The sequence below is a fragment of the Lolium rigidum genome, chromosome 6, assembly GCF_022539505.1.
Source record: "Lolium rigidum isolate FL_2022 chromosome 6, APGP_CSIRO_Lrig_0.1, whole genome shotgun sequence".
NCBI lineage: Eukaryota > Viridiplantae > Streptophyta > Magnoliopsida > Poales > Poaceae > Lolium > Lolium rigidum.
The window spans coordinates 203,589,328-203,733,506 of NC_061513.1; the positions used below are offsets into that span (position 1 = coordinate 203,589,328).

The following is a 144,179-nucleotide window of genomic DNA, read 5'->3' on the forward strand; positions in this document are numbered from 1 at the left end:
GGAAATTCCGGCATCCTATCGACTAATTCCAGCGGTGAGCACGACGCCGCCAGTTTCCACACATGTTTTGTAGAAATCCCTCAAACTTCATTTTCTCAAAAGACTAAGCTCTCCCACAAAGTGTGATGGATCTATTTGGTGGTAGGATGTGTGTGTATGGCTTTCACAGCATCCCCTTCGAGCTCATCGACATCACCCCTCTTAATAGTGTGGTGTTTCCTCTAGGCTCAAAGATTAACAACATAAAAATAAAGCGAAAACACCGAAACTTCTCTTGTAAAGAAAATGGGAGGTCGCTTACCACCTTCTAACAACGCTTGTGGACTAAACCCTGTGTAGACACTCATATGTAACATTAGTCCGCACTTTAACTCCGGTGTCATCATTAACCAAAATAAATGTTAATGATAAAACACCCTTACACCATCTTCACCGAAGCCCGGGACTACGCCACTTGGCTTTGAGTCGGCATTGAACGCCAAGGCGAGATCCACATAGGGCCTATTGAAAGAACAACGGGTAACATCTCTGGCAAGCGTAGCCACCAAGTGACCTTCTGAGTCGGCCGACGATATTGTACTCTAGATCAAGGTATCCCAATTCCAAGGAAGATTGACACGGGAGTCAAATTCGGCAGTCTACAACCTCCACCCAACGGCATCACTACGAGCAGATGAGATCAGCATAGCCGCATCCAGCACTGATGCTAAGCTACCGATGTAACCCGTATTGAAAAAGTCGCAACTAACCTTGCTCATCATCGCCTCCGGCTCCGACCATAGGAGCACCACCATGAGAGCAAGAAAGCGAGCCAGTACCAGATCCCACCTAAGGGGCCTAGCACCTTCCCCCCGACAAGAAGTTGATGATCGACATGATGCCAAGCAACCCTACAAGATCTACTTTTATTGAAGCTACTATTTATGGCACCTCTTCTCATAGTTATCAGAATCATCCTACTATCCGATTCTACAACTTTACGACCCAAATTGAGTGGAACGATTCAACAATTCTGGTAAGTAGAATCTAAGATTTTACGATTCTTAAAGTCAAGATCCTATGGTTTGCGATTCTACCATAGAAGTTCTAATCCGATTCAAAATCATGATTCTAACAACATTGCCTCTCCTTAGTCCTTTCTTGTCGGCATCCCCGCCGAGAAGAGCCCTCTCAAGAGAGTAGGTGGCGTAGGAGCTTTCGGGAGAGAAGAGAGTGAAAGAGAGGGGAAAGTGGTTCACATCTTACATTTTATCCTTCTTTACACTTCGACAATGAACTCAACAGATGAATACACTTAAGGTGTTGTTTGGTACTAAAGGTATGTTGGGATTATTGGGCATAATGTGCTATCATGTTTGGCGTCGACCTTCTCTAAATTCTAGTACTATATAGGTATTTAGCTTGGTAAACCGGCGCTATAGCGCGCTATTTTTTTTCATTTGTTCAAATCTCTACCTTCTCTCAATCCCATAAAAATCTCCATGCAACATCAATCCCATAAAATCTCTACTTTCACTTAATCCCATCTTTTTTTCATTTGTACGTTCACTCAATCCATAAAATCTCTACTTTCACTCCATCCCATTTTTTTTCTTCTTTTCATTTGTTCAAATCTGTACCTTCACCCACTCCCATAAAATCTCTACCTTCACTCAATCCCATAATCCTCAATTTAATAAGATGTAACATATTGAGTATTTAAGAAATTACTAGGATCTAGGATGTTGGCTTCACATAAGTTGGAGCGGCTGACAAAGAACTTGACATGGTGATGTTCGTACATGGAAAGGGTGTACAAATGAAAATATGGCTATATCTGTATTATATCTGCATTGTTTGTTGGTTTGGGTTGCTAACCAAACATTCCGCTCGATAACAACAGATTTTGTGGCGTATAACTATAGAACACAAGGCGATAGGGTAAAACCCATCCAGAACTATGTCTGTCGGCAGCGATGTTGGCGGTTTGTTCCGTCTATGGTGGCCTTAGAGCCTTGGAGGTGCTGCGGACTACAATCCCTCGCTGGCGAGAGGCTTCCATTCGTTGTTCAGGTTCTTTTTCAGTGTGATGGTGAGGTGACAGCTACATCCTAAAGCCAGAATAAGGTTCTCCCCCCTCTTCTTGCTTTGATGGTGTGTCTAGCCTGGTGGAGGGTGCGTGGAGTTGTGTGGCCGGCAGATCTCCCGAGATCCAGTTTGTTTTCGTGTTCATCGATATGGTTACAGGTTTAGCTCTTCCGATTTACGGTTTTCATCATAAACGATAGTTGTTGGTCTGTTTTTTGGCCCTTTGAAGTCTTAGCACGACGACTTACTATTTGTCTAATACAGTACACAAGTTTACAACAAACTCAAGCTTTATCCATCTCCGATGATAGAGGGGCGAGGGCGGCGACGCTCCTTCGGGTCGCTCCAGTACTCGAAGTTGTCTCTAGGTGTTCCAAATGCTTGTTTGTAATTTCTGTTAGACCGGCGGGTTTTAACTTTTTTAGAAAGCATTCCGTTCGATAAATCTGACTTCCCCACCCTTCCATTTTCTGTTTTCAGCTGAGGAGTCGATCGGAATTAGGAGGAAGCCGGGCCCACGTGCAGTACGCATGTCGCCCATCTTGAGTTCTCACGCCGAGGCCCAGCAGTTAATATCTTAATCAACCCCAACCAAGCAAAGAATAGGAGGCAGGCAGCGAAAGACAGAGAGAGAGATTCAGATCCATCCTCACCTCCCTCGGTCCTTCCTCGGTTTCTTCTCCCACCACCAGCCCCAGATCCACCCGTCCCTCCGCCGATCTCCGTCGCCAGGAGCGGCTCCTAGTGGTACAGCAGTAGTAGGAGTAGGAGGCGGCGGCGCCGAGCAGCGCGGAGAAGATGTTCCTGTGGGACTGGTTCTACGGGGTGCTGGCCTCGCTCGGCCTGTGGCAGAAGGAGGCTAAGATCCTCTTCCTCGGCCTGGACAACGCTGGCAAGACCACCCTTCTCCACATGCTCAAGGACGAGGTGCGTACCCCGGATCTCACCTTACTCCCCTGATCTGCCACCATCTGGTAGATCTAATTTCTTGCATGTGTGTTTCGATCGATGCAGCGGCTGGTGCAGCACCAACCAACGCAGCACCCCACGTCGGAGGAGCTCAGCATCGGCAAGATCAAGTTCAAAGCCTTCGACCTCGGAGGCCACCAGATCGCTCGCCGAGTCTGGAAAGACTACTACGCCAAGGTTATACAGTCTATTTCTCTTCTCTATCTGTTCTGTTCTGCGCTGCCTTTTTCAAGTCAGATCTGACTGAGGAATGATTGCTTTCATTCTGGTGCTAGTTACGCCAAATTTTTTTATATCTTCTGCGTTTAATTGGAAAGAGCATATGTTGGTACTTTTAAGATTGTCGTTCATAATACTCAAGGAACGTTGCAAATCACTGAATTGCCGACAAACAGCTGACAGTATTTTCTGTAGTCCTGCATGTATTAACTTTGAAATACCGAAATGATGTTTGATCGTTACCTGTGCTAGGAAAAACCCAATAAGTTTCATGTTTGTTAGAGCCGTTTCAGGACTTGGAATATTCTTGTATAGTTGACGTGTTTAACTTGTTAGACGAATCAACGGCACATACATCTGGGTATGAACGACTAAGCACTACATTCTTCTCTTTATAGGTTGTATTTGCATTCGCCTTATCATGCCACTTGCTACTTTGTTTTTTCCTAGTCTGATGATCTTGTCGAAATTACATGTTGTTTGTTCCTTTGTAACACAATGATCTTTGTTTTCCAGTCAATCATTATGCTTTATATGAAAACGAGAATTCTACAAAAAAAAATCATTCATGAGTTTTACTGTCTAAAATTTCTGCAAAGTTCCTTGCAACTACTGCATTCTGAGCAGGCCCTTGCTAGTGCATCAAAGGGTTTTACCCAGGCAGTATGAAGTCATCATAGGGTTTTAGCCAGGCAGTATTAAGTCATACTGCAACCCATAAGCCTTTGTTTGGCGCTGGGAGTTTTGTGTTCCTGTTTTGTGTTTTCTATGCTGCAACAACGGTAGCTGTTATAGTGTGTGTTGATAATTTGATTGTCACAATTCACTGTGAGGAGGCATCACAATTTTATCTGTGGTTTAAGATCTCAAGATTCTTACTTCAATATGAAATCAGCTGCCCTTATTTGAAGAGTGGACTTGTTATGTATTGGTCTATATCTTCCTTGGTAATTTTTGTGTTCTTTTGTTTTGCTTGCAAATTTAGAAAGACATGATTTGGCAAGCACATTTACGGTCTACTTGCAATTTTCATCTGCTGCTCTATGCTAATTTATTCCTACTCTTGCATAGTTGGATATACATTTTGTCTTTCACTTACTAAATAACTTCATTATTGCTCTTCTGCGGAGTTAATATTCTTGCTAACTTTTTTCTTGTTCCAACAGGTTGATGCTGTGGTATACTTGGTAGATGCGTATGACAAGGAGCGCTTTGCTGAATCAAAGAAGGAGCTTGATGCCCTCCTTTCTGATGATTCCTTGGCAAACGTCCCATTTCTCATTCTTGGCAATAAGATTGATATCCCATATGCTGCCTCAGAAGAAGAGCTGCGGTATCACTTAGGCCTTAGCAACTTCACAACTGGGAAGGGCAAGGTCAACCTTGTCGACTCCAATGTCCGGCCTCTTGAGGTATTCATGTGCAGTGTTGTCCGCAAGATGGGCTATGGCGATGGGTTCAAGTGGGTCTCTCAGTATATCAAGTAGGGCTCTTGTTGGTCACAGCGTGCATACTTTGCCCATCAAATTTTTTCCTGTCATTTGCTTCGGTTGGTTGTTTGTCACGACAGCAATGATATCATGACGGTATCTGAGGGTATGAAGAGAAAAACAATGCTTAACATTGGGTGCCATGCTGAATCTTCTTTAGCCTCGAACCATTTGATACTTTCGAGCTCCTAAAATTCTTTTGCTTTTCCATAGGAATTTACCAAAGACTTTATGGTGATGGATTATAAGATTATTTGTTAAATGATGTTCTGTTTATCGCTGATTAGGTATCATTTGTAAGGTTGTGTTACATGTTGATGTTTAAATCTTGATTCTCTAGCATGAAAGATTTGATGTTAGAATGTGAGCTGGTATGGCATACTTTATCGGAAATCAAACAGGTGAGTCGGTGTTGGAAAAGGCGTAATTAGGTGCATTCCTTGGTGCGCTGAAGCGCTCGGCGGTGGTCCACTGGTAGGACTGGTCAAAAGCGGCACTCTAGGTGGAGGAAGGTGTGTGCCTACGCGTGAGGAAGCAAAGGGATGTGGAGGACGCGGCACAAGGCGGAGCTCTGTGTGTGGAGGTGGAGCGACAGTAGTTTTTGTGAGATGTGGCTAGAGGATTTTGGGAATTCCTAGCAATATAGGAGAAAAGGAAATCATGCTAGGTTTTGGAGGGTGGCGGCTCGAGCTCTTTTGCCGTCTGGCTGATGGAAAGAAGATCTTTTCCTCTTCTTCCTGCCTCGTCGCCAGGATCTCTTCCTCCTCCCCATCCCCCTGAGCGACCACGAGCTGAGGTCCCATCACATCCCTTCACCTTCACCTTGTCGTCGCCGCTTGGAGCCACTACCTGTGATGTAATGTATAGAAAGTTTGACCTTAACGAGAGCGCTACCATGGCGACGCGGGTCGAGCAGGCGCGGCCGCCGGCCTGATCTCCCTCCCCCGGCGTCCATTCCGACACCCGCGACCAGATCCTGCACCTCCTCTGCGCCCTCTTTCCAACCCTCCGCGCAGCATGTAGGGGCCAAGTCCGCTGATGCCGCGGCCCTGCCGCAAAGCTTCTGCAATTTCTGCCCCAACTCTCCATGGCTGCGACGGAGGCCGCCCTGCCCTCGCCGCCATTCGCCCCTGCTCCTTCCGTCGTGCTCGCTGAGGCCGCCCTCGCCTCCCGCAGGTCCGCCCCTGCCATTGGTGGACGGTTGGTGGTGAGACGCTCGCTCCTCACGCAGGCCAAGACGGCGGCCTCTCCAGCTTCGCCGCTCGCTGGCGCCTCCTCTGGCTAGGTCCTGGAGCTGCCTCTTGCAAGCTTCATCTCTGCGCCCTGCCTCGTTGCGTCGGCGACAACCTTGACCCCGTCGGTAGAGGATGAAGATCCGTTGCCGCCGCTGTGCTCACCTGCTTCGACAAAGCATGCCGCCTCTGCCACACCACAGCCTGCTTCGTGGGTTTCCGTTGTTGATGATGACGAGGATACCGATGAGGAGCTGCCCCCCCCCCCCGGACGCCGCCGGTTGCTGCCAAGGACTGTACCACAACTGTTGTCGACCAAGGCAATGAGGTGGAGATGGCCTCGCGAATGCGCTTGGCTATCCCCTGGCCACGTCGCCGAGGAAGCCGAAGAGGAGCTAGCTAGGCGGGCTGCTGCTGTCGATGGTGACGCGGGTTTTGGGGTGCTGCCCCTCGCTGCCGCACTGTGGCCTCCATCTTGGGCATCTGCTGCGGACAACGACGATGAGAACGATGAAGATGAGCTGGTTCCCCAGACGCCGCCGACCGCCAAGTTCTTCAATGATGATGCTCCTGTTGTCAAGGTTGATGGCAAGGAGGTGGAGTGTGTGGCGGGCGCGAGTGATGGATGGCAGGAGGTGATGCCGCGACGCGGCCCGTGTCGCCCGGTTCTGCCATCCCCGCTAGTTGCTCGCCGTCCTATCCCTGCTTGGCTCAAGGGTAGATGTTGCAGGTGCCTTGCCCCTGGTCACCGCGCCGCGGTTTGCTGTGACCCCTTCAGATGCTCTCGATGCCTTGAGAACGGTCATCGGGCACGTGACTGCTGTAACGTTGGCGGCCTCTCAGCTTGTTGGCAGGCCTTATCGCGTCGTCGCCTCGCCAAGCGAAGGCTCCACGTCGGAAGGTTGAGGTCTTGCCCCCAGCCGATGCGCCTCATCATCGGTCATGTGCGTCAGTTGTTTCCGCTCCTATTGGCTCTTTGACCCCGGCAGATACGCAATCTGCTTTGGAGAAGCAAACTGAGTTCTTTGAGGAGGCCGTCCGTCCTCTTCACGAGGCTGTGGTTTCCTTGCACGGCTGGATGCTAGCGATTGGGGGCTTCTTAGAGCGAGCGGAAGTTGTGTTGGGTAGGATCTCCCGGACTCCTGTCGAGTCTTTGGTTCTGCCTGATGTTGGCAAAGTGGGTGCGAGTGGAGCGGCCCTTCATGGGTGTTTCTCTCCTCGTGCTAGGGTGTGCTCGGCGATCAAGGCTCGGTCATGCAGATCATGCCCGAGCTCCTGGAGTTGTGTGGTGGTGTGCTTACGCCTCCTCCTGTCAAGGAAGTGAGGACCGGCTCGCACGAGTTCTCGGATGTGCTTTCTCCACCGTGTCAGGCACTTGCCTTTGAGAAGTGTGGTGATGTTGACGCTGTGGTCTCTCCCTCGGCTGAGTCTGTGTTGTTGCCAACGGTGCCCGGAGCTATCGTCGCCAGAGAGGTTTGCGACTTTCTCGCCACCTTGGCCGTTGCCTTCCCTGGATCCGCAACTAGTTGACGGGTGTCTTCCAATGTCGTGGCCTGTCCTTTTTGGCGCGGCGTTGGAGTGTCGTGTTCAGTGTTTGTTGGTGTCACTATGTGGTCTATGTGGATGTGTTGTTTGTGTGGGCTTGGTCCGATTGTTGTAGGTTTTCGTCCAATTTTCTCCTAAAAACCGAACACCCTCTACTTCATTAATGGACGAGGCAAAGCTTTTGCCTCCGTTTCGAAAAAAACTACCTGTGATGTAAGATGTCCTCCGTCCCTCCTCTTTCTCATGTTGCTTCTTCTGCATATTCATTGAATATGATCCTTGTTTGCGTTCTCTGGCAACCATGACAACACCATATCGTATAGGCATTCCTAACTTTTGTTCCCCAGTTTTTCGGTAGAAAAGCGCAAAGACTAGTAAAGGCGTTAATGGACTGGGACTTCGTGAGCACAACTCTTTTGGTAATTCTAAAACAAGACAAATGCATAATTATTTATTTTACAGGACTGAAGACCTATCAATGTCAGGTTCATCCATCACAATTAGTGATCAAGGACATCAGTATTCAGTATTAGTGTTGGAGTGGACTGCTACTCTTTTGGATGCACCTGTGGCCTTAAACCAATGTTTCGCTAATTAATTAAGCTCTACTTCAGCTATCAAAAAAAAGTAATACTAAGTGTTTTCCAAAGTAGATAATTTCATGATATTTGTGAGCCGACATATATTTACTACTTAATTGTGCATATGCTTTTTTTTTCAGCATTTTCAGTACAGTGAAAATACCTGAATTTCTTGTGTGATGAAAATATACCTACTCTAAATTGAATTCAGCTGTCTTTCTTTCCAAATGCATTACCAGAATATGCATGCAGTACTTGATCATGAATTCATAATCATGCTTTTGGCTAGACATCATTGTTCTCTTCCACCTGTATCATAGAAAGGTAACATAATTTGAATATTAAAATACAGAAGCGTGATATATCTATGTTCTGTTCCACTTGTGCATTGCTGCTATTTTTTATGATATGGATTCATGGTTACTTGGCTACGTCGTGTCTTGTCTTCTTGTGTACATTATTGATATCCATTACTGAACTATTGCTTGTTATTTGTTTCATTGTTGTTAGGATGTCTGAGATGAATGCAGCCGCAACAACCTAAGAAGAGAATGCCCTTAAGAAGAGTCAGATGATGTAGAAGGGGAGATGAGAGTCTAGGTGGATATTATTTCATCATGTAGTTAAAAAATAATTTAAGTTTTCTTCGCATTGCTTTACGTTTCCTATTTTTTTAAAAATAATATCATAAACTTCCACTATTGAACACTAACACAACAAAACGCCTAGTGAAAGGACATTCTATGATCTCTAGGATTTTGTGTGTTTGACGACAACATCGGTGATCTTTTAACATTGTGCTAAGTGATGCAGAGAAACTAGTAAGTGATCGTCATCGAGATCGCCCAATAAAGTAACGAGAAGAAGCCCACATTTTTTCTGGCTGTGCCAAGATAGCCGCCGTTTGTGGGGGCACTGCTGCAACCCACGGCTGCATTGTCGTTGTTCAGGGCGGTGCTACCACCGGTCCTGGCGGCAGTGCCTCAGCTCATGGCGGCACTGCCACTATTGGTGGTGTGGCAACATTGCTGGGCGGCACTACCGCCCTTGTGGCCGGCACTGTCGTTGTGCGCGGCGGCACTGCCGCTTTCTCCTGGTGGCAGTTCCATCGGAGATCCTCTTCGATGGTAAATCTGGACATTGTTCCAAGAACGGTACTGCCGCCCATTTTCAGAGGTAATGCCGCTGAAGACGCTCCAACGGTCAGCAGTTGAGGGGTATAAATAGGAGCTTTCCCCTACCTTGGAAGGTTGCTCGTTTTTCTCAAGAACAGCACCTCAAGCTGAGCCACAAAAATCATCATCTCCTCCTCCAACCACCCAAAGCTCTTGATCTTTGAAGAATCGAAGAAGAAGATCCCGATCTACATCTCCAGCAAAGCGATTTGCATTTCCCCCTTATTTGCTTGAGGGCCCCTTTGCTAGTGTTTCTTTTGGAAACCCTAGTTGTTCCCCATTGTCTTAGCTTGCAAAAAGAATCTCAACAGAGGGCTTTAGAGTCTACTTCAACTTAGTGTTGGAGTTCTTAAGCATATGTTTTTCCATTATTAGTTATATCTATTTCTTGATTTGATCTTGTTGTGTTGTTACAACTATTGGGAGCTTGCAATTCAGTTGTGGATGTGTGCCCCAAGAACCTTGTAAAGGTCCAGTTTCCGCCTCGAGGAAATCCCTTAGTGGACAAGTGAGCTAGGCCTTTGTGGTGTTGCTCACCGGAGAATAGGGTGATGCCTTTTTGGCGTTGGTTAGGCCTTTGTGGCGACCACACTCCTCCGACGTAGACGTACTTCCCCTCAAAAGGAAGGAACTACGGGAATCATCCCTTGTGTCTCCGCGTGCTCCACTCTCGGTTACCTCAATATTTTATTGCATTACTATATCTTGCTTACTGATATCTTGCTTAGTTGTGTATCTCGTCATCTAGATAAATTCACATAGTTGCATATCTATAGAAATTTACCTTTGTGTCAAGCTTTAACTGAAAAAGAACTAAAAATTGGGTAGCACCTATTCACCCTGCCCCCTCTAGGTGCGGCATACGATCATTTCAATTGGTATCCGAGCCTCGACTCTTATTTCGGGTTTAACCGCCTAAGAGTATGCCAGACGATGAGATTATGGAAGGGGCCAGGAAGCCGGCTTCCATGGACGATCTCTAGTATTTGGAAACATCCTTGAGATCATCCTTGGAATCTAATATGCTAGATATGAAGAAATATCTTGTAGAGGCACTAAAGCCGCCGACCCCTCCCATTATTGCCATCACGGAGGACAAGGACTCTTTATTAGAGGGAGATGCTTCAGACTCACCCTCTAGTAAAAATTCATTGGAAGGTGACGACCTAGCCATAAAGTCTCTAGTGCTTCTCCCAAAAAGGGTTTAGGTGAGAAGGAGGGGTACAATGCCGTTGATTGGCTCTCTCCCTATCCTCTTGTCCCTCACCCTCATATAAAAAACAGATGATATCCACCTAAGCTTAATGTTGAGGATTTTAATAGGTTGACATTTAAGTTTCGCCCTCATGTGTGCAGTGCCTCCAATGAACTCTGGAGAATAATTCTTGAAGGGTACAAACCTTTCAACGCCGACAACTTGAATATAAGAGAGGTGGTTAATCACGAACTCAACTCTGTCGCCTTGAACATGATTCATCAAGCTGTGGGGACAAAGGACTTGGCTTATATTCGGGACGACATCACCGCAAAGGAAGCTTGGGATGGGTTGTCCAAAATCTTTGTGGGAAGTGAAAGCATGAAGAGAAACAAATATAGTGCTCTTCAGGACCAAGCCAAAGGGTTCATGAGGTTGCCAAATGAAGATCATCAAGAGATGTATAGAAGGCTCCTATCCATTGTTGATGCATTTCGTAATGTGGGTGCCAAACATATTATTGATGAATTTTGGGTCAAGGATAAGTATGTCAATGCCATGATGCCTTATGAACCCATTGATGCAAGAGTCCCCTAGGGAGGGAAAGCTATCCTAAGTTAACCTCCTATCAAGTGATGCACGAGATGCAAGCGCTCAAGGTGGCCGAACAAAATTCTCAAGATTCCCAGAACCATGCAATTGGGATGGTAAGAGGTGCAAATCTTCCTTTGAAAGTCAATGTGGTGGATGACAAAGTATCGACTTGTCAATGCCTACGGATTGTAGACTAGGGTTTAGTTGGAAGTAGAGGGCAAGTAGATCTCGAGGGTTCAGCCGAAAAAGTACTCGACTGCTAGAAAACTAGGGTTATGTTGACAATGAAATCGATCCCCTCTGCGTCCCTCGACTCCCCCTTATATAGGAGGCGGATCCGAGGGTTTCGTGATGTACAAGTTACAAATTCCGGGAGACTCTTTGAGTTCGTCCCGTAATAGTTTACAAGTCAATATTCCTAATACAACTCTATATTTCCAAACTATTTCATAACTGGGCTTCCGGGCTTCATAAACTTCGAGTCGTGGGCCTTCAGTAAACTCCGGGTACCATCTTCGGCAGGCCCATTGGGGATGCCTATGTCAGTAGCCCCCGAGATTTTGCTTGAACCGAAGATTCAGGGAAAATCTCCATCTTTACAATTATCATATGATTTCTTCGAGTCAACAAGTAATTTCCATAAAACAACCGTATATTGTACAAGGATAATGATAATTGGGGCTGGTTCATCTGATGGATCAGGTACCAGTTAACTGCTCTTGTGGCAATCCCGCAAAAACCTACTTCGAGATCACGTCCCTGGACATGATCTCGGGATACTGGCGTAATTCGATATGTGCCGCTTAAGGTCTTACCAGATGCCGAATTCCAGTTATGTTTTATCAAGTACCTAACGCGTCCGTCAGGATTTTTCTTCGTATCTGTTGATACGGAAAAAGTAGCGAAGCGCCGTCAGAGGCGGTGCCACGCTGCGCAGGACGGATCATGGGGACTTACCGTCGCAAAATATTGCGGCATTCAGAGATTAATTCGCGACTAAGGCGCTCTGAAAATATATTGTCGAGTGCCTTTTTTGGCTGCTGGAATAGCACATTTATTCGAGTCAACGGATGACTTATATATTTTTATCTTTTCCTCCCGATGGGAGTATATGAAGAGTTATTTTATAACTCAGAATATGCTCAATATGACTTCTTGAATTTCATCGGGCACGCGAACAGCGTTCCCGATGGGAGTAGCCCCCGAGGCTACAGCCAAGTGCTTGTACTCGGTTGTAGGCTCACCTTTTTAGCACCTTTGTCGCTATATTGTCATCTCTTCTAATTCTCCCATCTTTATCGGGTGCGCGACCAGCGCTCCCGATGGGAGTAGCCCCCGAGCATATGAACAAATGCGTGTATTTGATCATAGGCTCTCGCCTTTCTTTCTTGCAATACTCGAGATTTCCCTGTCGATATTTTTGATGAAACTTGTCGAAGTTCTCTTTCAACGATGTTGTTTTTGATGACTCCAATAGACTAAAGTTTTATCCCTCGGAAACAATTCCGTTACCAAACCTCTTTACAAAGTAGCCCCCGAGCATTTGAACAAAAACTTGTATTTGATCAAAGGCTCCCGAAGTTATCATTAATCCTGCCCTGTCGCCAATCCTCAGAACACCGCAGTCGAAGTTTTTATTTAGAATGACATTAGTGCTGACGATGGCCACGATCACTGTATCGGGAAAACGCGAGTCCTGACCTGTCACTGACCTGTGGGGCCGAAAGTCTGTGGTTTTTTGACATGTTACGCAAGTGGGGGACACACGTCCTCCGCTTTTTCTGGCAAGCGCGCTGTAGCGCCTGTCTAGTTCCCTCAAAGTAAAAATACGTTTTTACCCCTAGAACCACGTGTAGAGCATCAAATCCATTCTCGCACCATCCAACGGCGCGGCGTTTCTCTTGGCTTGCTATAAATAATCTTCTTCTTCCTCGTGCTATCCCCTTCGCTACGCCGCGCTCATATCCCCTCTGTCAAAAACCTCCACTGCAACCAAAAAGCTGATGCGCTCATCCACATCCTCAATCTCTCCAGCGCCATTGTTGATGCCACCGCGGGCGAGACTCACAAGGCACAGCACCCCCGAAGCAAGCATGGCGGCGCAAGATCTGGGGGTTTCCGAGTGGGAGAGATCTAAGATCTCAAATCAAGACGCGAACTTGATGAAAAAGCTTGGCCTGATGAAGAAGAAGGAGGCACTGATCTTCCCCAGCGAGGAGAGCTTTCCGACGCCCCCATCGAATATCGGGTTAGCTTCGTTGACCACCTCATCCGCGGTCTCTCCGCTCCTATCCATGAATTTCTTCGTGGATTACTCTTTGTGTATGGGTTGCAGCTACACCAGCTGACTCCCAATTCCATCCTCCATATTTCTATCTTTATCACCCTCTGCGAGTGCTTTCTCGGGACCCAACCAAGTTGGGCCCTGTGGAAACGCATTTTCTGCCTTCGCTGCAACGACTCCCACAACATTGCCTACAACATAGGTGGTGTTGTTATTTGTGTCCGCCCTAACGTCGAGTATTTCGACGTCAAATTCCCCGACTCCGTCCAAGGGTGGCGCAGAAGATGGCTATACGTCCGCGAGGAGTGCTCCGACTCGCTGGAATACAACATCGCCCCCTTTGACGGTAGCGCAAAAATCCTTCGTCGCCGATCCTGGGATGCAGAGGCCACCGAAGAAGAGAAAACAGCGACAGAAGCGCTGATGAAGCGTATTCATGAGCTGCAAAATACCCGAGGCAAAGAATTGTCGGGTATCCAAATCACCGCCTATTTCCTTAGGATTAGCGTGCAGCCTCTACAGGCTCGCAAAAACCCTATGTGGCTGTATGCTGGCGAGAAAGATGTCGACCGCCTGTCCAAAGATCTTTCTGTGAAGGATTTGGAGAAGCTTGTTCGGCGTGTTTCGTCGTTAAGCAAAAAGGATTCAGTGCCAACCTCCTGTCGCGTGGAACCATACAGTGGTACCCACGCTCTCCCAAAGTAAGTAACCGGCCTCTTGAGTTTTTTGATTCCTATATCGCTTTCCCTACTTTCTCGACTTTGACTCAAACTTTGACTGCTATGTTGTTATTTTGTTGTTGACTTCTGTCCTCAACTGTCACTTGTTATTGTTTTTCCTTTTGCAGAACCACCAAGTGACCTCTTCCTTGCCTCCCTTACCTGAAGGTGGGGAGGTCGATGATCGAGCCATCGTTGCCGACGATGCACAGGGTACTTCTCGCCCTGAGAGTGAAATCGCTGGATCTCACAAATCCGCGGGTTCCTCTGAAAGAGAGACTGAATCGGAGGCTTCCGAGTCAGCGCATTCTCTCCCTTCCGTTGTTTCCCCCCGGAGCAAGAGGAAGAGAGGTGATGTCGAAGACTCCGGCACCTCCAAAGCCGGCGGATCACCTGCCGATTAAACTGCTCCTGAGGAGGAGGAAGAAGCCTTCAATCCTTACGAGGAGGCCCTCGTTAGCTCGTAAACTACCCTGCCTTTTTTTTCCTTTTTTGCATACTACTTGTGCATTTTCTCATACTATCTTTTGTGGGTAGTGACGAAGAAGAAGAAGAACCTGTTGCCAATGTGACTGCTCCTACAAGCACGTCGCAAACTTTGGTTCTTTCGGAAACTCGCCGTGCAACGGAGGAAACCTCGCCTCCTCAGCAGTACCTAGAAAAGTCGACTCCTGTCGGCAGCCCCCGAGCCCCCTTGATACGTCTCCAACGTATCTATAATTTATGATGTTCCATGCTTATATTATATCAATTGCTACATGTTTTATATACACTTTATATCATTTTTATGCATTTTCCGAGACTAACCTATTAACAAGATGCCGAAGTGTCGGTTCCTGTTTTCTATTGTTTTTGGTTCCAGAAAATTACTTCTGCGAATATTCTCGGAATTGCGCGAAACAAAAGGCCACATCCCTATTTTTCCAGAAGCTTCACGGAGTCCGAAGGAGAGACGAAGGGGGGCCACGAGCTGACCACCTCATAGGGTGGCGCGGCCCCACCTTCTGTCGCGCCGCCAAGTGGGGTGGGCCCCTCGGCACTCCACCGACGCTGCCTCTTCGCATATATATTGCCCCAGATGCGAAAACCCTAAAGAATCTATTCATATTCCACGAAGGGTTCCGCAGCGCCGCCGCCATCGACGACAAGTTTCGGGGGACAGAATCTCTGTTCCGGCACGCCGCCGGGACGGGGAATTGCCCCCGGAGTCATCTCCATCGACACCACCGCCATCTTCATCGCCGCTGCTGACTCCCATGATGAGGAGGGAGTAGTTCTCCCCCGAGGCTGAGGGCTCTACCGGTAGCTATGTGGTTCATCTCTCTCTCCCATGATGTGATCTTTATGTGATCATGAGCTTTGTAATCTAGTTGAATATGTAGATGTTACTCTTGTCTATTATGCACTCTAGAGGTTACTTTAATATGAACTCCGGAGTCACTCTCCACGGTGTGATGGCGACAGTGTGCGCATCGTGTGTGATTCCTTTATGATGTTGTGGAGCTTGTTTACTCCGGCTTGAGGTGTGCTTTTGCAGCCCTACACAATGAATGGTGTTTGTTATCCAACAAGAGAGTGTTTGAGAGTACCATTTATTTATTCAATTATGTGATCATTGTTGAGAGTGTCCACTAGCGAAAGTATGATCCCTAGGCCTTGTTTCTAAGCATTGAAACACCGTTTCCAACAAGTTCTGCTACATGTTCGCTTGCTGCCATTTTTATTTCAGATTGCAATTACTACTTATAATCATCCATATTACTTGTATTTCACTATCTCTTCGCCGAACTAGTGCACCTATACATCCGACAAGTGTATTAGGTGTGTTGGGGACACAAGAGACTTCTTGTATCTTAATTGCGGGGTTGCTTGAGAGGGATATCTTTGACCTCTACCTCCCTGAGTTCGATAAACCTTGGGTGATTCACTTAAGGGAAACTTGCTGCTGTTCTACGAACCTCTGCTCTTGGAGGCCCAACACTGTCTACAGGAATAGAAGCGTGCGTAGACATCACCCCTCACCAAAGAGGGCGAGGGTTGAACTTGGCAAAGAAACGGGCCTCTTGTCCGGGAGTTCGACTCCTCCTCCTTTGGATGACGTAAGTATCTTTGCAACTATTTTTTCTTCTGTCGAGTTTTACTTCTTTTAACCTTTCTCGAAACTTTATTTCTTGATCATCCTCTTATGAATCAATTCATTTGCCTTGGTACTCAATTCATTGGGTACCGCGACACTGTCGATAATCTAAAAGGTACACCATTCTATTGTCTTTATTTTTCACGCAATGATCTATCTTGCTTTATATCTTACTGCAACCATGTTCCCTTCCTCCAGAGGTTCTTGCCAAAGCTAACAAACGAGCCGATGACCTCGCCAGCAAGCTTGAACAGAGTGAGAAAGCTCGCGAGAAGGCCGAACAGGACGCTGCCTCTGTTGGAGATCTTCGGAAGAGGCTCCATCAAGCAGAAACCGCCTTAAGCGAGAATATAGCTCAACAAACTGCTCGCGAAGAAGATGTCATTGCCCACCTGGGGTCGCAGAATCGGCGCTTTGTTAGTAAGTTAATTAATCCCTTTGCTCAAATTCCTTCCAAGATTAGCTCTCCCTGTATTTGTCGATAACCCAATATTCGTTTCAGCAGGAAAAATGGTTCAAGACTTTGAACTTGAAAGGCCTGAAGGGGACCGTCTTCTCGACACCCTTTCTCTCCTTGAGATTCATGGGGACCTGGCGCGCCGCGGTATTACTGATGCGAGAACTGCATTCACGCCCCTTTTTCCCTACTTATTCCCGAAGAAAAGTGCGTCGGAGCCCTTCTCTGAGCTTGCGAAGTGTTATATTCCTGAAGAAGATCTTGGGCCGGCTTTCCGGCAGGAAAACCTGAAGATTGGTGTCGAGGGCACCATAGCTTTGGTTGTCGAGAGCCAACAAAGCGTCGACTGGGCGAAGGATGGCGAGACGAAGAAGATCGGCAAGGAAAGGTGGCAGACTTTGATCAAGGCTGCCAAACCACATTCGAAGAAGATCCTCTCCTTCCTCAGATACAAGCCAGCTACTCCTTCCAGTTCTGCCAATCCGGAGGTCAAGTAGACCATCCTGTCTCTGTTTTTTTCCTTTTCTGCTTCTTTTGATGCTGCCGCCTTAGTGATGTCTTGCGGCAGCTTGCTGATACGTCTCCGACGTATCGATAATTTCTTATGTTCCATGCCACATTATTGATGATATCTACATGTTTTATACACATTATATGTCGTATTTATGCATTTTCCGGCACTAACCTATTAACGAGATGCCGAAGAGCCGATTCTGTGTTTCTAGCTGTTTTTGGTTTCAGAAATCCTACAAAGGAAATATTCTCGGAATTGGACGAAATCAACGCCCAGGGCCCTATTTTTGCACGAAGCTTCCAGAATACCGAGGGGGAAAGGAAGTGGGGCCACGAGGCGCCGCCACAACAGGGCGGCGCGGCCCAGCCCTTGGCCGCGCGGCCCTGGCGTGTGGGGCCCTCGTGTGGCCCCCGCGTTTCCCTTCCGCCTACTTAAAGCCTTCGTCGCGAAACCCCCGGTACCGAGAGCCACGATACGGAAAACCTTGCGAGACGCCGCCGCCGCCAATCCCATCTCGGGGGATTCGGAGATCGCCTCCGGCACCTGTCGGAGAGGGGAATCATCTCCCGGAGGACTCTTCACCGCCATGGTCGCCTCCGGAGTGATGAGTGAGTAGTTCACCCCTGGACTATGGGTCCATAGCGGTAGCTAGATGGTTGTCTTCTCCTCATGTGCTTCATTGTCGGATCTTGTGAGCTGCCTAACATGATCAAGATCATCTATCCGTAATTCTATATGTTGTGTTTGTCGGGATCCAATGGATAGAGAATACTATGTTATGTTGATTATCAATCTATTACCTATGTGTTGTTTATGATCTTGCATGCTCTCCGTTATTAGTAGAGGCTCGGCCAAGTTTTTGCTCTTAACTCCAAGAGGGAGTATTTATGCTCGATAGTGGGTTCATGCCTCCATTAAATGCAGGACGAGTGACAGAAAGTTCTAAGGTTGTGGATGTGCTGTTGCCACTAGGGATAAAACATTGATGCTATGTCCGAGGATGTAGTTATTGATTACATTACGCACCATACTTAATGCAATTGTCTGTTGTTTTGCAACTTAATACTTGAAGGGGTTCGGATGATAACCTCGAAGGTGGACTTTTTAGGCATAGATGCATGCTTGGATAGCGGTCTATGTACTTTGTCGTAATGCCCAATTAAATCTCACAATACTCATCATATCATGTATGTGCATGGTCATGCCCTCTCTATTTGTCAATTGCCCGACTGTAATTTGTTCACCCAACATGCTATTTATCTTATGGGAGAGACACCTCTAGTGAGCTCGTGGACCCCGGTCCATTCTTTACATGGAATACAATCTACTGCAATACTTGTTCTTTACTTGTTCTTTGCAAACAATCATCATCCACACTATACATCTAATCCTTTGTTACGGCAAGCCGGTGAGATTGACAACCTCACTTGTTTCGTTGGGGCAAAGTACTTTGGTTGTGTTGTGCGGGTTCCACGTTGGCGCCGGAATCCCTGGTGTTGCGCCGCACTACATCTCGCCGCCATCAACCTTCAACGTGCTTCTTGGCTCCTCCTGGTTCGATAAACCTTGGTTTCTTTCTGAGGGAAAACTTGCCGCTGTGCGCATCACACCTTCCTCTTGGGGTTCCCAACGGACGCATGTTGTACGCGTATCAAGCATATTTTCTGGCGCCGTTGCCGGGGAGATCAAGACACGCTGCAAGGGGAGTCTCCACAATCCAATCTCTTTACTTTGTTTTTGTCTTGCTTTATTTTATTTACTACTTTGTTTGCTGCATTTTATCAAAATACAAAAAAATTAGTTGTTAGTTTTACTTTATTTACTGTCTTGCATTCTATATCAAAAACACAAAAAAATTAGTTACTTGCATTTATTTTATCTAGTTTGCTTTATTTACTACTGCTAAAATGGCCACTCCTGAAAATACTAAGTTGTGTGACTTCACAACCACAAATAATAATGAATTCTTATGCACACCTATTGCTCCACCTGCTACTACAACATAATTCTTTGAAATTAAACCTGCTTTACTGAATCTTGTTATGCGAGAGCAATTTTCCAGTGTTAGTTACGATGATGCTGCTGCCCATCTCAATAATTTTGTTGAATTGTGTGAAATGCAAAAGTATAAAGATGTAGATGGTGACATTATAAAATTAAAATTGTTTCCTTTCTCATTAAGAGGAAGAGCTAAAGATTGGTTGCTATCTCTGCCTAAGAATAGTATTGATTCATGGACTAAATGCAAGGATGCTTTTATTGGTAGATATTATCCCCTGCTAAAATTATATCTTTGAGGAGTAGCATAATGAATTTTAAACAATTGGATAATGAGCATGTTGCACAAGCTTGGGAAAGAATGAAATCTTTGGTTAAAAATTGCCCAACCCATGGATCGACTACTTGGATGATCATCCAAACCTTTTATGCAGGACTGAACTTTTCTTCGCGGAACCTATTGGATTCAACTGCTGGAGGTACCTTTATGTCCATCACTCTTGGTGAAGCAACAAAGCTTCTTGATAATATGATGATCAATTACTCTGAATGGCACACGGAAAGAGCTCCACAAGGTAAGAAGGTAAATTCTGTCGAAGAATCCTCTTCCTTGAGTGATAAGATTGATGCTATTATGTCTATGCTTGTGAATGATAGGACTAATGTTGATCCTAATAATGTTCCATTAGCTTCATTGGTTGCCCAAGAAGAACATGTTGATATAAACTTCATTAAAAATAATAATTTCAACAACAATGCTTATCGGAACAATTCTAGTAATAACTATAGGCCATATCCTTATAATAATGGTAACGGTTATGGTAATTCTTATGGGAATTCTTACAACAATAATAGGAACACACCCCCTGGACTTGAAGCTATGCTTAAAGAATTTATTAGTACACAAACTGTTTTTAACAAATGCTGTTGAGGAAAAGCTCAATAAAATTGATATTCTCGCTTCTAAGGTTGATAGTCTTGCCTCTGATGTTGATCTTTTGAAATCGAAAGTTATGCCTAATAAGGATATTGAAAATAAAATTGTTACTACAGCAAATGCCATCCAAGTTAGAATTAATGAGAATATAAGATTGATGGCCGAATTGCATGCTAGGTGGGAAAGAGAAGAAAATGAAAAACTAGCTAAAGAAAACAATGTAGCTAAAGTTTGGACTATTACCACCACTAGCAATGTTAATGCTCCACATGTTGCTGCACCTCCTACTAATAATGGTAAAATAATTGGTGTTGGCAATGTTTCCACTTCTAGTGCAAAGCCTGCACAATTGCACTAAGCTGCTAAAGCTGCTTGAAGCTACTTTGTGATAAAGCTGCTGAAATTTTTTCCAACGTTGGGGATGATGATCCCATTGCTTTAGATTATAATGGTTTGGATTTTTATGATTGCCACATCTCTGAAGTTATAAAGTTCTTACAAAAACTTGCTAAGAGTCCTAATGCTAGTGCTATAAACTTGGCTTTCACAAAACATATTACAAATGCTCTCATAAAAGCTAGAGAAGAGAAACTAGAACGTGAAGCTTCTATTCCTAGGAAGCTAGAGGATGGTTGGGAGCCCATCATTAAGATGAAGGTCAATGACTTTGATTGTAATGCTTTATGTGATCTTGATGCAAGTATTTCCGTTATGCCTAAGAAAATTTATGATATGCTTGACTTGCCACCATTAAAAAATTGTTATTTGGATGTTAATCTCGTTGATAATGCTATAAAGAAACCTTTGGGGAGAGTTGATAATGTTCGCATTACCGCTAACAATAACCTTGTCCCCGTTGATTTTGTTGTCTTGGATATTGAATGCAATGCATCTTGCCCCATTATATTGGGAAGACCTTTTCTTCGAACTGTTGGAGCTATCATTGATATGAAGGAAGGTAATATTAAATATCAATTTCCTCTCAAGAAAGGTATGGAACACTTCCCTAGAAAGAGAATGAAGTTACCTTTTGATTCTATTATTAGAACAAGTTATGATGTTGATACTTCGTCTCTTGATAATACTTGATATACACTTTACGCGCCTAGGCTGAAAGGCGTTAAAGAAAAGCGCTTATGGGAGACAACCCATGTTTTTACTACAGCACTTTTATTTTATATTTGAGTCTTGGAAGTTGTTTAGTACTGTAGCAACCTCTCCTTATCTTAGTTTTGTGCATTGTTGTGCCAAGTAAAGTCTTTGATAGTAAGGTTCATACTAGATTTGGATTACTTGCAGCAGTAACCGATTTCTTTGCGATCACGAATTTCGACCTGCCTCTCTGTAGGTAGCTCAGAAAAATATGCCAATTTACATGCGTGATCCTCGGATATGTACGCAACTTTCATTCAATTTGGGCATTTTCATTTGAGCAAGTCTGGTGCCTCAATAAAATCCATCTTTACGGACTGATTCTGTTTGACAGATTCTGCCTTTTATTTCGCATTGCCTCTTTTGCTATGATGGATGAATTTCTTTGTTCCATTAATGTCCAGTAGCTTTATGCAATGTCCAGAAGTGTTAAGAATGATTATGTCACCTCTGAACATGTTAATTTTTATTGTGCACTAACCCTCTAATGAGTTGTTTCGAGTTTGGTGTGGAGGAAGTTTTCAAGGATCAAGAGAGGAGGATGATACAATATGATCAAGGAGAGTGAAAGCTCTAAGCTTGGGGATGCCCCGGTGGTTCACCCCTGCATATTCTAAGAAGACTCAAGCGTCTAAGCTTGGGGATGCCCAAGGCATCCCCTTCTTCATCGACAACATTATCGGGTTCCTCCCCGAAACTATATTTTTATTCCATCACATCTTATGTGCTTTGCTTGGAGCGTCGGTTTGTTTTTGTTTTTGTTTTGTTTGAATAAAATGGATCCTAGCATTCATTGTGTGGGAGAGAGACACGCTCCGTTGTTGCATATGGACAAATATGTCCTTAGGCTTTACTCATAGTATTCATGGCGAAGGTTGAATCTTCTTCGTTAAATTGTTATATGGTTGGAATCGGGAAATGCTACATGTAGTAATTCTAAAATGTCTTGAATAATTTGATACTTGGCAATTTTTGTGCTCATGTTTAATCTCTTGCATCATATACTTTGCACTTATTAATGAAGAAACACCTAGAGCTTGCTAAATTTGGTTTGCATATTTGGTCTCTCTGAAGTCTAGATAATTTCTAGTATTGAGTTTTGAACAACAAGGAAGACGGTGTAGAGTCTTATAATGTTTACAATATGTATCTTATGTGAGTTTTGCTGCACCGGTTCATCCTTGTGTTTGTTTCAAATAACCTTGCTAGCCTAAACCTTGTATCGAGAGGGAATACTTCTCATGCATCCAAAATCCTTGAGCCAACCACTATGCCATTTGTGTCCACCATACCTACCTACTACATGGTATTTCTCCGCCATTCCAAAGTAAATTGCTTGAGTGCTACCTTTAAAATTTCCATTCTTTACCTTTGCAATATATAGCTCATGGGACAAATAGCTTAAAAACTATTGTGGTATTGAATATGTACTTATGCACTTTATCTCTTATTAAGTTGCTTGTTGTGCGATAACCATGTTTTACGGGGACGCCATCAACTACTCTTTGTTGAATATCATGTGAGTTGCTATGCATGTCCGTCTTGTCTGAAGTAAGGGAGATTTACCACTTTATTGGTTAGAGCATGCATATTGTTAGAGAAGAACATTGGGCCGCTAACTAAAGCCATGAATCATGGTGAAAGTTTCAGTTTTGGACATATATCCTCAATCTCACATGAGAACATTAATTGTTGCTACATGCTTATGCATTAAAGAGGAGTCCATTATCTGTTGTCTATGTTGTCCCGGTATGGATGTCTAAGTTGAGAATAATCAAAAGCGAGAAATCCAAATGCGAGCTTTCTCCTTAGACCTGTGTACAGGCGGCATGGAGGTACCCCTTTGTGACACTTGGTTAAAACATGTGTATTGCGATGATCCCGGTAATCCAAGCTAATTAGGACAAGGTGCGGGCACTGTTAGTATACTATGCATGAGGCTTGCAACTTGTAAGATATAATTTACATGATACATATGCTTTATTACTACCGTTGACAAAATTGTTTCTTGTTTTCAAAACCAAAGCTCTAGCACAAATATAGCAATCAATGCTTCCCTCTGCGAAGGGCCTTTCTTTTACTTTTATGTTGAGTCTGTTCACCTATCTCTCTCTACCTCAAGAAGCAAACACTTGTGTGAACTGTGCATTGATTCCTACATACTTGCATATTGCACTTGTTATATTACTTTACATTGACAATATCCATGAGATATACATGTTAAAAGTTGAAAGCAACCGCTGAAACTTAATCTTCCTTTGTGTTGCTTCAATACCTTTACTTTGATTTATTGCTTTATGAGTTAACTCTTATGCAAGACTTATTGATGCTTGTCTTGAAGTACTATTCATGAAAAGTCTCTGCTTTATGATTCAGTTGTTTACTCATGTCATTACCATTGTAGTAACTCTAAAATGTCTTGGATAATTTGATACTTGGCAATTGTTGTGCTCATGTTTAAGCTCTTGCATCATATACTTTGCACCCATTAATGAAGAAACACTTAGAGCTTGCTAATTTGGTTTGCATATTTGGTTTCTCTAGAGTCTAGATAATATCTAGTATTGAGTTTTGAACAACAAGGAAGACGGTGTAGAGTCTTATAATGTTTACAATATGTCTTTTATGTGAGTTTTGCTTGTACCGTTCATCCTTGTGTTTGTTTCAAATAACCTTGCTAGCCTAAACCTTGTATCGAGAGGGAATACTTCTCATGCATCCAAAATCCTTGAGCCAACCACTATGCCATTTGTGTCCACCATACCTACCTACTACATGGTATTTATCCGCCATTCCAAAGTAAATTGCTTGAGTGCTACCTTTAAAATTCCATCATTCACCTTTGCAATATATAGCTCATGGGACAAATAGCTTAAAAACTATTGTGGTATTGAATATGTACTTATGCACTTTATTTCTTATTAAGTTGCTTGTTGTGCGATAACCATGCTTACGGGGACGCCATCAACTATTCTTTGTTGAATATCATGTGAGTTGCTATGCATGTCCGTCTTGTCCGAAGTAAGAGAGATCTACCACCTTAATGGTTGGAGCATACATATTGTTAGAGAAGAACATTGGGCCGCTAACTAAAGCCATGATTCATGGTGGAAGTTTCGAGTTTTGGACATGTATCCTCAATCTCATATGAGAATAATAATTGTTGCCACATGCTTATGCATTAAAGAGGAGTCCATTATCTGTTGTCCATGTTGTCCCGGTATGGATGTCTAAGTTGAGAATAATCAAAAGCGAGAAATCCAAAATGCGAGCTTTCTCCTTAGACCTTTGTACAGGCGGCATGGAGGTACCCCATTGTGACACTTGGTTAAAACGTGTGTATTGCAAAGATCTGGTAGTCCAAGCTAATTAGGACAAGGTGCGGGCACTATTAGTATACTATGCATGAGGCTTGCAACTTGTAAGATATAATTTACATAACTCATATGCTTTATTACTACCATTGACAAAATTGTTTCATGTTTTCAAAACAAAAGCTCTAGCACAAATATAGCAATCGATGCTTTCCTCTTTGAAGGACCATTCTTTTACTTTTATGTTGAGTCAGTTCACCTATCTCTCTCCACCTCAAGAAGCAAACACTTGTGTGAACTGTGCATTGATTCCTACATACTTGCATATTGCACTTGGTATATTACTCTATGTTGACAATTATCCATGAGATATACATGTTACGAGTTGAAAGCAACCGCTGAAACTTAATCTTCCTTTGTGTTGCTTCAATACCTTTACTTTGATTTATTGCTTTATGAGTTAACTCTTATGCAAGACTTATTGATGCTTGTCTTGAAGTACTATTCATGAAAAGTCTTTACTTTATGATTCACTTGTTTACTCATGTCATTACCATTGTTTTGATCGCTGCATTCATTACATATGTTTACAAATAGTATGATCAAGGTTATGATGGCATGTCACTTCAGAAATTATCTTTGTTATCGTTTACCCGCTCGGGACGAGCGAGAACTAAGCTTGGGGATGCTGATACGTCTCCGACGTATCGATAATTTCTTATGTTCCATGCCACATTATTGATGATATCTACATGTTTTATACACATTATATGTCGTATTTATGCATTTTCCGGCACTAACCTATTAACGAGATGCCGAAGAGCCGATTCTTTGTTTTACTGCTGTTTTTGGTTTCAGAAATCCTACAAAGGAAATATTCTTGGAATTGGACGAAATCAACGCCCAGGGCCCTATTTTTGCATGAAGCTTCCAGAAGACCGAGGGGGAAAGGAAGTGGGGCCACGAGGCGCCGCCACAACAGGGCGGCGCGGCCCAGCCCTTGGCCGCGCGGCCCTGGCGTGTGGGGCCCTCGTGTGGCCCCCGCGTTGCCCTTCCGCCTACTTAAAGCCTTCGTCGCGAAACCCCCGGTGCGAGAGCCACGATACGGAAACCTTGCGAGACGCCGCCGCCGCCAATCCCATCTCGGGGGATTCCGGAGATCGCCTCCGGCACCATGCCGGAGAGGGGAATCATCTCCCGGAGGACTCTTCACCGCCATGGTCGCCTCCGGAGTGATGAGTGAGTAGTTCACCCCTGGACTATGGGTCCATAGCAGTAGCTAGATGGTTGTCTTCTCCTCATGTGCTTCATTGTCGGATCTTGTGAGCTGCCTAACATGATGAAGATCATCTATCTGTAATTCTATATGTTGTGTTTGTCGGGATCCGATGGATAGAGAATACTATGTTATGTTGATTATCAATCTATTACCTATGTGTTGTTTATGATCTTGCATGCTCTCCGTTATTAGTCGAGGCTCTGGCCAAGTTTTTCTCTTAACTCCAAGAGGGAGTATTTATGCTCGATAGTGGGTTCATGCCTCCATTAAATGCGGGACGAGTGACGGAAAGTTCTAAGGTTGTGGATGTGCTGTTGCCACTAGGGATAAAACATTGATGCTATGTCCGAGGATGTAGTTATTGATTACATTACGCACCATACTTAATGCAATTGTCTGTTGTTTTGCAACTTAATGCTTTGGAAGGGGTTCGGATGATAACTCTGAAGGTGGACTTTTAGGCATAGATGCATGTCTGGATAGCGGTCTATGTACTTTGTCGTAATGCCCAATTAAATCTCACAATACTCATCATATCATGTATGTGCATGGTCATGCCCTCTCTATTTGTCAATTGCCCGACTGTAATTTGTTCACCCAACATGCTATTTATCTTATGGGAGAGACACCTCTAGTGAACTGTGGACCCCGGTCCATTCTTTACATCGAATACAATCTACTGCAATACTTGTTCTTTACTGTTCTTTGCAAACAATCATCATCCACACTATACATCTAATCCTTTGTTATAGCAAGCCGGTGAGATTGACAACCTCACTGTTTCGTTGGGGCAAAGTACTTTGGTTGTGTTGTGCAGGTTCCACGTTGGCGCCGGAATCCCTGGTGTTGCGCCGCACTACATCTCGCCGCCATCAACCTTCAACGTGCTTCTTGGCTCCTCCTGGTTCGATAAACCTTGGTTTCTTTCTGAGGGAAAACTTGCCGCTGTGCGCATCACACCTTCCTCTTGGGGTTCCCAACGGACGCGTGTTGTACGCGTATCACTTGCCATTGGTTCAATAGGAACCAATTCTTGTAATGAACGTGTAAATATGCAAATGATTAATGGAATGCTATTTTGCAAAGTAATTGATGTCGGAATTTTCTTTCCAGTTGGTTTTTGACAACTATACCGCGGTACCTCATTGCTCGGATGCTTTGCCCGCTTCCTCTTACTCGAGAAAAAACTTTCGCTGATGATTTTGTCGAAGATTCTTCAAATGCTGGTCCAGTACAAGATTTGAACGAACTTCGATAACAACTCCAGTCGATGAAGAAACAAGCACTTGTGATAATGGAACAATCTCGAAAATCGTCCAAGAGGGAGAAAATTGCTCTTCAACAGGCCGAGAAAGCCTTAGCTTTTAAAGAGGATGCGGTCGCTGAAGCTGCGCGGGCCACTTCCCGAGAAGATTATATGCTTGAGTTGATGACTGACGCTAGCCTGGATATGGCGGGTATGATTCATAAGTTCGAAATTCCTTTCTACTTTATTTACCTGTTTTTCATCTCTCATGATGATACTTTCGTCGAGTAGGTTATGTTTTGGACGCTGCTGCCGAAGACCAACGAGTTGACGCTAGATCAAATCTACTTGTCAAACTTGCTCTGGAGCATGGCTCTAGCTTCTGGGGTACGCCGGATCGTACCCGGCGAATCGTCAGATTTCAAGACCGCGCCGGTCAAGTCCGTGATCATCTTGATTTCTGCGCAAGGACGCTGGCCCTGGTTTACAACACCATGTTTCCTCGAAACTCCCAGCCGAAGACCCTTCCTGACTTGATGAATAAATTCAAGGATGCTCCTCGAATCCATGAATTTGTGAAGGCCCAATTAACTGCTGGAGCTAGGTTTGCTATGATCATGTTGCAGATCTGCTACCCGAAGTTAGATATGACCAAAATCGTTGAAATTTGCCATGCCAAACTGAAGAGGTGGAGGAGGAATATCGAAAAAATCAACGATATTGTAACCCCGTAGCCGAGGAAATGATGGATGATCTACTTCGGATGGATGCTGAATTCTTCGTGAAGGGTAATTATGCTGAGCACATGGGTGCCACTGCTGACGATGAAAGAGTAAACATAGACGACTTGATAGGACATGACTGAAAGTCTTCTTCTTCTGTCGAAATTTTTCTTGACAAAGGAAACCTGTATATTGTAAGCACTATGTATATTGTAAAACAACTTGTATGTTTTTTCTTTCCTCTAGCCCCCGAGCTTTTTTCGGTGGCCAGTGTTTTTATTTTTATTGGTTTGCGAGGTGTTTTGAACCAAAGCAACTATCTTGTAGATTGTATATTGCGAAGATTTGTGTGTGTATATATATATATACATACATATATATATATATATATATGTATATATATATATATATATATATATATAGATTTTCTACCTAGGATGGTAGCTACGCATAGGCTTAGGACCATCCGATTTAGTCTCGGGATTTGTGCTACCGTTACATCCCGTTAGTCATGTCCGTTTGGTGCCCGTGGAAAAAAAAGTGGCCCGCTCAGCAAAATTAAAAAATACTGTGAGTCCTTCACCGCTTAAAAACTAGAAAAGTTCAAGCCGTGCCTTGCTTGGTGGAGACCTCCGCAGTTATTTAGTTCCATGCAAGATTCACCGATCATTCAAGATTAAAACAGAAATTCAGGAGGTTCATGTATGCTTGTTCAGTTTCATCACGGAACAAAATGAACTATCATACAAAAAAATGGATGAAAAAAGCATAAAATGTGAAGGAAAAAAAAACTTGAACGGGAGGTCGGAGCAGAGCCTTCTCTGCTCAGACCCACGCCCATGGAGGCTGGACGGCGCCGTCGAGGCGGTGCAGTGGATGTTGGAGAGAGCGAGAAGCTTTATCGAAGTTCTTCATTGCCGTGTTCTGTAGTTGTCTACGACGGGCTCGAGGATGCCGACTTGGAGGTCGCAAGCAGCTCCTAGGCATGGAGAAAGAGTTGAAACTGTAAACATAAACAAAAAAATGCAAAGAAAATTGCATGGATGAACATGGGATCCAGGTCGAGAATTATTACGAGATAATCAACAGAGTTTTTCGTTCATATTTTTTACACTTTATTTGAATGAACATAGGATCTGAATCTTGTGCACACAATGTACAAAAAAAAAGTACACCGCGTGGTGAAAATCCTTACATATTTTACCGTTTATTGGATCATCAACACCTCGTGGTGAAGCAAACGGCAAGTCAAAAAATTGTCCTTCCTTTGAATGAACAAGGAATTGTGGATCGGCGACCATGTACAAAAAAACACATGGGAACTGCATCGAGAATACAACAGAATCCAGATCGCAAAATGAGTTAAAGAAAATTCAGACAACAGACTTACCAAAATCGTGAATAAAATCTTTGATTCTTAGAGATAGAAACAATGGAAGAGAAAAATAACAAATCGTTTGACCCTCTGAATCCAAGGAAGAAATCAAACTGTGTGTATCCACCAACAATCGATTTTACCAAGTTTCTAAATCTGCGTGTATCCACAAAAGATCCAACAAAAACCTGTAAAGTGAATGAAACCACATATCCCGTAGAATCTGTAGTCTATGAAGCAAAATGGACCGGACAAAAAGTACAGAACAACATTGAATAATCGAATCGGATTTTGGGCTGAAATCAGAAAGGATGGGGAGATTCCCACGCGCCACGGCTGGCATCGCGACGCGGGATTTGGGGCGTGCTAGCCTGCCTCCAGATCCGCAAGATGCAGGGGAGTGCGGGGAGCTCCAAGATCTTCTTCGACTCCGGCCAGCGGAGGGGAAGGCTAGCTGCGGTCGGACCCACGGGATCCGCCGGATCAACGCAGTGCAGGCGAAAATCGACGGGACAGGGGACAGGGAAGCCAGGCCAAATCGAGTTGAACAAAAATCAAATCAAAAGAAATCGACACGGCGGAGACAGAGGAGCCAGGGCGGATTAAAAAACGTATATGCATGATGGACTCGTAAAAAAAAATATCCTTGTGGCAAGGATCTAGAACGTGAAGAAAATCCAGATCGCAAAAAATGACGTGCAGAAAATACAGATCGCAAAAAAAGACCACGAGACAGGTATGAACTGCGCGCGGCCGGAGGTAGGGGAGACGGCGCGAGTCCGGCAGCGGGGGATGGCGTGCGTCCGGCGGCGTGGGGGGTGCAGTGGTAGGCCAGGCCAGCGGGGGATTTGAGCGAGCTCATGTGAGGAGGCTGGGAGTTGTTCCATCGCGAGGATGAGAAGGTTGAGAGGTGTTTGGTTCGGTCGTGAGGATGAATGATGCTTTGGGGAAAAAATCGAGAAAATAAAGAGGTTTGAGAGTGCCAGGTGCGAGGCGAGTTTGGTGAGAGAGAGGAAAAAAGAAGTGTAACGGCGTCAGTTTAGATGTAGGGTGGAGAATGTCCTATAAAACTATTCAATGGCTGGATGAGGGTGCATAGCTATGCCCCACGGTAGCCCACTATTTCCCATATATATATATATATATATATAGGTCTGCTATTCTCGAACCGGTTCGAGAATAGTGTTTCCTAGTGAACTTCTCGGCGGAATACCCGAATTGCATGTTCGTGCGGATAGTATTTTCATGATGATTTTTAAACCGTTTATCGGATTGATGCGTATAATATACCGTTGGATTCGCACGAAAATTTCGCATCTTTTTTGTGTTCATTGTTTTCCCAAATTCCATATTGATTAAAACTAATTTGAAATATACAAAACGACGTTTTCGCGGATTTCTCTATTTATGTACAGTTTTGGGGTTCCAGTTTTCAAACCGTTTATCGGAATGATGCGTATGATATGCCGTTGGAAAGGTGCTGACTAGGCGCACCTTTTTCATGAAGAACACTTTTCTATATTCTTTATAATTTAAGAGCAGATTTGAAAATACGTGATCACGTTTTTCGAACTTCTCGGATTTTCGAACTGTTTTTGGGGCTTATTTCCGAACTACTTATCGGAATGTTCCAAATGATATTGCGTTGAAAAGATATTGATTAGGCGAATCTTTCTCATGTTGAATGTTTCTCCAAATTCTAAATGGTTTTAGTTTAATTTCAGAAATACATAAAAGTGAATATAACGCCGACACAAGAACATTTCAAAATTGGCTCATCTAGATTGATTAGGTGTGGCATTGCGATATGTTGGAGTATTAGTAGAGTTATATTAGTGCTAATTGTACGTTGAGTTGGTCGATTTGCGCAATCGGTGGTTGTACGGACGATTTCTATGCGTATGATTTCCGTCCAGAAAAACAGAGTGCATGAGGTGCTCGAATATAGAAGTGAACTTCCTTATATCTGTTAGTGAACTTCCGATCGCGGTATAAAAGTTTCAGGCATGTAATAAAATTATAGCGAACTTCTGTGGATGTGAACTTCTTCTCCCCTGAATCTGAACTTCCCGACGGACTTCAATATTGTACAGGGCGAACTTCCGAAACTTTAGTCTAGTTTGAAGTGAACTTCAGAAAATATAGCGAACTTCCGTCGCATCTGCACTTTTCTGGATACAGATCTGAACTTCCCCTTATCTGCATCTGAACTTCCAGACGGACCACAACATTGTAAGGAGTGAACTTTCATTTCATATATGAACTTCTATACGGGGAGTGAAATTTCATACGGAGGCAAGTGAACTTCCTGATGGTGGCAAGTGAACTTCTGAAAATATTTTACGAACTTCCACATGTTCGAATTGAACTTCCGAGTTGTGTTTGTCTTTTGTTCAAAGTGAACTTCCAAAAATAATGTGAACTTCTATTTGCGTTTGAAGTGAACTTCCGTTTTTTCATGTTTAGTTATGCAGCAGCCTTCTGAACTTCTGAATTCGGCGAAAGTGAACTTCTGAATTTTGCGAGTGTGAACCAAGTCTTGCATATGTGAACTCTGGTGCCGGTCGACAGGGCAGTACGCGGCCAGCGGCGCGTCGGCCGGGAAGTCGGCGGTGGCAGCGCGTAGGACGGGTAACGGGCAGCGGCGAAGTGCAGGCCAGATCACGGGCGGCGCGTGGGGCGAGAGATGGGAGGCGCGCGGGGCGGGGCGGGAGGTGGGCGGCGCGGTGCGGGGCGGGAGGTCGCGGGTGGCGCGCGGGGCGGGAGGTGGGCGGCGCGGTGTGCGGGCGGGGCGGGAGGTGGGCGGCGCGGTGCGGGGCGGGAGGTCGCGGGTGGCGCGCGGGGCGGGAGGTGGGCGGCGCGGTGCGGGGCGGGAGGTCGCGGGTGGCACGCGGGGCGGGGAGGTGGGCGGCGCGGGGCGGGGCGGGGAGGTGGGGCGGCGCGGTGCGGGGCGGGAGGTCGCCGGTGGCGCGCGGAGGCGGGGAGGTGGGCGGCGCGGTGCGGGGCGGGAGGTGGGCGGCGCGGTGCGGGGCGGGAGGTCGCGGGTGGCACGCGCGGGGGCGGGAGGTGGGCGGCGCGGGGCGGGGGCGGGAGGTGGGCGGCGCGGTGCGGGGCGGGAGGGTGGGCGGCGCGGCTGGGCAGGAGGTCGCGGGCGGCGCGCGGGGCGGGAGGTGGGAGGCGCGCGTGGCGGGAGGTGGGAGGCACGCGGGGCGAGAAAGTTCGCTTCCTAGTTGGTTCGGTTGGTTCGGGGGTTCGAGAATAACTATTCTAGAACCTCTCTTAAGAGGGGTTCGAGAATAGTTGTGCATAATCAATATATATATATATATATATATATATATATATATATATATATATATATATATATATATATATTGATTTTGCGGGTTGCTAGCCTCCGAGCCTGTCGAAGAAAAAGATGTATATCACCAATATCTTTACTATATTGCAGCACCGCGAGCCCGCCTCATTAAAAACCTTCCAGCCCCACTCGGTGCCTTAAAAGGAAAAGAGTGCGTCTGAAAACTCGTGGGCATTTCAGTACATTGTATGTTTACACGTATGTGTCTATGTTGACTTCTACGCGTAGAAGCGCCGAAGCTGCGCCACGTTCCATGGATTCTTCTCTAGGACCCATGTCTTCTTGTCCTTTATCCTGTACGCTCCTCCCGCGATTACTTCTGTGACGATGTATGGTCCGACCCATGGTGATTCGAATTTTTCATGGCTATCTTGGGAGAGCCGAAGAACTAGATCTCCCACTTGAAAAGACCTTGGTCGCAGACGTCGACTGTGGTAGTTTTTCAGATCTTGCTGGTACTTAGTGACCCTTGACAACACCTCGTCTCTAGCTTCATCCAGTGCATCGACATCATCTTATAGCGCCTTTCTCGAGGTTTCTTTATCATATTCCGCCACTCTCGGTGAATTGTGTTCTATTTCTATCGGGAGCACTGCCTCGGCTCCATGGACCAGAAAAAACGGGGTTTCCTGTGTTGCTGTATTGGGTGTAGTTCGTATGCTCCATAAGACACTTGGCAACTCTTGTGGCTAGGTGTGTCGAGCTTTCTCCAGAGGTGTTATCAATCGTTTCTTGATACCATTGCAGATGATACCATTTGCTTTTTCGACTTGACCATTGGTTTGCGGATGCGCTACTGACGGAAAGTGTAGTTTGATGCCTACCTCTGCGCAGTATGCCTTGAACTCCTTGGAAGTGAAATTGCTGCCGTTGTCCGTGACAATACTATTGGGAACACCGAACCGAAAAACGATACCTTTAACGAAGCTGACCACCGATGCTGCGTCTGGCGAATTTATTGGTTTTACCTCAATCCACTTGTTGAACTTGTCGACAGCCACCAGCATATACTCGTAACCTCCTGGCCACGCTTTATGTAGTTTCCCCACCATATCAAGGCCCCATTGAGCGAAAGGCCATGAGAAGGGTATTGGCATCAGTTTTGCTGCCGGAGAATGAGGTTTTGCCGCAAATCGTTGACACAAGTCGCAAGTGCGTACTACGTCCTTTGCATCTTCTATAGCTGTCAACCAGTAAAATCCTGCTCTGAAGACCTTGGCTGCTATAGCTCGACTGCTTGCGTGATGTCCGCACACCCCCTCGTGTACATCCTTTAGAATAAGCCTTCCTTCTTCGGGTGTGACACATCTCTGTAGTACTCCCGAAATACTTCGCTTGTAGAGCTCTCCTTTGACCACAGTAATGGCTTTGGATCGTCTGATAACTCGCCTTGCTTCGACTGGGTCTTCTGTTAGTTCTTTTCTTAGGATATACGCTACGTAGGCATGCATCCAAGGAATTTGTACCATCATTATTACGCGCGGTTCCTCCTCATCTTCCGATGTGTTTGCCTCTGGTGCTGCTGGAGCCCTCGAGGTTTTTTCAGCCTTCTCCTTCTTCTTTTGCTGTTTCTTCGCCTTGGTTGATCTTTCAGTTATCTCTTCCCAGAATACACCGGGTGGTATTGCTAAACACTGCAACCCGATGTTTGCTAGAACATCGGCTTCATCATTGCTAAGTCTGCTGATATGATTTACTTCACACCCGTCGAAAAGTCTCTCAAGTTCATTGTATACTTCTTTGTATGCAATCATACTGTCATTAACTGCGTCACATTGATTCATCACCTATTGAGCCACCAGCTGTGAATCACCAAAGATTTTTTAATCGGGTTGCTCCGCAGGCTTTCGCCATCTTCATCCCATGTATGAGTGCTTCGTACTCCGCCTCATTATTAGATGCGTTTGGAAACGTCATCCATAGCACGCACTTCAGCTTGTCGCCTTGAGGTGACACTAGTATCACGCCTGCTCCAGCTCCTTCTAACCTCTTGGACCCGTCGAAGTTCATGGTCCAGGTTCTCGACAAATCTAGGGGTCCTGTATTTTGCAGCTCCATCCACTCTGCGACGAAGTCTGGTAAGATTTGTGACTTTATTGCTTTTCTTTTCTCATATATAATGTCCCGAGGGGAAAGCTCTATTCCCCAAAGGGAGACACGACCCGTAGCCTTTGGGTTGTTTAGTATATTGGATAAAGGCGCCTCATTGACCACTATTATCGGATGCGCCGAAAAATAGTGTCGCAGTTTTCTTGCGGTTGTGAACACTCCATATGCTAACTTCTGGTACTGCGGGTACCGCTGTTTTGAAGGCGATAAAACTTCACTGATGAAGTATACCGGCCGCTGGACTCCATGGAGTTTTCCTTCTTCTTCTCTTTCAACCACAAGTACTGTGCTAACCACTTGAGGCGTGGCTGCGATGTATAACAGGAGAGGTTCCTTTTCCTTAGGCGCCACCAAAATTGGTGGTGTCGAAATTGTGCGCTTGAGGTCCTCAAAAGCTTTGTCTGCTTCTTCATTCCACTCGAACTTTTCTCCTTGTTTGATTAAGGCGTAGAACGGTAACGCCTTTTCTCCCAGCCTGGCGACGAATCTGCTTAGAGTTGCGACTCGCCCAGTTAGCTGTTGTATTTCCTTTAACTTTTTTGGCTTCCGCATCGTCACGATAGCTTGAATTTTCTCCGGGTTAGCCTCGATTCCTCTTGCTGACACCAGAAAATCGAGAAGTTCTCCTGCGGAAACGCCAAAAGAGCACTTTGTCGGGTTCAGCTTGAGGCAGAACTTGTCGAGGTTGTCGAAAGTTTCCTTCAGATCCTCGATCAAGGTTGACCCCTTCTTTGTTGTTATAACGACATCATCGATATACACTTGGACATTTTTGCCAATCTGTGTGGCAAGACACTTCTGCATCATCCGCTGATATGTTGCTCCCGCGTTTTTTAAACCCGAAGGGCATTGTTCTATAGCAGAACACGCCATAGGGTGTTATAAAAGCTGTTTTGACCTCATCTTCCTCTTTTAATTGGATCTGGTTGTAACCAGAATATGCGTCCAGAAAGGAAAGACGTTCACAACCTGCCGGGGAGTCGATAGTTTGATCGATCCTTGGGAGGGAAAGTGATCCTTTGGACAATGTTTATTGAGACATGTGAAGTCGACGCACATGCGAAGGACCTCTGTGTTTTTCTTCGGGACCAGCACTGGGTTAGCTACCCACGTGGCCTCTGTATGTAACTCTTTGATAAAACCAGCCTCTCTGAGTTGATTGATTTCTGACAGCATGGCTTTGCTGTATGGTTCCGAAAAACGCCGCAAAGGTTGTTTAATTGGTCTCGCCATTGGATCCAAGTTAAGGGGGTGCTCGGCAAGTTCTGTCACACCCCAACTTTTGCAACCTGGTTTAGTTGTCCTTAGTGCAAAAATTAGGGGGAACAAAAAACTTTTTCTATAGACTAATTAGATGAATTGCCTTGATTTGTTTGTTGTAATGAATTGCTCTGATATGTTGGTAGATGAATTGTCTTGATCTGCTTGTTGAGTTTTGTCTTGAGCTACCCAAAAGGACAACACCTCTAGTGGTAAAACCAACAACTCACCTAATAAAACACATGTGAGGCTTAGGAATTTTTTTTTGTTTCTTACTACACCAAACCCCTCTACTTATGGCAACATGGGTGTGCCTTCTCAAAATTCCTCTTTGTGGTATAATCTAGCTCAAACCATCCTTGATTCAAAACTTGGGATCATCTACCCATTTCTACATCCTTCTCTTGTACCCTATCCAATGTTTAACCTCAGATCACCTCTACCTCTTTTACCTCTTGTATTTATTTTAATCCAAGTTTAACCTTCACAAAACCAAGAGTGGGAATGATGGGTACATTTTGTAGCCACCATCTACCCTTGAGAACACTCCTCCCTAAATTAGATTTTCTTTCTCAAAACCCCCATTTGTTTTTCCTTCTCTAGTTTTGATCACAAAAACTACTTCTAGTTTTATTAAATCTTTTCAAGATATTTTCTTCAAAGAAAACAAAGAACTGAAATGGGTTTTTGTTTTTCATCCCATTTCTACCAAGTATTGATTTCTAAAACATTATTTTCTATCTTGCTTTCTTTTTAACAAAAATCTTGTTTATGGTACCTATACCATTTCTTGTTTTCCTCTTGCTTATTTTACATTTGAGAAAAACTCTACTTTACTTGAGAAAGTAAGTAGAACATTTTGAACTCCTATGTTCCAACTAGTTTCTCTCAACATTTTCAAATTCCATTCCACTTGAGTTCATTCCTAATTGTCCCTAGACAATTGAGGTGTTTCAAATCCCTTTCAAATAAATTCTTTTTCAAATGACAATCCTTGCACATCTCATGCACATCACTGATCTACCACATTGTATCCCCTCACCCTCCAATTCTTGATCAAATGGATTATCATTTGATACTTTCAAGTGGACGCCCTTCAACAAAACCCTAGACTCAGGGAGTATTTCAAAACACTCCTAATTGACCTCTTATTTTAAGCGCAACTTATATTTCATCATACCCATCTCAATCCTTTATTATTTTCCATCATCACCTTGACATCATGAATTGATGATTTATGTCACCATATTCATCCTTGTGAGTATATGGTTACTTCACTCACCATCTCTCCTAGCCTTGCTCTACCATTGTCTAAATCACCATCACCACCATCATCTCTTGGACACATCTTTTATTAGATCAGAATACCACCACCATCTACTTTAGCACCCTTGTGCATTAGTATCACTTTGCCTAAAATTCTATATCTTTTTAGGCCACCATTTTAGTAATTTGTGAGGCACTCAACCTTGGGTGTCATGCATGTGTAGCAATGCTCTCTTGTTGATCACTTGTGCATGGCCAAAAATATGTGGCCAGCCATGCCATGGCACACATGCATCATGCCTCTCCTTTTCCCTCTCCCTCACATAATTATTCCACCTTGGGAAGCCTCTCACTTTTTGTCCTTTCCCCATGCCACTAATAATTTCAGCTTGGGTCAAATTCTTCCCCCACAAGCCAGCCTCCCAACTAACCCAATCAATGAAGAGGCTACCTCCCAACCAACCCAATCAATGAGGAGGCAGCCCACCCCATCTCCCTCTATATAAAGGGGCTTGGCAGCCCACCCCCTCCTCACTTGCTCTCACTTTTCCACTCTCCACTCCTTCCTCCACTCCCTCCCATCCCTCTCCTACCTCTCTCTCTCACGAAAATGCTGCTCCTTCTAGCTACCTTGGCCGGCCATGGCCATGAAAAGCTCTCCAAGATGAAGCTCTCCCTCCTCCCTCAAGCTCCCCCTCACCATGAGAGCATCCCTCTCACTCTCTTCTCCCCTAACCCTAGATGAATCCAGCTCTCTTTATCTTTTCCCCTCTCACAAGATTGAATCTTGATGCAGGTGCATGTTGTTCCAAGCATGGAGAAGCTTCACATATCCTCAGATCTGAAGTCCTTGACCAAAGTTCGTCCAAAACCTTGCAGTAATTTCTGCAATCTTGCTATTTCAGATTCTGCACGATTTTGTAAAATCCGCCAAAACTCGTGTACAGCTTCAAATCGAGTGATTCAAAGTTCCACGGTTAGCTAATGAAAAGATCTACAACTTGGCGTTGGTTTATCCTCAAAGTCGTAACATATTTTCCTTAGTAAATAAAGTTCTAAAAACATGCGGATTCACTGTTTGTTAGATTTTATTTGTTTTACAAAACGTTTTTGAGCAAACTCAACTGTGGGTGAAAGCCCTCTCCAGTAGCTTCATTTTGCCGTTGGTGTCACTTCAAGTGCCCTCCTCAAATTGAAATGGTGCACATATCAAGTTTTGGTCAGATCTGACTTTGTATGTTTACACCAGGAGCTTGGAGATAAATTTTCGAGTGAAACCAATTGCATTAACCATTTTGTCAATATCTTTCAGATGCAACTGACCTCATATTTTAAGGATTTTTCTACGATTTTTGGCTTACAGATCTTGTTTTCTGTACAGTCAGATTCAAGAAAATTCCTAAAATTGTAGGATTAACATTTTTGAGTGAATCCAATTGGGTTAGTCTTGTTTTAGTCCTGGCCATCTAGGAAAAATACTGTTAGTCTCTGTTCATACATATTGGTTACTGATAATAACATATGTGTGCTACATGGGTTGTTGGACCAAAACTTTTTGTTTATTTTAAAAGCCTTAAGAACCTCTTTTTTTTAGGGGTGGACATCATTTGCTTTATTCTTGCAAAACCAAGTCCTCTGCATCTTAAACCAAGTTCTATTGTTTTACTTGAGTTTTCAAAATAGTTTGTGATGCACTCATACCTCTACTAGGTAAATAAATGGGTTTTTTCTAAATTAAAACTCTTAAAGTTGTTTTGTGGTATCTATAAGTCCTTAGTATGTTATCCCTTGGATGCATGGATAGTTGTTGATTTTTGAATGTTGTCTTGTTGGTGCAATGTGATTGATTGTGTTCCTTTTATATTTTCCGGCGATAGATGCGAACAATTCCGGAGAAGAAGAAGTGGAATCAGATGAGAAGATTATTTATATTGTTGGAATTCTTATTGGATGGAGTTGAAGAAGTCTAGGGACAAACAAGCCAACCAAGGCAAGCCATCTATTGATCTCTGATTGTGATGTCTTCTTTTGATATCACCTTATTGCTATCCTTAGCATCTTGATTCTCTGTGTGTTGGTCTCCTTATTGTTGTGATGCATGCTTGGTCTCAAGCATGGTAATATTAGTGGTCATATCTTATGGTTGTCATAGTAAGTGTTGGGATGCATGATGATCATGGTCATGCTATCCTATTTTGTCGGCATATATGCTTTTCCTAAGCATGTTAACTCTCTTGACAACTCACGCTGTACCCATTGATATGCGAGAGGGAAAAGAACAACTGACTATTTTGTCCCACTCCAGATCTTATGGTAAACACGATGATTACGGCGCAAGAACCATTGAACGACATTTGTTGTTAATCCTATGTGATTATAAACCCTTTGCAATGGAACCTCCACCGGACTCATACCATGGTTCCATTGCCAACCACTTAGTCATATTCATAGTTATGAAACTAGTATTTTGTTTTTGATGCAAGAGTGATAAGTATAGTACTTTGCAAGTAATTTGATAAAAATACTCAAATGACATGAACAAGCGATGAACTTGCCTAAAGACTGCAAGGTATTGCATTTGGATGGAGTGGACTGACCCTTGTCCTCGGTTTCTGAAAGATAGCATCATTGTCCGATAAGGGCAATGGTTAAAGATTCAAATGATGCATGCTTTGGTGTATTTAAGTTGCCCCCCCAGCTGGTGTTTTAATTTAATTATCCGAATTTTTGAGATAAGAACAATTTAATTTTCCTCCTTAAGAGTAAAATATTGTCTTGAGGTTTTTCCAAGGCAAAATTGGTTCCAAATAATTTTATAGAATTATTTAATTATTAAAAACATGAGATCAATATTTAATTGTTTTATTAATGCATTTTTCTTTGGGTAATAATTATTAATTTTTATTTCATCCCAAAAATTCCAAGTGGTATTTTATTTTGACAGAGAATTAAATTCTAAGTGGTTTTCATATTTTATTCTAGTTTTTAGAGTTATTTATGATTTATTAATTTATGTCAAATTTTTGTTTTTAAAATAAATGTGAAAAGACCATATTGCCCCTGGGCCCACCTGTCGGTGAAACCCAGTGGGTTAGGTTGGACCGAACCACCTGGTCCGGCCCAACCGGCATCATTCCCCTCCTCCTCTCTTGCACGAATCGAAGCCCTAACCCTAACGCTCCTGCGATGCTCGCGTCGCCTTCGTCGTCGCCGGTCGATTCCGGGCAACTCCGGTCGCCTCCGCCGCCGCCATGGGATGCTTTCGACGCATCTCGTGACGGTGCATCAATCTATCCGCGTCGATTTGACGCTCGCGTCTTCGTTCGCTCGTCCTCGACCCTTGCTGCTTCTAGGGTTACGGCCTTCGCCGGCGATGCGCGTCGGCAGACGCTCCAGGCCTTCCTGGGGCTGCTCGGCGTGGCCTGGCCTGGCCGCGGCTTGGTGCTGCCGTGGCCTGGCCCATGCCGCCGTGGCCGCCATGGCTGCGTCTACACGCTCCTGCTCCCAGGTATGTGCTCCTCCTTCTCTCTCTCACCTATTCTTCCTCCTCTCCTTCCTCTGGATGCCTTGGCATCCATCTCCTTGGTGTGTTGGCCTTGCCAGTACGCCAACACTTGCTCCTCTGCTGCTGTGTTGTGTTCATGGCTAGCCCATGTTATTGCTATAGCTGCTGCTGCTGTGTGGTTAGCTCTGCCTTGCTACTGCTATGGTTGTGCTGGTGTTGCCATGCTCATACATGCTACGTTGTTCTAGCTGCTACTACTGTACCTATGCTCTTCTCTATGCCATGATGTTCTACTGCTGCTGCTATATCTATGCTCATATCTGTGTTGTTGTTGCTGTTGTGGTGCTCCTGGCAATGCCATGTTGCTCTAGTTGCTATCCTGCTACTATCCATTCATGTGTATGTCCATTTGATGATCCTGGCCAATTGCAGTGAGCAATTCTTGCTTGTGGAAGTGCCAGTGTGCTTTTTGATCACATGTTATGCCTTGCTGTGTCATTCTTGTGTTTCCTATTGTAGTGGTGCATCAATTCTTCTTTGATGTGCTTCTGGATACAATTATAAAAGGTGATATATATGTTATATTATCTTCTGCAGTTTCCTGCAGTTGCTACTACTTGTCTCTATGGCCTTGGATGATCCTGTGATCATCATGTGCTTCCTGTATGCTTATACACTTGTATGAATTATCTTATATACTGATGTTGCTTGTGAATCAAGCTTCTCACCAAGTACTGGTGGTTGCTGTTGCTTGTGAAGGCAATACTGTCGGTTGGTTGATCCATTTGATGCACATGGTTGCATCTGTGTGAGCTATTTCAATTACTTGTGCTTGTCAGTGAAGCTTTGCTTCCTATTTCTGACAAACAGGCATGAACTGCTTTATGCAGTGGTGATTCATGTGCATCTGCGCAATATCTGGATGGAAACCAACATGTGTTGGCACCTCCTATTGTGTTTGAACTCCGTGGACTGATGATATGCTTCTCTGGTTGGATTTTATGTATGGCTGGTAGCTGTTGTGACCCTAGCAGTGCTTTGCTTGCTAGATATGGTTGCTCCTACCTCTTCTGTATGCTTCTGTGCAATAATACTGGTAGTCATCCATGTGATTCCAGTATAATTGATGTTGAAATGAAAATAGACATATAAATGTCTATAGTCTGATGGTTTAGCTAGCTATAGGGTGCTAGGTGAGTTTGGGTTGGTTAGTTAGGGATCAAATCCTTGCCGGATTGCTTTGGTTAACTCAATGATGATTATATTAACTTAACCAGTGTTCCCTTGGTTGAATTTCTACTAGCCTCTCCCTTATTTTGCTTGCACCATATGGCTGGGTGCCAAATGATGATACAAACAGGGTAGCTTAACCCTATGGCTTGTGTGGATTATGCATATGCTTGATTATTATGAGCAAAAAAATGCTTGCTCATGATTCTTTGGTATACCTCACTCCGGCTCCTAGATTAGTTGTTGTTGTAGGGGTTTTCTTCTGGATATGTGAGATGGATGATGTGCTTGTCCTTCTCCTCCTTTGTTTGTGATCTATTGTGCATCTACTCCATTCTTGATCACAACAAATTGTTCTTGTTGAATAGCTGCTGGATCATTTTGGATATGGTGGTGTTCTTGCTTGATGTTCTTACCTCCTGTTGCTTGTGTCGATGAGCAGCTAGGGTTTGGTGCTGAAAAGGTTTTATACCTTCTCTGGCTCTATTCCTTGGTCGACTGCAAGGCTGTCTAATTTGGTGACTAGCCAGGGTTGATGTGTGTTGTTGGCCATGCATGTATCCCTGTGAGCTATGTGCTTCACTGGTTTGGAACTTGAGCCTGTGGAGTGGATCAGCTCGGCTGTGCAAGCTTATCCCCTCTAAATTCCATTTTTTTACTAATCTGCCAAGTGGTTTTGCCACTTGGTTACTTGTAGTCTATTTGTGCTTCTTTGATTGCAGGTTTGGAGCAAGATCAAATCATTCAAGGCTTGATCAAAGTCAAGATGAATTTTAGTACTTAGGGCTCTAGTTATATAATCATGTAATTTTCCTTTTTTGTATTTATTCCCTTTTCTCTTATTTGTTGTATTGTAATATTCATAAGAATATTGTAAATGACATTGTAATTTGTGTGTTAATCAATAAAGTTCAAGGTTTTTCTCAATTGAGCTTTATGTTATTTCTCTTTATTTTATATTGTCAAGTGAATTATCCAATATTATTATTTTATGATTTGAATTATATTTGAATTGTTTGAGTTTGAATTTATATTCAAACTCAATTCTTATTTCATGTTTGAATCACACAAGTGATACTCAACTTATATGCACTCTAAATGCAAAGAGGTCATGTCAAAGTTTATAGCACTCTCGAAACCCTAAACCCTAGATAGTGTCGAGAGAGAAACTTGAGCCCTCTATGATGTAATATGCAAATAATCGCGAAATTTCCCCAGATTTTATGATGTAGTGCACATCCCTTTCTAAATTCTACCCCGCAATTGTCTGAAATCCTGGGATGTTACATTATACATATATGGTTTGTAGGCGGTGATGATCACTCAACTTGCGATGGTGGTGGTGGTGGGTGTCAAAGTACGTTTGGGGATCCGGGGTGCCGAGGTTGTCTTCGCATTTGCGTCTTTGCTGCGGTGTTAGGGGATACAACAAAGGCACTCAAAACTAGAAACCAAACACAACGGTGAAATCGCGGTCGAAACTGGAGATGGAGGAGCAGTTTTGGCTCTTGGCGGCAGTGTCGGCCTTGGTGGGGCGGCAGTGCCGGCCTGGCAGGGGCGGCAGTGGCGGTCCCTGATGAACAGCTCGAATTGTTCTTCGCGAAAACGGACCAAATTCGACCAAATCTACGAAAATCGAAGGAATTGGGGGCTAAGAAGTGGGGGAAATAGTAGATCAACCGTAGGAACACGAAATCAATGGGCCTAAACCACTCAGAACGCAATGAAATCACAAATCCGACCAAAGGCAATTTAGGGCTATTTTCGGGGAATTTTTTGGATTTTTTTTTGAAGTGAAATTGGGTGGGTGGAGGGTCAAATCCGTGCTAACCAAGGGCTTCTGATACCATTTGATGAGGCCTAAGGGCTAGGAGGTGCCCAGATCTCACAAATTTGACCAAGTTTGTGGATGGAAGAGGTAGGAGAGGAAGAAGAACACAAGATCCAAATCACAAACACGCACACACCAACCAAATACAAACCAATTCACTCCCTTGGTTGGTTAGACCAAGCCAATAGAATCAACTCTTGGAGAGACCCTTAGGTAGAATCCAAGAGGAGAGAGATTGGATGGAGCGATCCACCCTAGAACTTGGATGAGAGAGGGGTTGCCCTAGAATCATCCATGAAGAGAGTAAGATTCCACAAGAGTACCTTGGATACAAAGAACAATAGTCCTAGGGAGACAAAGCTCAAGTCTAATCTCAAATCATTGTCTAACCCTAATCCAGGTGGGGGATGAGATACATATAGCCCAGATTCGAAGCAGGGGTAACTTAGTCATTTGCACGGAATAAACATAGCCATAGGATGAAAATAGACGGTCCAGATGAAGTTGACTTGGGAGGGGCCGGTAGTGCCGGCGTGCTCGGGGCGGCAGTGCCGGTGGGGCTGGCAGTGCCGGGGTGCGTCCACCGGCAGTGCCGGGGTCTGTCCACCGGCAGTGCCGGGGTGCGCCCACCGGCAGTGCTGGGGTGGTGCTGTGGCCGACGGCTGGAGCCCTTCTGCTTCTCTTTGGTCTTCCCTTCTTCTTCTTGAGCAAAGAGGCTTCTTCCCCTTCGGATCTTTGACGAGATTGGTACCTAATGACAAATAGTATATCGGCATGAGGTAGCAATCCATCCAAGGTTATGTCGAGTTCGAGTGTAGAGAGGAGTGAATTCACCTTGTCATGTATAGCTTTCACTCGGGCTCGAGTCATTGGTTCACTTTGGGGATAAGTTGGCCATGATGTAGTGTCATCCTTGAGCGGGGCTGCATCATACAGGCTTGAAAATAAATTATGATAAGTCTCAGATGGTGCCAATTAATGTCCCCCCTGACCTGCTAGCTGAGGTTGCTGATGAGTTTGGATGCTAAGTTGGATCTATGCCATTCACCTATCTGGGTCTCCCCCTTGGAACAACAAAGCCATCTATTGCTGAGTTGTCCCCATTGGTGTGTAGACTAGAAAGGAAGCTTACTACTAGCTCTTGTTTTCTTTCACAAGGAGCTAGGTTGCAGCTGATCAATTCTTCCCTGGCTTCAATGCGTTTGCATTTCTTGTGTACATTACAACTGCCTCCTGGGCTAACTAAAAAATTGGATAGGATTTTGAGGCAGTGTTTATGGAGAGATCAAGAGGTTCAGCCTAAGCTATCCTTGGCAACATGGGAGATGATTTGTAAGCCTAAACTTAAGGGAGGACTTGGTATTGTCAACTTTCAGAAACAAAATGCTGCTTTGTTGTTGAAATTTTTGGACAAATTTTATAATAAAAGGGACATTCCCTGGGTTCAGTTGGTGTGGTCAGCACATTATCAGGGGAAAGTTCCACATGAGGAGAAATTGTGTGGCTCATTCTGGTGGAAAGATGCTATGAAGCAAGTGGATAATTTTAGAGGAGTATTTGTCATATCTATGGGAGCAGGTGACACCTTTATGTTCTGGCAAGACAACTGGGATGTTGATGGATTAGCTAAGCCACTTATGTTTAGATTTCCCAGACTATTTCCTTTGTGTTAAATGATAAAATGTCTTCTTTGCAAATGTATGGAGTAGAGGATTTGGCAGATTTATTTTATATGCCACTTTCCATGCAGGCCTTTCAGGAGCTTGAGAAATTGCAGAGCCTTATGAAAGATAATCAATTGTCTGAGACAAAGGGTGAAGGGCACTACTGTTGGGGTGAGATTTATTCTGCAAAAAAGTTTTATGATCATATCCATGCTCATCTAGTGGTGCCTAAGGTATATACATGGCTGTGGAATTCTTGATGTGTGATGAAGACAAAGGCGTTTGCTTGGTTGTTATTGGTTGATAGATTAAATACCAGAGATCTTTTGAGGAGGAGACATTGGAATGTTATAGAGGATTCTACTTGTGTGCTTTGCCCAGCTAGGGTATATGAGGACAGGATACATTTATTCTTTCACTGTAACTTTAGTGCAAGAATTTGGACCTACTTGCAGATTGAATGGCAGCAGCATGATGACTTGCAGGTTGTGTTGAGTGATGCCAAGAGAAGTTTTGGATATCCTTTTTCATGGAGGTCATTATTACAGCTTGTTGGAATATTTGGCTTATCAGAAATGGAAGAATTTTTCGAGAGGAGAATGTGTCATTCTCTAGGTGGAAGGCCAAATTTGTACATGATATGTTTTGGCTGCAGTATAAAATTAAGGCCAAGCATAAGGATAGTTTACTAATGCGTGTAGTTGACACGTCCGTTGGGAACCCCAAGAGGAAGGTGTGATGCGCACAGCAGCAAGTTTCCCTCAGTAAGAAACCAAGGTTTAATCGAACCAGTAGGAGTCAAGAAGCACGTTGAAGGTTGATGGCGGCGGGATGTAGTGCGGCGCAACACCGGAGATTCCGGCGCCAACGTGGAACCTGCACAACACAACCAAAGTACTTTGCCCCAATGAAACGAGTGAGGTTGTCAATCTCACCGGCTTGCTGTAACAAAGGATTAGATGTATAGTGTGGATGATGATTGTTTGCAGAGAACAAGTAAAGAACAAGTATTGCAGTAGATTGTATTTCAGATGTAAAGAATGGACCGGGGTCCACAGTTCACTAGAGGTGTCTCTCCCATAAGATAAATAGCATGTTGGGTGAACAAATTACGGTCGGGCAATTGACAAATAGAGAGGGCATAACAATGCACATACATGATATGATGAATATTGTGAGATTTAATTGGGCATTACGACAAAGTACATAGACCGCTATCCAGCATGCATCTATGCCTAAAAAGTCCACCTTCGAGGTTATCATCCGAACCCCTTCCAGTATTAAGTTGCAAAACAACGGACAATTGCATTAAGTATGGTGCGTAATGTAATCAATAACTACATCCTCGGACATAGCATCAATGTTTTATCCCTAGTGGCAACAAGACATCCACAACCTTAGAACTTTCGTCACTCGTCCCAGATTTAATGGAGGCATGAACCCACTATCGAGCATAAATACTCCCTCTTGGAGTTAAGAGCAAAAACTTGGCCAGAGCCTCTACTAATAACGGAGAGCATGCAAGATCATAACATAGTATTCTCTATCCATCGGATCCCGACAAACACAACATATAGAATTACAGATAGATGATCTTGATCATGTTAGGCAGCTCACAAGATCCGACAATGAAGCACATGAGGAGAAGACAACCATCTAGCTACCGCTATGGACCAATAGTCCAGGGGTGAACTACTCACTCATCACTCCGGAGGCGACCATGGCGGTGAAGAGTCCTCCGGGAGATGATTCCCTCTCCGGCAGGGTGCCGGAGGTGATCTCCGGAATCCCCCGAGATGGGATTGGCGGTGGCGGCGTCTCGCAAGGTTTTCCGTATCGTGGCTCTCGGTCATCGGGGGTTTCGCGACGAAGGGCAACGCGGGGGCCACACGAGGGCCCCACACGCCGGGCCGCGCGGCCGGGGCCCGGGCCGCGCCGCCCTGTTGTGTCGGCGCCTCGTGGCCCCACTTCCTTTCCCCTCGGTCTTCCGGAAGCTTCGTGCAAAAATAGGACCCCGGGCGTTGATTTCGTCCAATTCCGAGAATATTTCCTTTGTAGGATTTCTGAAACCAAAAACAGCAGAAAACAAGAATCGGCTCTTCGGCATCTCGTTAATAGGTTAGTGCCGGAAAATGCATAAATACGACATATAATGTGTATAAAACATGTAGATATCATCAATAATGTGGCATGGAACATAAGAAATTATCGATACGTCGGAGACGTATCAGCATCCCCAAGCTTAGTTCTCGCTCGTCCCGAGCAGGTAAACGATAACAAAGATAATTTCGGAGTCACATGCCATCATAACCTTGATCATACTATTGTAAACATATGTAATGAATGCAGCGATCAAAACAATGGTAATGACATGAGTAAACAACTGAATCATAAAGCAAAGACTTTTCATGAATAGTACTTAAAGACAAGCATCAATAAGTCTTGCATAAGAGTTAACTCATAAAGCAATAAATCAAAGTAAAGGTATTGAAACAACACAAAGGAATATTAAGTTTCAGCGGTTGCTTTCAACTTGTAACATGTATATCTCATGGATAATTATCAACATAGAGTAATATAACAAGTGCAATATGCAAGTATGTAGGAATCAATGCACAGTTCACACAAGTGTTTGCTTCTTGAGGTGGAGAGAAATAGGTGAACTGACTCAACATAAAAGTAAAAGAAAGGTCCTTCAAAGAGGAAAGCATCGATTGCTATATTTGTGCTAGAGCTTTTATTTGAAAACAAGAAACAATTTTGTCAACGGTAGTAATAAAGCATATGTATCATGTAAATTATATCTTACAAGTTGCAAGCCTCATGCATAGTATACTAATAGTGCCCGCACCTTGTCCTAATTAGCTTGGACTACCGGGATCATCGCAATACACATGTTTTAACCAAGTGTCACAAAGGGGTACCTCCATGCCGCTCGTACAAAGGTCTAAGGAGAAAGCTCGCATTTTGGATTTCTCGCTTTTGATTATTCTCAACTTAGACATCCATACCGGGACAACATGGACAACAGATAATGGACTCCTCTTTAATGCATAAGCATGTAGCAACAATTAGTGTTCTCATATGAGATTGAGGATATATGTCCAAAACTGAACTTCCACCATGATTCATGGCTTTAGTTAGCGGCCCAATGTTCTTCTCTAACAATATGCATGCTCTAACCATTAAAGTGGCAGATCTCCCTTACTTCAGACAAGACGGACATGCATAGCAACTCACATGATATTCAACAAAGAGTAGTTGATGGCGTCCCCAGGAACATGGTTATCGCACAACAAGCAACTTAATAAGAGATAAAGTGCATAAGTACATATTCAATACCACAATAGTTTTTAGGCTATTTGTCCCATGAGCTATATATTGCAAAGGTAAAGAATGGAAATTTTAAAGGTAGCACTCAAGCAATTTACTTTGGAATGGCGGAGAAATACCATGTAGTAGGTAGATATGGTGGACACAAATGGCATAGTGGTTGGCTCAAGGATTTGGATGCATGAGAAGTATTCCCTCTCGATACAAGGTTTAGGCTAGCAAGGTTATTTGAAACAAACACAAGGATGAACCGGTGCAGCAAAACTCACATAAAAGACATATTGTAAACATTATAAGACTCTACACCCTCTTCCTTGTTGTTCAAAACTCAATACTAGAAATTATCTAGACTTTAGAGAGACCAAATATGCAAACCAAATTTAGCAAGCTCTAGGTGTTTCTTCATTAATGGGTGCAAAGTATATGATGCAAGAGCTTAAACATGAGCACAACAATTGCCAAGTATCAAATTATTCAAGACATTTTAGAATTACTACATGTAGCATTTACCGATTCCAACCATATAACAATTTAACGAAGAAGATTCAACCTTCGCCATGAATACTATGAGTAAAGCCTAAGGACATATTTGTCCATATGCAACAGCGGAGCATGTCTCTCTCCCACACAATGAATGCTAGGATCCATTTTATTCAAACAAAATAAAAACAAAAACAAACCGACGCTCCAAGCAAAGCACATAAGATGTGATGGAATAAAAATATAGTTTCAGGGGAGGAACCTGATAATGTTGTCGATGAAGAAGGGGATGCCTTGGGCATCCCCAAGCTTAGACGCTTGAGTCTTCTTATAATATGCAGGGGTGAACCACCGGGGCATCCCCAAGCTTAGAGATTTCACTCTCCTTGATCATATTGCATCATTTCCCTCTCTTGATCTTTGAAAACTTCCTCCACACTAAACTCGAAACAACTCATTAGAGGGTTAGTGCACAATAAAAATTAACATGTTCAGAGGTGACACAATCATTTTTAACACTTCTGGACATTGCATAAAGCTACTGGACATTAATGGAACAAAGAAATTCATCCACCATAGCAAAAGAGGCAATGCGAAATAAAAAGGCAGAATCTGTCAAAACAGAACAGTCCGTAAAGATGGATTTTATTGAGGCTCCAGACTTGCTCAAATGAAAATGCCCAAATTGAATGAAAGTTGCGTACATATCTGAGGATCACGCACGTAAATTGGCATATTTTTCTGAGCTATCTACAGAGGGGCAGGTCGAAATTCGTGACAGCAAATAAATCTGTTACTGCGCAGTAATCCAAATCTAGTATGAACCTTACTATCAAAGACTTTACTTGGCACAACAATGCACAAAACTAAGATAAGGAGAGGTTGCTACAGTAGTAAACAACTTCCAAGACTCAAATATAAAACCAAAATACTGTAGTAAAAACATGGGTTGTCTCCCATAAGCGCTTTTCTTTAACGCCTTTCAGCTAGGCGCGAAAGTGTATATCAAGTAACATCAAGAGACGAAGCATCAACATCATAATTTGTTCTAATAATAGAATCAAAAGGTAACTTCATTCTCTTTCTAGGGAAGTGTTCCATACCTTTCTTGAGAGGAAATTGATATTTAATATTACCTTCCTTCATATCAATGGTAGCTCCAACGGTTCGAAGAAAAGGTCTTCCCAATATAATGGGACAAGATGCATTGCATTCAATATCCAAGACAACAAAATCAACGGGGACAAGGTTATTGTTAACGGTAATGCGAACATTATCAACTCTCCCCAAAGGTTTCTTTATAGCATTATCAACAAGATTAACATCCAGATAACAATTCTTCAATGGTGGCAAGTCAAGCATATCATAAATTTTCTTAGGCATAACGGAAATACTTGCACCAAGATCACATAAAGCATTACAATCAAAGTTATTGACCTTCATCTTAATGATGGGCTCCCAACCATCCTCTAGCTTTCTAGGAATAGAAGTTTCAAGTTTTAGTTTCTCTTCTCTAGCTTTTATGAGAGCATTTGTAATATGTTTTGTGAAAGCCAAGTTTATAGCACTAGCATTGGGACTCTTAGCAAGTTTTTGTAAGAACTTTATAACTTCAGAGATGTGGCAATCATCAAAATCCAAACCATTACAATCTAAAGCAATGGGATCATCATCCCCAATGTTGGAAAAAATTTCAGCAGTTTTATCACGAGCAGTTTCAGCAGCTTTAGCAGTTTCAGGCAATTTTGCACGCTTTGCACTAGGAGTAGTAACATTGCCAACACCAATTATTTTATTATTGATAGTAGGAGGTGCAGCAACATGTGAATCATTAACATTACTAGTGGTGGTAATAGTCCAAACTTTAGCTACATTATTCTCTTTAGCAAGTTTTTCATTTTCTTCTCTTTCCCACCTAGCATGCAATTCGGCCATCAATCTTATATTCTCATTAATTCTAACTTGGATGGAATTTGCTGTAGTAACAATTTTATTTTCAATATCCTTATTAGGCATAACTTTCGATTTCAAAAGATCAACATCAGAGGCAAGACTATCAACCTTAGAAGCGAGAATATCAATTTTATTGAGCTTTTCCTCAACAGATTTGTTAAAAGCAGTTTGTGTACTAATAAATTTTTAAGCATAGCTTCAAGTCCAGGGGGTGTGTTCCTATTATTGTTGTAAGAATTCCCATAAGAATTAGCATAACCGTTACCATTATTATAAGGATATGGCCTATAGTTATTACTAGAATTGTTCCGATAAGCATTGTTGTTGAAATTATTATTTTTAATGAAGTTTATATCAACATGTTCTTCTTGGGCAACCAATGAAGCTAACGGAACATTATTAGGATCAACATTAGTACTATCATTCACAAGCATAGACATAATAGCATCAATCTTATCACTCAAGGAAGAGGTTTCTTCGACAGAATTTACCTTCTTACCTTGTGGAGCTCTTTCCGTGTGCCATTCAGAGTAATTAATCATCATATTATCAAGGAGCTTTGTTGCTTCACCAAGAGTGATGGACATAAAGGTACCTCCAGCAGTTGAATCCAATAGGTTCCGCGAAGAAAAGTTCAGTCCTGCATAAAAGGTTTGGATGATCATCCAAGTAGTCAGTCCATGGGTTGGGCAATTTTTAACCAAAGATTTCATTCTTTCCAAAGCTTGTGCAACATGCTCATTATCTAATTGCTTAAAATTCATTATGCTACTTCTCAAAGATATAATTTTAGCAGGGGGATAATATCTACCAATAAAAGCATCCTTGCATTTAGTCCATGAATCAATACTATTCTTAGGCGAGAGATAGCAACCAATCTTTAGCTCTTGCTCTTAATGAGAAAGGAAACAATTTTAATTTTATAATGTCACCATCTACATCTTTATACTTTTGCATTTCACACAATTCAACAAAATTATTGAGATGGGCAGCAGCATCATCAGAACTAACACCGGAAAATTGCTCTCGCATAACAAGATTCAGTAAAGCAGGTTTAATTTCAAAGAATTCTGCTGTAGTAGCAGGTGGAGCAATAGGTGTGCATAAGAAATCATTATTATTTGTGGTTGTGAAGTCACACAACTTAGTATTTTCAGGAGTAGCCATTTTAGTAGTAGTAAATGAAGCAAACTAGATAAAGTAAATGCAAGTAACTAATTTTTTTGTGTTTTTGATATAGAGTGCAAGACAGTAAATAAAGTAAAGCTAGCAACTAATTTTTTTTGTGTTTTGATATAATGCAGCAAACAAGTAAGTAAATAAAATAAAGCAAGACAAAAACAAAGTAAAGAGATTGGATTGTGGAGACTCCCTTGCGGCGTGTCTTGATCTCCCAGGCAACGGCACCGGAAATTTGCTTGATGCGTGTAGTTGACACGTCCGTTGGGAACCCCAAGAGGAAGGTGTGATGCGCACGGCAGCAAGTTTCCCTCGGTAAAAACCAAGGTTTAATCGAACCGGTAGGAGTCAAGAAGCACGTTGAAGGTTGATGGCGGCGGGATGTAGTGCGGCGCAACACCAGAGATTCCGGCGCCAACGTGGAACCTGCACAACACAACCAAAGTACTTTGCCCCAACGAAACAGTGAGGTTGTCAATCTCACCGGCTTGCTGTAACAAAGGATTAGATGTATAGTGTGGATGATGATTGTTTGCAGAGAACAGTAAAGAACAAGTATTGCAGTAGATTGTATTTCAGATGTAAAGAATGGACCGGGGTCCACAGTTCACTAGAGGTGTCTCTCCCATAAGATAAATAGCATGTTGGGTGAACAAATTACAGTCGGGCAATTGACAAATAGAGAGGGCATAACAATGCACATACATGATATGATGAATATTGTGAGATTTAATTGGGCATTACGACAAAGTACATAGACCGCTATCCAGCATGATCTATGCCTAAAAAGTCCACCTTCAGGTTATCATCCGAACCCCTTCCAGTATTAAGTTGCAAAACAACGAGACAATTGCATTAAGTATGGTGCGTAATGTAATCAATAACTACATCCTCGGACATAGCATCAATGTTTTATCCCTAGTGGCAACAGCACATCCACAACCTTAGAACTTTCACATCACTTGTCCCAGATTTAATGGAGGCATGAACCCACTATCGAGCATAAATACTCCCTCTTGGAGTTAAGAGCAAAAACTTGGCCGAGCCTCTACTAATAACGGAGAGCATGCAAGATCATAAACAACACATAGGTAATAGATTGATAATCAACATAACATAGTATTCTCTATCCATCGGATCCCGACAAACACAACATATAGAATTACGGATAGATGATCTTGATCATGTTAGGCAGCTCACAAGATCCGACAATGAAGCACATGAGGAGAAGACAACCATCTAGCTACTGCTATGGACCCATAGTCCAGGGGTGAACTACTCACTCATCACTCCGGAGGCGACCATGGCGGTGAAGAGTCCTCCGGGAGATGATTCCCCTCTCCGGCAGGGTGCCGGAGGTGATCTCCAGAATCCCCCGAGATGGGATTGGCGGCGGCGGCGTCTCATTAAGGTTTTCCGTATCGTGGCTCTCGGTACTGGGGGTTTCGCGACGAAGACTTTAAGTAGGCGGAAGGGTAACGCGGGGGGCCACACGAGGGCCCCACACGCCAGGGCCGCGCGGCCAGGGCCCAGGCCGCGCCGCCCTGTTGTGTCGGCGCCTCGTGGCCCCACTTCCTTTCCCCCTCGGTCTTCTGGAAGCTTCGTGCAAAAATAGGACCCCGGGCGTTGATTTCGTCCAATTCCGAGAATATTTCCTTTGTAGGATTTCTGAAACCAAAAACAGCGAAAACGACGAAGCGGCTCTTCGGCATCTCGTTAATAGGTTAGTGCCGGAAAATGCATAAATACGACATATAATGTGTATAAAACATGTAGATATCATCAATAATGTGGCATGGAACATAAGAAATTATCGATACGTCGGAGACGTATCATTTACTTAGCTGGATTAAGTCCCTACCTCAGAGGCTTTCTTTCTTGCTTTCTCTAGTTTCCTAGTCTTTTAGTTGCTAGTCTTTTTATTTTATCTACATAAGACTTTTTAAATAAAATAATAAAATTTTGCTGTGGGGCTATTTGCCTCACAGTCATGCTTCAAAAAAAAATTTAAGTTACAACAACTGGATATGAAAAGTGCTTTTCTTAATGGTCCTTTGCATGAAGAGGTTTACGTTAAGCAACCCTCGGGGTTTGAGGATCCCAACTTCCCTAACTATGTCTATAAGCTTGATAAAGAACTTTATGGTCTCAAACAATCTCCTAGAGCTTGGTACGAGCGCCTTAAATAATTGTGGTTAGACCGTTGGTTTGATGTTGGGCTAATCGATCCCACTCTTTTTACTAAGAGGGTCAACGGAGAGTTTTTCGTTTGCAAATTATATGTTGATGATATTATCATTGGCTCTACTAACAAGGCTTTCAATGATGAATTTTCAAAGCTTATGACCGATAGGTTCGAAATGTCTATGATGGGAGAGATGAGGTTCTTTCTTGGTTTTGAGATCAAACAATTGAGAGAAGGTACTTTCATGAATCAAGCAAAATATCTCCAAGACATGCTCAAAAGGTTCAAGATGAAGGACATGAAGGGTGTAGCCACTCCAATGGTTACCAAATGTCATCTTGCAGTAGATCCCAATTTTAAAGAGGTGGATCAAAAGGTATATCGCTCCATGATTAGATCCTTGCTTTACCTTTGTGCATCTTGAACGGACATAGTGTTGAGTGTTGGTGTGTGTGCAAGGTATCAAGCTTCTCCTAAAGAGAGCCACATGATGGCTCTCAAAAGAATCTTTCAATATTTGGTTGATACCACAAGATATGGTCTTTGGTATCCTAAAGGCTCAAGTTTCTATCTTAGTGGATACACGGATGCGGATTGGACGGGGGACAAGGATGATAGGAAATCAACTTCTGGGGCATTCCAATTTCTTGGTAGGTCCTTGTTGTGTTGGTCTTCCAAGAATAAAAATTGTATATCTCTCTCCACCACCAAAGCCGAATATGTTGCCGCCGTAGGTGGATGCACTCAATTGTTATGGATGAGGTAAACTTTAAAGGAATACGATGTCACTTGTGACAAAGTGCCTCTTTTATGTGACAATGAAAGTGTCGTCAAGATTGCCTATAATCCGGTGCAACATTCAAGAACGAAGTACATTGAGATCCTGAATCATTTAATAAGGGATCATGTTGATGTCGGCGTAATGGGACCCGGGGTCCGCACGATTACGCCGCGATGCGTGCGGGCTCCAGCTCACAGCCTCTCAGATGCTTCCATGGCAAGCAACTCAGGTATGACTCGTAGTGAAATCTGTTTAACTATGCTGAGATTTACCTTATGATGTAGGCCACCCAGTGGAGAACAAATGCTCATAGACAAAGGCGAGTCTGGATGAACAGACAGGACACGAAGAACATGACAAACTGAGCGAGAAGCTGCCCTTGGCCTCCTCCCGCGAGCATCCCGTGGATAATGACTAAGGGAACAGAAGAGGAGCAACTGAGCCAAGGCGTGGCTCGGACCGCCCCGAGAAGGACCCATGAGCCTCCTCTCCTTGGAACGGGCGAGGTGCCTGCACCCATGTGCGCGATCATGGCGCAAATCGATAGATGCCTACATCGCGGACAGGAGTGACAGCTCGTTGCCCGAGCTATCACGCCATCATCACGAGCGTCAGCGCATCGCCCGTGGCCATCCATTGGCCACACGCACCACCCACCTGCCCATCGCCCGCGTGGCTCCATCCGATTGAGCCCGGGAACACTCTTGGGCGGTGCTTGATGACCCACAAGTATAGGGGGTGTATCGTAGTACTATCGATAAATAAGAGTGTCGAACCCAACGAGGAGCAGAAGGTGCTGACAAGCAGTTTCGATGAAGGATTCACTGTAAATGCTCACAGACAAGTATTCAGGGGGTTTTGATATAGCAGATAAATAAAGTACAAGTAAGTAAAATGCGAGAGTAATAATTGCAGCGAGTGGCCCAATCCTTTTTAGCACAAAGGACAAGCCGATTTGTTTACTTATGATGAACAAACGTTCTTGAGGACACACAGGATTTAGTCTAGTGCTTTCGCTTCATATAGTTGATTAATCTTCATTGTTTTGATAAGTGTTGTGTGGGTGAACCTATGCTAATGCACCGCCCTTCCTAGGACTAATACATACTTGTGATTAAACTCCTTGCAAGCATCCGCAAATACAAGAAAGTAATTAAGATAAATCTAACCACAGCCTTAAACTCTGAGATCCTGCTATCCCTCCCGCATCGATATACCAACGGGGGTTCGGAGTTCTTGTCACTCCGGCAACCCCACAATTAGCAAATGAATACAAGATGCACACCTCTAGGTCCATAAAGGTGAAGTATCATGTAGTCGACGTTCACATGACACCACTAGAAGAATAACACCACAACTTAAATATCAAACCATTAAATATTACTCAACATAGTTCACTACTAACATTTAGACTTCACCCATGTCCTCAAGAACTAAACGAACTACTCACAAGACATCATATGGAACATGATCAGAGGTGATATGATGATGAATAACAATCTGAACATAAACCTTGGTTCAATGGTTTCACTCAATAGAATCAATAACAAGTAGTAGTTAATACCGGGAGAGTTTCCCCTATGAAATAATCAAGATTCAACCCTAGATGTTACAACGGAGACGAGGTGCAGCGGTGGAGATGATGGTGTTGGTGGTGGAGATGATGGTGATGATGATTCCAATGAAGTCCAGCTCGATGGCGGTGACGATGGCGACGATTTCCCCCTCCGGGAGGGAATTTCCCCGGCGGATTTCAGCCTGCCGGAGAGCTCTTTTCTCTCTGGTGTTTTCCGCCCCGCAGAGGCGGCTGTGTCTATTCTCGATGCCTCCCCTCGCCTTAGGGTTCTCGGGAGATCAAGTACGCGAAGGAGAGATGGCCGAGGGGGGTCGTGGGCCCCCTCACCACATGGCGGCGCGGCCAGGGTGGGGCCCACGCCGGCCTATGGGGAGGGCCCATGGCGGCCCTCCTCGGCCTCCCCTTTTGGCTGGCTCCGTCTTCTGCGAAAATAAGATCTTCGGTATATTTTCCGTCAATTGTTGATCTTCAGAAATACTGTATCCTGACGGTGCTTTTTCCAGCAGAATCCTGACTCCGGTGAGTAATTATCCAATAATCATGAAACATGCAAAATAGGTAAAATAACATAAGTATCATCTCTAAATATGAAATATATCAATGAATAACAGTAAATTATGATACAAAATAGAGATGCAAAATGGACATATCAACTCCCCCCAAGTTTATTCCTCGCTTGTCCCCAAGCGAAACTGAACTCGGTAAACAAGACCACATGTTTATGGAGTGAAGAGTCGATAAATGAAATACGGACAAGAAGCATCACATTAATTCATACAAGACATTCTAGTGAACAACTTCCTCATATAACTCAACTTGAAATAAGTAAAGGACAATCACAAATAAAGGTGCATAGGAAATCATAATTGGTGATGGCAAACTTTCGTTCTTGGTCAAAGAACAATTAATAGGTTGTACTTGGCACAACTTGCATTGTTGTGCCAAGTAAAGTCTTTGATAGTAAGGTTGATACTAGATTTGGATTTCTGCGCAGAAACAGAATTCTTGCTGTCACGAATTTGAGTAGATCTCTCTGTAGGAAACTCAGAAAAATCAGCGAAAATTCATGAGTGATCCTCAGATATGTACGCAACTTTCATTCAATTTGAGCTTATTCATCTGAGCACGTTAAGTGCCTCTAAAAAATTCGTCTTTACGGACTGTTCTGTTTTGACAGATTCAGCCTTTTATTTCACATTGCCTCTTTTACTGTGTTGGATGGATTTCTTTGTTCCATTAACTTTCAGTAGCTTTGGGTGATGTCCAGAAGTGTTAGGAATGATTGTGTCCTCTCTGAACATGTGAATTTTTGATTATGCACTAACCCTCTAATGAGTTTGTTTTGAGTTTGGTGTGGAGGAAGTTTTCAAGGGTCAAGAGAGGAGGATGATACAATATGATCAAGAACAGTGAAGAGTCTAAGCTTGGGGATGCCCCGTGGTTCATCCCTGCATATTTCAAGAAGACTCAAGCATCTAAGCTTGGGGATGCCCAAGGCATCCCCTTCTTCATCGACAACTTATCAGGTCACCTCTAGTGAAACTATATTTTTATTCCGTCACATCTTATGTGCTTTACTTGGAGCGTCTGTATGCTTTTATTTTTATTTTTGTTTGAATAAATTCGGATCCTAGCATTCTTTGTGTGGGAGAAAGACACGCTCCGTTGTTTCATATGAACACTGGTGTTCTTAGCTTTACTTTTAATGTTCATGGCGAAGGTTGAAAACTGCTTCGTTCATTGCTATTTGGTTGGAAACAGAAAATGCTCCATGTGGTAATTGGTATATTGTCTTGAATAATTTGATACTTGGCAATTGTTTTGAGCTCTCAAATAGATCATGTTTAAGCTCTTGCATCATGTAGTGTTGAACCTAGTAGTGTAGAACTATCGTAGAGCTTGTTGAAATTTGGTTTGCATGATTGGTCTCTCTAAAAGTCTAGATATTTTCTGGTAAAAGTGTTTGAACAACGAGGAGACAGTGTAGAGTCTTATAATGCTTGCAATATGTTCTTATGTAAGTTTTGCTGTACCGGTTCATACTTGAGTTTGCTTCAAACAACCTTGCTAGCCAAAGCCTTGTACTGAGAGGGAATGCTTCTCGTGCATCCAAGACCTTGAGCCAAAACCTATGCCATTTGTGTCCACCATAACTACCTACTACATGGTATTTCTCTGCCATTCCAAGTAAATTGCTTGCGTGCTACCTTTAAAATTTCATTCCTTGTCTTTGCAATACATAGCTCATGGGAAAATAGCTTAAAAAACTATTGTGGTATTGAATATGTTGCTTATGTATCTTATTTCTTATAAGTTGCTTGTTGAGCGGTAACCATGTTTCTGGGGACGCCATCAACTATTACACCTTTGTTGAATATCATGTGCGTTGCTATGCATGTTCTTCTTGTCTGAAGTAAGGGTGATTTATCATGATTAAATGGTTTGAGTATGCATATTGTTAGAGAAGAACATTGGGCCGCCAACCAAAGCCATGTATCATGGTGGAAGTTTCAGTTTGGACATCAATCCTCAATCCCTTATGAGAATATTATCTGTTGTTGAATGCTTAAGCATTAAAGAGGAGTCCATTATCTGTTTTCTATGTTTTCCGGGTACGGATGTCCTTAAGTTGAGATCTATCAAAAACGAGAAATCAAATGCGATCTATCTCCTTTGACCTTTGTACATGTGACATAGAGGTACCCCTTTGTGACACTTGGTTGAAACATATGTAATGCAATGATAATCCATGGAAATCCGAGCTAATTAGGACAAGGTGCGAGCACTATTGGTATTCGATGCATGAGGCTTGCAACTTATAGGATGTTTTATGCATAACACATATGAATTATTACAACCGTTGACAAAATTGTTTCCATGTTTCCAAAATAAAAAGCTCTAGCACAAGAGTAATCTCTGCTTCCCTCTGTGAAGGGTCCTTTCTTTTACTTTATGTTGAGTCAGTTTACCTACTTCTTTCTATCCTAGAAGCAAACACTTGAGTCAACTGAGTGCATTGATTCTTACATACTTGCTTATTTGCATTCATCATATTACTTTGTGTTGACAATTATCCATGAGATATAGATGTTGAAGTTGAAAGCAACTGCTGAAACTTATATCTTCCTTTGTGTTGCTTCAAAACTTTCTACTAAGAATTTATTGCTTTATGAGTTAACTCCTATGCAAGACTTATTGATGCTTGTCTTGAAACTTTGAAAGTACTATTCATGAAAAGTCTTTGCTATATGATCAGTTGTTTAGTCATTATCTTTACCATTGCTTTGAATCACTTCATTCATCTCATATGCTTTACAATAGTATTGATCAAGATTATGATAGCAGCATGTCACTTCAGAAATTATCCTTGTTATCGTTTACCTACTCGAGGGCGAGTAGGAACTAAGCTTGGGGATGCTTGATACGTCTCAAACGTATCTATACTTTCTTATGTTCCATGCTAGTTTTATGACAATACTCACATGTTTTATATACACTTTATATCATTTTGATGCATATTCCGGCACTAACCTATTAACAAGATGTCGAAGCGCCAGTTCCTGTTTTCTGCTGTTTTTGGTTTCAGAAATCTTACACAGGAAATATTCTCGGAATTGGACGAAACAAAAGCCCACGGTCTTATTTTCTATGGAGCTTTCTAGAACACCGAAGGAGATACGGAGAGGGGCCAAGGTGGCCCCACACCACAGGGCGGCGCGGCCTGGAGGGGGGGGGGGGCGCGCCCGCCTGTGGGATGGGCCCCTCGGCCGCCTCCCGACTCTGCCCCTTCGCCTATTTATTCACTCCGTCGCGAAAACCCTAGTACCGAGAGCCACGATACGAGAAAAGTTCCAGAGACGCCGTCGCCGCCAATCCCATCTCGGGGGATTCAGGAGATCGCCTCCGGCACCCTGCCGGAGAGGGGAATCATCACCGGAGGGCTCTACATCACCATGCCCGCCTCCGGATTGATGCGTGAGTAGTTCATCCTTGGACTATGGGTCCATAGAAGTAGCTAGATGGTTGTCTTCTCCTCTTGTGCTATCATGTTTAGATCTTGTGAGCTGCCTATCATGATCAAGATCGTCTATTTGTAATGCTACATGTTGTGTTTGTTGGGATCCGATGAATATGGAATAATATGTCAAGTTGATTATTGATCTATCATATATGTGTTGTTTATGATCTTGCATGCTCTCCGTTGCTAGTAGAGGCTCTGGCCAAGTTAATACTTGTGACTCCAAGAGGGAGTATTTATGCTCGATAGTGGGTTCATGCCTCCATTGAATCTGGGACAGTGACAGAAAGTTCTAAGGTTATGGATGTGCTGTTGCCACTAGGGATATGATACGTCTCCAACGTATCGATAATTTCTTGTGTTCCATGCCACATTATTGATGTTATCTACATGTTATATGCACACTTTATGTCATATTCGTGCATTTTCTGGAACTAACCTATTAACAAGATGCCGAAGTGCCGGTTCCTGTTTTCTCGCTGTTTTTGGTTTCGAAATCCTAGTAACGAAATATTCTCGGAATCGGACGAAATCAACGCCCGGGTTCCTATTTTACCCGGAAGCATCCGGAACACACGAGAACCGCCGAGAGAAGGGGGCAGGGCCACCACACCACACCCCGGTGCGGCCAAGGGGGCGCCCCCTAGGGTGTGGGCCCCCCGGAAGCCCTCCTGCGCCGCCTCTCCGCCTATATAAAGCCCCTGACCTAAAAACCTCGGGGCGTTAGACGAAAACCACGAAACCTTCCGGAGCCGCCGCCATCGCGAAGCCAAGATCCGGGGACAGGAGTCTCTGTTCCGGCACCCCGCCGGAGCGGGGAAGTGCCCCCGGAAGGCTTCTCCATCGACACCGCTGCCATCTCCACCGCCATCTTCATCACCGCTGCTGCTCCCATGAGGAGGGAGTAGTTCTCCATCGAGGCTCGGGGCTGTACCGGTAGCTATGTGGTTCATCTCTCTCCTATGTGCTTCAATACAATAATCTCATGAGCTGCCCTACATGATTGAGATTCATATGATGATGCTTGTAATCTAGATGTCATTATGCTAGTCAAGTGAGTTTTACTTATGTGATCTCCGGAGACTCCTTGTCCCACGTGTGTAAAGGTGACGAGTGTGTGCACCGTGTGGGTCTCTTAGGCCATATTTCACAGAATACTTATTCACTGTTGAATGGCATAGTGAGGTGCTTATTTATATCTCTTTAAGATTGCAATGTGTTTGTATCACAATTTATATATGTGCTACTCTAGTGATGTGTTATTAAAGTAGTTTTATTCCTCCCGCATGTGTGCAAAGGTGACGAGTGCGTGCACCGTGTTAGTACTTGGTTTATGCTATGATCATGATCTCTTGTAGATTGCGAAGTTAACTATTGCTATGATAATATCGATGTGATCTATTCCTCCTACATATGCATGAAGGTGACGAGTGTGCATGCTATGCTAGTACTTGGTTTAGTCTTTTGATCTATCTTACACTAAAGGTTACTAAAATATGAGCATTATTGTGGAGCTTGTTAACTCCGGCATTGAGGGTTCGTGTAATCCTACGCAATGTGTTCATCATCCAACAAAAGTGTAGAGTATGCATTTATCTATTCTGTTATGTGATCAATGTTGAGAGTGTCCACTAGTGAAAGTCTAATCCCTAGGCCTTGTTCCTAAATATCGCTATCGCTGCTTGTTTACTGTTTTACTCGCGTTACTACTCGCTGCGTTACTACCGCTTGTTTACCGTCCTGGGCAAAGCACTTTTCCGGTGCCGTTGCTACTACTTATTCATACCACCCGTATTTCACTATCTCTTCGCCGAACTAGTGCACCTATTTGGTGTGTTGGGGACACAAGAGACTTCTTGCTTTGTGGTTGCGAGGGTTGCATGAGAGGGATATCTTTGACCTCTTCCTCCCCGAGTTCGATAAACCTTGGGTATCCACTTAAGGGAAACTTGCTGCTGTTCTACAAACCTCTCGCTCTTGGAGGCCCAACACCGTCTACAAGAATAGAAGCTCCCGTAGACATCAAGCATTTTTCCGGCGCCGTTGCCGGGGAGGGAAGGTAAACGGCACTCACACATTGGCAAGCCCGGCAATCTAAGCACTTTTCCTCCCTCGTCAACTACGCGCCAAGCACTTTTCTAGCGCCGTTGCCGGGGAGGAAAGGTAAAAGGCTCTCATACTACGGTCTCGAGTAAAGTATTTTTCTGGCACCGTCGTGTGTGTGCTCGAAGCTATTTCCTTTAGATCCTGCAATTGCATCTTGTTGTTTCTTGTTTACACTTGTTTGGCATAATGTACAAGAGTGAGCTTCTTATTCTATTTCCTGATTTAAAACATGGATTGTTTGATGCGAAAATTAAAAAACCTATGAAATCTTCTTTGCATGCTGGTAGTAATATTAGTATGAACGCTTTGAACACCATTGTTGACAATAATATAGAAAGTTCTAAGCTTGGGGAAGCTGGTTTTCATGATATTTTTAGTCCCCCAAGCATTGAGGAGAAAATTTTCTTTGATGATACTTTGCCTCCTATTTGTGATGATAATAATAGTGGTCTTTTGGTACAACCTACTATGGAGAGTGAATTTTGTTGTGATTATACTATGCCTCCTACACTTGATGAGAATAATAATGATAGCTACTTTGTTGAATTTGCTCCCACTACAACTAATAAAATTGATTATGCCTATGTGGAGAGTAATAATTTTATGCATGAGACTCATGATAAGAATGCTTTATGTGATAGTTATATTGTTGAGTTTGCTCATGATGCTACTGAAAGTTATTATGAGAGAGGAAAATATGGTTGTAGAAATTTTCATGTTACTAAAACACCTCTCTATGTGCTGAAATTTTTGAAGCTATACTTGTTTTATCTTCCTATGCTTGTTACTTTGCTCTTCATGAACTTGTTTATTTACAAGATTCCTATGCATAGGAAGCATGTTAGACTTAAATGTGTTTTGAATTTGCCTCTTGATGCCCTCTTTTGCTTCAAACACTATTTCTTGCGAGTGCATCATTAAAACTGCTGAGCCCATCTTAATGGCTATAAAGAAAAGAACTTCTTGGGAGATAACCCATGTGTTATTTTGCTACAGTACTTTGTTTTATATTTGTGTCTTGGAAGTTGTTTACTACTGTAGCAACCTCTCCTTATCTTAGTTTTGTGTTTTGTTGTGCCAAGTAAAGTCTTTGATAGTAAAGTAAGTACTAGATTTGGATTACTCGCGCAGAAACAGATTTCTTTGCTGTCACGAATCTGGGTCTAATTCTCTCGTAGATAACTCAGAAAATTATGCCAATTTACGTGAGTGATCCTCAGATATGTACGCAACTTTCATTCAATTTGAGCATTTTCATTTGAGCAAGTCTGGTGGCCTAATAAAATCCATCTTTACGGACTGTTCTGTTTTGACAGATTCTGCCTTTTATTTCGCATTGCCTCTTTTGCTATGTTGGATGAATTTCTTTGATCCATTAATGTCCAGTAGCTTTATGCAATGTCCAGAAGTGTTAAGAATGATTGTGTCACCTCTGAACATGTTAATTTTTATTGTCCACTAACCCTCTAATGAGTTGTTTCGAGTTTGGTGTGGAGGAAGTTTTCAAGGGTCAAGAGAGGAGGATGATATACTACGATCAAGAAGAGTGAAAAGTCTAACTTGGGGATGCCCCGGTGGTTCATCCCTGCATATATCAAGAAGACTCAAGCGTCTAAGCTTGGGGATGCCCAAGGCATCCCCTTCTTCATCGATAAATTATCAGTGTTCCTTCTCTTGAAACTATATTTTTATTCGGTCACATCTTATGTGCTTTACTTGGAGCGTCTGTGTGCTTTTGTTTTTGTTTTTGTTTGAATAAATTGGATTACATCATGCTTGTGTGGGAGAGAGACACGCTCCGCTGGTTCATATGAACACATGTGTTCTTAGCTCATAATATTCATGGCGAAGTTTCCTCTTCGTTAAATTGTTATATGGTTGGAATTGGAAAATGATACATGTAGTAATTGCTATAATGTCTTGGGTAATGTGATACTTGGCAATTGTTGTGCTCATGTTTAAGCTCTTGCATCATATACTTTGCACCCATTAGTGAAGAATACATAGAGCATGCTAAAATTTGGTTTGCATAATTGGTCTCTCTAAAGTCTAGATAATTTCTAGTATTGAGTTTGAACAACAAGGAAGACGGTGTAGAGTCTTATAATGTTTTCAATATGTCTTTTATGTGAGTTTTGCTGCACCGTTCATCCTTGTGTTTGTTTCAAATAACCTTGCTAGCCTAAGCCTTGTATCTAGAGGAAATACTTCTCATGCATCCAAAATCCTTGAGCCAACTACTATGCCATTTGTGTCCACCATACCTACCTACTACATGGTATTTCTCCGCCATTCCAAAGTAAATTGCTTGAGTGCTGCCTTTAAATAATTCAAAATTTATCACCTCTTATTTGTGTCAATGTTTTATAGCTCATGAGGAAGTATGTGGTGTTTTATCTTTCGATCTTGTCATTTACTTCGATGCGACTTTCACAATGGACTAGTGGCTTCATCCGCTTATCCAATAATTTTGCAAAAAGAGCTGGCAATGGGGTTCCTAGTCCCGATTAATTAACTTGCATTAATGATTCTCTTCACATGTTTTGCTCTGATTCATCAGTTAAGCAACTTAATTTTGCAAATAGACACTCCTTCATGGTATGTGATTGTTGGAAGGCACCCGAGGATTCGGTTAGCCATGGCTTGTGTAAGCAAAAGGTTGGGAGGAGTGTCATCCATAAATAAAGAAAAACTAAACTAAAGTACATGTGTAAACAAAAGAGAAGAGGGATGATCTACCTTGCTCGGTAGAGATAACGTCCTTCATGGGAGCCGCTCTTGAAAGTCTGGTTGATGAGGTAGTTAGAGTGCCCACTACCATTCGTTGACAACAACAAACACCTCTCAAAACTTTACTTTTATGCTCTCTTTATGTTTTCAAAAACCAAAGCTCTAGCACAAATATAGCAATCGATGCTTTTCCTCTTTGAAGGACCATTCTTTTACTTTCATTGTTGAGTCAGTTCACCTATTTCTCTCCATCTCAAGAAGCAAATACTTGTGTGAACTGTGCATTGATTCTTACATATTTGCATATTGCATTTGTTATATTGCTTTGCATTGACAATTATCCATGAGATATACATGTTATAAGTTGAAAGCAACCGCTGAAACTTCATCTTCCTTTGTGTTGCTTCAATACCTTTACTTTGAATTATTACTTTATGAGTTAACTCTTATGCAAGACTTATTGATGCTTGTCTTGAAGTGCTATTCATGAAAAGTCTTTGCTTTATGATTCAGTTGTTTACCCATGTCATATACATTGTTTTGATCGCTGCATTCACTACATATGCTTTACAAATAGTATGATCAAGTTTATGATGGCATGTCACTCCGTAAATTATCTTTGTTATCGTTTTACCTGCTCGGACGAGCAGAACTAAGCTTAGGGATGCTGATACGTCTCCAACGTATCGATAATTTCTTGTGTTCCATGCCACATTATTGATGTTATCTACATGTTATATGCACACTTTATGTCATATTCGTGCATTTTCTGGAACTAACCTATTAACAAGATGCCGAAGTGCCAGTTCTCGTTTTCTCGCTGTTTTTGGTTTCGAAATCCTAGTAACGAAATATTCTCGGAATCGGACGAAATCAATGCCCGTGTTCCTATTTTACCCGAAGCATCCAGAACACACGAGAACCGCCAGAGAAGGGGGCAGGGCCACCACACCACACCCCGGCGCGGCCAAGGGGGCGCCCCCTAGGGTGTGGGCCCCCGTGAAGCCCTCCTGCGCCGCCTCTCCGCCTATATAAAGCCCCCGACCTAAAAACCTCGGGGCGTTCGACGAAAACCACAGAAACCTTCCGCGAGCCGCCGCCATCGCGAAGCCAAGATCCGGGGGACAGGAGTCTCTCGTTCCGGCACCTCGCCGGAGCGGGGAAGTGCCCCGGAAGGCTTCTCCATCGACACCGCTGCCATCTCCACCGCCATCTTCATCACCGCTGCTGCTCCCATGAGGAGGGAGTAGTTCTCCATCGAGGCTCGGGGCTGGTACCGGTAGCTATGTGGTTCATCTCTCTCCTATGTGCTTCAATACAATAATCTCATGAGCTGCCCTACATGATTGAGATTCATATGATGATGCTTGTAATCTAGATGTCATTATGCTAGTCAAGTGAGTTTTACTTATGTGATCTCCGGAGACTCCTTGTCCCACGTGTGTAAAGGTGACAAGTGTGTGCACCGTGTGGGTCTCTTAGGCCATATTTCACGTAATACTTATTCACCGTTGAATGGCATAGTGAGGTGCTTATTTATATCTCTTTAAGATTGCAATGTGTTTGTATCACAATTTATCTATGTGCTACTCTAGTGATGTGTTATTAAAGTAGTTTTATTCCTCCCGCATGTGTGCAAAGGTGACAAGTGCGTGCACCGTGTTAGTACTTGGTTTATGCTATGATCATGATCTCTTGTAGATTGCGAAGTTAACTATTGCTATGATAATATCGATGTGATCTATTCCTCCTACATATGCATGAAGGTGACAAGTGTGCATGCTATGCTAGTACTTGGTTTAGTCTTTTGATCTATCTTACACTAAAGGTTACTAAAATATGAGCATTATTGTGGAGCTTGTTAACTCCGGCATTGAGGGTTCGTGTAATCCTACGCAATGTGTTCATCATCCAACAAAAGTGTAGAGTATGCATTTATCTATTCTCGTTATGTGATCAATGTTGAGAGTGTCCACTAGTGAAAGTCTAATCCCTAGGCCTTGTTCCTAAATACTGCTATCGCTGCTTGTTTACTCGTTTCTATCACGTTACTACCGCTGCGTTACTATCGCTTGTTTACCGTCCCGGGCAAAGCACTTTTCCGGTGCCGTTGCTACTACTTATTCATACCACCCGTATTTCACTATCTCTTCGCCGAACTAGTGCACCTATTTGGTGTGTTGGGGACACAAGAGACTTCTTGCTTTGTGGTTGCGGGGTTGCATGAGAGGGATATCTTTGACCTCTTCCTCCCTGAGTTCGATAAACCTTGGGTATCCACTTAAGGGAAACTTGCTGCTGTTCTACAAACCTCTGCTCTTGGAGGCCCAACACTGTCTACAAGAATAGAAGCTCCCGTAGACATCAGGATAAAACATCAATGCTTTGTCTAAGGATATTTGTGCTGATTACATTACGCACCATACTTAATGCAATTGTCTGTTGTTTGCAACTTAATACTGGAAGGGGTGCGGATGCTAACCCGAAGGTGGACTTTTTAGGCATAGATGCATGCTGGATAGAGGTCTATGTTATTTGTCGTAATGCCCTAAGTAAATCTCATAGTACTCATCATGATATGTATGTGCATTGTTATGCCCTCTCTATTTGTCAATTGCCCAACTGTAATTTGTTCACCCAACATGCTATTTATCTTATTGGAGAGACACCACTAGTGATCTGTGGACCCCGGTCCATTCTTTTACATCTGAAATACAATCAACTGCAATCTCTGTTCTCTGTTGTTCTTCACAAGCAAACATCATTCTCCACACCATACGTTTAATCCTTTGTTTACAGCAAGCCGGTGAGATTGACAACCTCACTGTTAAGTTGGGGCAAAGTATTTTGGTTGTGTTGCGCCGCACTACACTCCTTCACCAACAACCTTCACGTGGCCTTCATCTCCTACTGGTTCGATAAACCTTGGTTTCTTAATGAGGGAAACTTGCTGCTGTACGCATCACACCTTCCTCTTGGGGTTCCCAACGGGCGTGTGCTTCACGCGTCATCAGTGCCGACCGCTCGTCCCAGCCCCACCATTCAGGGAACCATACCTTGGCGGAGGCCTTGGCTGCCACCCGTGCCATGACGCGGTACCCGCCGCCACCTGGGACTCCGGAATACGATGCCTGGAGGGAGGAGCTCCACGCTCGATTAGAGTTCGCCATACTTTACCAAGACTCGGTCTGCGCCCGCTACCAGTCATAGCAGGGACCTAGGCGTGGGGCCGAGCGCACTCCGACCATTGTTTCCGGGCGCGTGCCACACCCCACCCCTCAGCCTCGCCCCCGGGGAGAGGCCGAGGAGCTGGGGGCTGCCGGGCCTAGAAGGGAAGGGCGGGTTGAGCGCCCAACCATGGGGCCCTTGGGGCTGGGGCCCCAAGACCCGCGGATTATACCGCGCATCGGTTGGATCGTCTGCCGACCCCTCACGTCGGCGCGCGGGAGACCGTCGCGGCAACTCCGCCGTAGCCAACGAAGCTCTCATCCAAGAGTACCTGCAGAAGCTGCGCCCGCAAGCCGCGGGGGCAGCTGAGCCCAACACGGAAGGCGTAGTTGAGGCAGGAGATGTTGCTTTGGAGTACGCGGGCGGATGCCTTGCCCACACTCCTGCCCTCCGGCAGGTGGCATCGCCATCCAAATTTCGGCCCTTCGTACCCATCAAGTTCGAACATAACACCAACCCCAAAGAGTTCCTGGCCCTATACACCACCACCATAGTTGCGGCCGGGGCCAACTAGAAGATTATGGCCAATTTGTTCCCCATGGGTTTGAAGGTCACGACCTTGTCATGGCTGATGCACTTGCCTAAGGAATCGATTGGTTCGTGGGGCGAGCTTTGCGTTTGCTTCATCTGCACATTCGAAGGGGGTTTCAAACTACCTAGGACACTCATCCAACTGCACTCCATCGTCCAGAAGGAGGGCGAGCGATTGCGCGACTTTATTTGCGTTTCTCGCAGATCGCTCACACCATTCTGGAAGCTGAAGAGGCTGCTATCATTGGCGCGTTCATGCGCGTGACAAGAAGATGACGGAAGAACTCAACATGTGCCCCATCAGGAACACCCACGAGCTCTCGGCCATGGCCGACCTCTCCTCTCTGGCAGAGGAAGGATGCCTGCGCTCGAGGATGCGGAGCGCGAGGTGGCTACCGGGGTTAGCCATGGTGCAGCGCACACGAAGAAGGGAGGGTCACGCAAGCGTGGAACTCCGGAGGTCCTAGCCGCCGAGCCTAGTGCTCCGGCTGGGGTCGCTCAGAAGAACCAGGGCGCCGAGGAGGTGGCGGTCGTCAAGCCCACCGCCAAAAAATGGTGCCTCGTACATGAGTTCGCCGACCATGATGCACGCGACTGCCGTACCATCATCAACTACGCCGATGGTCGAAAGAAGCACCGGGCTGAGCAAGTAGCGAGCGGTGCCTTTGGGAACTACTTCCGCTATAATCAGCCCGGGCATCACAACAAGAATTGCACCGTGCAAGTCAGCCTTGGCCCCCGCGGCGGAGCGCGGGGGCGACGAGGGCGGCGGGCGAGGAGGCGCGTCTCAAAGCCCAACTCTCCACATCCTACCCCTTCACCCGAACCAGGCCGCCACCAGGTCGCATGACCGGCCCAGCTGCGCGCGCGCGCACCAAGTCACCATCCGACTGGCCCAGTCCACCGCGCCGCTTGCCCACGCTGCGCTTCCCGCGCCTGGCCGGTTTGCCCAGCCCCGCATGGGCCGCGGCCGCCACCTCCTGGCCCAACAGCGTTGCGCCCGCCGCTCACTCCAATTCCCTTCGCTCTGCACGCGAGCTTTTACTCGATCGGGCGAGCTGCTCCCGTGCGCTGCGCGAGGCAGCTCGATCCGGTCGGCTGCTGCTCCCACGCACCAGGCTGGCCCCACAGGGACATGCTGCTGCTGCGCTACTGCTACTGTTGCTCTGCCCCGCTCCTATTTCTCTCTCTCACTCAATTGCTCCTGCGTTTTGTACGAGCGGTACTACCGGTCAAAATCCGGTAGTACCAGTTCAGGTCATCTTTTTGCATATCTATTTGCTTGTTTTCTCGGCGAGAGGTAGTACCGCTTTCACAAGAGGTAGTACCGGTTTTGGCAAAATAGGTAGTACCGGTCAGGCACGAATCAACCCAGATTTCTACCCCAATGGACAGATTTTCTAGGCCCCTATTTATACCTTTCTCCCACCTCCGCCCATACTAGTTCTTCCCATATATTCTTTCTCCTCCATTCTTTACCTAGAAGAACTTGATCCTCCTCTTGATCCCTCCACTACTCCTTGCATCTTTTTGGGGGAAAGGAGAGAAGAGATCTAGATTTAGTGCTCCACCAAGTGAATCCCCCTCCTTGTGAGGGGATCTTGCTAGATCTAGATCTTGGAGTAATTTGGTGTTCCTCCTACTATTTTGTTCTTCCTCCCTTATTCCCCAATAGCTAGCTTTTTCTAGAATTTGGGAGAGAAGGACTTGGGCATCTTAGTGGTGTTCTTAGCCATTGCATTAGGTGCATCGGTTTGGGTTCTCTCCGGGGTTTCGGTCTCGTGTGAGTTCGTGTGTGTTCCCTCTAGGGTTCTTGGAACCCTAGAGGGCTTGTTGACCTTAGTGGTGTTGTTGCCTTCGTGGCCTTGTCGCCTTTGTGGCGTGGTAGCCTTTGTGGCCTTGTTGCCTTTGTGGCCTTGTCGCATTTATGGTGTGGTAGCCTTTGTGGCGTTGTTGCCCTTGTGGGGACTTGGAGCCTTTGCGGCCTTGTAGCCATGTGTGGCGCGTTGTAGCCTTTCTGGCCTTGTACTTGAGAGCCGCCGGTGTTGTGGAGTTTGCCTCAAGCTTGATACTTAGGTATTTTCCCAAAGATTGTACGGGTTCGGTGACCACCCTCAAGGGTCCCTTAGTGGATCAATGCTTTCCCTTTGGTGGGAAAGGCTCGAGGAGAATACGGTGGCCCTAGCGGCTTATTGGAGTGCCTTGTGCCTCCACACCACTCCAACGGAGAGTAGCACTCGCAATGGTGTGAACTTCGGGATACATCATCGTCTCGTCGTGCACCAGTTACTTCTCAACCCGAGCTCCTTTACCTATGCGCTTTACATTGTGATAGCCTCCATGCTTGATGTTCTATAACTAGTTTGATAGCACCTTGTTGCTTATCATGCTTAGCATAGGTTGTTGGTGCACATAGGCAAACCCTAGTTTGTAGGCTTTGTGCTTAACAAGTAAACCTTAGTTTTATTCCGCCTTGTTAAGCCCTCAAGTAGAAGTTTTATAACCCGCCTATTCACCCCCCTAGGCGACATCCTTGTACATTCACATAGCCCTTTGGGTACCATAATCCAAATTTTGGGGTATGAACTAAATATAGAAAGATTCTTTTGACCGCCACCAAGTGGCTTTCTTTAGGAGCGGCTTGATACCTTGCACATACACCTACACTCAACACAATATCCGGTCTAGGTGCACAAAGGTGAAGCAAGGAGCCTATCATGGAGCGGTATACCTTTGGATCCACGTCCTTACCACCGGGATCAAGTACAAGATGACAATTGGTTGCCATTGGATTCTTTGCACTATTCAAGTCCTTCATATTGAATCTCTTGAGCATGTATTGAATGTACCTGGCTTGGCAAATGAATTTTCCTTCTCTCAATTGCTTGATCTCAAAACCAAGAAAGAACCTCATTTCACCCATCATGGACATCTAAAACTTGTCGGTCATAAGCTTTGAAAATTCTTCATTGAAAGATTTATTAGTAGAGCAAAAGATAATATCATCAACATATATTTGGCAAATGAAAAGCTCCCCATCAACCCTCTTAGTAAAAGGAGTGGGATCGATTAGCCCAAATTGAAAGCCACAGTCTAGCAACAACTCTTTAAGGTGCTCATACCACACACGTGGGGCTTGCTTAAGTCCATAGAGTGCCTTATCGAGTTGATAGACATGGTTGGGGAACTCGAGATCCTTGAACCCGAGGGTTGCTTAACAAACACCAACTCTTTTCGAGGTCCATTAATAAATGCACCTTTTACATCCATTTGTTGCAATTTAAAGTTATGGTGAGAAGCATATGCAAGAATGATACGGATGGACTCAAGGCGAGCCACGAGAGCATAGGTGTCACCGAAGTCAATGCCTTCCACTTGAGAAAAACCTTGAGCCACCAATCTTCCCTTATTTTGAATGACAATACCATGTTCATCTTGCTTGTTCTTTAATATTCACTTCATGCCAATAACATTGCGACAATCTTTGGGCTTCTCTACTAACCTCCACACTTTGTTGCGCATGTTCATCTTGCTTGTTCTTTAAGTGCATCAAAGACTTTCTTCAGTTCCACCATGGAGATATAAGCTTGATGATCACTAAAGTTGGCTAGTTTTCTCCGGGTGGTCATTTGTTTCCTCAAATCACCAACAACTTTATCAAGAGTGTGACATCTTCTTATCAATGGGTTGGAAACTCGTTCCTTGTGACGGGCTTTGATATCCTCAAAAGAGCTTTGAGGAATCACTTGGTCTTCTTGACTATTTTGATCCCTATCTTGACCATCAATTTGAGCTTGCTCAACTTCTTGAGTTTGCTCACCATCATGAGGTTGATCTTGGATATCACTTGGTGTTGCACCATCATCATCGGGTTGTTCTTGTTCAACACTTGGTGCTTCTCCATCAATCTCATTTGGTTGATCTTGTCCTTGATCTTGCTCATAAGAGGGAGGGTCTTGAGCTTGTTGTTCGGTTGGTGTAAAATTGTCCACAAGATCCGGAGCTTGTTGAGTTTGTGAGGATGAGGGATCAACTTGAGTAGAGCATAGTCCTTCCTTAGATGCCACACCGTGTCCCTCAATGGGGAGGAAAAATCTCGTCCCCATTCTTACTATGGCTTCTTGAGGTATTTCTTCATCTGCACAAACATCAACTTGCCCCACTTGGGAGCCATCATTTTCCTTGAACACCACACTACAAGATTCAACGACAATCCCAGAGACTTTGTCAAAGATTTTATAAGTGTGGGATTCGGCACCGTAACCAATAAATATACCCTCCAAGCTTTAGGTTCAAATTTAAACAAACGAAATCCTTTGATTTTATAGAAACACTTACAACCGAACACCTTGAAGTAGGAGATATTTGGCTTGGGTCCGGAGAGAATTTCATAAGGAGTCTTGTTCAAGCCCTTGCGGAGATAGAGCCGGTTTGAGGAATGACATGTGGTGGAGATGGCTTCGGCCCAAAAGTTGTAGCGAGATTTATACTCCGACAATATAGACCTTGCCATATCCATAAGAGTCCAGTTCTTCCTCTCTGCAACACCATTTTGTTGAGGGGTGTACGCGGCGGAATATTGATGTCTTATCCCCTCATCACTAAGAAAATCATTGAGTGTGTAGTTCTTGAACTCGGAGCCATTGTCACTTCGTATTGCCAATATAGTAAGGTCGTGTTGACTTTGCACTTTGGTGGCAACATCGATAAAGATTTCTTGAGTCTCATCTTTTTTCTTGAGAAAATAGACCCAAGTATATCTTGCATAGTCATCAACAATCACCAAGCAATGTTTCTTCGCACCAAGACTTGCATGAGTGGTGGGACCAAAAAGTTGCACATGAAGTAGTTCCAATATCCTCTTGGAAGAGATGATGGTCTTTCTCGGATGCGGAGAATCATGCATTTTACCTTTTGATACGTCTCAAACGTATCTATAATTTCTTATGTTCCATGCTAGTTTTATGACAATACTCACATGTTTTATATACACTTTATATCATTTTGATGCATTTTCCGGCACTAACCTATTAACAAGATGCCGAAGCGCCGGTTCTCGTTTTCTGTTGTTTTGGTTTCAGAAATCCTACACAGGAAATATTCTCGGAATTGGACGAAACAAAAGCCCACGGTCTTATTTTGCACGGAGCCTTCCAGAAGTCCGAAGAGGAGATGAAGAGAGGGTGCGAGGCGGCCACACCCTAGGGGGGCGCGGCCCCACCCCTGGTCGCGCCGCCCTATGGTGTGGGCCCCTCGGGCGCCCCCCAACTCTGCCCCTTCGCCTATTTATTCTCTCCGTCGCAAAAACCCTAGTACCGAGAGCCACGATACGAGAAAAGTTCTAGAGACGCCGTCGCCGCCAATCCCATCTCGGGAGATTCAGGAGATCTCCTCCGGCACCCTGCCGGAGAGGGGAATCATCACCGGAGGACTCTACATCATCATGCCCGCCTCCGGATTGATGCGTGAGTAGTTCATCCTTGGACTATGGGTCCATAGCAGTAGCTAGATGGTTGTCTTCTCCTCTTGTGCTGTCATGTTTAGATCTTGTGAGCTGCCTAACATGATCAAGATCGTCTATTTGTAATGCTACATGTTGTGTTTGTTGGGATCCGATGAATATGGAATACTATGTCAAGTTGATTATTGATCTATCATATATGTGTTGTTTATGATCTTGCATGCTCTCCGTTGCTAGTAGAGGCTCTGGCAAGGTTGATACTTGTGACTCCAAGAGGGAGTATTTATGCTCGATAGTGGGTTCATGCCTCCATTGAGTCTAGGACAGTGACAGAAAGTTCTAAGGTTATGGATGTGCTGTTGCCACTAGGGATAAAACAACAATGCTTTGTCTAAGGATATTTGTGTTGATTACATTACGCACAGTACTTAATGCAATTGTTTGTTGTTTGCAACTTAATACTGGAAGGGGTGCGGATGCTAACCCGAAGGTGGACTTTTTAGGCATAGATGCATGCTGGATAGCGGTCTATGTTCTTTGTCGTAATGCCCTAAGTAAATCTCATATTAGTCATCATGATATGTATGTGCATTGTTATGCCCTCTTTATTTGTCGATTGCCCAACTGTAATTTGTTCACCCAACATGCTACTTATCTTATTGGAGAGACACCACTAGTGAACTGTGGACCCCGGTCCATTCTTTTACATCTGAAATACAATCTACTGCAATCATTGTTCTCTGTTGTTCTTCACAAACAAACATTGACAACCTCACTGTTAAGTTGGGGCAAAGTATTTTGATTGTGTTGTGCAGGTTCCACGTTGGCGCCGGAATCCCGGGTGTTGCGCCGCACTACACTCCTCCACCAACAACCTTCACGTGGCCTTCATCTCCTACTGGTTCGATAACCTTGGTTTCTTACTGAGGGAAAACTTGCTGCTGTACGCATCACACCTTCCTCTTGGGTTCCCAACGGACGTGTGCTTCACGCGTTATCAAGCTCTTTTTCTGGCATCGTTGCCGGGGAGATCAAGACTCACTGCAAGGGGAGTCTCTCACACCCAATCTCTTTACTTTGTTTATTGTCTTGCTTTACTTTATTTTATTTTATGTTTTGTTTGCTTTCTTTATATCAAAAACACAAAAAACTTAGTTACCGGTTTTACTTTACTTAATTTAGTTTGCTTAGTTTATTTTTATTATTGCTAAAATGAGTAATCCTGAAATTGAAGTTCGTTCGTTTAAGCAACAAGGGGGGGAGAGTTTTAAAGATGCTTGGTATAGAATTAGCGATGCTCATCGTAGGTGCACTAAGAAACACTCCACTATTATTCTCCTTAGGAACTTTTATGTTGGTATCTCTAGCTGGAATAGGTATGTTCTTGATACTCTTGCGGGAGGTAATTTCCTAGGCACTCCTGCTTTAGAAGCTAGTTGCATTATTGAGAGTCTAGTTGGAATACCACCTGTTAATGAAGTTAAAACTGAAATCTCTCTTGAGGATGTCATGAAAAAGTTGGAGGCCATAGAGAAAAATCTTCCAAATGTTGAAACTAAATTGGGAATATTGCTTGATAATACTAATAAACTTGATAAATCTCTAGGAGGAATTGATGAAAGAATTACTTTCTTAGAAACTTGTGCTATCCATGATAATCAAACCCATAGGATTGGTGAACTTGAAAAAGCTATGGGAACCTTGGGTTCAACTTTTTCTTCTCTTAAGTTTAAGGAGAAAGCTTATGTGGGTAAGGAGCAAAAGTTCATGTATGTCTCTAAGGTGCCTAAGCCAAAGAATTATTATAAGCCTAAAATTGATAAAGCCCTTAGTACCACTATGGGGAATTTAGATAATGGAGCATCTAAGATACCTATTGTGACAAGTTGTGTTTTTAAGGAAAATTATGATGTTGATGTTTCATCTCTTGATAATACTTGATTTACACTTTCCGCGCCTAGCTGAAAGGCGTTAAAGAAAAGCGCTTATGGGAGACAACCCATTATTTTATTTCTGCAATTTTTGTTTTATATTTGTGTCTTGGAATTTGTTAATAATGTAGCAACCTCTCCTTATCTTTATTTTATTGCATTGTTGTGCCAAGTAAAGTCTTTGATAGTAAGGTTGATACTAGATTTGGATTTCCGCGCAGAAACAGATTTCTAGCTGTCACGAATTTGAGTAGAACTCTCTGTAGGAAACTCAGAAAAATCTTCGAAAATTCATGAGTGATCCTCATATATGTACGCAACTTTCATTCAATTTGAGCTTCTTCATCTGAGCATGTTAAGTGCCTCTAAAAAATTCGTCCTTACGGACTGTTCTGTTTTGACAGATTCTGCCTTTTATTTCACTTTGCCTCCTTTACTGTGTTTCAATGGATTTCTTTGCTCCATTAACTTTCAGTAGCCTTGGGTAATGTCCAGAAGTGTTAGGAATGATTGTGTTCTCTCTGAACATGTGAATTTTTGATTATGCACTAACCCTCTAATGAGTTTGTTTTGAGTTTGGTGTGGAGGAAGTTTTCAAGGGTCAAGAGAGGAGGATGATATAATATGATCAAGAAGAGTGAAAAGTCTAAGCTTGGGGATGCCCCCGTGGTTCATCCCTGCATATTTCAAGAAGACTCAATCATCTAAGCTTGGGGATGCCCAAGGCATCCCCTTCTTCATCGACAACTTATCAGGTCACCTCTAGTGAAACTATATTTTTATTCCGTCACATCTTATGTGCTTTACTTGGAGCGTCTGTATGCTTTTATTTTTGTTTTTGTTTGAATAAATTCGGATCCTAGCATTCTTTGTGTGGGAGAAAGACACGCTCCGCTGTTTCATATGAACACTGGTGTTCTTAGCTTTACTTTTAATGTTCATGGCGAAGGTTGAAAACTGCTTCGTTCATTGCTATTTGGTTGGAAACGAGAAAATGCTCCATGTGGTAATTGGTATATTGTCTTGAATAATTTGATACTTGGCAATTGTTTTGAGCTCTCAAGTAGATCATGTTTAAGCTCTTGCATCATGTAGTTTAAACCTATTAGTGAAGAACTACCATAGAGCTTGTTGAAATTTGGTTTGCATGATTGGTCTCTCTAAAAGTCTAGATATTTTCTGGTAAAAGTGTTTGAACAACAAGGAGACAGTATAGAGTCTTATAATGCTTGCAATATGTTCTTATGTAAGTTTTGCTGTACCGGTTCATACTTGTGTTTGCTTCAAACAACCTTGCTAGCCAAAGCCTTGTACTGAGAGGGAATGCTTCTCGTGCATCCAAAACCTTGATCCAAAACTTATGCCATTTGTGTCCACCATAACTACCTACTACGTGGTATTTCTCTGCCATTCCAAGTAAATTGCTTGCGTGCTACCTTTAAAATTTCATTCCTTGTCTTTGCAAAACATAGCTCATGGGAAAATAGCTTAAAAACTATTGTGGTATTGAATATGTTGCTTATGTATCTTATTTCTTATAAGTTGCTTGTTGAGCGGTAACCATATTTCTGGGGACGCCATCAACTGTTACACCTTTGTTGAATATCATGTGAGATGCTATGCATGTTCGTCTTGTCTGAAGTAAGGGTGATTTATCATGATTAAATGGTTTGAGTATGCATATTGTTAGAGAAGAACATTGGGCCGCCAACCAAAGCCATGTATCATGGTGGAAGTTTCAGTTTGGACATTAATCCTCAATATCTTATTAGAATATTATCTGTTGTTGAATGCTTAAGCATTAAAGAGGAGTCCATTATCTGTTTTCTATGTTTTCCCGGTATGGATGTCCTCAAGTTGAGATTTATCAAAAACGAGAAATCAAATGCGATCTATCTCCTTGGACCTTTGTACATGTGACATAGAGGTACCCCTTTGTGACACTTGGTTGAAACATATGTAATGCAATGATAATCCATGGAAATCCGAGCTAATTAGGACAAGGTGCGAGAACTATTGGTATTCGATGCATGAGGCTTGCAGCTTATAGGATGTTTTATGCATAACACATATGAATTATTACTACTGTTGACAAAATTGTTTCCATGTTTCTAAAATAAAAAGCTCTAGCACATGAGTAATCCCTGCTTCCCTCTACGAAGGGCCTTTCTTTTACTTTATGTTGAGTCAGTTTACCTACTTCTTTCTATCTTAGAAGCAAACACTTGTGTCAACTGTGTGCATTGATTCTTACATACTTGCTTATTTGCATTCATCATATTACTTTGTGTTGACAATTATCCATGAGATATACATGATGAAGTTGAAAGCAACTGATGAAACTTATATCTTCCTTTGTGTTGCTTAAAAACCTTTTATTAAGAATCTATTGCTTTATGAGTTAACTCTTATGCAAGACTTATTGATGCTGTCTTGAAAGTACTATTCATGAAAAGTCTTTACTATATGATCATTTTTTTAGTCATTATCTTTACCATTGCTTTGAATCACTTCATTCATCTCATATGCTTTACAATAGTATTGATCAAGATTATGATGGTAGCATGTCACTTCAGAAATTATCCTTGTTATCGTTTACCTACTCGAGGGCGAGTAGGAACTAAGCTTGGGGATGCTTGATACGTCTCAAACGTATCTATACTTTCTTATGTTCCATGCTAGTTTTATGATAATACTCACATGTTTTATATACACTTTATATCATTTTGATGCATTTTCCGGCACTAACCTATTAACAAGATGCCGAAGCGCCAGTTCCTGTTTTCTGCTGTTTTTGGTTTCAGAAATCCTACACAGGAAATATTCTCGGAATTGGACGAAACAAAAGCCCACGGTCTTATTTTGCACGGAGCCTTCCAGAAGTCCGAAGAGGAGACGAAGAGGGGACGCGAGGCGGCCACACCCTAGGGGGCGCGGCCCCACCCCTGGCCGCGCTGCCCTATGGGGTGGGCCCCTCGGGCGCCCCTGACTCTGCCCCTTCGCCTATTTATTCTCTCCGTCGCGAAAACCCTAGTACCGAGAGCCACGATACGAGAAAAGTTCTAGAGACACCGTCGCCGCCAATCCCATCTCGGGGGATTCAGGAGATCTCCTCCGGCACCCTGCCGGAGAGGGGAATCATCACCGAAGGACTCTACATCATCATGCCTGCCTCCGGATTGATGTGTGAGTAGTTCATCCTTGGACTATGGGTCCATAGCAGTAGCTATATGGTTGTCTTCTCCTCTTCTGCTATCATGTTTAGATCTTGTGAGCTGCCTAACATGATCAAGATCGTCTATTTGTAATGCTACATGTTGTGTTTGTTGGGATCCGATGAATATGGAATACTATGTCAAGTTGATTATTGGTCTATCATATATGTCTTGTTTATGATCTTGCATGCTCTCCGTTGCTAGTAGAGGCTCTGGCCAAATTGATACTTGTGACTCCAAGAGGGAGTATTTATGCTCGATAGTGGGTTCATGCCTCCATTGAATGCAGGACGAGTGACGAGAAAGTTCTAAGGTTATGGATGTGCTTGTTGCCACTAGGGATAAAACATCAATGCTTTGTCTAAGGATATTTGTGTTGATTACATTACGTACGGTACTTAATGCAATTGTCCGTTGTTTGCAACTTAATACTGGAAGGGGTGCGGATGCTAACCCGAAGGTGGACTTTTTAGGCATAGATGCATGCTGGATAGCGGTCTATGTTCTTTGTCGTAATGCCCTAAGTAAATCTCATATTAGTCATCATGATATGTATGTGCATTGTTATGCCCTCTTTATTTGTCAATTGCCCAACTGTAATTTGTTCACCTAACATGCTACTTATCTTAGTGGAGAGACACCGCTAGTGTACTGTGGACCCCGGTCCATTCTTTTACATCTGAAATACAATCTACTGCAATCATTGTTCTCTGTTGTCCAAAACGTATCTACTTTCCCGAGCACTTTTGCTATTGTTTTGCCTCTAATTTGTGTATGTTGGATACAACTAACACGGACTAACATTGTTTTCAGTAGAATTGCCCTGGTGTCTTATTTTTGTGCAGAAACTCAACTTTCAGGAAAATCCCCGGAAATAATTGCAATGGGCCTATTTTCACAGAAGATTGACGGAGCCAGAAGACGAGACGGAGGGGGCCACGAGGCGCCCACCCCACAAGGCGGCGTCGTGGGCCCCTGGGCCGCGCCGCCCTATGGTGGCGTCGCCTCGGCCACCCCCCGACGCTCCCCTCTGGACTACTTAAGGCTTTCGACCTAAAAACGCACGGGGGTTCGATCAATCTGCTAGAAGACATCCAGAACTCCGCCGCCATCGCGAAACTCCGTCTCGGGACCAGAAACTCCGTTCTGGCACCCTGCCCGGACGGGGAATTGGAGGAGATCATCGCCATCATCACCACCGACGCCTCTCCATCGACCATCCATGTTTCCCCCATCCATGTGTGAGTAATTCCCCGCTGTAGGCTGAAGGGGATGGTAGGGATTGGATGAGATTGATCATGTAATAGTCATAAGATTGTTAGGGCATAGTGCCTAGTATTCGTTGTTGGTACTTTTATGATATTGTTGCAACTTGTTATGCTTAATGCTTGTCACTAGGGCCCGAGTGCCATGATTTCAGATCTGAACATGTTATTGATTCATGAAGATATTCATTGTTTTATGATCTTACCTGCAAGTTGTATACACATATTGCTGTCCGGAACCCGAGGCCCCAAAGTGACAAAAATTGGGACAACTGGAGGGGAAGGCTGTGATATGAGGATCACATGTGTTCACGGAGTGTTAATGCTTTGCTCCGGTACTCTATTAAAAAGAGTACCTTAATTACCGATAGATTCCCTAGAGGCCCGGCTGCCACCGGCTGGTAGGACAAAAGATGTTGTGCAAGTTTCTCATTGCGAGCATGTACGACTAAATACAGAACACATGCCTATGGTTGTTTAGTACTTGGATACCGTTTTATTATTATCTGCAAATTCCCTGCCTTGATTGTTACATGAGTTCTCTTATCCATGCAGCGCCCGTTCATCCATCCCTGTGCCTACAGTATTTTAATCCTGTTGTTTACTATAATCACTACTGCTATCTTAGTTACACTGCTGCTTACATTTCACTACTGCTACTGCTATAAAGCGTTGCTATCGATAAACTCTTGCGAGCAAGTCTGTTTCCAGGTGCAGCTGAATTGACAACTCCGCTGTTAAGGCTTACAAATATTCTTTGGCTCCCCTTGTGTCGAATCAATAAATTGGGTTTTACTTCCCTCGAAGACTGTTGCGATCCCCTATACTTGTGGGTCATCATTGCGCCGCACCACACTCCTCCACCAACAACCTTCACGTGGCCTTCATCTCCTACTGGTTCGATAACCTTGGTTTCTTACTGAGGGACCTTGCTGCTGTACGCATCACACCTTCCTCTTGGGGTTCCCAACGGACGTGTGCTTCACGCGTTATCACCTTTCAACACAAGCCCTCTATACACGGATCTTTGGCAAAAAAAACATTGTATTTTAGTGCCTGATGACGTTGGGACTCCAAAGTGTTGTGTCAGCAGAGTATTTTCCCCACAAGGGTGACTCAAGAGTTTATATCCAACTCTCGGGGAACTAGACAAAGAGTGTTCTCTTCTTCCTTCTTCTAGCAATCCTGCAAGTGAAATAAAATCTTTGTGTCCTCAACTCCACCATGTAGTTGTCACGCACAAGGTTTTGTGTAAGTAATAAAACACAAGTAAAAATAAAACAAGTAAAACTAGACTAGATAAATAACTAAGAAAAAACTGTAAAGAGGTTGATCTTTTTGGTGTTTTGGATGCAAATAAGAAAAGTAAATACTTTTGTATTTTCGGATTAAAATAGTTCAGGAAATAGAAAACAAGATAAAGGTGTTTCTTATGATAAAAAGTGGACCAGGGTTCATGGGTTCACTTGACTATTCTCTCTTTTAAGTTGTAGTGGACAAATAGTAATTCATCAATGACATATGAGGGTGCAAATAATAGTATGCGTAAGATCAGAATTAATATGGGCATCACGTCCTAACATAGAGATGATGTAACGCATCTCTCTTATACTCCATAAGAAAGGGAAAACTCCATGCAATCTTGTATTAAGACTTAACAGAGCATAGTCATAAGTACTTTGACATGAAGTTTGAATATCAAATATGCTACCTTGAACAAACAAGATCATCACTACTGTCACGTCACGAACATAGCACATACATTCACTTTATCCCTAGTGAGGTAGCAAAGGAAAAGGCAAAGCCATAATAGATCATGAAAATATTGCCACTATCGAATCACTAAAACCATGCTACTCCATCTAATTCACACATCACGCCACACACGCTCTTGCATAGATGTTGGATCAGAACAAATACTTCAGAACGGGGTAAATAATATGCATCTAACAATGCATCTTACACATAATATGATCAGATCTCATAGCACAATATCATAGAATAAGGATCACCACATAGGTATTACAAATATGACAATAATCATGTGAGGCAGCTCATATGGCACTAAGAACTATGAAGAACATGGGAGAAATAGATCAAGCTACTACCACAAACCTATAGTTCAGAGGTGGACTACTCTCCCTTGATCATGGTGATGATGAGGAAGACGTTGAAGAAGGTGGAGATCCCTCCGGCGGTGATCCCGACGGAGTTTCCACCTCCAATCTTCTCTGTTGCAACCTCCGTTTTCATGTTTCTGTGTTTGTGCGGCGCTCTTCTCCCGATAACTCTTCGGGGCCATATCTATAAGGGATTTCTATTTTCCTGCCCCTGGCTCCTTAGTTGTGCTCAGTTTTCCCCAGCCCCTTAGTTTTTCCACAGTTTTCCCCAAGACCTTGTCTGAAACCCGCAGAAGGAGCTCGGACGGAGGATTCCCATTTAGTTGACGTTGGTTGGTGCTGGCAAGTGGGGCCGCTGTTGGTGCCCCGCAGTGGACACGTCTTCACTTATCCAGATCATCGTGGGACCCACAACCTATCCTCGTTAGTGCACCGGACCCATAGCTTACCCAGGTGACCGTTGGAAAATGGGAGCCCGAGCCAGCCCCGCGCCCGTGCCCGTGCCATTGCTTCCCCTTTCTTTCCCCGCGCCCCATTGTTCTTCTTCTCCGCCAGCGGCAGCCCTTCTCCGGCAGGCGGGTGATGTCTAGTTTCTCTTCGACCTCCCGTTCTTCATGGCTGCAGTATGGACCCGTGCCTTTGACAAGATGCCCTGATCGCCCACGCCGAGGAGCCTCGAAGCGGTCGATCACGCAAGACGGACGAGAACGGCAACCGTGGACGTGAGTTCCTTGCATGCGAGAGCTTGCCATATAGAGAGGGGATAAGGTTAGATCTCGCTCCAATTTCTCTGTTTTCTCTCGATTTTCTTGTTATTCCCTCGAATTTGGGATTTAGGGTTCACGTTGTTGTTTTCAGATCCTGAAGAAATGCGAGGCATGTCGAGTGGATCGATGTGTACGTTCGAGGCTTCAATTGCAGGAATCAATTGGCGCTATTGGGGAGCGCAATTTGGGAGGGGGGCTTGTCTGTAGAGAATGCGGCGGAGAGAGGAGCCGTTCCGATTATGCCTAATGCTCCCAATGCGGGATCTGGTGGAAGTGAAGGGAGAAGCTGAAGAAAATGAACAAGCGATTCTGACAGTGATCGAGTTGAAGAAGCAAGGTAATCTGATGGATGGTTGTTTTTTCTGTTGTATAATTGCGATCGGATTCTTATCATTGCTCACTAGGCGCTAGAAGTTGTTACAAGGGATACCTTGTTACAAATCCATTATTCAATTGCATGTACTTGTAGTTGTTTTCATAGTTAGTGTGTGCATTCACCGAAATTACCAACTATATTGGAATGCTAAAGAAAGTTGATAATTGTTAGAGGGGTGACAAATAATCCCAATAATTTATTCACCGAAATCCCCCAAATATGCCAAAACTATATCCCCTAAAAGAAAAGGAAAGCGAAAGATAGTTGATAATTGTTAGAGGGGTGACAATAATGCATTCTGTGGGGACCCCGGACTAGCTGTCCGAAATACCCTGTTATGTATACAGTTCACGTTCCCATGATCAGTGTGCCATGAACACATAACCGAACTGATATCAAATTACATCATCCTTTACAAAACGAAATAAGAAAATTACAATAAGGTCACATGACCCATCTTTACAAGATAGCCTCGAAGGGCCTAATCTAATCATCAGAGTAGCAGAATCACTTCAGCAGCGTAGAGCCCAAGTCATCTGCCTTAACCCTACAGGCAACTGACTGGGATGACGTTCCTAGCTCGCATAGACGTCGTCAACTCCTTCTTCATCTGTCGAATTCCTCCAAGTCTGGCCAAGTAAATAGTCAGGGACAAAGCCGTGAGTACATTGGAATTGTACTCGCAAACCATCAAGAAAGGTGCTAACAATGCTAACTAAAAGAGACAAGAGAGGAAGAATAGTTTCTCTTGTGGATATATCATGTGAAAGAGAATCAGTTTCTCTTGTAGATATAGCATGTGAAAGAGAATCAGTTTCTCTTGTAGATATAGCATCCCAACATCGCAGTTGAAGGGGACACTAAGAGGGTTCTATGACATCTCTATATCTTTGTTAAAGAAGATACTTCAAAAGATTTCTACAACATAAAACACTAGGAAGGGGTAACCCAGTTTATTTCCTTTCCGACCATCTCCACATGGTCAACCAAACCATTCTAGTACCCTTCCGGTACTCCGAAAACAAGTTCCTTTTTCCTTTGGTAAACACTTTCTCAAACAAAACTCATCGAGGCTAAGCAACGACCATTTCAACCGTCCATGACCGCGGACACGGCTATTCGAATAGATTTGACTCGCAGAGTTTGCACACTTTCCCCACAAGATCCGCGAGTTTATCATGTGGGCATCATCCCTGCATATCAACTATGCCATGACAAAAACTCGGACATAGCCTTTCGCCTATTCGTCTTAGCACGGGATCCTACCCTATGGAGTATGTACCTCCCCGGCACCGTGGCAGCTCACCTCACTTTGAGCGTGGCTCCACCGCCAAGCCAGGAGACCCATAGTGTCTTCCGGACGGGTCAGCCCCGAAGGCCTCCCGTTATACTATTGTCTCCACCAACGACAATCCGGATTCAGGGGTAACCTTACCCTTATATAGTTGTGCGGTGTCCCATGTTAAGAAGAACAAACTACGAGCTAAGCCCCGTCCCACTCCGGGGTAATGTGGTTGCGCGGGTTAATTGTCACGGGTGAATACTTAGGCGCCAAAGTTTTCGAAAACAAGATTTTCTTTTCAACCATCTTTGCCAAGATCCTTTCCTTTCATAAACACACGCTTGGGTAAGTCCAACTCACCCAAGGTTTTCAAAAATTCTTTTCAACAAGGTATTTTTCCAAGGGGGTTCCCAACCTATAGTTTTATGAAGGAACTAAGAGTCACAATGACATGATGCTAGCCATCATACCACTAAGGGGATGATAATTGAGGTGTTAAGGGGATCATACATACTTAGGATAACATGTATAGGGACAACATAAGTTGGAAGATTCAACAAGGTTCAAGATGTTAATCATCATACCGCTAAGAAGATGATAATATAGATGGTCAAGGGGGACATACATGCTCAGGGTATGCATGCATAAGATCAACAAGGGGTTCAACATACTCGAGAGTAAGTATGCAGGACATCAACAAGGGGGTTCAAGAAGGGTGCCAAGAGGTCGACACACACAAGATAAGTGGGCATACCCCTCACACTTAGAGGGTACACCAAGATCATGATAATGACCACCATTTCCATAAAGGGGATGGTAGGTGAGGTGTCAAAGAGAATCCAACATGCTCATGGTGAGCACGCTCCATCAACATAAGTAGATACGACACAAAAATATATCGAGAGACAAGAATTACAACAAAGTAACCACAATATGTGATTCAACATTCAGAGATCAAGAGATGGCTTGCCTTGGTTGGCTTGTCCCTGGTCCTCTTCAAAACCTTCTCTAAAATCCTCCCCTTCAACTTCTCCCTCGTTCGTGTCTAGCGTCGCAAAAATAAATAAAGCAAACAATCAACACATAGCTCAAGAACCAAGGGTCAAGTAAAATAAACATGAAAATATGCAGGGGAGTTGTTTTACAGTAACAAACCATGGTTTGGATATTTTGAAAACAAAGTGATGGCAAGGATTTGAATAAGTCAAAGAGATTTTTAATTCTATCCATGCATGTGACACAAATACACTCATGAACAGAGATAAATTTTCAAGATCAGTGACAAATGATATTTTTCCTAGATGGGAAATAACAAAACAAGATTAACACGATTGGATTCACCCAAAAATATATAATCTACATTTTTAGGAATTAGAAACACTAACCAGAATACAGTGATCATGTTTAATACATTAAAAATCGTACAAAAATCCTAAAAATGCAAGGTCAGTGGCATTGGAAAGGTAATGAAATTTTAGATCTAACACAACTGGTTTCATACGATTTGGGTTTGTGGATCTGGAGATATTCACAATTGAGTGCCACTGTTTTTTTCACACATTTTAACAGCCAATTCAAAAATTAAAACGAAAGAAAAGGGCGGGAAGGGATCTGGGCCGTGTGGTGGTGATGTTTTGGGCCGGCCCAGGAGAGGGTTTCCAGGCGGAGGGGTTAAAGGAAAAAAAACAAAACAAGAAAAGGAGGGGAGAGGGCCCCGGGCGGGCCAGGCCTGCATGGGCTGACGTGGCCGCATGGCCCATGCAGCCCCACGACCACGATCGGGACGACCTGGGTCGTCGTTCTTCCGTGTCTACGCGCGCAGAGCCCTGGGAGAAAATGGAGGCGGCCAGGAACTCACCTGGTGGGCGGCGGTGGTCGACGGCGGTGCTCAGGGCGGGCAGCGGCGGCTTGGGGAGGTCCAGGGGCGCGCTCGGCGGGTCCTCCTTCGTCCGCAGCAGCGTCGCCCGATGGTTCTCTCTCCGCAGATGCTCCCATACGGCCAGACCGGCGAAGTTGGTGGCGGCTACCGGCGGTCCTAGACGGCATCAAGGTGCAGGTTAGAACGAGAAGAGGAAGGTGAAGAAGATGGAACGGAGAGGGAGCAACGAGAGCAATGGGGAAGTCCGTGAGCTTGCCCGCCATCAACGTGGTGACCACGGTGGTGGTTCATCTCCGGCGAGCAGGGGCCAGGGAGGCTCCGTGGCGTGTTGTGGCGAGGTGGAGAGGGCTGGGGAGTGGTGGAGGGTGGTGTGGAGTGAGGGACTCGGCATAGGCGGGCTATTTATAGCCGGGTGGGGAGAGGGGGTGGTGGCCACGGCCAATGGCTGAGCCGGCGAGCGGTGGCAGCGACCAATGGAGGCGCTAGTGCTCGATGTCGGGGCGGCGTGGGAGAGTGACGCGGGGGTGGGGACGTCAGCGAGGGAAGGGGTGCAGTGCGCGGGAGAGGGGAGGGGGTCGAGCGGGAGCGATTTCTGGCACGAGCGTGCTCTGTCTCTTCGTGGCCTGCGTTTGTTTTGAGGTTTGGGGCGTTGTGGGCTACTGTTGGGCTCGATGGAGGGAGAAGGAGGTGTCCCTGGGCCTAGTTAGATGAGAGGGAGGGTCCAGGGAAAGTCCAAGGGGGTGTGGGTTTGGTAGGTGGTGCATGGGCACCATGGCCCGGCCATGCACAAGGAGAAAGAGAGAGGGCTAGGAGAGGGGGTAGATGTTGAGTATGGTGGAGATCAAGCGATGATAAGGGTTACACAATTTTGTCATGACAAAGAGAAACAAAATAAGGTGGGATGGGAAAGGTGGTGATAAGTGTGATGGTGCCAACTTGTCATTTGAGAGACACAAAGTTATGGGAAGGAGAGGGTGCATGGTGGTGTTGAGCAAAGGTGTTGGTCCAAAATTTGGTGTGGAAAGATTTTGAATGAACTCATTTGGAAAGGAGATGGGAGAAAATATATTATTTATTTAAAACTATCAAATGATCATGTTGGTCCAACAAGGTTTGGAAATTTGTAAGACAAGGTGAGAGGAAGATGGTGATGATTTTGGTGAGGTGAAGATGAGATAAAGGGAGATGTAAGTGTAGATCAAAAGATAATTGTTGGAATCTCTTCACATGTCTAAGGCAAATTTTGAATGACAAATATTTGATTTTTTTTAGAGAGATGCAAGGTAGTAATTTGATTTTTAAAAAAAAAAACTAGTAGAAGTTTATGCACAACTATGCATGGTAGATCTTCTTTATTTGATTTTAAAAGGTGCATGGATGGCACATATACCATAGACATGCATTTAAAAGAAAGAATTAAATAAAAACTTCTTTTGAAAGCATTTTTGGCTTGAAAACAATGGGGTGGTAAAATATTATCCACAATCCAATCACTCTTGTTATTTGAAGAAAAAATTTGAAGAGATTTAAATAAAATTAGAAGTGGCTTTTGTGATTAAAACTAGAGAAGGAAATAAATAAGGTTGCGGGAATTTTGTAAGGGAAAGGAAAATTTAATTTTGGGAAAAGTGATCCCAAGGGTAGATGGTGGGTACATAATGTACCCATCATTCCCACTCTTGTTTTTGTGAAAATTAAACCTAGAATAACTAAAAGCAAGAGGTAAAAGTTGAAGATGGGATCTAGTGGTGCAACATAGGATAGGGCATAAGATGAAGTTAAATAAATGTGTTGCAAAGGTAAAATGGGACATGCAAGACGTGGAAGTTGTAGAAGGTGCTGCATAGATGAGATCCATGCATTGAGGTCACCAATAACAGTTGTGGGTGCTTAGATATCAACTGCCAAAGTTTGAACATTTTAAGCCTGCCAAAAACAGATTTTTGACTTGGCCTCAAAACCGACAAGGATAAATGAGTATAAGAGGGATTTGGTTCAAGGCAAAGACATGGTTGGGAAGTTCTCATGGCAAGGTAGATTTAGGACCAGGTGCATTGGTTTAGATGGCAAGAGGTAGCTTAATCCAGGGGCTCCAAAAGTGAATCTGATAACAGTTTTAGGACTTAGCCAAATTTATGATGCCTTAGGGTTTTTGACTAGGGTAAGAGAGAAGGATGTATTAAGGGGGTAAATGATCCCAAGTTTTGAATTCAAGGATGATTTTACCACTAGAGGTGTTGTTCTTGAGGTAGCTCAAGACAAAACTCAACAAGCAAATCAAGACAATTCATCTACCACTAGATCAAAGCATTTCATTATAACAAACAGATCAAGGCAATTCATCTAATTAGTTTATAGAAAAAGTTTTTGCTCCCCTTAATTTTTGCACTAAGGATAACTAAACATGGTTGCAAAAGTTGGGGTGTGACAGATCTTCCACCCTTAAAATAATCTCGTCCCGAGATTACTAAGCGTAGGACTAGGGAGGTTGTAAAGTTTAACTAAAGTTAGACTTCATTCTTCTGTAGAAGTACCGTTGTAGAGAAGGTCGTTGCTTCATCTTCTGGGAGACATGATGGATTTCTGCCGATGGCGAGCTTCATGAAGAGGTTGACTACTCCATGCAGGTGTTGGATCTGTAGTTTCTTAACGATCCTAGAGGGGGTCCAAGGCTGTGAGAGGGTTAGTGCACCCAACGGTGCTTGAGCAGGGCTGAAAACTTTTTAGAGTTAGCTTGATTTCAGTGGAAGACGAAGTCTTCCACCCTTAAGATTGTTCAGCGGGGTTCCTGAAAACTTAGAGCTTCAGCCACAGGTCTTGTCGGGCGCTTTTTGGAGAAGTCCTTGATCTCTCGTCTTGAGTCAACATCTTCAGAGGGCGTTGTGTAGTCCATGGCTTCAAGAGGGTTTAGTGCATCCCAAGTTCCCATCGGTGTTTTAGAAAGGTTAAAAATGTTAGGGTTAGCTCCAATTTATAGTGGAAGACGAAGTCTTCCATCCTTAAGATTTTTCATCGGGTTCTCGGAAAAAACTCCAAGCTTCTGCCTTGTGGTTCTGTCTGGGCTTCTGAAGAAGTCATCGATCTTCTGTATTTGGGTTGAAAAAAATCTTCATGGGAGACGTGTAGACCACAACTTCAAGAGGCACTCACGGTGTTAACTAAACCATAGGGGACGCGCGGCGAGTTAGTAAGTGGATAAAACGGCTGGTTGGTATCCATATGAAACAACAACAAAAGTCGTCGAAGACAAACTTCAGCTTGCGGGTCGGTGTTGACTTATATCAGCTAAGAAGGGGGCGGACAATTTACACTCAATCTCGAATCTTCCGGTATCTTCATGAGCTTCACTTGATGATGACCAGATGAACCATGTGATGTAGCTTGGCTTTGACGCTATTGTCCTCTTAGCTTGTTAGACGGCGTGTTAGAGGGTGGTTTCAAGAAGATATCCTCGAGGTTAGCACGATTATGCTCTAAGATTAGACCAAATTAGTATGTCTTCTTGCCGAGGTGCAGTCACTCTTGAAGGTAGGGGCTTCTGCTTCGTTGGCGTGGTAGAGTCGCTTCAGCTGATCTTGAAGGTAGTTGGCGTAGAACGGGGTAGGGTTAGTTTTTCCTGACAGTTGAGAACAACTGCTAACGAGGTTAGAGTTAGAGCCTTCTGTTAATCTACCCAAGTAACTAATAGTTAGTATTCTAACGGTGAGGTAGATGTGGGTGATAACATATTAGGGAGGCTTTCTATACTGGGTTATCACACTAAGAGTGTGTTTCAGACCTAAAGAGCAAGACAATCATACACACAACAAACAGATAAAAACACTCAAGGCAGCACACGAGGGAACTACAAGCAATCATCACACCAAACAAGGCACTCTAAGTATCTAGGGATGCCTAATACGTCGGGGTAGCTTAACCAAAGCGATTAAGTTCTTCCTATACATCCTAGAGGTTTGGGGCTGGTCACATATGATGACGCCTTCATCTTGCTGACATTGACTTCAACATGGGCTCTTGAACTAGTTGGTGGTGATGCAGGCTTGGTGTTGAATCATCGATGTTGAGGTGGAGGCGAAAGTTGCGCAGATCTTCTGGTCTCAACATCCCAGGGACATGAGGTCTTCGGAGAGGTAGCTGTTGAGGTACTCCCAAGGTTGAGATCTTCTCGCGGCGGGCCTAAAAGTTACTAGTCAAGAACTGAGGACTTGATCCCAGACGACTGCAAAAAGGTGCAAGTCCACGGAGGAACAAGGTCAGCTCCTTGACAGACTTTGGTGATAACCAAGGACATGATCTAATTATCCCTTTATGTGCACGACTAAATCGGCATCCAATCTTCAATAGCTGTCGTTGGAGATACATGATACTTCCAAAAAAGGTTGATCCATCTTCTGCTTCGAGTCTCCGGGTCTGAGTTGGGGACATCGTCCAATATATAGGTTTGAAGTGGATGAGACAATAGAGTAAGAATTTTCAAACATTCTTATAAAGCGGAGAGTTAAGAATTTAGAAGTTTTTTGAAGAATTAAGAGGAGTAGAAGATATACTTCTGACTAAAGAAAGAATTTGTTTCGTAAATAGTTTTGTCCAAGTAATTGTTTCCTGACTAACGTCCAAGCTAACTAAGGTCTCCTACAGTCAGGATGGCTCTGATACCAGCTCTGTGGGGACCCCGGACTAGCTGTCCGAAATACCCTGTTATGTATACAGTTCACGTTCCCATGATCAGTGTGCCATGAACACATAACCGAACTGATATCAAATTACATCATCCTTTACAAAACGAAATAAGAAAATTACAATAAGGTCACATGACCCATCTTTACAAGATAGCCTCGAAGGGCCTAATCTAATCATCAGAGTAGCAGAATCACTTCAACAGCGTAGAGCCCAAGTCATCTGCCTTAACCCTACAGGCAACTGACTGGGATGACGTTCCTAGCTCGCATAGACATCGTCAACTCCTTCTTCATCTGTCGAATTCCTCCAAGTCTGGCCAAGTAAATAGCCAGGGACAAAGCCGTGAGTACATTGGAATTGTACTCGCAAACCATCAAGAAAGGTGCTAACAATGCTAACTAAAAGAGACAAGAGAGGAAGAATAGTTTCTCTTGTGGATATAGCATGTGAAAGAGAATCAGTTTCTCTTGTAGATATAGCATGTGAAAGAGAATCAGTTTCTCTTGTAGATATAGCATCCCAACATCGCAGTTGAAGGGGACACTAAGAGGGTTCTATGACATCTCTATATCTTTGTTAAAGAAGATACTTCAAAAGATTTCTACAACATAAAACACTAGGAAGGGGGTAACCCAGTTTATTTCCTTTCCGACCATCTCCACATGGTCAACCAAACCATTCTAGTACCCTTCCGGTACTCCGAACACAAGTTCCTTTTTCCTTTGGTAAACACTTTCTCAAACAAAACTCATCAGGCTAAGCAACAGCCATTTCAACCGTCCATGACCGCGGACACGGCTATTCGAATAGATTTGACTCTGCAGAGTTTGCACACTTTCCCCACAAGATCCGCGAGTTTATCATGTGGGCATCATCCCCGCATATCAACTATGCCATGACAAAAACTCGGACATAGCCTTTCGCCTATTCGTCTTAGCACGGGATCCTACCCTATGGAGTATGTACCTCCCCGGCACCGTGGCAGCTCACCTCACTTTGAGCATGGCTCCACCGCCAAGCCAGGAGACCCATAGTGTCTTCCGGACGGGTCAGCCCAGAAGGCCTCCCGTTATACTATTTTCTCCACCAACGACAATCCGGATTCAGGGGTAACCTTACCCTTATATAGTTGTGCGGTGTCCCATGTTAAGAAGAACAAACTACGAGCTAAGCCCCGTCCCACTCCGGGGTAATGTGGTTGCGCGGGTTAATTGTCACGGGTGAATACTTAGGCGCCAAAGTTTTCGAAAACAAGATTTTCTTTTCAACCATCTTTGCCAAGATCCTTTCCTTTCATAAACACACGCTTGGGTAAGTCCAACTCACCCAAGGTTTTCAAAAATTCTTTTCAACAAGGTATTTTTCCAAGGGGGTTCCCAACCTATAGTTTTATGAAGGAACTAAGAGTCACAATGACATGATGCTAGCCATCATACCACTAAGGGGATGATAATTGAGGTGTTAAGGGGATCATACATACTTAGGATAAGCATGTATAGGGACAACATAAGTTGGAAGATTCAACAAGGTTCAAGATGTTAATCATCATACCGCTAAGAAGATGATAATATAGATGGTCAAGGGGGACATACATGCTCAGGGTATGCATGCATAAGATCAACAAGGGGTTCAACATACTCGAGAGTAAGTATGCAGGACATCAACAAGGGGTTCAAGAAGGGTGCCAAGAGGTCGACACACACAAGATAAGTGGGCATACCCCTCACACTTAGAGGGTACACCAAGATCATGATAATGACCACCATTTCCCTAAAGGGGATGGTAGGTGAGGTGTCAAAGAGAATCTGACATGCTCATGGTGAGCACGCTCCATCAACATAAGTAGATACCACACAAAAATATATCGAGAGACAAGAATTACAACAAAGTAACCACAATATGTGATTCAACATTCAGAGATCAAGAGATGGCTTGCCTTGGTTGGCTTGTCCCTGGTCCTCTTCAAAACCTTCTCTAAAATCCTGCCCTTCAACTTCTCCCTCGTTCGTGTCTAGCGTCGCAAAAATAAATAAAGCAAACAATCAACACATAGCTCAAGAACCAAGGGTCAAGTAAAATAAACATGAAAATATGCAGGGGAGTTGTTTTACAGTAACAAACCATGGTTTGGATATTTTGAAAACAAAGTGATGGCAAGGGTTTGAATAAGTCAAAGAGATTTTTAATTCTATCCATGCATGTGACACAAATACACTCATGAACAGAGATAAATTTTCAAGATCAGTGACAAATGATATTTTTCCTAGATGGGAAATAACAAAACAAGATTAACACGATTGGATTCACCCAAAAATATATAATCTACATTTTTAGGAATTAGAAACACTAACCAGAATACAGTGATCATGTTTAATACATTAAAAATCGTACAAAAATCCTAAAAATGCAAGGTAAGTGGCATTGGAAAGGTAATGAAATTTTAGATCTAACACAACTGGTTTCATACGATTTGGGTTTGTGTATCTGGAGATATTCACAATTGAGTGCCACTGTATTTTTCACACATTTTAACAGCCAATTCAAAAATTAAAACGAAAGAAAAGGGCGGGAAGGGATCTGGGCCGTGTGGTGGTGATGTTTTGGGCCGGCCCAGGAGAGGGTTTCCAGGCGGAGGGGTTAAAGGAAAAAAAACAAAACAAGAAAAGGAGGGGAGAGGGCCCCGGGCGGGCCAGGCCTGCATGGGCTGACGTGGCCGCATGGCCCATGCAGCCCCACGACCACGATCGGGACGACCTGGGTCGTCGTTCTTCCCTGTCTACGCGCGCAGAGCCCTGGGAGAAAACGGAGGCGGCCAGGAACTCACCTGGCGGGCGGCGGTGGTCGACGGTGGTGCTCAGGGCGGGCGGCGGAGGCTTGGGGAGGTCCAGGGGCGCGCTCGGTGGGTCCTCCTTCGTCCGCAGCAGCGTCGCCCGACGGTTCTCTCTCCGCAGATGCTCCCATACGGCCAGACCGGCGAAGTTGGTGGCGGCTACCGGCGGTCCTAGACGGCATCAAGGTGCAGGTTAGAACGAGAAGAGGAAGGTGAAGAAGATGGAACGGAGAGGGAGCAACGAGAGAAATGGGGAAGTCCGTGAGCTTGCCCGCCATCAACGTGGTGACCACGGTGGTGGTTCATCTCCGGCGAGCAGCGGCCTGGGAGGCTCCGTGGCGTGTTGTGGCGAGGTGGAGAGGGCTGGGGAGTGGTGGAGGGTGGTGTGGAGTGAGGGACTCGGCATAGGCGGGCTATTTATAGCCGGGTGGGGAGAGGGGGTGGTGGCCACGACCAATGGCTGAGCCGGCGAGCGGTGGCAGCGACCAATGGAGGCGCTAGTGCTGATGTCAGGGCGGCGTGGGAGAGTGACGCAGGGGTGGGGACGTCAGCAGGGAAGGGGTGCAGGCGCGGGAGAGGGGAGGGGGTCGAGCGGGAGCGATTTTTGGCACGAGCGTGCTCGGCCTCTTCGTGGCGTGCGTGCGTTTTGGGTTTGGGGGCGGTGTGGGCTGCTGTTGGGCTCGATGGAGGGAGAGGGAGGTGTCCCTGGGCCTAGTTAGATGAGAGGGAGGGTCCAGGGAAGGTCCAAGGGGGTGTGGGTTTGTTAGGTGGTGCATGGGCACCATGGCCCGGCTATGAATAAGAGAGAAAAGAGAGAGGGCTAGGAGAGGGGGTAGATGTTGAGTATGGTGGAGATCAAGCGATGATAAGGGTTACACAATTTTGTCATGAAAAAGAGAAACAAAATAAGGTGGGATGGGAAAGGTGGTGATAAGTGTGATGGTGCCAACTTGTCATTTGAGAGACAAAAAGTTATGGGAAGGAGAGGGTGCATGGTGGTGTTGAGGAAAGGTGTTGGTCCAAAATTTGGTGTGGAAATATTTTGAATGAACTCATTTGGAAAGGAGATGGGAGAAAATATATTATTTATTTAAAACTATCAAATGATCATGTTGGTCCAACAAGGTTTGGAAATTTGTAAGACAAGGTGAGAGGAAGATGGTGATGATTTTGGTGAGGTGAAGATGAGATAAAGGGAGATGTAAGTGTAGATCAAAAGATAATTGTTGGAATCTCTTCACATGTCTAAGGCAAATTTTGAATGACAAATATTTGATTTTTTTTTAGAGAGATGCAAGGTAGTAATTTGATTTTTTTAAAAAAAACTAGTAGAAGTTTATGCACAACTATGCATGGTAGATCTTCTTTATTTGATTTTAAAAGGTGCATGGATGGCACATATACCATAGACATGCATTTAAAAGAAAGAATAAAATAAAAACTTCTTTTGAAAGCATTTTTGGCTTGAAAACAATGGGGTGGTAAAATATTATCCACAATCCAATCACTCTTGTTATTTGAAGAAAAAATTTGAAGAGATTTAAATAAAATTAGAAGTGGCTTTTGTGATTAAAACTAGAGAAGGAAATAAATAAGGTTGCGGGAATTTTGTAAGGGAAAGGAAAATTTAATTTTGGGAAAAGTGATCCCAAGGGTAGATGGTGGGTACATAATGTACCCATCATTCCCACTCTTGTTTTTGTGAAAATTAAACCTAGAATAACTAAAAGCAAGAGGTAAAAGTTGAAGATGGGATCTAGTGGTGCAACATAGGATAGGGCATAAGATGAAGTTAAATAAATGTGTTGCAAAGGTAAAATGGGACATGCAAGACGTGGAAGTTGTAGAAGGTGCTGCATATATGAGATCCATGCATTGAGGTCACCAATAACAGTTGTGGGTGCTTAGATATCAACTGCCAAAGTTTGAACATTTTAAGCCTGCCAAAAACAGATTTTTGACTTGGCCTCAAAACCGACAAGGATAAATGAGTATAAGAGGGATTTGGTTCAAGGCAAAGACATGGTTGGGAAGTGCTCATGGCAAGGTAGATTTAGGACCAGGTGCATTGGTTTAGATGGCAAGAGGTAGCTTAATCCAGGGGCTCCAAAAGTGAATCTGATAACAGTTTTAGGACTTAGCCAAATTTATGACGCCTTAGGGTTTTTGACTAGGGTAAGAGAGAAGGATGTATTAAGGGGGTAAATGATCCCAAGTTTTGAATTCAAGGATGATTTTACCACTAGAGGTGTTGTTCTTGAGGTAGCTCAAGACAAAACTCAACAAGCAAATCAAGATAATTCATCTACCACTAGATCAAAGCATTTCATTATAACAAACAGATCAAGGCAATTCATCTAATTAGTTTATAGAAAAAGTTTTTGCTCCCCTTAATTTTTGCACTAAGGATAACTAAACATGGTTGCAAAAGTTGGGGTGTGACACATTCACCGAAATCCGCAAATATGTATGCCTCATGTTTATACCAAAATTATACCACTTTTGGGCCATTTCAAATTACCAAAACTATATGCCAAAACTATATCCCCTAAAAGAAAAGGATAGTTGATAATTGTTAGAGGGGTGACAATAATGCATTCACCGAAATCCGAAAATATGTATGCCTCATGTTTATACCAAAATTATACCACTTTTGGGCCGTTTCAAATTACCAAAACTATATGCCAAAACTCTATCCCCTAAAAGGAAAGGAAAGGAAAGTGAAAGATAGTTGATAATTGTTAGAGGGGTGACAATAATGCATTCACCGAAATCCGCAAATATGTATGCCTCATGTTTGTACCAAAATTATACCACTTTTGGGCCGTTTCAAATTACCGAAACTATATCCCAACCTATATCCCCTAAAAGAAAAGGAAAGCGAAAGATAGTTGATAATTGTTAGAGGGGTGACAATAATGCATCCACCGACAGAGAGGGAGGGGTGGCCACGAAGAGAGAGAGATGTGTGGCCACGAAGAGATGGGGAGGGGTATACTGCCCGTTAGATCAGTTGATCAACGGTTCGTGGAGTCGATCCGTGTGACAACGGCTCAACCAATCAGGATAAGTTTGGGCTTCTGAGAGAATTTGTGACAGAACTTGAGGGCATAACTGAGTAGTACTAACAATCCAAGGGCACATAAATAGTAAATAGACTAAGGGATTCAAACAAAAAGAATTACAAAATGAAAAATGCATGTTTTGTACAATATAATTCATATTGGGCTACATCAAATTATTTGCAATTCAAATATACATGAGTGTGACAATTATGGCATCATTTAGACAAACTATGTTTTTGGGGAAGATGTTTTGCAAAGGGGTTTGAGTGGAAAACCATGCATCTTCATAGCTACACTAGTGATTCTGAGAAGTGGCAATTTGGGGTAAAACTTGATTTATATATGTTTGTTAAGGTTTTCTAGGTGGCAGTTTGCGTAGGAAGACTCCATGAGTAGGTGCCACTATGTTTTTATTTTTTTGGATTTTTTTGCGCATGAAATGACTCAATTAGATATGTTAATCTCATTTGTTGACTCTGTTGACCAGCTACTTGAGGGTAAAACTGAGTATATTGCACTTGCCAGTCTAAGTACTCGAGGGGGAAACTGAGTATAGATAAAATTTCTGTATAAGGCCCGAGGTTATAATTGAGTACACCAAACGTCCCAGGGTTAGACTCGTGTCGCGGTGCACGCTGCAGTCGTGCATAGCGGATGCGTGTTGCGGTACACGCCACCTTCGTCTTTATAGAGCCCCTCTTTCTCTCCCTCGACGCACGTTCTCACTGCAACCGCCTCTCCTGTCCCATCATCTTCTCCACAACCGAAGAAAAAACCCCGAAGAAAACCGCCGGCGATGGACAAGAATGAGATGCCCATTGCCGGCGCATCGGCTGCTGCCCCCGTCCAGGCCCCTGTCGCTGCTTCCAACGTAGCAGCCGGCGCATCAGCCGCCGCCGCATCGACCGCTGCCCCCGTCCAGGCCCCTGTCGCCGCTTCCAACGTAGCAGCCGGCGCATCAGCCGCCGGCGCATCGGCCGCTGCCCCCGTCCAGGCCCCTTTCGCTGCTTCCAACGTAGCAGCCGGCGCATCAGCCGCCGGCGCATCGGCCGCCGCCACCGTCCAGGCCCCCGTCGCTTGGGACCCGTACGAACCAGTGCCGTACGTCGCGCCGGAGAACCCCTACGACACCAGCATCGTCGACGACGAGCCGGACGTAACCCTTTGCTCCCTTGTTCTTATCCCATTTCAATCTTTTTGTGTTAGATCTAGCGTTATTAGGGTTCGTCTGTTCCTAGTTCAATCCATTTGTGTTAGATCTTGCGTTATTATGGTGCGTCTGTTCCTAGTTCAATCCTTTTGTGTTAGATCTTGCGTTATTAGTGCTTGTGATTTTCTTTTGTTTAAGATTTGTGCCGATGATGATGAATATTTGGGCACAAATTGATTCAGGGTTTGGTCAGTAAACAATTGGTATGTACAAATTTGTTGTGCATGATCTTTTGTTTACTCACTCAAATCCTGGATATAAGTGTGTCCAATGTAACTGAGGCTACCTCTTTTTTTCGAGCCCATATTATCATGCATGATCTTTGTTCACTCTCTGTTCCATCATCGTTGCAATTGACTCCGTGTTTTTTGCACGATCTTTGGTGCTACGTGACAGGTCCAGAGCAGCGACGTCGACAGCGACGACGAGTTCTTCCACACCAAGACTCGTCACGTCCTCAGGAGGCTGCAGTCCGGCCACTACGATGGCCCCTTTGCTCGAGGCATTTACAAGTGCCCCTTCTGCAATAGGAAGCTCCGCGCCACCGACTTCAACTGCCTGGTGAACCATGCTGAATCCATTGGCAGATGCGGCGCTAGAGTTGGAACGACGGTGAACGTGCATGCGTTCATGGCCAAACACAAAGCACTTGGGATTCACCTGCGCAACCTCCAGGCGAGTCACTGGCGTAACCTGGAGGCGTTGAACATGCCTACTGCACTCTCTGTATGTGACTGCTCTATCTATAGAGCAGCTTAAATTCATGTAAAATGTAGCTTATGTTGTAGGGTTCTATCGGTACTACTGTTGGATCTGTCGTGAATATATCTATGCTATGTTGGCAGCTGTATGCAGCTTATCCTATATTTTCTATGGATTTGTGCCCTAGATTTTCTACCTGATTGGGTAAAAACGAAGGCATAAAGAAATGAATGGCGTTAAAAAACAGAAGGAGAAGCTGCTCTAGATTTGCTACCAATTTGGGCTATCAAATATGAATGAGATCGAGCGAGAGAGAGGAAAAATGTACATTGAAAACTGCTAATCTGGGCGAAAGAGACAGAAACCACTCGTGCCCACGTCCCGGACCCACACGGCTCCAGACGCTACGGCCCCACACGCTACGGCCACACAAACATGGTCTCGTCCTGTCCCACGCGGTTCCTTCCTACCAGCCCCACACGACGCGACCCCACAAACAACACGACCCCACTCGTCAGCACGGAACGGTCAACTTAACGGATTCCTGCCGTCTGAGCTGCTTCTGCGGGTTTCAAACAAGGACTTGGGGAAAACTGATGAAAAACTAAGGAGCTGGGGAAAACTGAGCACAACTAAGAAACCGAGGTCACGAAAATAGAAATCCCTATTTATAATATCTATAAAGTTCAACCCCACTACAAATCATTAAATATTTGCAAGCTAAAAGCTGGTGAAGCCACGTCACCTCAATTATTCCTATCCATTGGATTCTAAGTATACGATCACATTTACCCATTCCTCATGCTGACGCAGTGCTGTTCTCATGCGATCTCAGGTTTGTCTATTACAGTACGTTTTTTTAAGGAGTTATGTTATGTTCAGATTCCAATGAATCGTTTCATTTGTGTAGTGGCTTTATCCAGCTTCTGAGCGAATGCATTTATTCAGTGCACTATAGCACCATCCTCGTATTAAATCAGACGGCTGCTCGCATCCCCAATGCGTCAATTTGGGACAAATTGTTTGCCTCCTCCTCCCCCCTATTTTCACCGTATATAAATCCCCTTCCATTTATCCGCTCACGTGGACACACACCACACACGCCAGCACTACCATCGATCAGAGCAACTCCCTCTCTTGCACTCGGGCGCCATCGGCGAGTCGCCGGTGATCTGCTAAAAGAGTAATAGGCCGCACACGCTGCAGCCAACAGTAGCAGCAGATTGCAGAAGCATCAGCGCGTTCAGGAGATGCAAGCCTCCAACAAAGTGACAGGGAGATGCGATTAGAATCATCAGCGCCCATGCTGTCATCCGGTGGGAGGCAACTCACGTCCCTCCATTTTGTTTGCTAGAAACATGGATTGCATCTACAGTATTATGTGAAACCGAGCAACCTGCAACGAAATTGCTGGTGGATGGTAATTCCATATTTATTCCTAGCTTTTATTTTTCATGTGTACCAACGTTGTTTCTTTTCTGCTTGGAACTGGGTCGGTTTCATGGTTGGTTCCACCATTATTATCATTGAATCCTCCTTAGAATCAACTTCTCTGTAAATCATATTCCTATGTGACTCTTTTCTTGTGATGATTGATCTGAATGGGATGCAATTCGGGCCTTCCTTTCACTACAGCGGGTCTCATCTCTCATGGCCATACCATTTCTATATCTCATGGAGTATAAATTAAAGCTCTCATTCTATGTGACGTAAGCATGGATGGAGTAACCTTCATATTTCTATGCGGTTCACAACTCTAGCTATGATTGATTGGTATGAGAGGAATTTGGCTGCAGTCTAAAGAGCAGCTAGAAGAGGGATCATGAATTGGTGATTTCCTTTTAACATGCGTAAGTATATGTTTTTTCATTGCACAAGCAGAATGTATACTGGAACATCTAATTTCACGGAAAATTTGTAAGCCAATGCTCCACTTAGTTGCACGCCTTGCAAGCAACTACATTGTATTCATCGTAGATCATTGTTTCAGTTAAAAGCAAAACGCAATGTGGTCATCATCTTCTATTTCTCCTACAAGCTATTCTCTCCCTACCAAGCATTTTTGTTGTATGAAGCTTAGGTAACAGTCTATAATGGTATATATTTGTTGAAGGTGACAGAATTCATGGGCTTTGTGAGTATGGAGTTATGTCAATTTTTATGCACATTCTATCCAAAATTTGAAATTAAGAATTGTTTGACTGGGTTAAATTGGAGTATTAACAATAAAAAGATTGATAATATCTATAAACAATAAGCTTGATCACTATTTTCATTTAAGGTTTGCAAGAGGCAAATGCAAAGTATTCACATAATCAGCCAGCCCCTCACAATGTATTCATGTGGTTTTTTTTCTTTCAAAATGCATGCAACCCAAATGTTTGCAAGTTGCACAAATATAGAGTGAGTGTCCATGTCCTCAGTCAGCATCTATCATCCGCATAATCATGCATGCACAAGTCTTTTATGCAATGTGCAAGCCCCGTTGGTGCTATTTTCTACATATATAAAAGTTATTTATCATCCCAATAAAGTTGATCTTCACTTTCTTCATTTAATGTTTGCAAGCTGCATATACACATTATCCACATCATCTTATTAGCGTGGTAATCCGCCTAACTCTGTTTCCCGTCATGTTTTCAGCAATTCATTCATCAATATTGTCTCTAAGGCCATCTCCAACAGGGAGACCCAAACCGGCACGCACGTATGTCCGGTTTTGACCGTTTGGGTGGCTGCACCGACACGCTGACAGCGCCCCACGTCTGCTTGTTCATTTGGGTCGCACACTGCGTTCAACGCGGCAACCCAAAAAGGCATCGGGTGGTTCGTCTTCCTGGACGGCTCTGCGCCATGGCAGGCCTCGATGAGACAACAATGGCGGGCGGGAAAACGCGTGGGAAAGTTCTCGCGCACGCGAAAAGACACTAGGGCGCTCTCTCGCGCCCAATTTTCCCGCCAACATCGTCGGCCATAAAAGGCGCCACACGCGGCCTCGCAGAGATCACAGCCACCTCCGCCGCCCCTCTCTCCCTATACCTTCTCCGGTGCCCTCTCCTCCTCCATCACCATGCTGCGCAGCCTGCAGACCACGTGGGCGAAGCTCTCCCTCGCCGCCCGCGCTAGGTTCCCGCGGACGCCGGAGGAGGAGGCCGAGGGGGCGGCGAAGAAGGCAGAGGATGCGGAGCAGATGGAGGGGGACGTGGGTGGCTGGTATGAGGCCGCCGACGGCTGGTACAAGGCCGCAGAGGAGGCGCCCGATCCCGGGAGGAATGTGGCGTGGCTCATGTCCCACCACGCCGCCGAGGAGGAGGCTGACGCCGTCCACCCCCGCGAGATGGCGAAGATGAATGCCGCCATCGAGGAGCGTCTCGCCGAGCTCACGCGCGAGAGCAGGGATCACGAGGCCTCCGTCCGGGCCGGTCGCCATCGTCTAGGCGACCTTATCGGGCGGAAGAATGAGCTTATCGCGTAGGAGGCTGCCCGCCACCTCCCGCAGATGCCCTACCCCGACCGGCGCGCCCACGAGGCGGGTGAGGAGGTGGAGCTAGGCCAGTAAGAGGGTAGCGTCGTCAACCGGGGAACAAGAAGGCCCGGGACGCCGGTCTCGTCCACCTCAAGGCACGGGAAGTTGTGGAACGCGCCGCCGCGCGCGAGCGCAAGCTGAGCGGCAAGCGCACCATCACGCCGGAGGAGACCGAGCGCGCCCGCACCCTCGCAGCGAGGACGGACAGGAGGAGGATGACCACGGCGGAACGTCGGAGGAAGGCCGCCGGCAGGCCACTGATACGTCTCCGACGTATCGATAATTTCTTATGTTCCATGCCACATTATTGATGATATCTACATGTTTTATGCACACTTTATGTCATATTCGTGCATTTTCTGGAACTAACCTATTAACAAGATGCCGAAGAGCCGATTCTGTTGTTTCGCTGTTTTTGGTTTCAGAAATCCTAGTAAAGAAATATTCTCGGAATTGGACGAAATCAACGCCCGGGGTCCTATTTTGCCACGAAGCTTCCGGAAGACCGAAGGAGAGTCGAAGTGGGGCCACGAGGTGGCGACACACCAGGGCGGCGCGGCCCGGGCCCCGGCCGCGCCGACCTATGGTGTGGGCCCCTCGTGCCGCCTCTTACCTGCCCTTCCGCCTACAAGCCTCCGTCGCGAAACCCCCGGTACCGAGAGCCACGATACGGAAAACCTTCCAGAGACGCCGCCGCCGCCAATCCCATCTCGGGGGATTCTGGAGATCTCCTCCGGCACCCTGCCGGAGAGGGGATTCATCTCCCGGAGGACTCTTCACCGCCATGGTCGCCTCCGGAGTGATAAGTGAGTAGTTCACCCTCGGACTATGGGTCCATAGCAGTAGCTAGATGGTTGTCTTCTCCTCATTGTGCTTCATTGTTGGATCTTGTGAGCTGCCTAACATGATCAAGATCATCTATCCGTAATACTATATGTTGTGTTTGTCGGGATCCGATGGATAGAGAATACTATGTTATGTTAATTATCAAGTTATTACCTATGTGTTGTTTATGATCTTGCATGCTCTCCGTTATTAGTAGAGGCTCTGGCCAAGTTTTTGCTCTTAACTCCAAGAGGGAGTATTTATGCTCGATAGTGGGTTCATGCCTCCATTGAATGCAGGACAGTGACAGAAAGTTCTAAGGTTGTGGATGTGCTGTTGCCACTAGGGATAAAACATTGATGATATGTCTAAGGATGTAGTTATTGATTACATTACGCACCATACTTAATGCAATTGTCTGTTGTTTTGCAACTTAATACTGGAAGGGGTTCGGACGATAACCTGAAGGTGGACTTTTTAGGCATAGATGCATGCTGGATAGCGGTCTATGTACTTTGTCGTAATGCCCAATTAAATCTCACTATATTTATCATGACATGTATGTGCATTGTTATGACCTCTCTATTTGTCAATTGTCCGACTGTAATTTGTTCACCCAACATGCTTTTATCTTATGGGAGAGACACCTCTAGTGAACTGTGGACCCCGGTCCATTCTTTTATACTTGAAATACAAATCTGTCTGCAATACTTGTTTCTATCGTTTTCTTGCAAACAATCATCTTCCACACAATACGGTTAATCCTTTGTTACAGCAAGCCGGTGAGATTGACAACCTCACTTGTTTCGTTGGGGCAAAGTACTTTGGTTGTGTTGTGCGGGTTCCACGTTGGCGCCGGAATCTGCTGGTGTTGCGTCGCACTACATCCCGCCGCCATCAACCTTCAACGTGCTTCTTTACTCCCTACTTGGTTCGATTAAACCTTGGTTTCTTACTGAGGGAAACTTGCCGCTGTGCGCATCACACCTTCCTCTTGGGGTTCTCAACGGACGTGTCGGCTACACGCATCAAGCAAATTTACGGCGCCGTTGTCGGGGAGATCAAGACACGCCTGCAAGGGGAGTCTCCACTTCCCAATCTCTTTACTTTGTTTTTGTCTTGCTTTATTTTATTTACTACTTTGTTTGCTGCATTATATCAAAACACAAAAAAATTAGTTGCTAGCTTTACTTTATTTACTGTCTTGCTCTCTATATCAAAAATACAAAAAAAATTAGTTACTTGCATTTGCTTTATCTAGTTTGTTTTATTTACTACTGCTAAAATGGCCACCCCTGAAAATACTAAGTTGTGTGACTTCACAACCACAAATAATAATGATTTCCTATGCACACCTATTGCTCCACCTGCTACTACAGCAGAATTCTTTGAAATTAAACCTCGCTTTCATTGAATCTTGTTATGCGAGAGCAATTTTTCGTTGTTAGTTCTGATGATGCTTGCTGCCCATCTCAATAATTTTGTTGAATTGTGTGAAATGCAAAAGTATAAGGATGTAGATGGTGATATTATTAAATTGAAATTGTTTCCTTTCTCATTAAGAGGAAGAGCTAAAGATTGGTTGCTATCTACGCCTAAGAATAGTATTGATTCCTGGACTAAATGCAAGGATGCTTTTATTGGTAGATATTATCCCCCTGCTAAAATTATATCTTTGAGGAGTAGCATAATGAATTTTAAACAATTGGATAATGAACATGTTGCTCAAACTTGGGAAAGAATGAAATCTTTGGTTAAAAATTGCCCAACCCATGGACTGACTACTTGGATGATCATCCAAACCTTTTATGCAGGACTAAATTTTTCTTCGCGGAATTTATTGGATTCAGCTGCTGGAGGTACCTTTATGTCCATCACCTTGGGGGCGGCTACAAAGCTTCTTGATAATATGATGGTTAATTACTCTGAATGGCACACGGAAAGAGCTCCACAAGGTAAGAAGGTAAATTCTGTTGAAGAATCCTCTTCCTTGAATGACAAGATTGATGCTATTATGTCTATGCTTGTGAATGATAGGACTAATGTTGATCCTAATAATGTTCCGTTAGCTTCATTGGTTGCCCAAGAAGAACATGTTGATGTAAACTTCATTAAAAATAATAATTTCAACAACAATGCTTATCGGAACAATTCTAGTAATAACTATAGGCCATATCCTTATAATAATGGTAACGGTTATGCTAATTCTTATGGGAATTCTTACAACAATAATAGGAATACACCCCCTGGACTTGAAGCTATGATTAAAGAATTTATTAGTACACAAACTGCGTTTAACAAATCTGTTGAGGAAAAGCTCAATAAAATTGATATTCTCGCTTCTAAGGTTGATAGTCTTGCCTCTGATGTTGATCTTTTGAAATCGAAAGTTATGCCTAATAGGGATATTGAAAATAAAATTGTTACTACAGCAAATGCCATCCAAGTTAGAATTAATGAGAATATAAGATTAATGGCTGAACTGCGTGCTAGGTGGGATAGAGAAGAAAATGAAAAACTAGCTAAAGAGAAAAATGTAACTAAAGTTTGGACTATTACCACCACTAGCAATGCTAATGATTCACATGTTGCTGCACCTCCTACTATCAATAATAAAATAATTGGTGTTGGCAATGTTTCTACTCCTAGTGCAAAGCGCGCAAAATTACCTGAAGCTTGCTAAAACTGCTGAAACTGCCTTGTGATAAAAGCTGCTGAAATTTTTTCCAACCTTGGGGATGATAATCCCATTGCTTTAGATTGTAATGATTTAGATTTTTATGATTGCCACATCTCTGAAGTTATAAAGTTCTTACAAAAACTTGCTAAGAGTCCCAATGCTAGCGTCTGTAAACTTGGCTTTCACAAAACATATTACAAATGCTCTCATAAAAGCTAGAGAAGAGAAACTAAAACTTGAAACTTCTATTCCTAGAAAGCTAGAAGATGGTTGGGAGCCCATCATTAAAATGAGGGTCAATGATTTTGATTGTAATGCTTTATGTGATCTTGGTGCAAGTATTTCGTTATGCCTAAGAAAGTCTATGATATGCTTGACTTGCCACCATTGAAAAACTGTTATCTGGATGTTAATCTCGTTGATAATGCTAAAAAGGAACCTTTGGGGAGAGTTGATAATGTTCATATTATGGTTAACAATAACCTTGTCCCCGTTGATTTTGTTGTCTTGGATATTGAATGCAATGCATCTTGCCCCATTATATTGGGAAGACCTTTTCTTCGAACCGTTGGTGCTACTATTGATATGAAGGAAGGTAATATTAAATATCATTTCCTCTCAAGAAAGGTATGGAACACTTCCCTAGAAAGAGAATGAAGTTACCTTATGATTCTATTATTAGAACAAATTATGATGTTGATGCTTCATCTCTCGATAACACTTGATATACACTTTCTGCGCCTAGGTGAAAGGCGTTAAAGAAAAGCGCTTATGGGAGACAACCCATGTTTTTAATACAGTATTTTTGTTTTATATTTGAGTCTTGGAAGTTGTTTACTACTGTAGCAACCTCTCCCTATCTTAGTTTTGAGTTTTGTTGTGCCAAGTAAAGTCTTTGATAGTAAAGTAAACACTAGATTTGGATTACTGCGCAGAAACAGATTTCTATGCTGTCATGAATCTGGGTCTAATTCTCTGTAAGTAACTCAGAAAATTAAGCCAATTTACGTGAGTGATCCTCAGATATGTACGCAACTTTTATTCAATTTGGGCATTTTCATTTGAGCAAGTCTGGTGCCTCAATAAAATCCATCTTTACGGACTGTTCTGTTTTGACAGATTCTGCCTTTTATTTCGCATTACCTCTTTTGCTATGTTGGATGAATTTCTTTGATCCATTAATGTCCAGTAGCTTTATGCAATGTCCAGAAGTGTTAAGAATGATTGTGTCACCTCTGAACATGTTAATTTTTATTGTGCACTAACCCTCTAATGAGTTGTTTCGAGTTTGGTGTGGAGGAAGTTTTCAAGGATCAAGAGAGGAGTATGATACAATATGATCAAGGAGAGTGAAAGCTCTAAGCTTGGGGATGCCCCGGTGGTTCACCCCTGCATATTCTAAGAAGACTCAAGCGTCTAAGCTTGGGGATGCCCAAGGCATCCCCTTCTTCATCGACAACATTATCAGGTTCCTCCCCTGAAACTATATTTTTATTCCGCCACATCTTATGTGCTTTGCTTGGAGCTTCGGTTTGTTTTTGTTTTTTGTTTTGCTTGAATAAAATGGATCCTAGCATTCACTGTATGGGAGAGAGACACGCTCCGCTGTAGCATATGGACAAGTATGTCCTTAGGCTTTACTCATAGTATTCATGGCGAAGTTTCTTCTTCGTTAAATTGTTATATGGTTGGAATTGGAAAATGCTACATGTAGTAATTCTAAAATGTCTTGGATAATTTGATACTTGGCAATTGTTGTGCTCATGTTTAAGCTCTTGCATCATATACTTTGCACCCATTAATGAAGAAACACTTAGAGCTTGATAATTTGGTTTGCATATTTGGTTTCTCTAGAGTCTAGATAATATCTAGTATTGAGTTTTGAACAACAAGGAAGACGGTGTAGAGTCTATAATGTTTACAATATGTCTTTTATGTGAATTTTGCTGCACCGTTCCTCCTTGTGTTTGTTTCAAATAACCTTGCTAGCCTAAACCTTGTATCGAGAGGGAATACTTCTCATGCATCCAAAATCCTTGAGCCAACCACTATGCCATTTGTGTCCACCATACCTACCTACTGCATGGTATTTCTCCGCCATTCCAAAGTAAATTGCTTGAGTGCTACCTTTAAAATTTCCATCATTCACCTTTGCAATATATAGCTCATGGGACAAATAGTTTAAAAACTATTGTGGTATTGAATATGTACTTATGCACTTTATCTCTTATTAAGTTTCTTGTTGTGCGATAATCATGCTTCTGGGGACGCCATCAACTATTCTTTGTTGAATATCATGTGAGTTGCTATGCATGTCCGTCTTGTCTGAAGTAAGAGAGATCTACCACCTTAATGGTTGGAGCATACATATTGTTAGAGAAGAACATTGGGCCGCTAACTAAAGCCATGATTCATGGTGGAAGTTTCAGTTTTGGACATATATCCTCAATCTCATATGAGAATAATAATTGTTGCCACATGCTTATGCATTAAAGAGGAGTCCATTATCTGTTGTCCATGTTGTCCCGGTATGGATGTCTAAGTTGAGAATAATCAAAAGCGAGAAATCCAAAATGCGAGCTTTCTCCTTAGACCTTTGTACGGGCGGCATGGAGGTACCCCATTGTGACACTTGGTTAAAACATGTGTATTGCGATGATCCGGTAGTCCAAGCTAATTAGGACAAGGTGCGGGCACTATTAGTATACTATGCATGAGGCTTGCAACTTGTAAGATATAATTTACATAACTCATATGCTTTATTACTACCGTTGACAAAATTGTTTCATGTTTTCAAAATAAAAGCTCTAGCACAAATATAGCAATCAATGCTTTCCTCTTTGAAGGACCTTTCTTTTACTTTTATGTTGAGTCAGTTCACCTATTTCTCTCCACCTCAAAAAGAAAACACTTGTGTGAACTGTGCATTGATTCCTACATACTTGCATATTGCACTTGTTATATTACTCTATGTTGACAATTATCCATGAGATATACATGTTACAAGTTGAAAGCAACCGCTGAAACTTAATCTTCCTTTGTGTTGCTTCAATACCTTTACTTTGATTTATTGCTTTATGAGTTAACTCTTATGCAAGACTTATTGATGCTTGTCTTGAAGTACTATTCATGAAAAGTCTTTGCTTTATGATTCACTTGTTTACTCATGTCATTACCATTATTTTGATCGCTGCATTCATTACATATGTTTACAAATAGTATGATCAAGGTTATGATGGCATGTCACTTCAGAAATTATCTTTGTTATCGTTTTACCCGCTCGGGACGAGCGAGAACTAAGCTTGGGGATGCTGATACGTCTCCGACGTATCGATAATTTCTTATGTTCCATGCCACATTATTGATGATATCTACATGTTTTATGCACACTTTATGTCATATTCGTGAATTTTACTGGAACTAACCTATTAACAAGATGCCGAAGAGCCGATTCTTCGTTTTCTCGCTGTTTTTGGTTTCGAAATCCTAGTAAAGAAATATTCTCGGAATTGGACGAAATCAACGCCCAGGGTCCTATTTTTCCACGAAGCTTCCAGAAGACCGAAGGAGAGTCGAAGTGGGGCCACGAGGTGGCGACACACCAGGGCGGTGCGGCCCAGGCCCTGGCCGTGCCGACCTATGGTGTGGGCCCCTCGTGCCGCCTCTTTACCTGCCCTTCCGCCTACAAATAGCTTCCGTCGCGAAACCCCCAGTACCGAGAGCCACGATACGGAAAACCTTCCAGAGACGCCGCCGCCGCCAATCCCATCTCGGGGGATTCTGGAGATCTCCTCCGGCACCCTGCCGGAGAGGGGATTCGTCTCCCGGAGGACTCTTCACCACCATGGTCGCCCCCGGAGTGATGAGTGAGTAGTTCACCCCTGGACTATGGGTCCATAGCAGTAGCTAGATGGTTGTCTTCTCCTCATTGTGCTTCATTGTTGGATCTTGTGAGCTGCCTAACATGATCAAGATCATCTATCTGTAATACTATATGTTGTGTTTGTCGGGATCCGATGGATAGAGAATAGTATGTTATGTTAATTATCAAGTTATTACCTATGTGTTGTTTATGATCTTGCATGCTCTCCGTTATTAGTAGAGGCTCTGGCCAAGTTTTTGCTCTTAACTCCAAGAGGGAGTATTTATGCTCGATAGTGGGTTCATGCCTCCATTGAATCTGGGACAGTGACAGAAAGTTCTAAGGTTGTGGATGTGTTATTGCCACTAGGGATAAAACATTGATGCTATGTCTAAGGATGTAGTTGTTGATTACATTACGCACCATACTTAATGCAATTGTCTGTTGTTTTGCAACTTAATACTGGAAGGGGTTCGGACGATAACCTCGAAGGTGGACTTTTTAGGCATAGATGCATGCTTGGATAGCGGTCTATGTACTTTGTCGTAATGCCCAATTAAATCTCACTATATTTATCATGACATGTATGTGCATTGTTATGCCCTCTCTATTTGTCAATTGCCCGACTGTAATTTGTTCACCCAACATGCTTTTATCTTATGGGAGAGACACCTCTAGTGAACTGTGGACCCCGGTCCATTCTTTTATACTGAAATACAAATCTGCTGCAATACTTGTTTTACTTGTTTTCTTGCAAACAATCATCTTCCACACAATACGGTTAATCCTTTGTTACAGCAAGCCGGTGAGATTGACAACCTCAATGTTTCGTTGGGGCAAAGTACTTTGGTTGTGTTGTGCAGGTTCCACGTTGGCGCCGGAATCTCTGGTGTTGCGCCGCACTACATCCCGCCGCCATCAACCTTCAACGTGCTTCTTGACTCCTACTGGTTCGATTAAACCTTGGTTTCTTACTGAGGGAAACTTGCCGCTGTGCGCATCACACCTTCCTCTTGGGGTTCCCAACGGACGTGTCAGCTACACGCATCAGCCACCCAGCTGTGGAATCCTCACGCATAGAGGGCACCGACGTCGAGTGAAATCCATGGCCTCCGCGGCGAGTCCTAGGTAGTAGTATTAAGAAAAAATGTAATCTATTTGATTTTAATGCAAAATGAAATATTAGCCTATGACACGCGGGCTAGGGGAGGACTAGGGGAGGACACGAGTGGCTACTCGAACGAGTCCCAGATTTAAGTCGGCTTTGGGTCTTCCCAGACACCGCGGCCATCCGGTTTTGGGATGCGTCTGCGCGCTGGGCCACGTTTTTTTGTCTGATTCGACCATCCGAACACGCGGACTCAGGATTGAGCTTCAGTGACTTTGCCAGCCCACAAAGTCACTGACTTTGTGTCACTTACAAGTGGAACAATGTTGAACCCTTTATTATATGTGCCCCCATATTACCCCACTTGTAAGTGACACAAAGTCAGTGACTTTGTGGGCTGGTAAAGTCACTGAAGCTCAATCCGCGGACTCATGATGAATCGCCCCGTTGGAGGGATGAAACCTTTGAGACCTTGACTGGCCCCGAGAAAAATTCTATGGGAGAGGGCCGTATAGTCTCTCTCGTGAGGCCCCTCCTCAGAATTAGCCACGTATCACTTAATACACATCTTAATGCAGATCTACATATTACTAATCAGGATTCTGGATACAACCCAGTACGCGCATCTGTGTCGAGTGTTTGTACGCATACTCCACATGGCACACCAGATGCAATGCCCCGCCGTCATCGACGAGGGCCTCGCTTTGGATGTCCGCCGCCGTAGCGACCTCTCCCTGCTCCTGTGATGATAAGTCGAGAATGAAGAGATCGTCGCGCTTTTCCCTTCTGTTTGACCATGCCGTCGTACGCCCTCTCAGAAGCGGCGGCGAGGGGCCAAGCCGACTAGTCACTACCTTCTCCGTCCAGTCGAATACATAGGGAAAAGCTACGGTAAAGCCAGCCTCGGCGGAGAAGCAATCTCGCGTGTGGGGAGGTCGTCATGGCCGCATGCTCGCGAGAAACGCTGGATCGAGGATCAAAACAGATTTTTCCGGCGAGCATCTCATCACCGGTAGAGGTGGCCACGACGGCTGCGGCCCGCGGTACCGTCAGAGTACTAGAAGAAGGTCACTGTCGTCGTTATAAATTTATAATCAATGGGATGTCAGAAGAACCATCCTTCTCCTGGTCACCAGCACTCCAGAAGGACGTCAATTGTGAAGGGAGCGGAGACGAAAACCGATGCCGGTGAGGTCGTGTTCCTAATTTCTGGATCATGATATTATGGCTTAATTCCGTTAGCATAACGTGCAAACGGATTTCACGGTCATGTGAATATGTGATATGATGCAAAGGATAGTACAGTGTACAAACACGTATGGGGATGTGATTAGTACGTACACAATAAGCCAACTAGAGCATTGATGGTGCTTTGAGATGTGTATTCACGATTAGGTGGCAAAATCTTAGGAGGGGAGAGGCTATACAGCCCTCTCCCAGAGAATTTTTCTCCGACTGGCCCAGTCCAAAAGTACTTCTTTTTTTCCTAGGCCAGCCAGAAACGGTTTCTTTCTTCTTGTCAGGCTGCAGCCCGGAGCAAAAAGGAAATAAAAAAACATGACATCTTGCGGCCCGAGCTTCGCCATCCGAGCCGCTGCTTCTTCTCCGAATTCCCAACTGCACCACCTTCTCCAGATCAAGCGTTGCCGTCCGAGACGCTTCTCCTCCCAATTGCTCGCATTCTCGGCTGCATGTCTGGTACTCTGGTAGTACTATACTAGAGGGAGAGATGGCCAATTCTTGGTTTAGTCAGCCCCATAAGTAAACCAAGGTAGGTAAAGGCGAAGACTCCCAGCTGGCAATTCATAGCAGAAAGCAGCGGCTCATACTGAACCCTGTTGAAATGGTAAGTTCGTCTAGAATGATCTTTAAATTCTGCAGTAGAGTAGGATCAGCTGGCAGGACAAGTAAGGTGTCATCGACATATTGGATCACACGAAAGTCATCAGCAGAGTTAACATGCACGGGGCACTGGACTAGTCCCTGGCTCATAGCATCAAATCTTAAGTAATTAAACCACGCTGCAGCCGTCATGTTACAGAGAAAAGTGAAACATCACTGTACGAAAAGTAAATTGGCAACAACGCCGAAGCAGAGCATGAACAAAATACTGAAATACACACGCTCCGGTGGAATCTTGTAGAATGGAGTGAATCCATGGCTATTGGACTCAGAATGGCCTCCCGTAGTAGCAGCCGTATCCCAGCGGCACCACGGGCTCGCCGTAGCCGTAGCCATAGCCGTAGCCGTGGCTGTAGTAGTGGCAGCTGGGCAGGCCGCAGGGGCTGGAGTAGCAGCCCGGCGTGCAGGACATCTTGCAGCCACTAGTGGAAAACAGGCCTTTTGATCCGGGTGGTTAGGGCCTTTTGTCGCGGGCGGCCAGCCGCGACAAGCAAGGCGCGATAAAAGGGGGGCCTTTTATCCCGGGTCACTTACGACCCGCGACATAAGGTCCACCACGTGGCAGCCGCCTGGCGCGCAGGGCACAGAGCCCTTTTGTCGCGGGCGGTATTACCACCCGCGACAAAAGGCCCTCTACGTGGCGCGCGCACAACGCTTCTGCTTTAGGGTTTGAGGGGTGCAGCACCCCTCCCCCCGCCACCGACCGCCTGTTATATCATTTTTTTCGTTCGAAAATAAAAGTTGCATATATTTGTACGCTACTAGAAATTGTACACGTTCATTCAATATATATATATATAGATCGATCAAACAAATGTTGGAAGCAAAAGTCGATTCCTCTTTACATGTAGCCCTTACATATATATATACATTTAGCTCACGATCGACAAGCGGTACTAACGACCGTCTATTTGGAGGTAGAGCATCTATTTGGACTAAACAAGCCTTTGTTGTTTAGTACATCTTTAATCAAAAGTCCCGCCAGTTCCTCCGTGATTCCTAGTGCGTGTTCCTTTGGTTGGAGTCTGTCCCGCATGAAGTCGACCTATATACGAAAATGAGATGAGTATGACTATATCAGTCTTGATAACGAAATATTGATGATAATAAATAAAGTTGTGAATGTTATTGCTTACGTTGAATTTATTATTGTTCTGCTTCTCGGTGGTTAACATGCGAATGGACTCGCAAACGTAGTATCCACATAGATTCGTCCCTTGTGGCTGCTGGGGGCACGGTACGGGAGTAAATGTTAGCTTCTCCGCCCGGGTTTCGTTCTTACGATGTCTCTTGAAAGCGGTCCAAGCCCTGCCAGGCAAAAGAATGATTGAATGAGTGGATAATTAATTGATATCTCACGAATGATAAAGCGCGGCGATGAAGGAAATTACACTTGGAGCAACTTCGCAAGTCCTGGAACCCGTCCATGCCTCTACTCGGTGGGTCTTTTACCTCAACTATTCCCTTATCAGGTTGAATGTCTAGTAGAATCCGAGTGGAAGCTGCACATGTTATGCATATACGTCAGGAATTACACTTAACATCGAGTAAGAAAAATTGAATGTGCATAAAGATCATTAAGACTCTCACTCGTAGTTGTAAGGAAACAATATTGAATCACAGAAATATTGCTCCCCCAAAAACCTTAGTAGGTTTCCCCCGTTTCTTGGGCATTAAACTTTACCGTTTGAACATGTACTTTATACGGGTCAATAAACCCAATATTGATAATATTATTACTTTTGCATTCACTGATCTTCGACTGCATAAGAGAACACATAAGATATAATGAGTATATATATGCAATGAAAACGAACATGAACTGAATGAAAATGAACTTATATGTAGTTAACAACTTACAAGCAATAGCAACTCATGAGAGATTTGTCGAGGGCATCTAGATTGAATAACTGCCAGAGTTCATTCATCTCAATATGGATCTCCTCCTTTCGGTAGTAATATTCCCATGGTATACTCGCCACGATGAACCTTATGTTCTCCTTGCATGCATCAAGGTACCACTGATGCAAATTCCGCATATGTGTTGGCGGTTTAAGCAGCTGCTGCTGTGCTGACCAAGTCGTCCCCGTAGACAAATTTAGGAGCTATATCAGCGAGTGGAGTGCTGCGGCATCCGCTGCAGACAGACAATTCCTCCACGGTAACGTCACGGGCAGCCGCTAGCTTTGCAGCTTCTTCCATATCGAAACCACCATGTTCCTGGTACAGCTTGGGAACATTAAGCACTTTGAGTGCTTGGGATCGATTGTTTGGGCTGAGCACCGAGGAGGGGAACTTCCTTTCTCTTTTTGCCTTTTGTCGTTTGCTTGGCCTTGAGGGGTGCACTTGTTGAAGTTGACTTATTCTCGGTTGCACTTCTAGGCTGATGATTTGCTCGTGCCGGCAATGTCCTTCTCCTTAGCCTTTTCAGCCTTCTTTGTGTCAATTACCTTCGCAAGAGTGCGTGTATAGTCATCCTTCTTCTCGTGTAAGTCATACTTGCGATGGTGTGTTCGGAAAACTAGTAGCATATGCTATTTGCTTCTCTGTGTATGGCTCTAGCGGCTGGAGGTTTTGGCTTATGAAAAAAATCATAATTGATTTTCTTAACAATGGCATCATTTTCCTCCGGGGTACGATCGTAAGGACGGGGGAGGAACCTTTGGTACTTTTGGGAGGGGCGACCTCTTGGGGACAGGACTCTTGAAACGCTTCCGGCTGGGTGCATTCCGAGTCTTTTTGGGCGGAGGCGGCGGCGCTGGAGATGGAGATGGACTACCGATGTCGTGGTCGACGTCGTACCCACGGGGTGATGGTGGCGACATGTGATCGGTAGGAGGAGGTGATGGTGGCCTGCGATCACCTGGAGGAGTTGATGGTGACCTGTCTGGGACGACCGGTACTAGGTGCTACCCAGCCTCGGCAGCCTGATGTTCTTCTTTTCCCGAGAGAATGATTTCTCCCGGCACCTCTCCGAGTGTAAGCCCCCCATCACCTCCGGGGATATCGAGCTCCAATGTCTCCCACGACGGGACAAGCTGAATCCACCCCGACACGAGCATAGCCAGCTGGAATCGGATTGCCATGCCATGTTGCCGGCTCACCTTCGAGGTCCAAATGCCGGTAAGACATAGCCGACCGCCACCTTAACGAAACCTTCACGAACACCTCATGGAGATCACAAGGTGTTTGCTCCTTGATTCCATCCAAGGGGTCGCCAAGACCGGCATCTATCATCATCCGGTGTAGGAGGGGCCTCCGAGTCGGCCATGCTTGCTTGTCTCGTCGGCTGAGATATTTCAGCGGTATTATCCGGCGGGCGCTGTCCTTTTAGTTCATTTATCTCCCGGCTAGCTGCTGCTGAAGCTCCCGCTGCTGCTGGTCAAGTCGGCGTTGGAACTCGGCCATCCGGTCATTACGCACCTCCGGTGGCGTTGTTTAGCTCTCGCTCGGCTTCTATAAGTCTCCGCGTCGGCCGGAAACCCAAGCGACCACGGAACACTAGGGCCGAAGCCTCTTGTTCGTCCTCCCTTCTCGGGATTACCGAGGACAAGCGTCGGCAAGTCTTTCTCTCTATCGGGAGCAAACTTTAGTTTTCCCGCCTTTATATCTGTCGTCACTTCAATCCATTTTTGCACTGGGTACCCTAACCCTGGTGTCACTTTCAACAATGTTCCCTGTCTTCATGTCATACTCACAGCCATGCGCGAGGAACCAATTTCGAGCCCTTGTGTCCCATCCTTCTCGCGTGGGTTCAGGAGTGATCCCGTTCAGCTCCATCTCAGCCTCTTGTGCATCCCACTTAGGCATGGCTCTTCCGTAGCCCCCTCGCCCCGTATGATGGTGATATTTCTTCTCGCTTGCATTCTTCTTGTTTTTCGTTGACAGGTTCACAGCCTCCTCTGATTCTTTGTACCTCACAAATTCTTCCCAGTTATGCTCCTGCTTCGCTAGGTAGTTCTCGAATAATGGAGGCTTCTTGTCTTTCTTATAATTTTTCCATAACCGGTTCTTATACGCCGGAAAAGTTCCCCCATCTTCTTAAGAGCCCATTTCTTCACTAGCGCCCGCTGCTTAGCATTCTCGGACTCCGATCCCAAATCCGGCAAAGTGAAATGTGCCATGAGGTCTCGAAAAGTGTGTCTTTGTACCTATCGGCAACCTGATTTTCGGACACATTCTTGGTCTTGTTCCATTCTCTGACAGTGATCGGGATACGATCTCTAACCACAACTCCGCACTGATTTTTGAACTTCACTCCGACAATCTCGGGTACCACCGGTTGGCCTTCCGGTGATATAACTTCAATTGTGAAGTGGTCTTTTTGGTCAACTTCTTTGCCGGGCCTCGTTTCTCTATCTTATCTTCGGAGGCCTAAGAGAATACATATATATAGAATTGCATTAATGCCTCTATACTAATGTCTCAATACATATGTACATATAGAATTCCATTAATACCTCGTCATGATCGGAGCCGTCGGCTTCTCCGTCACCGGAGCCGTCGTCGGCTTCTCGCGTCACCGGAGCCGTCGGCTTCTCCATGACCGGAGCCGTCGGCTTCTCCATGGCCGGAGCCGCGGGCTTCTCCATCACCGGAGCCGCGGTCTTCTCGGTCGGCTTCTGTACCATCGCGGATTATGTCCGCGAACATGTCTTCCTGTTCCAAGTCCCGTTCGAATGGATCCATTGTTTACTGCAAAAGAATTAAATCGATAAGTACATGTTCTAACCCTAACCCTAATCAAACACAAACCAAACCCTAACCCTAATCAAACACAAACCAAACCCTAACCCTAATCGGCGACACGTGTTAGCGAGAGGGAGAGGGTGTCGGCGACGCGTGTTTGCGAGAGGGAGAGTGTGTCGGTGACGCGTGTTTGCGAGAGGGAGAGGGTGTCGGCGACGCGTGTTTGCGAGAGGGAGAGTGTGTCGGCGACGCGTGTTTGCGATAGGGAGATGGTGTCGGCGACGCGTGTTTGCGAGAGGGAGAGGGTGTCGGCGACGCGTGTTTGCGAGAGAGGGAGAGAGGGTGTCGGCGACGCGTGTTTGCGAGAGAGAGAGAGGGTGTCGGCGACGCGTGTTTGCGAGAGAGAGAGAGAGAGGGTGTCGGTGGACGCGTGTTAGCGAGAGAGAGGGTGTCGGCGACGCTAGCTAGTTTGCGAGAGAGGGTGTCGGTGGAGGAGGGAACGCCGGCGAACAAAATACATATACTAACTAAGTACATACATATACTAAATTACAAACTAAATCCATACATATACTAACTAACTAAATACATAAAAATAAGAATTAACTAAACTAACTAACTAACTTAATACATATAGTAACTAACACTATAACTAATTAAAACTATACTAACTAAACCTAAAACTAATTAACTCAACCTAAAACTAATTAAAACTAAACCTAAAACTAAACCTAAAACTAAACCTAAAACTAATTAACTAAACCTAAAACTAATTAAAACTAAACCTAAAACTAAACCTAAAACTAATTAACTAAACCTAAAACTAATTAAAACTAAACCTAAAACTAAACCTAAAACTAAACCTAAAACTAATTAACTAAACCTAAAACTACTAAAACTAACTAAAATTACATAAAACAAATTAACTAAAAACTAAAAAATTAAAAAAATGGAACGGGCCGGCGGCGTCTGCAGGCCAATGGCACGGCGGCGGCGGCGGCGTGGCGCGGCGGTGTGCTACCTGAGAGGTCGAGCGGCGCGGCGGCGTCGGAGGAGGTCGACGCGGCGCGGCGGCGCGGCAGAGGAGGAGGTCGAGGCGGCGCGGCGTCGGAGGAGGTCGAGGCGGCGCACAGCAGAGGAGGAGCGCGGCGGCGCGGCAGAGGAGGTCGAGGCGGCGCGTCGGAGGACGAGGGAACGGCGGCGAACGGCGGCGGCGGCAATTTGGGCAGCCTGGCGGCGCAAATTCGGCTAAGTGTTGGCCTCCAGGAGTCGCGGGTGGCGGCTCCGCCCGCGGCTCCGCGTCTTATACCCACCCCCCTTTTGTCGCGGGTCAAGCCCCCACCCGCGACAAAAGGCCTTTGGGGCTGATCCGCGGCACAGCCCATCCAACGGCTCTGGCCGTTTGAATCCAACGGCCTAGAGCCGTTGGATGGGCTGTGCCACGGATCAGCCCATCCAGAGGCCTTTTCACCCTTTATTTTTTGTATTTTAAATTAAAAAAACTAATATTTCAATAACTTTTGAATGGTAACTCAAATACAAATGTTTTATATATGAATATTGATCAGAAAAAGGTAATGAACATGAATATGACATCCATATACCTATTTGCATCTCGCGTCATATGAAACGTTGATAGTCGGGTATGTTTCACCCCTGTGCACCGCCGCCGTGCCACACGTGTCGCGTCCCGTGCCACTCGTGTCGCGTCCCCGTGCCACGTGTCGCCACCTCTTCCACGTGCCTCGCCCCGCCGACGCCGGCATGCGGCGTGTAGCCACCGCTGACACGTGCCTCGCCCCGCCGACGCCGGCGTGCGACGTGTAGCCACCGCTGACACGTGCCTCACCCCGCCGACGCCGGCGTGCGACGTGTAGCCACCGCTGACACGTGCCATGCCCCGCGTGCACTATATAGAGCGACGAGTGCGGGCGCAACCACACGTCGCCACCGCCTCCGCTCATTCATCTCCGGGATGCCTCCATGTCGTCGAGGGGCGTCCGGTTTCCGTGGCATTCGAGTGCATCCGAGCAGTAGGTTCACCGCCGAGATACGCACCGGTGGCTTCCGCCTCACCCTCGGCACGTACAACACGCCGGAAGAGGCGGCGCGCGCTTACGACGCGGCGGCGTGGCGCTTTCGGCGGCCAGGGCACGACATGAACTTCCCGGATGTTGAATCGCTAGAGGAGGCGGAGTTCCTCGCGCCAGCTGCCGTGCCTCGTCACCGACGAGGACCGTCGCCGGCATCGCCGGGTGCAGCGCGGGATCGCCATCGCCGAGCGCGACGAGCAGTTGATGCGCCGGTGGAGGGCGCGGTCCCCCGACGCGTTCTTTGCTAACCTTAGGGCACAACGCAGGTCCAACGAGGCGGCACCGTCGGGCCGTCGCCGCCTTCGAGCTCGAGAACTCGAATACAACTTGGACCGAAAACGACCCTCGGTGGGATGACCTTTGGACGGAGACAACCTCCGACGACGAGTAGAGACTAGACTAGTAATTTATCTATTTTATTGTAATTTCAATAAAGTCGTTGTCGGTTCTATTAGTTTAAATTTAGTTTATAAAGTCGTTGTCGGTTGTTTTTGTTCAATAAAGTGGTTGACACGAAATTTATTACGATTGAACTGAAATTAAAGTACGAGCTCAAGCTGAAAAATAAGATACATGGCCAGATTCGAATGTTGGAGCCATTCAATCATAGTCGTGCCTAGTCCTATACACGTCGCCACTGTAGTCATCAAAGTCGCCGACGTCATCGTCGCTAGCATCGGGGTCGCGGTTGTCGAACCTCGGTGGATGACCACGCGTGGGCTCGGATTGAGGGTAGCGCAGGCGGGGGCCACGATAGGCCAGGACGCTCTGGAGAGTCCGGCAGCGCCACCACATCCGACGGCCGGCCTCGTTGAAGTTCGAAGGAGGAGGGCCGTCCTCCTCGTACACGGCAACCGCCCTCTCACGCCGATTGATGAAGAAGGCTGTCCCAAGTCGGGCTGTAGTCGGGATGCCACGCGGGGATTCCTCCGCTGCTCGGGCGTGAGCTCGAAATAGTAGTGGTTCGTGATGGCCATCTCGCGTGGCACACCTACGGGGATAGGAGGGACCGGTACGCCTCCGACGCTCGGCAACCAGCCGGTCGGGACGCGGTAGCCGGGCGGGCGGGGGTAGTTCGAGGCGCAAAGCGCCTCCGCCTCCCGGGGTGTTAGACATACGATGGAAGCCATGGGAGAGAGTGATGAGGTTTGCAGATATGAGAGTCCAAGCCTACATATATATAGTGGAAAAATGGCGGGAATGCGGGAAGAAAATAGGCGGGAACGAAGTGGCGCGCGAAACTTTCATCCGGGTGGAGGCTCAAACCGCGACAAAAAGTGGGGGAGGCTTATCTAGGAGGGCCTTTTGTCACGGTTGGTGGCTGCAACCGCGACTAAAGATGTCGGCAGGATAATAAGGATGTGTCGGTAACCTTTTGTCACGGTTGGTGGCTGCAACCGCGACTAAAGCTGTCGGCAGGATAAGGATGTGTCGGTAACCTTTTGTCACGGTTGGTGGCTGCAACCGCGACTAAAGGTGTCGGCGAGGATAAGGACGCGTGGGTGGACGCACTTGCTCGATGAGATAAAGCATGTAGCGCACGACGGCCTGTCGAAGGAATAAGACAAAGTACAAGCGGTGCCGTGCCTATAAAAGGAGCATCGATACGCCTTGCCAAGCGGATCAACAAGCCAAGCACGAGTTTAATCTTCATTATTACATAAATGTAGAGATTGTCTTGGGAACTATATATGAAGAATACATTATTACATCGCCATCTAGTGTTGTGATCTTCTACGCCGTAGCCATGGAGAATCTTCATCATTTAGCAAGATGCTTGGGTCAATTTTCACCGTGAAGGGCGGAATTTCTTTAAACTTATTATAATCTTCGACATGTCTGTCTTGTCATCCACTCCCACGATGTTTCTTTTCCCCGAAAGAACTATGTGGCGCTTTGGCTCCTCGATTGATGTATTCTTTTGTTGATTTCTTTTTCTTGATTTGCTAGACATGTCCTTCACGTAGAAAACTTGAGCCACCTCGGCTGGCTAGGACAAAAGGCTCGTCCAGTGTACGCAAGATTGTTGGGATCCACTTGTTATCATACCGTACTTATCGTCAATATGTATAGCGCTGAGCTTCACCCATTTGCACCGAAACAAAGGGACCTTAAAAGTGGGACCATAGTCAAGTTCCCATATCTCCTCTATGTATCCATAATATGTGGTGGTCCGCCCATTCTCGTCTGTTGCATCGAAGCGGACACCGCTTGTTTTGGTTGGTGCTCTTTTTATCTTGGTCGATCGTGTAAAATGTATTCCCATTTATCTCGTACCCTTGGAATGTACATATGTTTGAAGATGGTAACCTGGCCAACAAGTACAGCTGCTCCACCGCGGATGGGTCATTAATGAGATGTCTTTGCAACCAACTGCCGAAGGTATTCATGTGTTGACGTGTAATCAAGGACTCGGGCTGGCCCGGGTTTATTTCTCGTAAAACATTCTTATGTTTCTCGATGTACGGAGCCACCAAGCTGGAATTTAATAGAACTGTGTAGTGCGCTTGATTGAAAGAAATCTTGTCCCTCCACACCATTGTTTTCCTTCCTAGTGTGCCTTTTCCAGTCAGCCTCCCCTCATACCGAGATTCAGGAACACCAATCGGCTTAAGGTCAGGAAGAAAGTCAACACAAAACTCAATGACCTCCTCGGTTCCGTAGCCCTTTGAGATACTTCCTTCCGGCCTAGCTCGGTTATGAACATATTTCTTTAAGACTCCCATGAACCTCTCGAAGGGGAACATATTGTGTAGAAATACGGGACCGAGAATTCTAATCTCTTCAACTAGGTGAACGAGGAGGTGCGTCATAATATTGAAGAAGGATGGTGGGAACAACAACTCGAAGGCGACAAGACATTGGACCACATCTTCCTGTAATCCGACAAAGTTTCGGATCCATTACCTTCGAGAAATTGCGTTCAGGAATGCACATATCTTCACAATGGCTAGTCGAACATTTTCCGGTAGAAGTCCCCTCAATGCAATCGGAAGCAATTGTGTCATAAGCACGTGACAGTCATGGGACTTCGGGTTCTGGAATTTTTTCTCCTTCATATTTACTATCCCCTTTATATTCGACGAGAAACCGAGACGGAACCTTGATGCTGAATAGGGCTTCAAAAAGATCTCCTTCTCTTGTTTGGTAAGAGCATAGGTGGCAGGCCCTACAAACTGCCCTGGATGATTGCCGTTTCGTCCTTTATGAAGTTCCTGGTCCTCCCGTGCTTCTGTTGTATCTTTTGTCTTTCCATACACGCCCAGAAAACCTAGAATATTCACACAAAGATTCTTGGTCAGGTGCATCACGTCGATTGCAGAGCGGACTTCCGGGACTTTCCAATATTCTAGCTCCCGGAAAATAGATTTCTTCTTCCACATGGGCGCGTGTCCGTCATCGTCTTTCGGAACAGGTCGACTGCCTGGACCCTTTCCAAAGATAACATTTAAATCCTTGACCATGTCAAATATATCAGCACCACTACGGGGACGAGGCTTCGGACGGCGGTCCGCCTTGCCATCGAAATGCTTGCCTTTTTTCCTTAAGGGATGCTTGCGCGGAAGGAAACGACGATTGAACGGGTACACAACTTTTACTGCTTTTTCCCAAATATTTACTTTCGGTATCATCTAAACGGTGTGTGCATGCATTGTATCCTTTGTTCGTCCGTCCGAAATGTTACCGAGAGCGAGGCCAATCATTGATGGTTACGAATAGCAACGCTCGTAGGTCAAATTCTTGCTCCGTGTGCTCATCCCACACACGTACACCTGGTTTGGCCCACAACTCCAAAAGTTCATCGACTAATGGTCTTAGGTACACATCAATGTCGTTGCCCGGTTGCTTTGGGCCTTGGATAAGCACTGGCATCATAATGAACTTCCGCTTCATGCACAACCAAGGAGGAAGGTTGTAGATACATAGAGTCACGGGCCGAGTGCTTGTGATCTGCAGCTCTGCTCCCCAAAAGGATTCATGCCATCCGTACTTAGACCAAAGTATAAGTTCCTTGCCTCACCTGCAAAATCCGGAAACTCTCTCCCGATGTTTCTCCACCGCCGACCATCAGCAGGGTGCCTCAACATCGCGTCTTTCTTACGTTCTTCCATGTGCCATCGCAACAACTTGGCATGCTCTTTGTTTTTGAACAAACGTTTCAACCGTGGTATTACAGGAGCGTACCACATCACCTTCGCAGGAACCCTCTTCCTGGGTGGCTCGCCCTCAACATCACCGGGTTCATCTTTTTCGATCTTATACCGCAATGCACCACATATCGGGCATTTATTCAAATTCTCGTACTTCTCACCGCGGTAGAGGATACGGTCATTAATGCATGCATGTATCTTACGCACATCTAATCCTAGAGGGCAGACAAGCTTCTTTGCTTCATATGTACTTGACGGGCAATTCATTATTTCTTGGAAACAGACTTCTTTAATATTATCATCAATTTCTCAAATCCCGAGTCAGTCACACCGACCTCTGCCTTCCATTTCAGCAATTCCAATATGCTACCCAGCTTTCTATGCCCATCTTCACAACCTGGGTACAACAATTTGTGGTGGTCCTCTAACATCTTGTCGAACTGCAACCTCTCCTTATCCGGTGCCACAGTCTCTTCTTGCATCGAAATGGCCCGACGAAGATCATCATCAACGGGATCATCCGATGCCTGTTCTTCACCTCCTTCTTCTTCATTGTCGTCCATTGCGGTATCAAAGCATTCAGAGAACATAGATCGGTACTGGTCATCATTATCTTCTTCCTCATCGCCGTCTTCCATCATAACCCCTTCTTCTCCGTGCTTGGTCCAAACATTATAGCTGGACATGAATCCAAACCGAAGCAGGTGGCTCTTAATGTCTCTTGAGCAAGAGTAATCCTTCTCGTTCTTACATTTTAGACATGAACAGCACATAAAACCTTGCTTCGACTTGTTGGCCTCGGCCACAAGCAGGGAAAGAATTCACGCCCTCTCTGAAAGCGGGGGCACATCGGTTACCGTACATCCATGGATGACTCATACTGCATCATAAGTACAATTATATATGTATCAGATGCAATCACCTTGCTAAAATTAGTATTGTACGGACTATGCATATATATATAGTCGAGAAAATAGTTGCTAACCTTTTAGGATCAAAAAAGGAGAAATCTTATCAAATAAAACCAAGTGGCATCCCTCTCACAAGCATTCCATCAAACACCTCTTGTGCACATGTAGAAAAAATGAGCTAGCATACACCTCCACCTTCACCACCAAGGAAAAAATGAGGTGGGGGGGGGGGGTGGCTGGCTGCTTCTATATATATAGGGGGGGGGGACATTTTGTCGCGGGCCGTATTACGACCCGCGACAAAGAGGTGGCCACGTCGCTCCTAACCCTTTTGTCGCGGGTCGTAATACGGCCCGCGACAAAAGCCGCGACAAAAGCCTCCGCGCGCTCCACATGGTTTCGGGGCGACGTGGCCAGGCCATTTGTCGCGGGTGCAGGCGCGCCCGCGACAAAAGGCTCCCACGGAAGCCCTGTTTTCCACTAGTGAGCACGCGTCTTGGCAAGCCTTCCTGCAGTCGTCGCACTTGTCCTTGCAATCCTTCTCGCACTTTTCCTTGCAAGCCTTCTCGCAGGTCTTGCAGAGCTTCTCGCACCGCTCCTTGCAAGCCTTCTCGCAGGCCTCCTGGCAGGGGGTCTTCTTCTCCTTGGGCTTGTCGTCCTCCACGCTGACGATGTCCGCGGCGAAGCACGCCTTCCTGAGCTGTTGCACGATGCGTACCGGGTCCACGGCGCCGACCACCGTCAGTCCGTCACTGTGTTCTTCTCCGGGTCGCTGGCGATGGACTTGATCCCTGGACAATACAAACATTTTGTAAAGAAGGGTGGAGAGAGGGTTGCAACTGCAGAACAGCTATAGAGATGAAGGAAGAGAAATACCCTTGAGCTTGGCGACAGTTGCGAAGATCTCGCTCGTGCTCTTCGTGCAGATGAGATCAGCTCTTATAACTATTTTCTGCAGGTAAGTCACATATGTTCAGTACACCTTTAAATGTGTTCATCTGAAAGTCTCCAAAAGACAGAGAACCAAATTACCTTCGACGTTGTGGGCTAGCTAGCTTGGGCACCCTTTGACTATGGGGTCGACGGAGACTCTTGAGTGTATAGAGCAAGACGTTGTCTGAAGCAGTGAGATTTACGAAACCTGTCTGGTTCCCCCCGCCTATATATACTGTATCTCGTAAGCCAGCTCACCTACTGCCCCACATTGGTTGGGACTCCTTCTATCACCCTTACAAAACCGGTCTGATTAGCCCGTATATTCAGTACATTACACTGTTTGGTACTTGGTCTTTGGTCACGCGTAAATGTATATCCTCACTAGTTGCTTTTAAGCTAAGCGTTTTATAAACTTAGGAACAATCCCTGTCTGGTTCCAGCCCGTTTATATAGTGTAAGTCAACTCAGGTCCTGCTCCACATTGGTTGGGATTTGGTCACACTCACATATAAAGAGTATATTCCTAGTAGTTGATTTTAAACTAAGCGTTTCCCTACTAACGGTAGAAGCAACTCCTTTCCTTTCTTAAGAGCATCCCCACCCGTTGGGGCTCCCCGGCCGAAATCCAGCGCTAAGAGCATCCCCAGCTGTTGAGGCTCGCTAGGCTGAAATCCGGGCGCCATTTAGCGCCGGATGGATGTATTTTGTGGCCTAGGGAGGCCCATTTTCCCAGCGGCGAGCCCATGGTCGTCTGCTGACGCTCACCCACCGCGTGCATAGCGACGGTGCAGTCGCCGGGAAGGGGAACCATCGGAGTGGCCTCGACGCACTGAACCACCGTAATGGTCCGCGAAGTGGGCTGGGGAGCCCAAACGCCTCATCAGAAACGGTCGAAGTGGCCTCGACGCGAGAACCGCCCCCGTAATGGAGCACGAACTCCGCGGAAGAGCAACCGCCGCTCTCTTCGTCGATAGACCTATATATATACGGTCTCCGACGGTCGACGTCATTCATCTCTTCTCTCCTCACCATCCTCTGTCACCATGAGCGATCTCTCTTGGCCATCGGACACCGCAGTGAAGGGAAATCGCCTGGATGGCGCCATTGGTGGGACCGAGCTGCATCGTCCAGCAACGACGATTCCCCGCCGCCGGCTAGCGAGGAGGAATTGGATGACAACGAGGAGGAGGACGAAGAGGCCGAGGAGTAGGCCGAGGAAGAGGCTGAGGAGGAGGAGGAGGAGGAGGAGGACACGGCGGCTCGGGCGAAGGCGAAGGCGCAGCCGGCGAGCACCTTCGACGACGAGGATGACTCAACTTCCTCCGACAAGTCGAAGGACACCGGCTCTTCGGAGGAGGTGTCGAGCCGGAAGCGTCGCCGCCAGGACGATGAGGCGGGGCCATCTAGGAAGAAGAAGTAGTTTAAGTTTGTTTTAAAGTTTTTATATGTAATTTTTATGTTTATTTGAAGTTTTATATGTAATTTGTCTATGTTGCACCACTTAGTTCGACGATGGTATTGCCGTAGAATCACAAATTTCCCCCCAAACGCACGCGTGTCGTATATCGGGAAGACGAGGGTATTGCCGTAGAAACCAGGTCTTTGTCGCCGACAGCTCGGGGCTACCAGACGGTTCCCGCGCTTTTCTCTCGTCCGGAATTCCCGAGCGCTCCCCGGGGATCGGGGATGGCCTGGGTTCGCCGGACGAACAAAAGGCCTAATCCGGGAGGAAACGAGGAGCCGGAGGCGCGACTGAGCTGTTTTCGTCTATCCGGATGAAAAAAAAATGTCCTGGAAGCCTTTTCGAGGAGACGCCTGAAGATGCTCTGTAGGATGTTGCAACTTGTAGTTGCCCCACAGTTCCCCGGATCGAATTGGTCAGTCCACTTTGTTTGTTTTTTCATCCGTCGAAACGTCAAAGCCGAAGGTTTTTAAGTCCAAACACGCTTGCGTTTCAATCATTAGAATGACCGGCAGAAAGCCCGCGTATGTCACCGGAGACTGCGTATGTCACCGGAGAAATCAAGGTATCCTGCTGCAGCAAGCTTGGATACAGGGGGCAACCCAGGAATTAAAGTCAACTCAAATGTCACTGTACCATTGGTTAGGTCTTAATGATGACAATCGTGGCACTATTCCACTGTCATGGGTGCGCCCATGGATTTGTGCAGAAAGCAGTATATACACCTACATTTGTTTAAGTTGTATGTGCGTAATGTACAATATATATATATACAGTCCATCATCCTACGATACTCAACTTACTATGCACATCATTACTTAGTCATAACTTGGAGGAGTTGCTGCTAGTGCTAGGTCATGTATTCTGGGCAATAGACCCTTAACCTGTAGAAGTCGTTTGGAAGCCAGACTTTCATTTCATTGTAAGATAACTTCAGCAAATAAATTATAGTGGAAACTAATACAATTATATGGACATGTAACAGAAGAACTTACATGAAAAGCCCTCAAGATGAGGGGTAAAAATTCACATTCGTGGACTGATGGGTCCATACAAGTTCCAGTATGAAAATTTTGGGTACGATCTTCTCTACAACATCTAGAGATTTACCACAAACTTTGACACGTTTCTGGCCAGCAACAATGACCACAAGAGACAATTATTCAACATAAACCACAAAAGATAGGAAATCAGCAAGGCAGAGAGGTATCCCACAATCAAAAATTGTTTAAGAGCGGTGATGTGCCAAGGCTAATGGCCCAGTTCAGAGCCGTGATCCAAGAGCTGGAATTAGTACGCACAGATTGGAAGGAAGTTCACCTTGTCAAGTGAGAGGGCAAATTCAATGAGGGATCGAATCGGTAGAGTTTTTGTGTGTATATTATGGGAGTCGACACAGTGGTCATAATACTGGAAACTGCATGATAGAGCAATGTTGCACTGTAACTATCAGCAAGTTCTGGCACCTGAAGAACATTCGCTGGCTCAGGACACCTGAAATCGTTAACCAGACATTTTAGTTTACTCGCTGAACCCTACATAAGAATTGTTAACATGAAAAGGATCATCATTAATTAACTAACATGAGGACTGAACCAGGGCCTCGAACGCGCTGACGAAGCGAACACAAAGCTCGCCCCACGAACCGATCGATTCCTTAGGCAAGTGCATCATGCCATGACAAGGTCGTGCCCTTCAGAGCCATAGGGAACCAATTGGCCCTGATCTTCTCATTGGCCCCGACCGCAATCATAGCGGTGGTGTACAGGGCCAGGAACTTCTGGGGTTGGTGTTACCTTCGAACTTGACGGGAACGAGGGGACGGAACTTGGATGGCCAGGTCACCCGCCGGATGGCAGGGGTGTAGGCGAGGCATCCAGCCCCGTACTCTAGAGCAGCGGCTCCCACCTCAGCTGCGCCTTCCGTGTTGGACTCAGCTGCGCCCGTGACTTGCGGTCACAGCTGCTGCAGGTACTATCGGATGAGAGCTTTATTGGCCACAGCAGAGTTGGCGCGGCGGTCGCCCACGCGCCGACGCGAGGGGTCAGCAGACGACCCAACCGATGCGCGGTCCAGATCCGCGGGTCTTGGGGCTCGAGCCCCCAAGGGCCCCGCGGCTGGGCGCTCAGCCCGGCCATCCCTCCTCGGCCTGTCAACCCCCAGCTCTTCAGCGCCGCCCCAGGGGCGAGGCTGAGGAGCGGGGTATGGCACGCGCGCAGAAACGACGGTCTGAGTGCGCTCGGACAGGCGCTTAGGTCCCTGCTGCGTCTGGAGCGGGCACGAGCCGAGTCGTGGTGAAGTCTAGCGAACTCCAAGTGAGCGTGCAGCTCAGCCCTCCAGGCCCCGTACTCCGAAGTCCCTGGCGGCGGTGGGTACCGCACAGACGGCAGCCAAGGCCTTTGCCAAGGTACGATTCCCTGAACGGTGGGGCTGGGAAGAGCGGACGGCACTAGGTGCGGCATGTCGACCCCTGGCGGGATCCGGGGAGGCCGACGGTTGTGCGCCCGCCCGGGACCCCGACATGGGACCTCCTCCCGCTACCCCAGACGGTGCAGCTCCTGACGGGATGCCCCCTCCGGCGGCGCCTCCTACGCCTCCATGAAGTTTATCATCGTTGACGACGCCTCCTGCGTCATCGGGTGGAGCGACCTCGTGCTCGGTAGCGTCTCCTCCGGCCGGAGCGCCGGCCTCACCCCGTGGGATGCGGCGGAGGTGGAGGTGGAGCCGCAACACCTGGCCCAATGTGAGGGTCAGCATCCCCTGCGGTGTTAGCGCGCCGCGCGTGAATCTCAACTCCCAGGCCGACTACCGCAACGGGTCACCGCAGCGGTATCGGCCCCCACCACGGTGTTCCTCCCTGGTGCCATGGTTGATGTAGACGCGACCAAAGAGGATCTCGACGGCGAACTCGGCGGTGTTCACGATCGTTGATGAAGAAGATGAAGATCGTTGATGCCGAAACACGAGCGCCCCTACCGGCGCGCCAGATGTCGCATCTCGCCTACGCGGACACCGGGGATGAACACACCCCATTTCTTGTTGGTTAGTGGGCACGAAGGCGTTTCAGCCTCAACACCGCCTTAGGATCATTCCCAGGTGGAGCAAGATCATACACAAAGCACACACTATCATTTTTTACCCCGGTTCAGGCCGCCCTTCGGCTAACAACTCTATGTCCTGCTTTGGTGGATTATCTTGTGGATACAAAGTACAATGGTGATGAACTCTTTGCCGGGAGGACGCTTTGATCAGCTCCTACACCTCCCGGACTTCCTCAATCTTTTCCTCACTCTCTTCCTCTCTCAATCTTTGCCTTGGCATTGTCAAGAACAAGAATCTATCTCTCTATTCTATCCTCTCTCGCAATGCAACCTCTCTAGCAACGTGTCTTTCCGACATTTCCCTCTCCCTTGTGGTGTGTTCTGCAACATACCCCCTTCTTTTGCAACATGTGGAACTCCGACTTATATATCTTTGGAGGCGTTCTCAACGGCTTGCCCGAACACCTCCCAAGAGTGCTCCCGGGCTCAATCGGATGGAGCCACGCGAGCGACGGGCAGATGGGTGGTGCGCGCGGCCAATGGATGGCCACGGGCGGTGCGCAGACGCTCTTGATGATGGCATGACAGCTCGGGCAGCGAGCTGTCACTCCTGTCCGCAACACAGGCCTCTGTCGGTCTGCGCCATGATGGCGCGCAGGGGTGCAGGCGCCTCGCCTATCCCCCACGCAAGTCCTGACGCGTCCCATCGATCCTAGTTGTCCCCCGCTCCCTGGCCTTCGCCTGGCCAAGGAGAGGAGGCTTGTGAGCCCTTCCCGGGGCCGCCCGAGCCACGCCTTGGCTCGGAGGTTCCGCTTCTGTGCCCTCAGTCTCTCCCCAGGGGATGCTCCCGGGAGGAGGCAAATGGCACCTCTTGGCTTCGTTTGTCCTATTCTCTGCATCTTGTCTGCTCATCCAGACTCGCCTTTGTCTAGGAGTACTTGTTCTCCACTGGTTGTCCTACGTAACAAGTTAAATCTCAGCGTTGTTGCACAGTGTTTACCACAAGTTATACTTGGGTGGCTTGCCATAGAAGCATCGTAGAGGTCATGGTTTGGGGGCCGCCCGCGCCGCAGCGTAATCGTGTCATCCCTGGGTCCCATTACGCCGACAAGATCCCTCCGGCGGTGATCCCGGCGGAGTTTCCCCCTCCAATCTTCACTATTGCAACCTCTGTTTTCGTGTTTCTGTCTTTCTCTGGTGCCCTCCTCCAGAGAACTCTTTGGGGTCATATATATATAGTGGTTTTTAGGTCAAAATACGTTGGTGGGTGAAAGAACTAAGCGATTTGGATGATCGGAGGCTGAAAGAGGGTAGGTGGCGTGCCCTACAAGTCTGGGCGCGCCACCTGGGCTCTTTTGGGCATGAGGCCCCTCCAGGTGTGCTCTAGGGCCCAGGGTGCTTCTCCTGATGAAAAAATGACGCTCCAAAAATCCTAACTCAATTAGACTCCGTATAGGTCTCTAAAAGTGAAAAATACACAAAACAGGGAATTTCTGTTCTACAGAGTTATAAACCAAATAAAGAAGATCATCGATAAATCCCCATAAATCAATGTAAAACATACTATTATCATCATATATGTTGCAAATATGTGGGAATTCATTGCAATAAAGGACAAAGTTCATGTATGCATTTTACATGCATCATGCGCATAGGCGAACCACCTCCAGCCATTATGGAGGTACATCTGGTCTACGCTGTTGAACAACACCTCCACGGACCATATGCCGGTCAAGCCGTCGGCCACCCGCAGTACGACCTCGTGAGGATCTTTCCCATCGACGGTCAACGCGAACTTTTGGAGGAGGCGTAGCCTGCCCTAGTCCACGCCAAGTGGATGGTGGCAACGAACTCAAATCTGGAGAGGTCGAAGGTGATAGACTCAAGCGACGATGGAGGCAACGTGGACATGGAGGTTTGTGGTTGACTCTAGCCTCTCCCCCACGTCTTCCTTGGCGACCTCAGCCTCGGCCACACCCCAAGCCAGTTGGTCTTCCTAGACGACCTTCCCTCGATCCTATGCCGCCAGCCATTGTTGCCGCGATGCTTGTAGTGGTGGTGGGGAATGGAAGAAAATGGTTGCAAGTGGCCTATTAAAAAGGCAAATGCATTGGATCCCGCCACGGAGGTCGAAACACTGGCATTGATGAAGCAGATGGCTAGCCTAGAAGTCAGGTGGTGCAGTCTGCGTAGGAACGCAGGGGTCGGATACTTTGAGAAATTTATACTCCGATGATATTAAGATACACACTTACTTTGTCACTAAAATTTTCCCTTTCTCTCTGAAAGGAGCAGCTAAAATTTGGTATGATAATTTTTCACCTGGATCTATTGATAGTCATATTGGTTTGGTTAATGCTTTCTTTCATAAATATTTCCCTGCTAGTGCTCAACATGCTGCTTTGCAGAAAATCTTTGACTTTGTGCAGGTAGAAAGAGATAAATTGCCTGAATCTTGGGCAAGATTTTGTTCTTTAATTAGAACACTACCTAAACATCTGTTAGCTAAAAATGAACTCCTTTATAAACTCTATAATAGACTAACCGTTGAATCTAGGACATACTTGGTTAGTTGTGCTGGTTGTGTTTTCAGGAAAAGAACTCCTGCTGAAGTTGGGGAATTATTGGCTAAAATAAGCAAAAATTATGATGATTGGACTACACCGGAGCCAATACCAACGCCGAAGAAAAGGAGAATGATTGAATTAAATGATGAAGTGATGAGGGAAGCCAGGAAATCTCTTAAGGAGAAGGGTATAAAATCTGAAGATGTGAAGAATTTGCCACCTATAGAAGAATTATGTAAGCCAATCCCTCGTTCTTCCACTATTAAGGTACACTCTCTCCAACGCTTTGATAGTAGAGATATTCCCTACTCCAAACCTCCTGATCATTATTGTTAAGCAAGATAATTTTAATAAGAGAGTGGAACATCACCTAATGGAAAATTCTGGAGCTAGAAATAATTTGCATGATATTGTGGAAAGAACATCTAATGATGTTAAAATGCTTGTTAAACATTTACATATGGTTCAAAATCAAATTGATCAGCTCACTAAAGTGCAAAAAGATTTTCTAGTTAATGCTTCTTGGGAAAAGCATGCTTATGAAATAAGAACTAGAAGTGGTGTTTCTACTCAAGATCCTCTATATCCTGAAGGACATCCAAAGAGAATTGAACAAGATTCTCAGCAAGCTAATGATGCTAGGACTAAGTATAAGAAAAATAAAAGGAAACATAAAACTGTTGTAGAATCCTCTGAACCTGCTAAAGATCCTAATAGTATATCTGTCTCTGATGCTGAAACTGAAAGTGGTAATGATAAAAATGATGCTTCCGATAAAGAAGAAATTGAAGAAGAACCTAAAAAACATACTAAGAATACAAAATACACTAAGGAAGATTTCATTGCTACTAAACATGGTAGTGAGAGAGAACCTTGGGTGCAAAAAATAATGCCTTTTCCTGATAATAAACATAAATCAAAGAAAGAAGGACACTATAACAAGTTCTATGAATGGATGAAACCTTTATTTTTGCAAATTCTTTTGACTGATGCTATTAAATTACCTCCTTATTCAAAGTATATGAAAGATGTTGTCTCTAATAAAAGGAAGATTCCAAATGAGGAAATTTCCACTATGCTTGTTAATTATTCGTTTAATGGTAAGGTTCCAAAGAAGCTTGGTGATCCAGGTATACACACTATTTCATGCTCCATAAAAAATACTTATGTTAGAACTGCTCTATGTGACTTGGGAGCAGGGGTTAGTGCTATGCCTTTTTCTCTCTATAGAAGACTTGATCTAGAAAAATTAATACCAACTGATATATCCTTGCAAATGGCTGATAAGTCTACTACTATTCCTATTGGTATATGTGAGGATGTTCATGTTCAAGTTGCTCATCATTGTATGATATTAATTGACTTTGTTGTGCTAGAAATGCCTGAAGATGATAATATGTCTTTTATTCTTGGGAGACCCTTTTCTTAACATTGCATGGGCTGTTATTGATTGCAACCAAGAAAAAGTAACTTTCAATGTTGATGAAAAAGAGCACATGGTTTATTTTCCCAAGAAGATTGATGGGAACTATGGTCTAAACTCAATTATTAATGTTGATACCATCCAAATTGGGAAATTTCATTTGCCTTTGCCCAAGCCAAAGAAAGAGAATTGTATTGTCATGATTGGAACTATTCCCATCGAGATTGAGGTAACATACATTGTGTGAAATGCAAAGTTTTGCTTCATATAAATTTGTTTTGATAACAAGACTTGATCAACCTTGTTAGCAAAGTAATTTTGTCATGAATGAAACTATGTTTTCACCTATGTACTATTGATTAAATTTATATTAGAATGTCTTAGAGTTGTAGTAGATTTGGTTTTGAATTTGTTTTTCATCATTCCATAATTATTTTCCTGCAATAGAATCATTATTCAGATTCTGAAAATTTTCCCAAAAATAACGTTTCTCGAAAAATTCCAAATAATATTTTAAAAAAATTACGCATGAAAAGGGGTAGAGAGACACCTGGGCCAGCCCAGGGGGACCCACAGACCGATCACACCATGTGGTGGCGCGGGGCAGCACCAGGTCGCGCCAAGGCCGGGTGTGGGGCCCCTGGCCCTCCACTTGCTCCATCCTCTGCCATTACAGTCTCTCACCCGAGAAAACACATCCCCATTGCTCAAACCCGTGTTCTTGCTGTTCTTCGTCGCGAATTTCCGATCTCCTTCCTCAACCCATATTTCCTGCTGAAATTTGAAGCATTTGCTCTCCGGTATGTCACTCCTTCGATTATCCAAGTAGAATTTTGATTGGTGGAATATATCTTGAGTATTTTGCTGCTGTAGATGACATGTTAAGTGAGCTTGCATGCTTGTATTATGATGGTATAAGTCTTTGTTATGCATGTTTAGTCCTCTTATAAGTCTCCATGGTGTTCTCCTTTATTTGTTTGTCTTAAATCACTTTTTATGAGGTTTGTTAAAAAAAAATAGAGAACAAGGATGGACAACCACACATATGGAGAAATCTTTGAGAGGGAAGCACCTAGACCAAGGAGGTCTTCAAGATCATCTACCCAACATAGGCAATCCTACAATGAAGATCTCATTGCTCAAGACTTTGGTGAAAGGGGTGATGGAGATGCACATCCATCCACTTTCCCTTGCGCTAACTTCAAGATAGATGCAGGGATTTATGATGATTTCTTGTTCCTTGTTGATAGGGTTGGCTTAACTACTTACAAGAATGATGAGAGTGAACAATATGCTTTGCTCACTAAAACCTTTGTTGAGAGTTTCCACTTTAGCAACACTAATTTCAATCCGAGTGTTGCATTTAAAATCTATAACAAGTCTGTCACTTTGCCTTTGTCAAAATTTTGTGCAATCCTAGGTATTCCTACTACTAGGACAACAAGGAAGATTAAGGACAACCCGCTGATTTGTTGGAGCTTTACCGGAAGGTGAAGAATGATGATGACCGCAAAGCCTAGCGTGGCAAGATAAGGAACATTCAACTCCCAGCTATTAGATACTTTACTTATTACCTTGACACTAGTATTCTTGGTAGGGAAAATACTAGTAATATTTTCCATTATCATTTGACTTTTCTAGCTACTGCACTCAATGATAGTGCTAAGTATAATCTTGGTGCTCTTATTGCTCGTCGCTTGTCCGCTAAAGGACCCATTTATGGGGAATTGTTGTTGCACGTGTTGTAGCTACCTTGGATATTATTATTGATCCAAATGATGTGTTGTTGGAACCACAAAGACTTGATCTTGTTGCTATGAAACACCATCAATTTGTTACTGCTAACTCTTTTGTGCAGGAAGTTTAGTATATAGAATGTTATTTGTTGATGGGGAAGAAAGGGAGGTTCCCCTACCACAATCTAGTTTGTTTAGTGTTCACATGAAGCCATGGTCTCGCTCAAAGGAGGAGTTAGACTAGCAGCTTCAACTGCTTGGATTTCATGGGCAGCAGCAAGAGGAAGAGGAGGCGGCCACTGAGGACTACACCATGCACTACACCGAGCCGCCCTCGAGTTCATACCAGGACGAAGGTGCTTCTTCGTCGTATTACGGGGGCAACATTTCTTTCGATGCTTGGTCACCCTAGGGTTGATCTCCACTTAGGCGAAAATCCTAAGCTTGGGGGGAGGTATACCGACATCTCGCTCATCTGCATATCATATTCCATCGGAACTTTGTATATCCATGTTTCGTTTTCTTTTTCTTCTTGTTAGTTTATTTTTGTAATTTCTCTTTTATTGATCTTGGAAGTTGTTACTACTGTAATAACCTCTCTTTAGCCTATTTATTTCGTTTTTATACCAAGGATAGCCTCTAATAGGAAGGAGGTAAGAAATTTGGGAAGTTGCTGTCTAAAAATAGATTTTAGGGATTTCTATTTTCGTGCCCTCGGGTCGTTAGTTGTACTCAGTTTTCCCCAGCCCCTTAGCTTTTCCTCAGTTTTCCCCAAGCCTATGTCTGAAACCCGCAGAAGGAGCTCAGACGGAAGGAATCCGTTTATTTGGACGTTCGTGGCGACGTGTTGCGCCGCGTCGTACGTGGGGCCGCGTCGTGTGGGGCCGGGTCGTGTGGGGCCGCGTCGCGTGGGGCTGGTAGAAAGGGACCGCGTGGGACGGGACGAGAAGCGTTTGGTTGCACGTGAGCGGGAGCTGGGTTTTGTCTCTCTCGGCCCAAATTGGCATTTTTAAGAGCACCTTTTCCCCTCTTTCTCTCTCTTGTCTTTTTCACCAAATTAGTATCAAATCTAGAGAAGCTTCTATTTACTGTCTTTCTTCAATATGGCAGCAAATCTAGTAGCAAATCTGCGGGGTTATTTATGCCTTTTGGCCCTCGTTTTTTGTCCAATATGGCAGCAAATCTAGTAGCAAATCTAGAAGCTAGTATATGATAAATTCACAACAGACATAATCACAAAACTAAGTATAATACATAAGCGCATACGACAGCCAAAAGCGAGCAATAACGTTGTTAATGTTCACGACAAACTAAGCTGAAAAATATACAAGACGCACGCAATGTATGGACAACAAGAAGATTAGGATGAATGAATTTGTTCTTCATTCCTCCTCATATATTTCTTCGTCGCTACATTCGTGCATTTCCCCAAGGAAATATTCATTGAACTCCTTCCGTCACGCGGTGTGCGGCCAATACATCCTCCAAACGGTATGGCCTGTGTTCATTACTCATACCGTAGCTTCCTATTCTATCCACACGTGCTTGGCCACTCATCCCAGGCCTTTGTATCATGAGAGTACTCTCTGATATAACCCAAATCCGCGTAGTAGATGCAGCCAGGTCGAAGAGTCGGGTACACTCTGGTGTCGATGGAGATACACCGGATATAATGCACGAACAAGGCATGAAAGCCAATGTTGCCGACCGGATGGAGAGAGCGGCTCCGAGTGTCCACACGGTACACCACAGGGCGTGTTGTGCATCAACACAAGCAGCGAGATCACCATCCGACTTCACAAGGTAGAACTTGTCACGTCCAAGTTACTGGAAATGAAATTAGTGTCTCCATCTTGACGGTGTTCGCGCGCTGCTGCTTCGTACATTGGTGCACACTATTCTTCCGGACTCAAAATTGTCCGAAGCTATTGCATATAGTTCACCATTGAACGGGGTAATGCAACGCATACTATGGTTCTTGGTCGAAAATCTTCCTTCTCCCCAATCTTCATATATATCCTTAGTTGGAGTGCTCTCATCGACCCAACCAAGTTCCTCCGGGTAATGTCCGCAAGTGAAGACCATAGTCGGGGGTTGATTGCAGCGATCGAATCCGGAAAAAACAGTTGGCATCTGCGCCTCAAACATAGTGTTTGATGTCTTTGTGAGTGGGTTCAGAAGCCGTATCTTGTGCGGCGGGTTCTTCTGGGCAAGCACGATGACGCCACGGGAAAAGCCGACGAAGTAGAATCTAAAATATATTCAAAAGATAACATTCAGCACTAAGATTGAAAATAAGATCTATGGTGACGCCACAGGAAAAGCCGAGGAATTTGAACCTTGCACGAACTGCAGATAGATCTATGGTGACGTAGCGGGATGTGCCGAGATGGAGGAAGGTGAACTCAGCGGCGCGTGGAAGGGCGTGGTGTAGCATGATCCATTCGTGCAGGTGCACGTCGGGATCGGGGAAACCTGAGCGCCAATTTCTACAGACTTGCCTCATAGCGAGTAGCTGTCCACGTACTCCTCTTTCGCCAATAAGCATTCGCCGATCTTGTGAAGTGGTCCGTCAGCCGTGAGACCGGCCCAGTTCGCGGAGGCGCCGCGCTTGGATGCGCCGCCCTCGGATGCGCCGCCCTCGGAGGCGACGGGCTCGGCGGCGACGGGCTCGGAGGCGACGGGCTCGGAGGCGACGGGCTCGAGGGCGATGGCCGCCGGCGCATTCTTCTTCTCCATCGCCGGTAGGGGAGCGCACGTACGGCGGTTGGGGTTTTTGGAGAAGTTGATGGGACGTGAGAGGGGTGGTTTCGTGCGTGAGCGATAATGAGACGTCTCGTGTGCGAGAGGGAGGGAGAGAGGGGCTTACGCGTCCTAAATGCGACCCGCGTCAACAATGGCACGTCTTCCACGTCCGCACCGCGACACGCGTCAACAATGGCACGTCTTCCACTTACGCACCGCAACACGCGTCCTCGAGTCTAACCCCGGAAATTTAGATATACTCGGGTATACCCTCGAGTCATATACTAGCATTTTTTGTATGCTCGGTTTTCACCTTGAGTGCTAATACTGGCTAGTGCAATATACTCAGTTTTACCCTCAAGTGGCTGGTCAACGGAGAGTCAACAAATGGGATTAACTAGTTAAATGAGTTATTTAATGTGCAAAAAATTCCGAAAAAGAGTGGCACTTACTCATGGAGTCTTTACCACAAATTTCCACTTCTCAAATCATAGATAAATCGTAGATAAATCAAGTTTCACCACAAATTGCCACTTCTCAAATCACCTAGTAGCTATGAAGGTGCATGGTTTTCCATAATAAGCCCTACCCAAAACTGACTTTCCCCAAAACATACTTTGTCTGAATGAGACCATAATTTTCACACTCATGTAGATTTGTATTGCAAATAGTTTTAGGTAGGCCAAGATGGGTTTCATTGTACAAAACACGCATTTTCCATTTTTTAAATCTCATATTTGAATCCCTTAGTCTGTTTACTACTCACTTGCCCTTGGTTTCTTGATACTACTCGGTTTGCCCTCTCCCTTCACAAACTCTCACGGACGCCCAACATTGCCCCGATTGGTCTAGCCCATGTCACGCGGATCGTGCCCGACGACCGTTGATCGTATGATCTAACGGGCAGGATAACCCCTATCTCTCTCTGCGGTCGGGGCCACCACCCTCTCTCTCTCTGTCGTCGGTTAGCTTCACGCAAAGTTTGGTTTTATCGCATTATTTTTCACGAGCTAAATTATAAACTCTTTTTAGGCATTACTTTTCACGCAAAAAATGATAAACCATCACCGATTTGTTGTAGCCATTACTTTTCACGCAAAAAAATGATACACCATCACCCATTTCTTGTACCCATTACTTTTGACGCAAAAAACGATAAATCATCACCGATTTGTTGTAGCCATTACTTTTCACGCAAAAAATGATACACCATCACCCATTTCTTGTAGCCATTACTTTTCACGCAAAAAACGATAAACCATCACCGATTTGTTGTAGCCATTACTTTTCACGCACAAAAATGATACACCATCACCCATTTCGTGTACCCATTACTTTTCACGCAAAAAACGATAAACTATCACCGATTTGTTGTAGCCATTACTTTTCACGCACAAAAATGATACACCATCACCCATTTCGTGTACCCATTACTTTTCACGCAAAAAATGATAAACCATCACCGATTTTGTTGTAGCCATTACTTTTCACGCACAAAAATGATAAACCATCACCGATTCCTTTTAGGCATTACTTTTCACGCACAAAAATGATACACCATCACCCATTTCGTGTAGCCATTACTTTTCACGCAAAAAATGATACACCATCACCCATTTCTTGTACCCATTACTTTTCACGCAAAAAACGATAAACCATCACCGATTTCTTGTAGCCATTACTTTCCTTTTAGGCATTACTTTTCACGGTAAAATGATAAACTATACCCCCACAACGGTCGTCTCCTCCTTAATTTATTGTGTATAAACCCCCACAACGGTCATCTCCTCCTTATTTTATTGTGTAAACCCTACAACGGTCATCTCTCCCTTATAAACACCCACACGGCCATCCCTTGTGTCAATAGGTTCTGCCTCTCTCTTCTTTTCGTTCACATACACTTTATCCATTGCCATGGCTTCCACGTCTCGGACGCGGACCGGAAGGGGAAGGGGAAGGGGAAGGGGAAGTGGATCATCATCATTGCCACCACCACCGTCAACACTGCCATTGATCATAGAGGAGTTCTTCATCGTCGTCTATGAAGACCCTTTGGTCAAGAAGGTACGTACGCGTTCCCACATATATGATGCATGTGATTAATTATGGGCATGTTCTAAAAAACCTTTAATTTCAAGGGTTCCCTAATTTCAAACGATCGGCGCTCGATCTCTTTGCGGGAACTCCCAAAAAATTTGCGGACTATCTTGACGGCAAGGAGCCAGCTAAGGTGTATCTGCGAGCAGCTGACTGCGGTCCTCGTCTACGGACCGTGGAGGTCCTATTTTACGGACAAGGCCGGATGTACCTCGACAAGGGCTGGGAGAAATTCGCCATCGCGCACGGTGTGGATTTCGGCTGGTTCGTACACTTCAAATATGAAGGCGATGATGTGCTCACGGTGAAGGTGTTCGACGGAACAATGTGCGGGAGGTACTACTACTCGGACGACGAAGATGTCGACGATGAAAGCGACGACGACGTGAAGCCATGCATCCATCCCCTTTAGATAATTAAGGGGATTATGACCAAGAATATATATGTAGCTTCATATGCATCGATTTAGAGATCTAGCTATTTTCTATATATTATGCATGTAAAAAATAATATCGCATTTCCACTATTATTCGAGCACCACATCCTCCAAACGATGCCGATGCCGATGTCGATATCGGCATGGTCGGAACGGCTATGCTCGCCGCCATCGCTAGGTCAACGTCGGGATGCACAATGTTTAGCATAAGAGTCACTTTAGATTAAGCTGCGAAAATAGTCACGTGCCATGGGCCGAGGCGACCCCTACGAGAGCGGCTCTATATTATATTCTCTAAATAAAATAGACGACCACGGCGGTCATTGGCTGCGGAGGCCCCACGGAGCGGCAATATATAATTTTCTATAAATAAATAGACGACCCACCGGTCATTGGCTGCGGCAGCCCCATAGAGCGGCCCCATTTTTCATTGGCAGCACCGCGTATACAATCGAGGAAATAAAACGGCCCACGCGTCGGCGGTAGATGGATCCACCCGTCGGCACGAGACGGTCAGCGAGGAACTGACCTCACGGTAACGGTAAGGCCTCTGACCTGACGGCAACCCGCCTCTTCGAGGGGTTTCAAACTAGAGGGAGGGGAAAACTGAGGAAAAACTAACGAGCTGGGGAAAACTGAGTACAACTAACGAACCAGGGGCACGAAACTAGAAATCCCTAGATTTTATGTTGTCACCATAAAAATTCGTATAAATATCCAAAATGGAATTTTGAGCTTCCAGTTTTTTTAGCACATGCCCTAGGTTGTTATCTAACTTTTGTTAGTTGAGCACTTTTCAATCTGAGCTACAGAACATTTTCGAAAAATTGGTCTTTGCCTGCTGTTCTGAGTTGGCAGATTTTCTGCCACTTGTTGCATTTTTGTGTTTATATTAGTTTTCTTTCTTTTTGTTGTTCTTGCTTTTGTTTCTACTTGCCAAAACATAAAAATACAAAAAATATTTCTGTTGTTTCTCTTCATTTGCTTCTTTAGTTTGTTTCATTTTCCCTTTATGGTTTGCTATTCGAAAATCCAATTTTTTTTTGCTTTGTGTGTTGATTAAAAGTGTCGAAAACCCAAAAATATTTGTTATTCTTCTTTGGTTTTGTAAAGTTGTTGCAGTGTTCAACGGTTTTCCGTGACTTCATTGGAGCTTTGTTATCACTAGATGACCCGTCGCGCAAATGGCAGAATCAAGCCTGAATTTAAACCATAAGGGAGGGCAGACAGGTTGGCTGAGCTCCAACAGCATCCGGCGGCATGCACTGGAGAAAATGTCCTCAACGACCCCTTCGCTCTCCTTTGGCTACACCCTCTGCCCCCATTCGACGGTTCCTTCCGCCTCTCCTCTTCTGACCCCTTAGACCCACCCAACATCTTTGTTGTTATTAAGCAAACTAAAGAACATTTATTTGATACAAACGAAAGAAATATTAAATAGAATAGCAAACATTTATCAAGCAAAGTAATAGAACATATTTCGATTTTATACATATACATTCAACCATTTCTCCTACTCAGTGAATAGTAGTTGCGACAAAGGTATTCGGTAAAGACTAATTTATTTAAACATAAATAAAGTATGCCAATAGTAGCATAGGTACAAAACATAACTAAAGGCTAGTACTACAATAGGTACATTATAGAACTCAAGTGATGGTACCTATGTGTGCATTCTC

At 44.8% G+C, this 144,179-nt stretch overlaps 1 protein-coding gene across 1 annotated transcript; it reads left to right on the top strand.

Annotated features, from left to right (window-relative positions):
- The first annotated feature begins 2,652 nt into the window (after positions 1 to 2,652).
- On the top strand, positions 2,653 to 5,010 carry LOC124660534 (GTP-binding protein SAR1A). Its single transcript, XM_047198357.1, has 3 exons — positions 2,653 to 2,994; positions 3,082 to 3,213; positions 4,422 to 5,010. Exons 1-3 carry the CDS (start codon positions 2,866 to 2,868, stop codon positions 4,740 to 4,742), a joined length of 582 nt encoding a protein of 193 aa, XP_047054313.1. The 5' UTR covers positions 2,653 to 2,865; the 3' UTR covers positions 4,743 to 5,010.
- The last annotated feature ends 139,169 nt before the right edge of the window (positions 5,011 to 144,179 follow it).

What these genes read in the sequence shown, in the direction of transcription:
- LOC124660534 (XM_047198357.1), top strand. Translation starts at nt 2,866, where the DNA reads ATGTTCCTGTGGGACTGGTTCTACGGGGTGCTGGCCTCGCTCGGCCTG. An exon ending in TCCACATGCTCAAGGACGAG is followed by an intron (nt 2,995 to 3,081) that starts GTGCGTACCCCG and finishes CGATCGATGCAG; the next exon opens with CGGCTGGTGCAGCACCAACC. An exon ending in GGAAAGACTACTACGCCAAG is followed by an intron (nt 3,214 to 4,421) that starts GTTATACAGTCT and finishes TTGTTCCAACAG; the next exon opens with GTTGATGCTGTGGTATACTT.